General features: G+C 38.5%; 1 protein-coding gene and 1 long non-coding RNA gene across 3 annotated transcripts; one reads left to right on the top strand and one right to left on the bottom strand.

Moving 5' to 3' along the window:
• Window positions 1-62532: 62532 nt before the first annotated feature.
• Window positions 62533-107407, bottom strand: NDFIP2 (Nedd4 family interacting protein 2). Of its 2 annotated transcripts, XM_064408468.1 has the most exons (9): window positions 107219-107407; window positions 89334-89490; window positions 87766-87893; window positions 83993-84052; window positions 80849-80936; window positions 72455-72579; window positions 69297-69363; window positions 65948-66053; window positions 62533-64073 (listed from the first exon to the last, which is right to left on the bottom strand). In XM_064408468.1, the coding sequence occupies exons 1-8, from the start codon at window positions 107252-107254 to the stop codon at window positions 65950-65952; spliced, it is 765 nt and encodes a 254-aa protein (XP_064264538.1). In that variant the 5' UTR covers window positions 107255-107407; the 3' UTR covers window positions 62533-64073; window positions 65948-65949. The 2 variants fall into 2 exon arrangements, with proteins under 2 accessions (XP_064264538.1, XP_064264539.1); XM_064408469.1 differs by lacking the exon at window positions 83993-84052 and having other exon boundaries at window positions 107219-107406.
• Window positions 107408-107575: 168 nt separating this feature from the next.
• Window positions 107576-112279, top strand: LOC135293877 (uncharacterized). Its single transcript, XR_010355987.1, has 3 exons — window positions 107576-108151; window positions 108682-108932; window positions 111700-112279. It is a non-coding gene; the product is annotated as an uncharacterized LOC135293877 (long non-coding RNA).
• Window positions 112280-144179: the final 31900 nt, after the last annotated feature.

The following is a 144179-nucleotide window of genomic DNA, read 5'->3' on the forward strand; positions in this document are numbered from 1 at the left end:
TCAGTGTTATGTAACAGGAGAAGGGAATGTTCCTCTCTTTTGGCAAAGGACACTGAACCCAGCAATTTGTCTTGATGGGACTGAGCAGAGCACATGAAACCAAGTGAGTTATTGCGGGCTGCGGTTTCAGGAACTGGTTTAAAGATAGCCTCCAAATTATCAAAATTTACATAAAGAAAGACATCTGACTATGGCCATGAAATACTTCTACCAAGTTTGGAAAGCAAAACTCAAGCAATGAATGGTCTGTGTCATAAATGAATTTTTTGGCTGGATGAACAGGCCAGCAAAGAAAGAACTTTGAATAAGCAAAGGTTTTAATATTCTGACAATTATAAACAGTCTTTTGTTTTTTCTTTTTCTCTTACATGCACGAGAATGTCGACTGGGGAAGCAATATATTCATAAAACATCTGGTGTTCAGCTTGTTGTCGTAATCAATCAGTCTTTTTATTTTATTTTTCCAACACTGCAGAAAAAAATAAAGGGCTTGGACTGCTTAATTAAAGAACCAAATCCTTTTCCTTCTGGATATACGAGGCAGCGGGTTGTGACTCACAGTCAAGTATTTGCAAGATTTGCTTAAAGGAGGGAAGTCCTCATGGCTGGAAAGAACAGTTTCTTACAGTTTTAATATCTTATAGTAAAAACTGTTGAATAATCATCTCCAGAGCATTTACTCACAGGACAGAAAATGGCATTGCTGATTAACTGTTTTAAGGCATTTACAGTGACTAGTCCTGATTTAGAGAGACTATATATAGTGGAAAATGATATTTCAGATTTTATTCCCTACAATTATAAGCATAATAATAACACAAGCATGCATAGTCATATAAACATAAACATACATAAAAGCTAATTAAGCACACATAGTAACAGCATTTTCACATAACTGCAATGCTTCCTAGCTCCCATCATTTGCAAGAAGGCATTACAGCTTCCCCAAATAATTTATACCCTGCCAGCACTAAGTCTGAAACCTCATTCAGCAGCTAGTTACCCCATTTGGTAGTGGGTTTTTTTGCACCTTACAACTACAGGGGCACATTTGCAAAAGCCTTTTTCAGCCTATTGTCCCTGAAAAGGACAGAGAAGGTATTGTCTGCAGGACTGCTGAAAATTGATTCTGTTTCTGAAAGTTTATTTAGTGACACTGACTTCTATGTGCAGTCTTACCTGTAGTTCTAGTGTCGCTCAAGTGGAGAAGGGACACACAACTGCTTAGTACCTACATCCCACCATGACCTTCACATTCAGAACTTTGGACTCGAAGAAATGTAAAAAGAAGTACTGAAAATTAAATTACTTATCAGCCACACCTCCTTCAATATGTGCCAGGAAGATGTGCCATATGGATGTGTGTGTTTATGCTTGCACATTGACCCAACTGCATGCTTACCATTAATATGCTACACCTGAACCTCTTTTAGCCATCAGAAGAAACCTCATGGAAGAAACTCAAGCATCTCATGTGACAACAGATACCCACTCTCAGGTAATTGAATCCTGCTCTAGCTCTTCAATTCTCCACTGACAGGAAAAGAAGCTTAGTTCTCTAGTTTACATGCAGAAACTTTAATTAGATATCCAAAATTATGTGTCTTAATTTGAGGGTGAACCCTAGTCAGGCAGTGTGATTTCAGCTCTCTCTGGACTTTGCTGACCAATTTTGAAGCTTGTCTCTGTCAGTGACTGAGTGATCTTAGAAGGAGAGTCAGAGATCATAGGAATTACAGATGCAAAATGTGATTAGCAGACATTTTTGCAATTGTGTAAATAGGACATAACACACATTTTCACATGTAAAATAAAAGTTTAAAACTCAAAAATGTCTTTGATTTCTTTCATCTCTCTTTGAAAGCCTTTTTTTTTTTGCCCCAAGGTTAATTTCTCATAAACATATTAAAACACCACAAGCAAACAAATAAGATAACTCACTGATGAAATGACTCGCCCATAAGCGCCCTCACTCTGCAGGAAACCTCACCATGACTTTGCCGTGTCTACACATTAATGAAAAAATCTTGTGTTTTGTAAATAAGCTCTTCAGAGTCTGGTGGAAAAGTGCTTTCTTCCTTGTTTCATCAATAAAGTTACTATGTGACTTTTAAAAAATTCCACTGCACTAGGAAAATTTCTGTTTCCTTTTATGTCCAGATTTAGCAAGTTTTTCAAAGCCCTTCTTATTACGAAAAGTTGTGGCTGGAAACATGGATAAGTAGCTACAACGATTCCAGAAGCTATAAATATTCAGCTTATGATATTCAAGAAATTATCCTCTCTGAGGTGGGCTTTATTGTCTCCTAGGGCCCACCTGCAGCTAGGTAAGGGCCTCCCAAAGTGAAGTGGATGGCCCTAAATGATCATAGGTGGTTTTTAAAAAATAAACATAAAATTAGCTTCACACCTACTTAGACAGTTTAGAATTTTAATGTGCAAAGTCTGCCAGGGCTTTGCAGCGAAATAAGGCCATGCATTCAAGCTCCCTGAAGCCAATCAGAAAGCCAGGCTGAGTACTACCCATTTTGCAATTAGGAATCACTGCTCCATTCTAGAGCACATCACTAGCAAACAAACTGTTACTTTGCTCACATTTTAACATATAGACACTCAAAAACCCCCCCTAACAATACTTGAAAAAGAATGCTCTAGCCTCAAAGCACAAAAGGATGAGATCTTTCATGCACACAATCTAGCACGTAGCAGGCTTCTCCAAATTTGTCTCAGCGTGTGCCCCCACCACCCCTCCTCCTTCCTGCTGAGAGGCTCCCTCTAGGCACATTTTGATACATTAATAGCTTTACTTGTGACTTCTGGATGTCTGCTAGCCCTGGCACAGGTCAAAAGCTTTATACCTGGAGTTGCCAGCCATATGACAGGTTGGTCAAGTCTCCTCCGAGGTGTCCTGTCTGGCCACCCACTGTCCCCTGACATTTCCATGGAGCAGCAGCCGACAGGCAGCCTGAGCACTGCCCCCTGAGCTGCACATGCAGCCTCTTCAGCAGGTCCTGCATTTATCTTGGATTTATTCCACATCTGCCAGACACATCTCCAATTTGGAAAAGCTCTAGGTATGACTGAGCTCTAGTCAAACCACTCACTGCCTTTAGAGAAGGGATGGAGAGAGGTATGTTTCCCTGGTTTAAATCAGCTTTTCTCTATATCACTCAACACTGGACAGCTCTTTTTCTTACTGGAGCTCTGGCATTCTGAGTGATTTAACTCTACAACCTCTATTTTACCTTTGAAGGAGCATGACCAGGCAGCCTCAGACTTTGCAGCTTTCCTGTATTGCCAGTGGATCCTAAATAGGGATCAGCCTTCACTGCAATTGACATTTGTTTGCATTTCTATGAAGGGACATTTATGCATCCAAAAAAAGTCTTTCCAGTTAACTTTGCATTGTTTTAGTTTGTTTTTGCCATCTGCTTACAGTGATTCTTAAGTCCCAAACAATACAAATTTAAGATAGCAGGATAATTCTGTCACTGTTTTTTAGCAGTGCCTTTCGTGTTAATGGGTTTCAGTCCCACAGAGCTCCTGCCCAGTACCACATTTTTAATGCCCTTATAATCAAATTCATTAAAGGTCTACAGTGCCAGAAGTGCACCTACAGTTAAATCCAGTTACCTAAGTGAAAGACGTGTGTCTTAGGAAGAGTCCACCATGACTAGCATATTATTCATACAGGGAAACAATTTAGGAAATAATATATAATAATTTAGGGAAAAAAATTAAAATTATTGCTTTGTCAGACAATCTTGGCACTCCCCCACACAGTCCCAATTACCATAAGCAAGATAGTTCATAAGCACTGATAAGCTCTCTGTCTTCCATTTGAAATAAAGCAAGAGGTTCTCTGTGACACCAGACTTGTGAGCAATCCTGGGCAGACACAACTCGGGCATCACTCCCACCAGCCCACCACCTCCACAGCTCTTGCACCAGCTGGAAGATTGCCTTTTGCCATGTAGACACAGACTCCTAAGACAAAGGTTTCCCTGAAACATTTCCTGTCTTTGTTCCTTATCCGATCCCAGCTATTGGAGTCTGTGAGACAGAATTATTTCCAGCTTTTCCTTTTCTAAGCTTCTGCTGCTGATAACAATAACACCACTTTTATATAATAGCTTATATCCAGGCCTAAGGTGGCTAATTTAACCATCGAGCTCTAGGACACCTGGTGTGTATGCCCATCCCTGAGCAATACAGTCCTGTTAAATTATATAACCTGCTTCCCTCTTCTCTCAGTGGAGAGGCACGTGTGCCTTGGAGAGCTCCAGAAGACAAACCAAGCACCCTAGGCATGTATTTCTCTGTACAGACTGAACAAGGAGTCATTGTAAATACTGTGTGACTCCTTCCCTACTGAAACCCAGGTCATCTCCCCTTCTTCCAGGAAGAGCACTCATGTTCAGAAAGCTGGGTATTTTTGCACAGCTATGGAATTGTTAGAACACGTACAGCATCAAGACTCTACTCATGATAAAACATTTGTGAAAGCACTCCCTATTTCATCATAATGATCCAGCTAAAAAGGGAAGGTTTAAATAGAACAGATTAAAGTTCCAGTTGTCTTTTTTAGCTTGCCTACACTAGCAACCACACCATTATAATTTCTGCAGGGGATAGAACAGCATTAGCACTGTAAAGGAAATATAAAATTACTTCAGAAGCTATGATTTTAATTACAGTTAGTGGAATGGGGAAGAGGGCAGAGTAGGAAATAAAAATACAAAGAGAATATAAATAGCATTGCCTCTTAGGACAGTACTATTTATCTTACTCTGGGTATAAAGTTGCTTTATTTTCTTAACTTCCTGCTTTGGAAACCAGCCACTAAATTAAAAGGAAATGTGGTTTTGTAATGTGAGGGAGATTTTTCTTCTCTAAATTATAAAGCTGGAGAACCCAAAGCAATGACTAATTTAAAAACCAAGCTGGAGAAAGATTTAGCTGATTCCAAATTATTTTAAAGAAAAGGGGAAAAAGCAAATAAGGAAGGATTTTCTTTCCAAATAAAAAGAATTCAAATTAATAGTGATTATTAGGAACAGTTTTCCTTTCTCATATATTCATTTTTTGACTGGTTTTGCCTTTTCATGTTCATCAGCAAAGTTATCAGTGAGGCAAATAACACTGAAACAGATGTCTACTCATAATGTAAAGTGCTACTCATTTTCAGTAAGCTACCCAATAGGTACCTAGAAAAAGAAGCAAAGAAGAAAACAGATTTTGAAATCAATTCCTTAAAGAAAGTATATAAACCTGTGATTAATAAATGAATGTATGATAGGTTTGTTTAAATGCACAACCCTGTTGTGGTTGTAGTCACAACAGGATACCACTGGGTCCTCAACTTCTATGCCAGAAGGAAATTCCCCATGGACCCTGGGCTGTGTTTCCCAGCACCAAGTGGACATGTTTGGTACCTCAGGGCACCTCAAATACCTCCAAATGCCATTGTTTGAAACTGGACCTCTCCACAGGGTCATCATTCCCCATCCTTATTTTTGAAAGCACTTCTTAACTTCTCTCCTGAAATCCAGTACTTTATTTGTACCTTGGGCCCATTCAGCACAAAATATTCTAGTGTTATGACAGCACAAGTAACAGCTGTGTCCCTGCTGATAAATCAAAAGCCCATTGACACTGACTGGTCTGGGCTCTCCTGAGGAAATTTGTCTTGGAGACAGGTACTCGGAGCAGTCCAAAGCACAGCTGAAGATGTAGTCGTTAAATGGGGTGGACAATCAAGGTTCTGCACTCAAATCCCCTCCCTAACCTGTCCACTGGAGCAGTGTAAGCGCACACACAGACACACACACACAAAACCCAAAGAGTTCAAAGCTAGCATGAAGCTTCATGAAGTCCTACTGCAGTACCAGGCTGTGATATCTCCATAATAAAATTCTGATCTGTCATGATGGTGAAGTTCTAAAGCTGTTGGATCCACAGAGGTCTAAAATCCAATTGTCATGAAGAAAAGGATGTTTCCTCTCTGAAAGGCAGAGAAGTGTGTTCTTTTAAGGTAGACATGAAACAGTCTTTGGGAAAGAGGAAGAGGGAAATTACATCTTGCCTCCACTGTAGTCAGTGGAGGAGGACAAGTCTGCTGAAGGGTTGTCCAGCCCTGACATCCATCCATAGTTTAATATGTACTGAACACACCCCCCAAGATGCCTGTCTCTTGCCAATGAGTAAACCTGAACTTGACTTTTGGATATGTAAAACAGGTATGAGAGTTCCCACATGCAACTAAACTTGTCTATTGATGAAATTGCCTGAAATGTTTAGATCAGGTGAGACTGACAGAAGCAAATATTCCTGTTGATCTGGGTCTATGTGGAGCTGCACTGGGTGAGGAGTGGCCAGGGCTGACCCATGCTCAATACAGATGGTTTCAGACTGCTCCAACCAACCAACCAACCAACCAACCAACCAACCAACCAACCAGAGCACACAACTGAGCTCTGTGTAGCAAAAGTGGTTGGCAGCTCACGGAAAACATATTTAAGAATGGGGAAAAAACCATAGACCTCCAGAACTCCAGAGAGCAAAGAAGGAAATGAAAGGAGTGAAAAACAGAGGAGAGAAGGACAGGGTCAGGGGATGGGAGGGCATCCCCCAGAGATTTCCCTACAGTTCACTCCCCAAGGAGACCACGGCATGGAAGGTATTTCTCTGCAACATACTTGAACAGGCTCCTGAAAGTAACTTCAGCCCTTGGCAAAGACCCATGCTGGATCAAGGAAAAAGTCTGAGGAGTAAAGAATGGCAGGAAGGAGCTCTCCTCCATCCCCTTGTAAAACTCCTGGGAAAGGAGGTAGAGGAACTGGGAACTGAGGAGTGAAACTGAACCTGAGAGGAGGGGGAAGGTGTATTAGTTTCAGTCTTTCTCACCATTCTATTCTTTCAAACTGGCAATAAATAAAATTCATTTTCTCCATGCTGAGTCTGTTTTGTGCATAAAATTAACTGGTGAGTGATCTCTCTGCCCTTATTTGGGACCATGAACTTTTGCATCTTATTTTCTCCCCCCTTCCTCTTGAGGAGGGGGAGTAAGAGAGAGGCTGGATTTGTGTCTGGTAGGTCAGCCTACCACAGGAAGTTAAAGTGTTTATATCTATCATAAAACATTACTAATTCAGAGTCCTTCCAATTCCCACTGATCTAGCAGCAGAAAAGAAATGCAAAAGTCCCTGCAGGAACACAGATGGAATTTGCATGCACTATGCTGATAGGAATGCAGTGCCAGGAGGCGAAGCAATCTGGAGTTGCATCATTCTGCACCAAAACACTGGCCCAAACCATTAAGTACTTCTTGTTTTCCTGGAGTTTTAGGAAGAGAACATTATAACCTACTTTTCTCAATATGCTGTAGCTCATCCTCTTTTTCATTAGGCCCATTCACGATTTCAAGATAAATAGAAGTGCCATAAATAGAACTGTGTTGGCATAAACATAATTTCTGTACTTGGCACTTTGCTTTGGTAAACAACCATGCACTTACAGTGAGATTTAAGTTTGGAGCCTCATCATTTCACACTGTCAATGGTGTCTTCTACAGCAAAGCAATTTAAATCTGAGGCAGAACTGAATTAACTGCTGGGGCTGTCTGCTTTCCTCCTCTGATTACAGAATGAGCTTTGCACAGGATTGCTCCTCTGGCGCTCAGGGTGTGGAGCCATGTCAGGATTTCAGCTGCAACGTGCCCTTGGGGCACACCCAGGGCCTTGCAGGCCAAGCAGATCCCCAGCACACCACCACTCTGCACGGCAGCAGAGCAGGCTGGCTCTCACTCTGTTGACATGGACAGTGGTGAACCACAGCACACCAGCTGACAGCAGGATTTAATCTCTGGGACCTGCAGGAGCACTACCCTGGAGTAGGAAGTTTTCCTGGAGTGGGCATATAATCCTCCCACTGGAGTACCAGGAGCCAAGACTTGTACCTTTCACAGAAGTAAGATACCAGTTGCGGCGATTCCTTGCTGCCAGGAAAAGAGGGAGACAGATGTCATCCTCACAGCCTGTCATTAGCTGTGGCATTGGGTTTTCCAGGGTTTTCCTCCAGTTCTGCCAGTGACATTAATTTGAAGTTGTGGATGTTAACATAGAGGTCATTTAAATGATGACATCTCTGAATTTGGCTTTCAGATGCTACGGTTTGCTGAAAAAACAGAACGCACAAAGATTAACGAGTGTAATCCCACACAACTTTCTCCTAGGAAAAGAAAAAACCACAAGCAGTTTTAAAGAATAATAAGGATGTAATTCAGCTTCTAAGAGTTGGTTATTTATCATGACTGAGACTTCTATGCTTTAGCTGAATCCATGTGGACATGCCTGGGACTGCCAATAAAGTCAATGTGCCTGGGTAGTCTGTGTAGAGTGTCCTGTCTGTGTGCAATCAGCTGCAGAACTGGGGACATGAACAAGACCCAACATTTATTTGCAAAAAAAAAAAAAAAAAATTTCTTGCATTCAAAAACAGCCATCCAAATTTTAAGCAACGCATTTGTGATTTTTACCTTTCTGTGTAATACAAGTTTGTGAATTAACTTCTTCCGCAGAGTTTGCAGACTGCTTCAATGGTAGTGCTGTTCCAAGTGAAGCATGCAGTGAATAGTTAATCATTAATTCTTCATGGTTCATATTTGCTGTCTGCTTTACTGCATATAGTTTGATATAGTTCCTTCCAGTAGACTTAATGCTTTCATTAGGAGTCACATGCTGGATCTTTATCTGAACTATTATCACAGTCCAGACATAGCATTACAGCCTCTCTTTGTAAGCCAAAGTTACGGAGTTCAGAAAGGCTTAAACTTAATAAATACTATGGGTTTTATGGTAATGGAACAGCTGCAGGGGTAGACTGACACACACACCCTGACTGAATCTGCCTAGTTGCTGTAAACAGGTGCACCTAAAGGCTAATGCTCTTATTTTATTTTTTTTTGTCCATTACACTAATTTCATTGTCAAAGTCTAGCTTGACAATTGTGTGTGTGTTGGGATAATGTAAAGGAATCCAGACACATGTGGTGAACAAAATCACTGGCTCTTGCAAAGCGGGCAATTTTTAAAATTGAAATATCAGTTATCATTGTACAGATAAAACAGCCAGGCACATGTAACCAAAAATAAAAAAATCTTTTGTTTTTATTGGAAGTCATAGGTTGTATGATATGGGGAGACTGCCCTCTGAATAACAAAAATCACCACAAAGTGGAGTGAATTATAGTACATAGTGTTCATTCTATGTACATTCCAGGAAGTTCTAAGCCTTTGCTTTAAATTTTCAGGCATAGCCTGGGATCAGATTCACATGTGCTTTGGAAAAAATAGCTTCTTACTGTGTTAAAGTGCACAAGTGGGAAGGCAGAGGCATTTGAAAACTTCAGCTCCAGTGCCTTAGATCAGATCACTAGGCCTGTGGCTAACCTACTCAACCACACTAGACACACTTTTCTCCTCCTCACTGCACATTAATCTACCTGCTTCTTGCAAGATAATCACCACAACCAGGATCAACGGCAAATAATTGCATTTGACTTTCCCATTTGTTGATACCTTCCACAGGGGATGCTGTGAATTGAATTTATATAGGATGAATCACCTCTTACACAAAAGTTTTTTTCCTTCCAGCCACTTTTGGATAATCTGCTTAACAGGATGTGACATCTCAAAAGGGACAAGTGAAATCTAAATAGGTTACTGTGGAACAGAATATTCTTTGCATTGATAAAACACTTTCTATAGGCTAATAGCTCAAACTGAGAAGCAAATTATGAGTCTGGGTAAAGTCCTGTGTTAATACAGCCATAATGCTTCCCATAACCTTGCAAGAATACCCAGGGTGTCTTCCAGTATCTCTGCATGACACTGAACTGTGCCACAGATATGTATCCTCAGCCCAAGGCTCTTAAATGGGCAAGTTTCCCTTGTTTCAGATGAAAAAGGACTTTTCCTCATTGATGTGAAAGATCCCATAAAATACAAGAGAGATGAAGCCAATATAGGTGTAGAGAAATGTTCTGTGGAAATTAATTTAGGAATAAATCCTTTCTGAAAGTCTGTAAGTCATCCAGCAAAATTCAATACAGAATACATCTCTGGTTTGGAAATTGATGGGTTGATTGAAAGGTGGAGGTTTGTTTTAAATTCCATGTGGTTTTCCTCTGGTGGCTGGATATTGTGTAGAAACAGAGGCATGTCTTTTTAGGATCCATAGTCTCCTAGCCAGACACTGATCCCAGCTTCCAAAGACAGTTTTTTCACCCCTCTTTTATAGTGCATTTCTTGGCTTTTCAACTGGCAGCTGTGACCTGAGCATTTATGGAGATGTCACAATCAGGCTTCCTCTGCTTGATAGCTGGAAAAGTCATCTTTACTTGTCTTCAAGAAATCAAACTTACCAGACAATTTCCCCATAATGAGACAAGCTATGGAATTACAATGTCTCAAAACTGATTTAGTGATATTTCTAAGAGAATGCTCTTAACAATTTTCAAGCAGAGGTTTTTTGCATAAAGGCAGGTGGAATGTGTCCAGCTGGGTTTGAATTTTGTTGTGTTTAAGCACAAAAAGTTCCACACATTTTTTAGAAACTAGTCTCTCAAACAGTGGTTGGCTGTCAGATTTGATAAAAATTAGTTCCCACATGTGCTTAGTATAGGATCCAAAACAGGAAGCACAGTATCCGATAAAGTAGATAACAAAGTGCCAGCAACAGATATCTGGAATATGTGTTGCACAAAAAGAAAAGATATTTTGCCATTGGGCAATAGCTCACAAAAATCATCTGTAATTGTCTCCTTTCACTCGGGTGCTCTGCAGTTCAGATATTTGAATTGTTCTGAGAGCCTTCTTCACAACCCTTGAAATTACTGAAGGAAACTATAGTGATTAATTTCTTCTGCCAGTTTGCCAATGAATGATGAACATAATTTTGCTTTAACACTTCAGTGTACGCTGCACATTTAATAATTCAGTATAGGTAGAAAATTTGGGTGTATTTGGGACAAATTTTAAAACCATATATGCTTATTTATCAATCTTTAAATGCTTTTGCCTTCCCTATAACCCCTTTCTCAAGATTACAATTTTTGTGACATCTTCTGAAATTGATAAGCCCCGGCAGCTTTCAATGCTTCTCTAATGTCTTAAACGTCTTAAGATCAGTCCCCTGCTCTCTCGTTTATGGGAATTAACATTTTGATTAACATCACACAAGAATTCTCTGGAAACATTTGGCCCTCCTGTGACTTTCATCAATGTTGTAAAAGATTTCCATCTCCAGTCAGGAAAAAATAAACTATGTTAACACATTAGCATGTATGTATTGTAGGTATTTTTTTATTTATCATAATTATTGCTTAGGAGCAACGGGGACAAATGTCCTAGACACAGCAGTGACAAAGAAAGTGAGGGACACAATTATGGTTTCTGTGGATGCCAGGAGCTTTGGCTGTTCGCAGGGAACAGGGTCCTCACAAATGGAGAAGCCAGAATGCTACTTATACTTATCACCACTATTTCACAGTTTGTTTTTTTAAATGTAGAGGACCTGAACTGGACCACATTCAGTTGCTTCTTTTATGTTACCAATGCTTTTTATCTTCAGAATTCTCTTGTCTCAAGTTTGCATTTCAGTAAGGATCCATTGCTGGTATTCTCTGTTACTTCCAGTATTTCCCTAACTTTGTTCCAATATCCCCTGCTTCTTTTATAGTCCTCATCCAGATCTTTTGTATCCAAGCCTGCTAAACAGACAGACAGCTGTGACAGTATAGCACTAAAAAGAAGATAACATGTAAATAAATCTGTTTCCCAGAAATTACTGTATTTCTTTTGGCTGCTCTGTGGCATGACAAACCTAGTCCTACTGGTGCCACCTAAAGTGAAGGGTTACTGTATTTGCTTTTCCTGCAGCCAATGTAAACCAGAAGCAAATTAGAACCGTTAGCCACACTAATGGAATTGGCAATTCTTGCCCACAGTAGCAATGGGAAAGGCAAGTGCAATATGTGACAGTGCATGCGACCCAGCTCCTCTACAGATCAAGATGTGACTCACCAACTTTGGAGTCATGAAACTGGCAGCAAAATAGCCTGGTCAAGGGAAAAAACAAACTCCCAAGGAGAGATTATATTACAAAGTAAGATTTAGTTTGAGGCTGGCTTTTATAAATTGCTTTTTTATTTTTCCTCAGTTCCTGCAGGAAGACTGCCTGGCTGCAAGATAAAGAAAAGAATAATAAGAAAATTTATCTCAATTACCCAGAACTACCAGAAAAGTTCCCATTGATCTCCAGGCTGGATTTTCATCTCTATTTGAGAAGTCAAGCAGACTCTGTTCAGAGGTTCAGCTCCCAGATCTAAATTATTACCCCAGAAACAGGGAGCATTTGAAATAAATGGAACAGCAGCCCGTATCACCTCAGCTATAAAAGGGGCTGAATTTCAATAAAGAAACGCAAACAGTGAATTATTTTCTCAGGCTGTGTTAGGGTGCAGTTGGGACCTTTTGCCTTTCAGCCTCCTGGTTCCCCCTGAAGCTTAGAGGCCACTTGTTCCAAGGAGCTTTTGGGACTGAACGAATGGAAGGTGGATTTCCTTCTGAAACAAAACCAAAAGGCATGGAGGATACCATCACTCCAGAGTCAGGGAAGGTTTGCTATTCTTGTCATTTAGATTTTTTGGTGTAATTTTTGCTTCAAATAGAAGAGTGACTCCAGCTGAATATTATTTTCTTGCTTAATGTTTGTAGTTTTTTTGAGAGGGGGAGGTTAGTGATTTGTCCTCATGTTTGCATTTTTAAATCTATTTTTAAAAAGTTCAGTGGAATAGTTGTTTTTCTTACAGACAAGGAGTAAGAAACAAACCTGGTGAGAGGTTTTCCCCTGACTCCCATTTGCACTGAGCTGTTTTGAATTATCTGACTCATGTAACCATGTCTAGGTCTGTGCAAACACCTGTTTTCTAAGGCACAAAATATAGCCATAGAGCAGTTAGCTTTGCAGTTTGAAGCAGGCATGCATTTTGTCATAATTTTAAATTAAATGAAGCCTTCATGTTTATAAGAAATGTTTGCATTATTTCTGGGCTGGGACGAAGCCTTAGAGGGGAATCCATTGGATTACCTTTCTTCACTTTCGGCTTTCTGCTGACCACTGGGAGACAGCCTGCATGATACAGGATAGCCTCTGCTGTAAATATAACAAGTGACAAACTGTAACCCCTCCCTTCTTCATTTCTCACTGAGAAAGATGCGCCCTTGGTTATATTTGACATCCAGAGATGACTGCTGGGAGACAGCGTGGCTCAAACAATATTCACAGCTATGTTTTTTTTGCAATTCCTTATGAATTTTCAAGGGAGAAATTCCACATTCTGGATGTGGAAGACAAGGTAGCTATATTGTTTAAACAAAAATAACATCTGGGTTTCTTAAAAACAAGAATAATTTTCAAAACAGACATGGATGTTTCATTAAAATATAAACCTAATTTTTAAAGTGTATTAAAAGCATTATCACAGTGCCTGCTGCCAGAAGAGACCACTGCAGTGCTGTTGAAGGAAGGAGGACAGCATCGTTATTTATGAGCGTCTGCACTCTCTCAGCCTTTCATGAAACCCTAATTTTATCTGGCAGCTCTTAAGAATCTCTGAGAAACTGGGTCCTTTGTTACCACTGCATCCATCTAACTTCTTCACCTAAAAAGACATGGGCACTTCTTTCATAAATAAAGAAGTCCAAACATTCTGACATTAATGTCACACTACTGTTTTAGGCCCCAAACTTTCATGCACCTCTCTCTGGGCAAGCACCAACAAATGCTCCTTTTTGCTCAGCTTCCAGCTCTGGCTTTTACAATAGTTTTGCCGAGAACAGGATCAGACCTCAGTCATCTGTTTCATCAGGAGGGAAAAACAAGACAAAACAAAACAAACAAAACTCCTTTATTACTCTTTGACAGGAGTAGCGCTAAGCCCAAGATGGTTATTTTTCTTCCATTAACTTTTGCTAACCTCATCCCTCCCTCATTTTTTTCCCTCAGATTTACTCCCAAACAGTTCATGCATACATGTGCATGTGCCTGTGTGTCTGTGTATGCATGTGTGTGTACATGCACATTTATCCTTGTAATGAAAAGGAATCTATCTGTTCAGATAATTTGCTGTTGTTTACAATGTGATGCATCTAGTCCTTTTGACTTAAGTGTGAATAAACAGTCTGATCCCATAAAATAGGCCTTTTCTCTCCCAAGAGCTTCTTCCAAGACTGCAAAACCCAGGCTAGCAAAGAACATCTGCAACAGTTAGTGGAAACCCTAAGAATTCTTGTGAATAAATAGATTGGAAGCTAAGCTGGAAATTTCTCAGTGAGATATAAATTTTAAAAAATGAAATCCAGTTGAAGTACCCAGATTCCCTGGGAGAATACAAGTCTAGCCAACCCAAGTCTAAATACATGTGGTAGTGATCACTGTGTGCTGTTTCCAGTTTATCATCAAAAAAAATCATAGCAAAATTATTGTCATTCAAATTTAGCTTCTAATAAAAAAATGTTACAAACCTCTTTTGTAATGAAGTTTGTTAGAAAAATTTATAAAAATTTTTTTTAAAACTTCCTCTCTTTTTTTTTTTGCTGTTATCAGATATCTTAGATAAACTACATTTATCAGTAAAGGCCACCGATGAAGAACAATACAGATCAGGTAGATTTAAGGGCTGTAATTTAAGTTTTACATTAGCTTGCTTTTGAAAATATTTAGGGTGGTAACTCCTTGCAGATCAGACTCAGTGAAAAGCTGTTTAAAGGCCAAGATCGCTTAACACTTTAGACTTTCACTTTTATACTCTCTCTTTCTTTAGATATGCCTTCTTCATTTCATTTGCATGCTCACTCTCATAGTTAAGCTAACACAGTTCTTCAATTTTTTTGATGTTTACCACTGGCAGGGTGTTATGAAGCAAAACATTTGAGTTATAGAGATTATAAATTAACAGATATGAGTTACCAGCTTCGTGGGAAATACTTCACCCTTATATAAAAAAAAAAGGCAATATTGTTTGGCTTGATTTAGTATAGCTTTGGTGCATGGAATAAATCATTTGCAGCTGGCTTAGCCCTGCACAAGCTCTGGGGGTGAGGAACACATGCATGTTATCAATTCATTATTTATGCTGCAGTTCGTTACCACTTATGTGCTGGACAGCGACATCACTGTCTACTCTACATCTGAGGGTATAACAGTAATGGCAAGAGATATCAAGCTGTTGGGAAGAAAGCAAAAGCTAGACTGTGGTTGGATTAACATTTGATTGCCTAAGCAGTACAGCTTTGAAAGCATGGGAAAATTTGCCTAGTGAGCATGCTGGATTTTTTAAAAAAACATAAAGCCTGCCAAGATCCCAAACCTAAGGGGAAAAAAGGACTTGTGGAGAACTTTAATTAAAGTAAATGGAGAAATCTCCCCTCCTTCTTCTGACAAAAACATAAATATGCTATTTTGACTCTATGCTTAAACTAGCTCTTTTTCTCTACCCACCAAATAAAGGTAAGCAAGAAATTTTCACAAGTGTTTCTTACTGTTCCAGTCCTTATTTGCCCTTTTTTTCCCACCTATTATGGTGAAGAGGAGAAAGTCTGTTCAAGAGAATTCTGGCCCAGACTGTTCCAGAAGACTTCGCGTTTCTCAAAAATATGTGCGCGTACCAAGTGTTTACTTGTTGTTGTCAGTTTGGTCTGCTTTGGAGGCAATATGAAGTTTTCCCCAACTCTGCTGTATGGATACAGGCTGCTGAAGTGACTGTACTAAGGATGCCCTCTACTGAGAAAAAAAGGATAGGAGTCTAAGTAGGAGAGCAACAGAGCATCTTCACCAGCTAGTACAAGTCATAAAAGACTGCCTGTTTTCAGGTGCAAAGAACATTAAGCTTTATTTCATTTTTCAATTTGACAACAGTTCTGATGAGCACGTGGACAGACTTGGCTACAGATTTACAAATTATAGTGATACCAGCAAGTTAAACTGGGCCAGGGAATGTTCCTGAGCAATTTCACTTGGTCATCGGTGTTGTTCAAATGCTGGAAGAGTCTCCACACATCTTTAGATGACATCAATTAGCAGCTTCCTGAACAAATTGTAGGTATGCCTTGGCAGTTGGCACAGGCCAATGTCCATCTTGAGTGGGGTGGAGTTGGCCACCTCATCTTGGATGGCCAAGGCACTTAAATACTCTAGATACACATTGCTCTGTACTAGCGGAGTCATGTCAGAAAATGAGCCTTGGCAGATTTAAATGATCACTACAGAGGAAGCCTTAGAAAACAGTGATACAGGGAGCTTGATAAGATCAGCTGCTTCTTGCAGATGGGGTAGATCACACAGGGCAAACACTCAGTGCTCCTGACAGAGGTTTGTCCATACAGTTCTCAAAAACCTCTACAAACAGAGATCACATAATCACCACTGGCTTCTCATTTAATTGATAATAAATACTTGGTTTCATTCAAATATAACCTAAATACACCCTACAGCCATGTTAGGCAGCTATTTTTCGTATCCTAGTGGACTAAGGAGAGACTGTGTTTCTTTTCTCTTTGCAGTTATCATTTAAATATTTGGGATAAAAATTTATGGTGTCAATGTTTTCTTCTTAAAGTTAAAAATAGTCAATTATTTTAAAGATTCTTGCTAGTTGTGGTTGGCAGATCTCTGACATCACACACATATTAAGTACTTAAGTCAATATATTGACAACTAACAGAGCATAAGAAAACTCAGCCAGTAAACTGAATTTTCATCCTCTGTTTTCAATGTACAGACATACCCAGCTCCTGAGGCTGAGTCATCTCATGCAAAAACAGCTGAGTGAGGTATGATGAGTACATTCTGAAGACACCAATTTCTTACCACTGACAACAAAATTAGTCCAGGTTTACTAATTCCTACTGAAAGATTTACAGAGAGTTGCTAAAACAAGAGCTGGAGAAAGAGAGGTGATCTATTATTGTTAGTGCCAAAACGTCTATCAGCAAATTCTGAATTCTTGAAAACCACAACACCTGTGGCATGTTCCTGTAATAGCCACCACAGGCCCAAACAGAGACCAACAGCTTCCTGGAATAATTTTATTCTTGCTTATATGCTTTTGTGATCAATAGTTTTCTTGCAATCAGCTAGCAGGTGGCCTGCAGATATTTATGGGAAAGCAGGAAATGCTGTGTATGATGGACAGGAGGATGTGCTTATCACAATATTTTTGTTCAGAGGAGTCTCCTGAGGGAGAAACAAGCATTCTGTTAGGATGTGCTCTATCTGGTCTTCATATTGTTATACACAGAGTGACATACAGAGTGTAAAGACACTTCTGACCATTTATGAATGCACCCTCAGAGTAAGCGGCTTCATTGAGCGCATTCTCAGAGAAGTATCCAAAACACATCCCTCCAACATTTTATCCTCTCTTAACTATAAATAGGAGACAGATATAACTAGTCTTTCTAGGAGGTCTCTTTTTGAAGCCTGAATATTTTCTACAGTAATAAGTAAAACATTTGTAATGTAATAAGGAAAACAAAACATTTGTTTTTTCACTAGAAGCAATGCAATACTGGGAAAATTATTTTTTAAATTATGTTGCATATTAACACATGCATTATTTACCAAATTATCTCCACTCTTTCAAAAGGAAGCCCTCCTTTACTCCCAATTTTTCTGTCAAAAGTGACCTCTCTTTCTAATATGTGAGGAGGGACCCCAGCAGTGCTTTTTCATTGACACAATCTGGCCACTATTCTGAGTCCCCTCCCTTTTCAAGGGTCTTTGAGGGTTTTTTTCCATGTCTTTTGATCCCAGAAAGGATGGAGCCAGACAGGCAAATGCTTCCCATCACTTGGTGTCCTAGCCATTGTTATCTGAACTCCTTTGAAGCTGGGAACCTGACGCTCTTATCTGTGCCATTGTCTCACCTTTCCTGTTAATTTCTGCAGCCTTTCCTTTTAGAGTTTGCTTTGCTTTCACAAAGCATTCAGACAGGCATCAGAGAAACCAAAAACATACAGAGCCTCTAAAGATTGCACAGTTTTCTAGAATTGCCACAGAGGAAATTTTAGGGTGTGGAGTTTTTAAGAGAGCCTGCACAAAATATCACAAGAAAGTGATTTCTTGGTGGCTGTAACAAATCACATAATGCATGTTGGATGGCATTTCCTGATTTCACCATATGCCTGGAAGCTGCAACACAATGGCACAAGACTGCAGGTCCCCAGAGGCTGAGGCATCCTCCCACTAGGGGCAATGGTGACAAGGAGCCCTTAGATAAAGCTCAGGTATTTATAATTCTTTCTGTGGAAGGATATTCTGTAATCTAAAATTTGTATGTCTAAAGACTGGATTGAAATCAATGTTGTGTTGTGACTTCTACGGTGCAGATTTTTCTGTACTGACATTCTCACCATGTGATGCACAAATCTTTAGACTTGCATGAACAGTTGGTAACCTGGTGAGGCAGCAAGGATCAAGACTTAAGTATATATTTTGGACAGATGAGTTTTAAGTTGCCTAATGAAGTGCTGAAATTAGGAGATTAGTGTCCTTTGCATCTCCCTATAATCAGTGGAGAAAACTAGAGAGGCTCTCCAAAATATTGTCTACAAAATCTCTCTCTATCAAATAACATTTTGTTGTCATGCTAACACAAAAAAGTACCAGTATGACACTATTTGAGGCAGAGTTAATATCTATTACTGATGTAGGTGGAAGAATTAGATAGGCCTTTAGGTATATAAGCATTTCTTAAGTCTGGAAAGAGAAGCAACAAATGCTTTGACATCTGGAATTGAAATTGAATAGTATACACCTGTTAACACTCTTGGTATGCAAAAGAGGGAGCTACCAATATGAATTGAACTGAAGAAGAAGGCATCCTTAGGAAAATATATTGTCAGGAAAGAGAAGAAGAACTGGTTGTAATTGCTGGAATTTTGTTTTGTTTTGTCTTAATAGCTTTCAGTTTTATTTCAATTGCTTCACATAATAACTAAAAAAAAAAGGACTACTTAGTAACTTTTTCTAATACTAGCATTTTCCTAGTGAAAGCTGCAATTTCAGTTTTTTCTGGTTAGGACTGGAACATACACATCTCAGATAAGAACCGTATGAATATTCATATTTTTGTTTAGTGTAATAATAAAAAAGAACAGAGAATTGAAAAGTGAGAATAGTTCCAAAAGAAATAAGTAATCAAGTTAAGACCTTTTTTTGCAAAATAACCAACCAAGATTTTGAAAGAAGATTTTTGGATTAATATGACATATTTCAATTCCAAATGAAAGATATTACTGATAGGTTAAATAATTTCACATCCTTTTTTTTCAATCTTTTTTCTTTTGGTTTGTTTAATTTAAGGCATTGTTTAAATTAAAATATTGCTTCAAAATAAAAAATTAAAACATAAGTGTAAGTATACATATTAAAAAAATCCATAGTTAGTGTCCTGATAAATTCATCCCACAGATTAACATCACAACAGTATATTGTGGGATTGGTTATCTTCTTTACAGGTAGCCTGTTTTAAACTCCAGTGTCAGCAGTCTTTTGCCGTATTTGTGAGACAGAAATGGACTTTTACTCTGTGTTTCTAGAAAACCCTGCCTTAAAAAAAATCCTACTGTATGTGTAGGACTAAATTACAGCCATACATATGACTTGATACAACTCTCTTAATGGAACTTTTTTGGATGGAGACAGGTAATTGATCAAAAGTGAAACATTTCTCAGAAATTATATGACACTGACAAAGTTGTGAAGAAGCAGACATGGATTTCAGAACCTGCTGACTGTGAAACTTTGCCCCCAGAAGCAGACTGTTCCTCTCCTTTTGCTTGCCTTGCTGAGAAGGTACCAAGTGGATTGCTGAGCAGCTGAGCCTGAAGGCTGCCAGCCTTTCACCAGCACAAATGGTAGATAAATAAACAGCACTGTGAAACAGACAATTGTTGTCAGAGATTGGTGCCTATGCCCGGTGCCACAGGCTACGAGTGCTGTGAGCAGCGTGTACCCAGAAATGCTGTTCAGCTTTAGCCTCTCTGCAGAAGACTGTTCTCACTTTCCAGACATCACTAAGTTACTTCTGAGCACCTTGTGTTAGTATATATCCCTAGAACACTACATGCTAAACACACACTGACCAATAAGCCCAGAAAATCCCTGGCACTTTAAAGAAAAGCTAGGATTGCAATGCACAGCATTACTTTGCAAAACTGTCCAAATGCCAGCAGGACTTCCATTGTTTAGACAAGAAGGATGGCAACAAAAAGACTACCTTAAATGACCTCTCTTAAGTGGAGTATTTGCTTATGTCACAGCATAACATCAGTAGATCTTGAAAGCCAGGGGAATATCATTAATTTTAAACTGAACAGATACACAGGCTAATACAAGGTCAGAAACAACAGCACTAATGCTGTAAGCAATATCCAAGCTAAAGAAATGAAAAAAAAACGTCAGACGTGCTTCAAAGCTGGTTTTACACCCATAAGGGGAATTTATACAATGGACATGAGCAATATGTTTGGAGATCAATATCATTCATCCATGTTATGGTTTGATTCTGGCACAATGCCAGGGCCCCTATGAAGGGTATATTTTTAAAATGGTGGCTGTGAGATGTGACTCGGGAACAGAACAAAGCAGGTTCTCATTCGGGGATGGAGGGAAAGAAACATAACACTTTATTTATTACAAATTTAGAAAGGAACACATACTAAATCGAGAGTTTTAAATAAGTAATGAGATAAAAGCTACAAGATGGACCAAAGGAAATAAGAGCAAAGCACGTATTGAGTAATAAATAGGTTGATAATAAAATCTGGAGATAGAAGTTTGGTGTATGTCATTGTTGTATGTAGAAGTATGTTGAATGTAATTTTAGTAATATTTTAGAATGAAATGTGTGTTCTCAGAGGCGAGAGGTGGAATGTCGTGGTTTGGCCCGGAAATGTGTTTTTGAAAAAGTCTAAGTCGGGTCAATCAGGGGCCAAATTCAAAATTGGCATTTAAGGTAGCCACTAAAGGTTTGGGTACGCCTCTGAGAACACACGGAGATTAAAAGCAGGAGATTCCCAGAGAACTTCCTCTTTGGGAATCCGGCGTTGGTGAGTAAGGTCCGACCTCTCCCCTGCCCAGCTGCGTCTGGGTGGGGGAGGGGGAGGCCATGATGGGGAGGAGGCCGGGAGCCCCAAAAAGTGCAAAAGTGAAAGAGAACATGCAGGAATAGAAAAGACTTGAGATATCTAGGCAGCCCCCCCGGAGAGAGAGAAAAAGCTCTCCCTTGTTCAGTGTTAAACTAAAACCCAACAGCCTATGATCAAACCTGAATTTTTAGATTAGTCATTGTAAAGTTCCCTTTGTGTATAATTAGAGGATGATTAATTTCATTTCAAATCAGACCCCAGGTAAAGAAGACCAAAAAAACTGGGCCATTGTAGAGAGGAAAGATGGATGTATTCACTTGTATAGACACAGAACAACCCACAAATGTAATAAAAGATAATATGTTCTTCATAAAGTACATTTTTTGAGATGCATCATTGATGTAAAATATTTTTTATCCTCAGAGACATCACAGCATGTTTGTCTACATTACATGTTATCTTTTGGAAAAATAAGCCACCATCTGGCTGGCATTACATAAAAAGTTTTTTGTACTGAAAATAAAGTAAACATTGTGATGGTAAGACAACTGCCAAGGTCTAAGTAAATAGGCTTTTTTTCCCTGAGGAAAGACAATTGAGGGCCATAAACAGTGAATCTGAAGAGTTTTGGAAGGAGACAGCAATATTCTGCTAAACAAAATTAACATTTCATAATAAACAAAATAGAAACTCCCTCAAATAAGAAGGACGTTTTGGAATGAGGAAATGGACTGCAGTAAGGTCAGGGTCATCATGGCCTGCCTGACTGAACAGAGGAGGAACAGATATAAAGGTGTGACCATTCCATTTCGAAGATGGGATTGAGATACAAGAAAAAGATTATTGAATAGGAACAAAATTTAGCGCAGGAGCCTCAATCCTTGCTTGTCCACAGGTGACTCCACAGGCTGTATTACTGTAGTTGTCAGGTATCAGGAGAGGCTAAAGCATGAGTCAGTGGTTTGTGCCTGTCCTACCAAAAACTAAGCATTCAAAAAGACAATTTTGTTTATGGTGACATGACTCTACCCAATAAAGTTGCGGATAGCTAAAATTGCCATGGAAATCCCAAGAATACATATAGGAATACTTTTCTTCCCTTATACATGTATGACTTGGAAATTGAATTACACAATAAAAGTTACAGAACAAAACTGCACTAGAATGGATTTTGCAGTCAGAGCATGCACCTAGCAATCAGATAGTGAGCAAAAGAGAAGTCTGAGAGAGCTGGGGCTCTAGCCTGGAGAAAAAAATACTCGGAGGCAGGGGGAGGTGGATCTTATAAATGTGATGAAAATGTACACTGATATATTGATGAAGAAAAGGCAGCCAGACTCTTCTCAGTGGTGCCCAGTGATAGGACATGTGGCAATGGGCAGAGGTTAACACACCTGAAATTCCATTTGAAAGCAAGAAAAAAGTCCTTTTCACTCTGAAGTTGATCAAACACTGGAACAGGTGGTCCAAAGTGATTGTGGAGTGATTTCTTGAACATATTGAGAATCTGACTGGGCACTTTCCTGGCCAGCTTGCTCTAGGTGACAGTATTTTAGCAGAGAGGGTGGACTGGATCATAGAACCATAGAATATGCTGATTTGGAAGGAACTGATCAAGATCAAGTTCAACCCGTGGTCCTGCACAGCACCATCCTCGGGAGTCACACCACATGCCTGAGAGCATTGTACAAATGTCTCTTGAACTTTAGCAGGCTGGTGCTGTGATGACTTTCTGGGGAGCCTGTTCCAGTGCCCACCAACCCTCTGGGTGAAGAGCATTTTTCAAATATCCAACATAAGCCTCCCCTGACACACTTCAGGCCATTTGCTGGAGTTCTGTCACTGGGCACCACAGAGAAGAGATCAGTGTCTGCCCCTCCTCTTCCCCTCACAAGGAAGTTGTAACTGTAATGAGGTCTTCCCTCAGTCTCCCTTTCTCGAGGCTGAACAGACCAAGTGACCTCAGCCACTCCTCATACGGCTTCCTCTCAAGGCTCTTAACCATCCTCATGGCCACCCTTTGAACATTCTCTAATAATTTAAGCACTTTTTGATATTGCTGCACCCTAAACAGCACACAATATTCAAGGCGAGGCCACCCCAGTGCAGAGCAGAGGGGACAGTCTCCTCCCTTGCCTGGCTGGTGGTGCTGTGCCTGATGCCCCCCAGGACAGGGTTGGCCCTCCTGATGCCAGGGCAATGCTGACTCTTATTTAGTTTTCCATCAAGAATGATCTCAAGAACTCCCTTCCAGCCTTAACCACTGTGCGATCCTATGACACTTTAAAATGGAGTGAGCAAGCAGTTAAGCTCTGTGCACAACCAGGAGTTTCACAGGGCTCTCAGTGCTTGAGACAGCTTTCTTTGTCAGGGCAGCGTAGATGAAGCCATTTTACAAACAGCCTTTCTCCATAGTCCAGGAGGGAAGAACATGAATGGCAGTGAGCTAATTGCCCAGAAAAGCAACTAAAGACCAGAGCTCCAAGTCCAGACATGACATAACTTGAACTAATGCAATTACAACTGCCTAGAACACAGCACATCAAAACACATCTAAATGGCAGATGGATGTTTGCCATAAAGTTTCCTGCTCATGCCATGGGATCTGCTGGAGCTCACAATAACTTTATCACTGCTTGGGTAAATTTCCCTTCAAAGACCCAGGGATGTGAGAGGTCACCTTCTTTTTAATATGGCTGCTACTTTTCTTTCTACCACAAGGGTGATATGAGGATAAAGCCATGCTAGGCAAAGGATGTGTGCTGCAGAAATATTTAGTCACCCCTGAACATTCAGAAGAATCTGCGAGAAATTCAATCCTTTCTTTACTCCATTTATCCACACATCTTCCATCTGGATTTCCCAATAAAGGATGTTGGAAATCCTCTATTAACCTGGCTATTTGGTTTGTACTTCCTATCCATCCAGCAAATACTGCAAAATCCAAAATCAGACATACCACAGGCTACCTCTTCTTCCAGAGAGATATGTAGAAAGGGAATCCAGGTAATTTACAAATTTGTTGAATAATCAATTATAATTACTAATTGCTGTTATTTTTGTATTTTATTAGGAATAGCAGCTATGAGGGAGCAGGAATGAAGCAAACATATTTATAACACAGTAGATTCATCATTTCCACTGTCAGTGGAACAGCTTACAAACGCTTTTCAAGCAGGAGTGACCAGTTCATTTTCAAAGAGCTTAAATTGTTCATTATTCTCCAGCTAGTGACTCAGAATTTTATTGATCTGTCAGTACACTGCACCATTTAAACATGGGCTATTCTTCAACTGAATGCCCAGTTAAAGCTTTCATACTCACTGATTTTTTTTTTTTAATAGGAGCTGAATTGGAAATTCCCAGGCTTCTTCCTGTGACCACAGAGCCACAATTACTTCTTTTTTCATTTTCTTTCTTGAGATCACAAAGTTTTCAGTGCTCTTAGAAGAAAATCAGTACCATCTTGATGAAAACATGAGATAATACCTGTTATTTTGCTAGTCATGGACTCACACTGTAAAGCTATTACATTGAACAAGTTGAAAACACTTATAAGAATGGAGGTAGACTTTAACTTTATTAGCCCATTCTATTTGCAAGCAGAAAATTATTCTGATATTTCAATGAGGCTGGGTGTGGGAAAGATGGGGGACAGTCAAGACAAACTTTTGCACAAATTTTAGTTTGATTTTTCTTTCCACTGCACTTTTTTTCTGAAGGAAGTTTTCTGGAAATAGATTTTCTGCAATTAAGTTGGATGAAACAGTCCTTATTAGAAAATTAAAAAACAAAGAGATTTTAACCTCTAAAATGTAGGGAATAGTATTCATGAAGGTTTTACTGAATTGCACAACCTAACGTCATCAGCATCAGACTTAATCAACATCTTTACTATTTATTTTTTCAGTTATCATAGCAAAGGACAGCAAATGCTCTAGATATTTTAGAGAGCAAGCACAACTAGGCAGGTATTAACCAACATTATTATGCTAAAAGTCATCTGAAAATAAATATGCTTTAGAAAATTCTGTGTTGGAGCTGTTAGTGCATAGCGTGTAGACTTTAGTACCAAGTGCAATAACCAATCTGTTACAGAAGAAACCACGAATATGAATATTTTTTGAGCTATAGGAATGCTTTGAATTCAACCTGACTAGACTATATTAGAAACACTCACAGACAGGATGTCTTCCAAGTTATTTATAAACCCATGTGTTAATGACTTATTTTAGTCAAGGAGGTGAGATGTTATAATTCAGGGCATAAACAAATGAAATATTTAGTGTGTCTTGCACCAACTAATCCAAGTGAAAAAAGATAAAGAGAACAATCAGAGATTTCACAATTTGAGGTGAGAATAAAGTTTATGTGAACAGTAAATAGATTGAAAGAGAAATTCTGGATGCTCAATGCTGGTTATTTGTATTAAACAATAAAAATATTTTAATTTTCTTTCTTGATTTAATTAAATCAAATTGAATTTGTCTTTCTTGATTAAATTACAGTTTAGACCATAGATCAAAATCCAGTGCAGTGCAAGAGTGCACTGCAAGAGTGCACAAAATCTAGTGAGTGCAGTTATGAGAGAATCAGTCTTCTCACCGGTTGAATTTTAAAGAATTTTGCAAACCAAATGTACCTTCCAGGTAGCATTTTCTATTTCTCTGCTCACACTTTAGAGATGCAAGTACAAGGACTTATGTTTAGGGTAGGAGTTCAAAGTAGTGGGCTAGAAATTACTTTTTCAGCTTTTTGTGGCAAGTATTAAAGAAGAATAGTATCCATGTAGTATAGAAGGAATGTAAAGAGTTATGATAAAATACTGGTGAAGAACATAGTGCATGCTGCATCTTAAGACCCAATTTCACGCAAGAAACATTGTTTTGAAAGTGGACAATAGAACTTATGAAACCATTAATGTGAATTAATGCTGAAACTTATGTATATAAGACAAAGCATTCATGGTACAGGCTCAGAAATTACTTTCTGGAACAGCTCACTTTCTTGTACAACAGCAGTTTGAGGGAAGCAGCCACTTTGTTCCTGGGACATAGCTGCAGTCATGAACAGGTCAAACAAAACATAAAAGCTATTTGCAGAAACTAATGGAACTTGACCAAGAATCTTTTAATTTAGTACTGTTTGGTTTAGAAGAGAAAGAGTGCTTCCTAATTCAAGAAATATGAAGGTTAAAGAGAACATAATTCAATTTTCTTCCTAGAGTGTGGCTACCCAACTTTCTCTAGGAAGTCACTGTCAAGTAAATATTGATAACTCTCCAAGAAATTCCAAATTTACTGCACATTTAACTTCTGAACAAGATAATGAGGTGATGGGAACTGAGGAGTGGACAGATCACGATCTGTGTCAAGTGACAGGGTGCAGCAGCTTTCACTATATCAAACAGATTTGCTTCAAAATCAAGCTTTGGAATGTGGGGGAAATCAGTAGCAGGTAGCTGATCTATGCCATTGTATTTCTCATGGAGAGGGAAGCTCTTGGCTCGTGTAGACCCCAAGGACAGGGTGACATGAGGCAGGGGTGGCAGAGGAGCTAATGGAATCCTGAAGGACCTTTCCTCATCCTCACCCCGACATAGCTGCATCAGAAATAGTTGTTATCAATTTCTGCAGGAGCGGCCAATGTAGCAAGTGTATTTCTTTGTTCACAGGAGAGAGAAAGAAACTGAGTAAAGAACTTCAGTACTATTCTTTGTGTCTGTGTGTCTATGTATATTTGTTGATGTCTGAGGTTTGCAATGCACGAACTGTTAACACATAAAGTCACTGCCAAGGAATATTTTTACTGTCAATTGAATTTGGCAAATCTATGTTCTACCTTCATCTGTTACTATTTGCTTTTGTTTTCTTCACCTGCTGCAGAATTAGTGATTTGAGTCTGTTATGAAGGTGCCATTTATCATTTTGAGCATCTTCATGGGCTTCAGTCCTGTGGGATGACTGTTCTCTAGTTAAGCTTATGTGTTCCTTCACTGAGGTCAAAGAAGTTCCAGTCATATTCACATCCCAGTGTTCATTAACATTCAAATATTTGGATTTAGGCCTTAAGGCTGGAAGGCGATGGACACCTGCTGTTTGAGACAGAGTTCCAGTGTTTACTCAGGAAATGAAAATGAAATGCAAAGTTTTATGGGGGGAAGATGTTATATATTTTGTTTGTCTCCACAAGGAGCTCAAACAGGTTTATCCACCTGCTGTTGTTTGCTGAAAATGGGAAGATCAATTCCTACAGTTCCTTTGTCATTATTGCAGTTTTATGAATGTGTTGTCATTTAAGGAGTTTATTCTTTTTACCTACAGACAAATATATCACACTCTTATGTGTGAATTATTTATTTGTTTTGGGATAAGAACATACACACAATTATTTTCCTACGGACAGTATTGGTTACAATAAATTCTGTGGAAAATGTGTTGAATTTAGCAGTATTTCAACCTTGATTGATACCTGTCTCTTTTTAAAAAATCTATTTATTCATCTTTCTTGTGAATAACTCCTACAATAGTTTTCATCAAAATTTATATTTACATTTTTTTATTTTGCAAATAAAGACAAAAATGTCTACTCCTTCAAGCAAATCTTAGATGGTAGGAAATGTTGTAAGTGTTCTTTCTGTGATGTTTTCTCTGCTGCTATAAAACCTAAGAACAAAATTTTCCATTAAAAGCCAATAAAATTTTCTAACAAGTCTACCTTAGGTCATACTGAAAGTTCTTGATTCTCATCTTCCATGTCCAATTGAAAATAGGAATAAAGCACAATATTTCCATTCTTTTTTCAAAAGTGAGCTATTTTTGTGCTTTACTGCCTACCAGTTTAGCTGTCATTGATCCTTTGCTGCAGCTGGTTTGCTGTCATATTCTATTTGAAGTCACCTGCAGCCATAAAAAGCTGCCAGACACTGCTAAAAAGCACAAAAAGTCTTAGCACACATTTTGTCCTAGTGTTTTGAAGAGCTTTCCCTTTAAGAATATGCTTTAGGTAAGATTTTTTTTTAAGTCATGTAATTAAATATGTCCTTTCATTTTAGGAGCTTTCTTCAGTACAATTTCTGTCTAACTTAGTAAAAGTTGAGGAACTAAAAGAGAAAGGATAGACACCTACAATCCTGATTCCCAAGTCAGTTTTGGTTGTTTACCCACTGATAATCTAATAGAAGTGCAGTTAGCGGAGTCCAGCTGGGTTCCACTATAAACTCTAAGGGCTCCACAAGCTTTTTGGATGAAAGATGCTAAATAGCATTTCTGTTCTGTTGTCAATTTTCTGTCAGTGTGCTAACTACCCAGCATCTCCCTCCTTCTGTCAGCATGTGATACACTGCACTAACCAGCAGCACATGGGCATTGTCATTGTGTCAAATGAAAGCAATCAGTTGTTTGATGAAATACCATTTTTTATTTTCTTCTCCAAGGGGCTTGGACAGTGTTTAAGTGCCTGTCCTCCTCATCTTGAATCCCAAACTGCTTTAGATGACAGACAGACACTCATTTCCTAGCAACAGCAATCTGAGAGTTCGAAGGTGAATCAAAAGAGGAGAATGAAGATTTCAAAGAGGTAGTAAGGTTCAGTGGCTTAGTGAATTTTAGATGTCTACAGGATTAAACAAAACTGGAAACTGAGTGACTTTTAGGAAGGTAAGTCACAGCATATGCAGGGTTTTGCAGACTGAATCCCACTCAACATTTTTATCATCTGACATCTCAAATGAAGCAAATCAATCACCTACATCAGCAGGCTGATTTCTTTGTTCTTCCACCTTCTGAGTCTCCTTAACAGAGTTTTCACCAGCTTTTGAGCCTAGAAATGCATTTGAAAATTCAACATTCAGAATGTAGCCAATATAATTGTTTATTTTCCCATGATCATGAACCTGTGATTATTTCAAAATCCCCACCCTACTCTGAATGGAGTCACTGTGAAGCATTACCTCTGAACTTGACAACAGCATTCACCTTATTTGACAGAGTTTGATGCTGTTGCAATAGCTGATAACACACAAGAGCAGGAGGGAGGGGATGAGGGGGAGAAAGACATCCCAGGGAATGAGCAGCAAGTGCTTGCACAAACCTTTCTTTCAGTTCAAGTATGTAAAGTGAGATAAATGGTCAAACTGCAGACATACTGTATACAGCAGGAGCCAAAGGCTGCTCCCCAGATTGGCAGCTCCAGAAACCATCAGCACCGGATCCTCTCAGCAATTACCAGCTTGGAAATGTCCTTCCATTGATTGTGATGGACATAAAGCAGCTGAGCCTCAATAGCGAGAGAGCAGAGGGAGGAAGAGCCAGACAGCAGGACACAAACAGCACCAAACACTGGGACCAGCTGCAGCCTTAAGGTCACACTTCCATGTCAACAAAAAATGTTATTTAATATTTTCCAAATACTGAAGTAATTCATCACAAGATATAAGTGGATCTATAATGTCTGAGATTGCTGGTTGAAGATTAACTACATGTATCACATTTCCAGTGCAGCAACTTAAACGGGAAACAAAATAGCCTGAACCACATAGGCAAGGCACTTATTAATTCTCTGCAGTAGCAGGGTTCCCATGCTGGCCACCCTCAGCCATGTCATTTAGGAAATCTTCATGCCAGAACATTTGTATGCATGAAGGACGGTGCTAAAGCAGGACAGTGCCAGCCTGTCAAAATTCAGCTGATGTGAGAGTCTGATCAAATGTGCACAGCTGCCTTCATCTAATCTAGAGCCTGTACGGGACAAAATTACTGTGAATCACCAACTGAGACAGGAAGAGCTTGATTATTGTTTAAACGTGGAGACAAACTGGCAATGAATGGATCACGACTGGAGGGTGCCTCTAAAAATATCTACTTTCCCCTGCAGACAGTCCTCAAATGGACACCAGGCTTTGTGCCTGTCAGGGTGGCACTTCCAGAGAGGCAGAGTCACAGCAAGCTGCCTGCACTCACACGCTGCACTTGCTTCACACAGCTTCAAGATTTTATAACAGAGCAAAGACCTTTAAAATACACAGCACAGAGGGAAGTCCCACATGAGCCTTACAAACAGGTGGAATTGTGCCACATAACCTAAAGTGTAGATGAAAAAAGGAGTTTGGAAATGGCTTTCAATTTCTCACTTATTACTTTTTAGCACATTTAACTCAATCAGTATCTGTGTCAATTGTATCTAAAACACCCCAATAAATAATAATTCAGCCTGGGGTCATCCAGCAATGGTAATGGCTGACATTTCTGTTCCCTGACTTCTGACTGTCTGTATCACAGTTGGACTCCAGCACTGCTGACTTTGCCTCAAGTCAAGAGCAATGCTCAGGTAGCAACTGTGGAGCAAGACAGTTCTGACAGGAACTGCAATGCTGTCCCCTTTATTGTCCCTTCAGAACAGTCACTTCCTGGGAACACTGATTAAATGCAGCACTTGTATACCACAGTACCAGCTCCTCTGCCAGACCTCAGGAGTGGGTTCATGCCCTACTGCAGGTGTTCATATCTTAGATGGACAAGTCTGAATACAGTAGACAGAAAGAGGAAAAGAAACTCCTCAGCATTTAAGGAAAACCCCTCATATGACCCCAAAAAAATTCTTTTCCCCATCAATATTCCTTCAGTAAATTCTAAAATAATTATTTTTCTCTTGTATTTGTGGTGTTCCCAGACAAAAGAAGGAAATTATGAATCGAACTTCATGTTCTTAAAAGACTGTTATTTTATGATCTATATTATATTAAAGAATATGATACTAAACTATACTAAAGAATACAGAAAGGATACAGACAGAAGGCTAAAAGACGCTAATGAAAAACTTGTGACTGTCTCTCCAGAGTCTGACATAGCTTGGCCATCATTGACCAATAAGTCAAAATAATTCACAGCAAAAACCAATGAAACAATCACCTCTTGGATAAACAATGTCCAAATCACATTCCAAAGCAGCAAACACAGGAGAAGCAAATCAAATAATTATTGTTTTCATTTTTATCTGAGGGTTCTCAGCTTCCCAGGAAGGAAATCCTGCCGAAGGGATTTTTCCAGAAAATATGATGGTGAAAATTTTCTACTGGGAATAAAGTTCAGTGCTGACAGTTTGAAAGTCCAGTACAGCTTCTTCCTCTGTACACATCCTGTCAGCTGGAAAAGCATTGCCAGAATCATTTGCTTAGAATGAAGAGGGAGGAGGACATACCTGTTCTGGTTTTATTTTTAATTTTTTAAAATTATTTTTAAGAGCTCTCTCATTTTTCCAAGGCTTGTCAGTACACATCTATCTGAAACTGAAACCCTAACAAGCAATAACTAATGGATACATAGCTAGCAAAATTCAGGTTCCCTTCTGACAAAATTCCATCTTTCAACGGCTCTTTTAAGAGTGAGCTTTGCACTAGAGTGAAGGAGAGGTGGCAAGGAACATTCCCTGATGTGTTGTCAAACAAAACAACTTCACACACAATATGGCTTGTTTGAATTCAGTTTCATGTAAATTTGAAATAAGCATGCCCCTTTTTTCCTAAGAAACAGTCAGCATTGTCCTGCATGTTTGTACTACCCATTATAGTTAATAATGCTCTCTCAGGGTGCCCAGCGGTATTTAGCACAAACCAGTTCAAACCCAGCACAGACAAATTCTGCCCTAGAAGTCAGATATATTAATTAGTTAATAAATGAAGGGCTGAAGGAACAAGCTTGACAAGAAACTTCCAAGTGATGTCAGGACAGGGACTCGTTTCAGCATGATCCCAGCAAAAGAAACCACCAGGGAGAGAGAAATTTCTCTGCCTAACATGTAAGGGTTGGCCATAGCCAAGGCTTCCGCCATGACAAGAGAGGAGCAGAGCAAAGCAGGACTTTGTCCTGCCTGGAGGAGATGTCAACGCCTGATCACTTAAAAATAAAAAGGAGGATGACTGACAAGTGATGAAATCAATTTCCATTATCACAACTGGAGGTCTCACAATTAGCAAAGCTTAGGGCAATTACAGGACTTTCTTCCCTTCTAGGTTTTGTGGGTTTGTTTAGGCATTACTTTACATTGCTGCATTACTCCTGCACTCCTACCTGAAGTGACTTTCTGGGGGTGTGCTGAGATCTCTGCCCTGCAAGCTGGTCCATGAAGTCAGACCAGATAAATCTATGCACAGTCAAGGGGCTGCTCTGCAGATAGGGCTCCCCAAGATGAGGGTGGTGGAGCTGCCATGGTGCCAAGTGCCAATGGAGGAAGCCAGCTGCTACCCAGGAAAACATGTGCCAGGGAAAGAAAGGAATTAACCCTTGAATTCAAAAAGGCAAGAGGAGAGTTTTAATTGACAAAATGAAGAAGGGATTGATTTTAACACCCCTGCCTTGTGAGAATGCAGAACAGCACTGCACAAAATTAGCAGCAGCTCTAAAAGAGATAAGGAAACCTATCCTGGGAAAACATGTTACAAGATTTAGTACTGTCCTTCTGGTTCAAGCTTTCCCACAAAACAAATACCAAAAAAAAAACCAAACAAAACCCAGCAGAAAACCAACACAAGTTGATCTTGATTTGTGTGGTTTTTTTGAAAGAAAAAAGGATAAACAGGTGATGTGTCATTCTATGTCATTCACATATTTCAGCACTTTGAAATATGTAACATTGTTTGTGCTGTTTGTGTTGGTGATGTGTCCTTACAGCATCACCTCGGAGGAGAGCCCTGCTGTGCACACGTCACAGGAGCCAGTCCCATGTGTCCCTCTACACACGCACCCCTCCTCCCCATTTCTAGTCAAAATAAACACAACTGGCAAAAGGTCTGAAGAGAACTTACAATTACAGAGCTGAAATGTCCTTGTTTGCAGTGAGGCAGCATGTCCATGGGAACCTTGCCCAGACATATGTGTGCTCAGCTCCACCAGATTTTACCACTCCTAAACCCGCACTACTGAAGTTGGGAAGCCACGTCTTTACTTCAAAGCTGAATAACTCTCCTTCTTTCCTTTTGTGACATGGACTGGAAGGACTGTCCACTCCTAATCAATAACACAGTACGTAAGGCTCAGTTCTGCTTTTTGGGAAGTGGAGGAGAGCAGGAGCAAATGGAAAGGAAGCTCTGCCTTGCCTCCAGCATGTTCAGTTCATGCTGCTGTCCAAACTCTGCACAAATGGAGACACAGGTGAGCCAAGCTCACTTGGCAAGCAGTTTGGATGTGATGCAGCAGTATGGGGTGATGCAGTGGCCTTTTCTCCTGGATCCATACCACAGCCTTTCTGGTTTCTTGTCCCCACAAGAAAATATGTGAATAAAATATTTCCTTGTTCTACAGGGTGTTGAAAATATAAATACACGAAAGACAAAAGATGCTTGGACACCGTAATAAGGGAATCATCCTTCTATTCTGCAAAAATTATTTTAGCAAAGAGCATCTGACTGCTACCAATTTTAATATTTTTTTCTAAGTGCCAAAACGTGTGTACAATTGCATTTGAAGAGAAAACTTGATACGCTCCATTCTTTAAAAAGGACAGATCCTTCTCTGTGCTGGTTTTTGTTGAAGTCCTTAAAAAACAATAACCTGCCCTTCACCACCACCACCCCTGGACTCTTAACCAGAGGCTCCTCCATGTGCCTAACTAATCAAAGTGTTGTGTTATGATTGCCATGGAGACTGCAATCCAGCAGCTGCCTTCACATTTCATCTTCAGCTGCTTTCAAAATGCTTTCTTATTGCCAAGGAAAACTTTTCCCTATTATTAATTTTTTTACTACACACTGTTCCCTCCACTTCAAAAGAAACATTTAGGAAAAAATCAGGGGAAACTGTCTCAGTTCTAACAACATATTTTGCTAATTGCTTTTGTTCTCCTCTCAAGCAATTTTAAAGGTTTCTGAGGCTTTAAACTAAAAAGCTTATGCTTTATTTTGCAGATCAACTGATAATTGTGAACTACTGTGTAGGGTCACCACAGGTGGCCAGGAGCAACCTCCAACCCCCAGGTGCAAGGGCAGCTGCTCAGCCCTACCCAGCCTCCTCAAAGGGATACACCAAACCTGTCCTCACCTTCCAAGACACCCAAACACAGCCATCTCACTTTGTTGTCTCCCAGTTGTACTGCTCACTCACCCACCAATGCTTTCATCTCACACTTCTGGAACTTTAAGGCTGCTGCTACTTCTCCTGTCTTTTCAGGAGGTGAGGAGATAAGACAGTGGAGAATACAACTAAACATGTCTGTTTCTTCCTGCCCTAAAAGAGGGAAGATTGTGCATTGTGAAGCACCTGGTTGGTGTGGAAGTCCCCAGAAAAGGATCTGGGGGAGCCAAAGAGGGTGCAGTGGTGGAAGACCATAATCCCCCATTTGTGGCATAGCCATAGGGTTTAGTATCTGAAGTGGCTACATTTCCTGTACAGACAGGGATAAGAAAGCACCATACAGATTTCAAGGACATACAGAAGAGCTTTGCTAACTGATGATTCATTTCACTGCTATTCATTTCACAAACAAGCATTTTTTAATTAACTAAGCTGGTTGCCCCCTTTCTTTTGCAAAGGAGGGAAGGTCATAGCTTTACTTTGAGCAGCCTGGGAGATATGAGAAAGAACCTTCTCTGCAGCCTTTCAAAGCACTTGCCCCCAAATCTTCTTCCCCATCCTGGCCTGCACTTGAAGGTGTCTCAGGTAGACTGGTGCCAAGAAGGTGTGGCTGGAGACATGCTGGGGCATGGAGATGTGCAGAGGACATATTGAAAAGAGATTGATTCAAAACCCCAGTAGACTGGGTCATCTGCAGCTTGGCCAAGGTAAGAGACACGTGATATATGTGTGTGTGTGTACGTGTCTGTTATGTTGAAAGGATTTTGACAACAGTAACAATAAGGTCAAAACTCTGAACTATTTGGGCTGAGAAAGAGTAAGGTTTAAAATGAAAGCTTAAAACCACTTTTTAACAATTTTTCTTTAAATATAAGATATGATGAAAAATTTGAATTAAAAACCTTTATCTGAAAAGCATGTATGCTTAACAGGAGGAAGAAGGAAAACACCTTCAGAAGCAGTCAGCTTCCTGTCTTATGTTTTTGAAGTTGAGCTGATGGCTCACAGAACGGATCTCAAATATGTATATATAATCCCCACAGCTAAAAGTCGTCTATTTTAAAAGACAAGTGTTTGCTCACCCAAGGAACATTGTACTCAAGCTTCAGACTTTGTGATCCATATGGATTTCATCAACTTGTTTGCCAGGAATTTAAGAAAAACAAACTTTATTCATGTTCCTTGGAGAAATGAATCCACTTCATGGTCTGCTCAAAAAGAAATACAGCTTCAGAAAAAAAAAAAGCCTAGGGCATTCCTGGAACTGGAAGGTCAGAAAGCCAAAATAACAGATCCACTTAATATGAGAAATGAGAGACTTGAAGTGGCATCATTATCAGCACTGGAAGTACATGGTTCCAGCTTAGAAAGTGATTTCATGTCACATCACATAAAGGATCCTCAAACATGAAGTGCTTTCACAAGCCCCCCTAGAACCAGGCACTGCCACTGCTCTGAGAGCAGCATTTGCTGTCAGCTCAAAGATGGAGTATATAGTCCACCAGAAGCACATGTGCCTGGAGGTTTAACTTGAGGAGTTATATGAGACCTATTCCATATTACCCTGTAACATACCTTGGTATATTTGTTTGTGTGTAAAGAATTTAGTTGTATATCCCTAGGTTTGGTTTTTGATAAAAACCTGTGGACCTCTACATAATTTATCAGTATTTTGTTTTTGGTATCACAAAAAGCAGGCAGTTTCTGCAACATGTGTTAATATACATTGCCGCTGCAAACAGAGGTGTTTATCCCCAATGATGATTGCTTTAAAAGCACAGTATAATGCAGGAAATATAAATTCTGATTCATTCTTAAAGCAAATAATTATTCAGATTAGTCTCTATACTGCCCAAATTTAAATAAGCAACCTAAAATTAATGCAATGCAAATCTTTATGGTTGCAAAATTATAGTTTGGTATCTCACCAGCTTTTAGAGAGATGTATTTCTGCTCTGCAAGTGGTTTGTTACATTGAATTAATGTTGCATTAGAACCCTTTCAGTAAGTCAAATCACATTACTCACTCATATAGCATTCTTGGCAAGAATCAAAAAGCATTTTTAATACTTAAGAATTGCAAGATTAGCCAGACAGTGATCTGATGTCTAAAACAGGACTAGGCACCTTAAGTCAAAATTGCAGCAGAGGGAAAAAAAAAAGCAACCAAAAACTATTTATGTTTTTAAGTCAAAAGGCACCTACTATTGGAAAATGTTTCTTCATACCCCGGCATCCTGAACACAGTAGAATAATTCAGCCTTTTCTTCACATGTTACTGTGAAAAATAACTTGTGAAACCACAATTATTCTTCAAACAATACTGAGAAAAAATCCATAGCTGATCTGTTCTTAGAAAATGAACCTGATCTATTTTAATGGTGCATGTGGGACCTGCACAGCCTGGTGCTGGCAGGGAGGGAGGGACAGTCCCCTTCTGTCCCCAGCTGTAAGGGCCTCATCAGCTTTTCCTCCATCCCTTTCTCTGAGCAGCGTAAAGGGACCAAATCACATGAACAAATCCATGGTTACCCCTGTTTAGCATTCAGGCAATGAACTTGGCTTGCTTTTCTCACGGCAACAACCTCCCCCAGATGCATTCAGCCTCTTGGCTCTCCACCTTTCAGCGACTCTTCAGGTGGTTCATGGCTGGACACAAGAAAGTGAAAAGTCCTGCATGTCATGGGTTAATTTTTATGCCGATGATGACTGTAGCTGTTTACTTTTTAAACAAATGCCTGATATACAGTGCAATGGCTGAGTGCATAGCCAAAAACAGACCACAGGAAATCTCTTTGACAGCCAGGAGGGCAGAATTTTTAGCATGGGTCTGCATTATGGTTAATTTTTTTTTAAATTAAAAATAAAAAGATTGTGAGATCTCAAGGAGAAAAGCGGATGCTACAGAAAAAACCAAAACCACAATTGGCCAGTTTCTAAGAAGAGACATCTATGAATAGCACAGGCATAAATAACTTTTTCCATTTTATCTGAAGGATTATTGTGGCTTTTCACCCCAGTTTATTTCAGCGGAAGTAAAGACGACTCTGTAATACCAAGTAAATAAACCAGCCTAATATAAAATGTTCACTATAGATAAGAAAGCACACTAGGTTATTTATTGCTGTATTTTTATATTTTGTTTCTGTTCTCCTTTGATCTGTGCTAACACAGGCATTAAACTGACAGCTTAGGGTCACAATACACACCAGGATATTGAAAGGCAGTCATGTATGAGGGAGTATCAAATTGTTCCTTTAGAGCAAGTTACAAGTTTTGGTTAATCAGTTCTCCAGGGTCTAGCTCCATGCATAAAGAAAAAAATGTTTACTGGCTTTTTAAAAAATTATTAGGTAGAGAAACTGGTGTGCTCCTGGTTTTTTAAGGTGTAAACATCTGCAGCAGATACTGGGGTTGATTCTACTTCCAGTTACAGTGGTGTAACAAGAGTTGTTTCACAGACGGCAGAGGAATTTCAGCAGTAAATGAAAAAAGAATAAGGCTCATTGTGCTTTTAATTTTGTTTCATGTAGGCAAGAGGGGAGAAAATTGATTTTAGTCCCAGTCTTTTTTTTCTCATACATGTCACTGATGCATTTTCAACCCTTGGAGAATTGGTGAATGTGGGAATACAGGCTCTAATACAAAACACTTGGCCTGTTTTCAGTTCCTAACACATACTCCAGAGTTCATGTTATGGTTATCAGAAAGAATCTATGAAAAATGAAGCTTCACACAACTGCAGACCATCAGTGTGGCTTAACCCCGTCAGGCAGGGATGAAGCAGGAAGTGCTTTGTGACACTGACTGGCAGAAATACAAACTGATGAAGAAAACACGCGGCAGGAAAGAGGGTCTTAGATGGTGAGTTAGAGCCGGGGACATTAACTACAACTATACTCTGCCAGGGCTAAGATCAGAGGAGCTTGACATACTTGTTAAAGATTTCATCAAAAGGATTAGTTCCAGCAGCTTTTTTTAACCTTTCCTACAGCACAATTTACCCAAAGGTGGCCGAGGGCAACAAGAGCTGCCCTGTGAGATAACATTTTTAATTGTACAAATGCCATTCTTGATGTCATAATCCCGAGGTTAATGCAGTTGCAGGTTCTGAGCAGATGTGGTGTAGGCTGCCTCGTTGTACAGAGACGTGGCCATGCAGGCAGTGAAAATGACCACAGTTCAGAGAGGAGTTCAGCTACTGCCCTGAGCATTTTTCTACACTTTCCCTATGTAGTTTTACACTGTATTAAATGGTCTCTGCCCATATGTAAAGCAAGCAAAGCAAAAATATTGTTCATATTTTCATATTGTTACCAATATTGTTCATACTGTTTCCAAGAATCAACAGTCAAGTATAGCCACTGCCTAATGGCACAACTCATAGACTGGGCAAGGTGATCCAGGAATGAATGAAGGAAAAAAAAGGGGAAGAGCCCAGAAAACATCTGGATACCACCATGCTAAATCTTACACCTTGTTGTACTTTAGCAGTGCTGATTAATAAGAAATAAGTTTCAAAAGGAGAACCCTGACATCTTTAAATTCAAATACACCTGCTAGATTTTAGCAGAGACTGTATTTTCCCCTTTTTGGGAAGAATTTTTTGATGGATTTCTGGATGAGGTATTCTCTTCCCCCTTAAAAAACCAAAACCAACAGACATTTCTTAAAAGAAATGTTCACACCGCACAGTTCGAAGAGAAGAGTTTTCTTCACTTTTAAACAGAGCAAATATTCTGCTCCATGTGTTGAGCTGCTGCCTGTGTCACCAGTTCCCAAGCAGAAAATCATGCTTTGTTCATGTGACACAAAATTATGAGGGTTGCAGATCAGTTAAATAAAGGAACTGAATCTCAGCAAATTTTATGTGGGACCACCTTGAATATTTCTGCACAACACTCCAAATACCTCCAGCACGGTACAGAGTAACTCAGAGACATTCCTTCCTGTTGGGGTGGGAATAGGCAAAAAGCAGCAGATGAGGACACTCTAAAAAAGGGCAACCCCTTTTTGTGTGTCAGAATTTGGGATGTGTGCCACTAGGAGGGGCAGCAGGTTGGGTAACTGTCATATAGGCTTTAGAAAAGCTAGAGAAAATCAACAGTAGATTATATTCTTGTTTTGTATATCATCTGTGTGCCTGCAAAAGAGTATTTGCCCCAGTCAGATGCAGCAATTGTGATTCAACATCTTCTGCCCTTAGACCTCACTTACCAGGGGTAACTCAATGCCTAACAAGGTTGCAGGGTGTCTTTCCAGCAATGCACATTTCTCTGCTAATGACCACAATCTTGTATCTCACATATGACTGAGGAGTTAAAAGATATTGGAATGATGCTTTGATTATCAGAAATACTGTTCAAATTTTGGACTTCTGGGATATTAAATCCTCTCTTGAACCATTTCAGTTCCACATACCAGTTCAGCCTTACATGTCTGTAATTCATCAGTGAGGTATTAATGCAGTTTATTCTTTCAAGGCATTGCACAGAATACGTGACTTTATGCAAGCATGACTTCACAGTCATTAGGGCTGAAATCGCCACATAAATCCCATCCTGAACTTGCCACACAAATCCCATCCTGAACTGCTCTGCATCACCACACCTTGCAGTATTTGGCAAGGAAAGCCCAGTGTTTGCAAAAGATATGTAAAAGGAGGATTATTCTTCCTGAATACTGGATAAGATAGGAATAAAGACAAAAATGATCATGTAAGAAAAGGATTACTTAGTGCAGTGGAGCCAATTTACTCAAGAAAACGGATGGAATTGCAAAGGGAAGGCATTATTTCAAATAGGATTTGGGGAAAGACTAACAGGTGCTGGGGAGCACTCAGGTCAGATGAAGACATCTGCTAGAGATGTCAAGAGCACAAAGGTAACTCTGTGCCTGGGAGTAGAGGGTAGGATAAAAATGACAACTGAACAGGAAATGTGGAAGACTGGGACTGCAGAGGTACATCCCAGCAAAGAAACAGGGTATCAGATGGCAGAGTAAAATACAAACAGACACACAAAAACTGTGAATGCAGACACTTGTGAGAAGCCTGGGAAAAAAAATAAAAAGAAATAAAAAGAGAAACAGGTGCACTAGAAGGCTGGATGGCTGGCACAGAGGGATGATGATAACCTAAAAGCATTTCTGAAATCTGACAGGGTGGTAATATTCAGACAGAATATCCTTCCGTCAGTCTTTATAAGTGAATGAGATGTCTTTTGAGATGCTTTCAAGCTCCTATACACACTACAGACTTGAATCTAAATGAGAGCTGACCTATTGGCTACATTGCATAGGAGATCCAATAGGATGTTTTCAATGACCCTGTAACTAAAATATAGAAATGAACCAGTATAATATAACATATGGGCAGATCAGCTTGCACAGATGAAGCAGTTTTTATCAGCAGTTCTGTGAGCTTTTAAGTCATTGAAAGCTGATCTTTCTCCTTTAACAAATGTGTGACTACATTTAGTCAACTTACAGTAAAAGCATACTGAAACATATGTATTCATACATCTAAATGAGTGAAAAAAGAGTTAAAAAATAAACTGCCAGAGCTTTTATGCAATACACTTTTGTTTAGTAAAATGACACAGAACTCTTTCAGTTAATTGCATGTTTGATCATCAATATCCTGTATTTTGCAAGCAAATACTCCCACACAAGAAATTCAAATAAGGCACTTCTGAGTACAGAAGCTTTCAGCTACTTTCAGTTTACTTATTTAGGTTATTCCACGTGTTGGAGTTCATCTTTCTCACAACACAACTTAAAAATAACCTGTGTGATGAACTTTAATAAAATGCAACAAACAGCGCCAACCTTGTAAATTGAAAGTAAACACATCGGATCAATAGTAGTATCATAGGATACAACAGAATTTATGAAACAGATCTCATCTAAACACTTAATTAGTTTCAAAATCATCTATATCTAGAATGTGCAAATTCACACTGTCTACAAGAGAATTGCTTGCATGAAAGGTGAGCACAGCTTTGTTCCTGATTTCTGTGCAAATAAAGATTCATAAGATTAGGATCCATTCCCACTTATTCTGTGGCAAAAGTCCCATTTGTAGTAGAGGTACAGGACAAGGTGCCCACCCAAACACTCCCAAGGTGCCCCAGACATCCTACTCAATAAACAAGCAGGGGTACCTCCATTCTTTAGGTGATTCTTGGTCTTTCCACTGTCCACACAGGCAAAGGAACAGTATTTTTAACCTTAGACACTTCTTGTGATTTCTGGTGCACTCCAAGTTTTGAGTCTGAACCACAGTATGGCTCCCTCCGTGTGAAATTCATGGCCAAGAACTGTCTCTTGGATGACTGCTATTAAACCAGCCATTTCTCACAAGTGGCAGTCAAAAGAGGAAAGAAAGGCCTCATATTTCTGACATGTCCAGAGAATTCTCTGCTGGCCTTTATGAGAACAAGTGCAGCAAGGTTTATGCAGCTCTGGGAGTTGTTGCATAGATGTGACCCTAATCAGCAGTAGGCGTTTCCTTGGAACCTCAGAGTCAGTGTTTCACTTTCCAAAGCAGTGTCTAAACCACACTATCTCATAGGTATTTCCTTAAAGCTAGCTAAGCTTTTCTGCTCTATACTGACTTCTGTAGATCTGCTTTCTGGCACTTTCTCTCCTCGTGGTTTGATTTCACTACTGACAGAGACACAGATTCCTCTAATCTAATGTCAGCAGGCAGAAAGATGAATGTGTAATCCAAGATGGCCCTCTCAGCTTCCTGGAGAGGAATTGGTGTTTTCAGACAGAGCCACAGCCCTTACCACATCAGCCCCATCTCAAATGCCAGGCTGGATCCACTTTTAAAAGAAACTTATAAAAGAAACAAGGTAAAAAAAACCTGTGAAATATGGTACCAGTTAGAAATTGCCTCAGTTTTTACTCAATAACATGAAGAAGTTTTTCAACCCTTTACCTAAATCTTTAACACCGAGTGGATGGAAATCAGTTGGATCCTGTGACTGCAGAATATGAATACATTATCTTCCAACTCAAGGCTATATAAGGCTTCCCAGTCCCAAACAATGAATATTAGAAATGGCAAGAGCCTCTGCAACTTAGAGCCAAGCACTGACAATGTTTGAAGTCAAGCTAAAAATACAACCCCTCTCCAGATCCCAAACAAGGCAGGCAACAAATGCAGATGGTTATAGGGGATAGAGTGACAGGGATGTAAAAACAACAAAGACAAAACCTTATACACCCAATTTGTTCTTTCTCATAGCTGACTGCTACTTCCTTTCCTTGTGTTTCCTGGAATTTCTTACCATTTTTTTCAGCCATTCTACATTCATCCTGAAAGGAGTTTTACCAAGTTCACAAATTCACATCAGACTGGGCTTGGCTGTCTTTTACCAGGCTTGTGTCATGTAACTCATTAACTCAAATGGCTTTTCATCAGTCCGTGTTGAGTAATGCTGTGCCCGTTCAGGTTTCTGTTATAACCCCTTATTCACACATTCTCAGCACAATGCAAAAAGTTCCCCCATACCCAGAGTCATCAGATCAGTCACTCCCCAGTTCTTTGTAAGACACACTCCTGCTTTGACTCTCCTTCCTCTGCAGAAGCAGTAGGAAGGAGATTTCAGTGCCCAGAGATCAGTGTTGGGAAAAACATTCTGTAACTGGAGCAAGTCCATCTTTCTTGAACTGATCTTGTTTCTTTATATAAACGAAACCAAAGTTTGTTTAACCTTTTATTCACAAACCTCTAGTGGTAGATTTCCACAGCCTCTAGTCTCCTTTAGCATTTAGTCACCCTTCATGTCAGAAAGGCTTTTGGTCAAAATCATTTCCACTCTAGTTTAACAAAATAATTGAAATTATTTATTTTCCTAATGGACCTGAAAAGAAGATGAATGTCCTCCTTTTGGAGGTTAAATTTAAATGTTATAATCACTCTCCCCTCTTCCATTGTATCTTCTTATGTTATGCTGAGAATCAGCAAATAGTTGTAACAAGTAAAAACTGTCACATGTATTAAAGGCTGAAGCACCATGCAACATTTAAGAAGTCCCATGTGTGGGTTTGTGCTATGGAATGTTTTGAGGAACTGTTGCAAGTGTCTCTGTATTAACCTGGTAATTGTTTGGGTACCTTGACTTTCAGCTGAGAACAACTTTTGTTTGCTTGTGGCAAGATATACCTTGTCTAAATATTAAGCATCTAACATATAGTCAGCTAGCCTCAGCATACTGCTTGGGCTACCCCTGAATGAAGGAGGGGAGAATCCCTGGAGAGAGAGAACAATAATTATTTCAGACCATTCCTCTTGAGTGGGATGAATCCATCACCCCTGATCACAGAGGAACCTTAAAGGATGAGTTTAACTTGGAATGAGAGTCTAGCAACCAACTCTGGGATCACAAATCGTGCTTTGACTTGTCTACTTCAGAAAAAAATTTGTGGTTTTCTAGTGCAGATTATTCAGGAGACACAATAAGAAAGTTTTTACCACTTTTCCATCCATGTCCTGTGTGGTACTGTAGGACATCAGCAATATAGCCTGATCCTATCCAAAGTATGTTGGGGCCTCATCCTGTTTAAGCACTGGTTTTGCACAATTTTGCAAGCAATGCATGAGTCCTGTAGCACTTGTGTGAATTCACAGAGTCTGTACGGAAACAAGGAATATAGCACATTAAGTTACAATGAAAACTTAGACAAAAACTCAGGCTTTAAAAGCCAGAAAATAAACCTTTTTAATGGCTCTGGCCTGGTGAAGACGATAAGGTTAGAAAATGTTTGGCTATACTGGTACTACTGGTACATGGTTTGCTTCTTATAGTCGACCAAAAAAAAAAAAAAAAAAAAAAAAAGGCAGCTCAGCTCTTTCCAAGCCCAAGAGAATGGTGGTGTGGAGGATATTTTCCATGCTGATCTTCAGATACACTTCCTGGCACTGCACTCCGCAATTTAATTTAGTGTGAAACTGTGCCTTAAAGCATCAGTCTATCTCTGAATAAAGACTAGGGGATACAGTTTTGTATCAGCACCCAGTTTCTTTTTTTTTTTTTCTTTCTTTCTTTTTCCTTCTTAGTAGTGAATGCAGAGAGGAAAAGGCAGGCAGATGCATGTCATAAATAAACCCAAAGCGAACAAAGAACAGATGTCCCGAGGAACTTGCTGTCTCAGTATTTGGAGCACAAAGAAATGAAGTAAGCACAGCCCTTCATAGAGGAAGTCCTTCACTTCCTCAAGAAGTTTGAACATGCCGAGAAAGCAAAACAAGGCCAGAATATACAGGCTTCTAATCCCATGAAAGCAGTATATGTTCTGCCACAAAGTCAGAGTCAAGAAAGCTTTCCTTTAACACAGGTACAGTATAGTTAAACCATGGGCCTAGTACCAGTTAGGTTGTTACCACTTTGGAATTGTATTAGAAAGTGTCAGGAGTTTTTTTGCAAGATTAAAGCAAAAAAAGTGCTTGGTTGCTCCTTTTTTCTCCCCCAGCTAATTCGATGCATTATAACACAGATGGATCTTAACATTCTTCAGACCTGGGCAACAACACATGGAAAACCCATAAGTATTTCTGAGCACTGTCTGCTTCGAAACTGTCATTCATGGCTATTGATATACTGTAAAAAAACTGTAAAACAGCATGAAAAAATACACAGAACTCACCATACATCACAAAGAAAGGTTGTAGGATCTGCTCTATTCACTCTGCATTGCATTAAATAGTTTTATTTCCCTTTCAGCAAATGCCCTGAAAACAGACTGTGAGTGAATGCAGAATTAGGGGTGTGGAGCAGAGCCAGACACCTCCGTGCCCCTGGGGCTGCTGCTGCCCAGCACAGGGGCTGAAGGCCGGCAGCAGCAGGGCCACAAGAGACAACAGCTGGGAAGGCAGGAAGTTGGAGGGAGAAACTGCTCCAAGCAGCACAGCTCCGGCCACAAATATTTACTGATAAGTGCTGCTGGAGTGATGATGGTCTAAGAACATAGGCAAGGAAGGGTCTGGAAGGAGACGTCATATCTTTTATTAGGCACAACCACTGGAGAAAAAAATAAAGACAGGATTTCATGACCTGAAGCTGAGCCATTATATCTGGAAGTTGCCTATTTTTTCAGTGGTATCAGTGTCTAAATAAAAGACATTTCCTCTCCCTGCAGGTCTTGGTTCCTAAGCATTTCCAGATCAGTGTTTTTTGCTTTCACATTTCTAATCCAGCCTTCCAGAAAGCTGACAGGAAAATAAAAATTAAGAAGCCACCAATCACAAGTTGGAGGGAGAAGTAAATAAACAAATAGACTGAAAAGTTGTTATAAGCCTAAGAACCACATAGTCCTTGGCAGTTGCAGTTTTTGCACTCAGGCATACACCTGTTTTGACAGCTCTCAGTCTTGGCATGTGCTGAGGAAAAGAAAAAGGAGGAAGGTGGTAGCTGGAGTTCCCTGCTTGCCTGTGGAACAGCAACTGGCAGACTAGAACGCAGACAGAGCTGAATCCCACTTCCAAGTATGGTGGAAGATGGCCAGGAAGGACAGTAAGGACATGGGATGTCCAGTGCACAGCTGGCAGCTTCTCTCCTTGCACCATATGCAGGGGCTCTGTTCTTCTTTTCACTAGACTGTCGCTCATGCTTGTCACCCCATCCCTCTTTTGATCTTTTTGTTATCTTGCCTTCCCTCTGCATTTGCTTGCATGCTGCTCTGCACCTCCCTACCCCAATGCACTGCCAGAAGCCCCTGCCCAGTTCCACTCTCATCCCTCTCTCTTCCTCAGCATTTCCACCCCAGAGCCTTGTTAGCTCTTGCTCCAGCTCTGGACAAGAGCTTTTGGGCCCATCCAGAGCTCCTTCCCCACCAGCACGGCAGCAAACTGCCCTCAAGGCACTGCTACTGAGCAGGAGACAGGGAAAGATGGATTCTCATCTGCAGGGGACAGCTCCTCCCAGCCCCAGCTCCTGCTGACCACTCAACCTCCCTGTGCATCACCAGTAGTGGTGAGAGGCTGCAGCCAGCAAAGGGAGACCTGTTGACTGAGACATTTTAGACCACAGACACCTACTTCCCATGGGATGTTTTTTTCCAGACAGCCCAGATTTTCTCACAGAGGGTCTCTCTCACATCATCATAAGCAGGGAGCAGTGTGCTGCAGTGGGAAACAGAAGTGGGGGATCACAGGGGCCAATTCATTTCTTTGAGTACAGGAGCAATGCAAGAGGCAGGAACATGCCTCAGCTTTGCAAATGCCCAAGGAAAAACTCAAGGCATTCTGAAAAATCATATCTATAATTAAGGACCTCATCTTTCCTTTATTCAAGTCTCTGTATCATCTTTTCCACATACACACACCTTCTTATGTCTTGTCACAGCTGAAATTGTAGTATTTGTCCTACAAATGTCACAGAGCAAAGCTACAAATACTGTTTATTCTTCAAGCATGTTTTTGTTTCTTCTGGTAGGATGTAGGTGTTTTTCTGCAATTAGATTTCAAAGGGTTAACTTACAATGATATTTAAAAAAATAAAATAAAAGCTTACAGCTCCTGAGATAGTATCAGCCCATTAAACATAGGTAAGAATATGAGAGGGAAAGAGAAGGGAACAGATATTATATATGTAAGGAAAATTAAAACTCAGGATGTTGGGCGTGGGGGGAATGTGCTTTGAAGTACAAAAGTTCCATTGTTAATGTGGGACAAAACCTCCCCAGTATGGGACAGAGATAAAAAGGAGGGAATTTCTAACAGATCAAGGTCAACCAAGATATATGAATAACATAAATGCTATTAATCTCGTACAGCATGAATCAGAGAATTGCAGCGGGGCATAGCTGTGTGGCGGGGTTCATGGCATGAGTGTTTTATGCCACTTTGTATTAGATAATGAGTGTATTCATTACAGACTCCTACACATCATCCAAACTGGCAGAGAAGGAGCTTTAAGGAGCTTGAGAGAACAAATCAAAGAGCTGGATCTAAAGCTCGGAAAGGTAATAGGGATGTTCAAATACTGCCCCACGTTTAGATATTTGCAGGCATTCATACAATCTGACTCTGCAGGAAATAGCGTGAGAAAGAAGCTTTTGCTTGGACAGCTTTCTGCTTATTATTTATCATGCTGCCTCTGTCATAACAGCTGATTTTACCAATTAAAGGAAAAAAAAAAGAGTAATACAGGAAAACACTACACCAGAAAAAGTCTTCCTTGCCTTTTTTTTTTTCATGGCTGCAAATTCAGAGACACAAAGAGAATCAATTTTCATCTTGGAAGGCTTAATCTAAGCATTGTTGGGAAACAAGGGACTGAGCCATACTGGAGTCAAAAAAGTACATAACCAGACATAATTCTAATTTTACATGTTGTATTTCCACACATTTTAGTCCCCTGGAATTCCAGAGACACATGTGTTCCACAGGAGAAGCTTAAAGAATAATTTATCTCGGGAAGGAAGGAAATGAAAATGTATACATGTGTGTATATAATTTTGACAACAATCTGCAAAGAGATTGTTTGCAATGGCTTGCACTTCCATTTATTCATTCCAAATAAACATTTTAACTCAATGGCATGGGTCTATGTAGCATGTTTTTCCTGACTGTTATGCTTTCAGATTTTTGAAATAAAGCTGAAATACAGTTGGGACCAAATTAAAATTCCAAAACCAACTAATTCTTTCTCCCTGAGGTTAGCAGGGTTTTCTCAGCATGAACCTAGACTTGCATTCAATTCTACATTTTGGTGCCATGTAATCAATGGAAAAGGGCAAGCCCCGTAATGGGGCCAGCTCTCCACAATGAGCACATCCAAACTTAAAAAAAGAGATTTTCAAAGAGGGGCTGGTTGTTTGTATGCAGTTGCATCTAGAGGCTGCACTGCATTTGGAGCTCTTCTGCAGCACTCTACAGATGCATAGATATATACATACGTGCTCTGTGTGTGTACATATGCACTATGCATGCATATGTATGTGCACCGTACACATATATTCATACAATACAAACTGCTTCTATACCTGATCTCTAGGAGATACATTGTTTGAGCTTAGTGAAGGGAAGCTGGAGCAGGGAAGGGGGGGAAGAAAAAGAAAAGAAAGGGCTGGAATGGTTCAAGTAAAACACCCCTCAGGAAACATCTGAAGACTGCTCAAAGGCAATGCCAGTACTATGATCCAGCTAATTTACAAAATGGGCTTAAGCAGGACAAGAAGAATAATGGAAGATCAAAGGATAAGAAGCAGATGGGTTTCAAAACTGTCAGCAGAATTATCATTTTGTGTAGGTGAAGGCAAGATTCAGTCAAGATTTAGACCACCAAACTCTCCTTGTGGCTGCCTATATCCAAGTAGCCAAAGGATCCTGAAAGCCTGTACTAGAGAGCAGCACTAAAGCCTGAAGGTCCTCCCCAGAGCCTCTCTGGTGAGCCTGGGAGTTTCCAGAATCCCTTGCCTTGAGCACAGTCCTTTCTGTGAAGAGGCACCCATCTTCCACACAGGCTCTGCAAGCTGCTGCTGGTTCACATCCTGCAGACCCCACCTCTACTACTGAATATAACAGACCTGGGATACTAAAATGCTCTGCATCTCAAAAGAGGTGTATCCTGGGTCCCCTGGCTGCATCCAGGGTCCCCTCTGAGCATACCTTTGGTGCCCTTTGTGCACAATTTTAGTTCAGTTGGTCAGAGCACAATGCCACGATTGTGGGTTCAATCCCTGTACGGGCCATTCACTGAAGAGTTGATAATCCTTGTGGGTGACTTCCAATATAGAATACTCTGTGATTCTGTGAATGTCTCTGAAGAAAGTGATTCAGACTTTGCCTACAAAGCTTACATAAAGAGCCCATGGTGGAAAGAAGTACCTTGCCACTGGAAGTGCCTTACTGTTCTCCCTGGGCACCTTACCTGGCAGGACAGGCTGTCAAGAGTGAGTTGGAGGAGGAGGAGGAGTTGGGGGCAAAAAACAAAGCTCTGTTCTTCAAGTTAATTGTCAGGGCATAAAGCTGAGAAAAGGGAATCAGAAATATCAGACCAGCTTCCACAGCTTTCGAGTCACTGCATGTCTTAGATAAGACTCATCCCCAGTCTCCTTCCATTTCCTAAAAATTCCTAGCTATACCAAACAGGTAACCTCAGGGAGCTGTTGCTCCTACAGAGCTGGGCTAGTAAGGGGAAACTAAGGCAGCCTCTATTTCTGTAGAGGGAAGAAACGCATGAATGGAGGCACAAGAAATGGCACATTCCCATGAAAAGTCGTAGTCTGTCACAGCATCTTCTTCCCAGATATGGAAAACAAAAATATGAATGCTTCACTTCTGACAGCAGCCCCACAAAGCTGGGAAGGCAGCAGGGGACAGCTGAACATTCACCCCTGCCCCACCACACAGACACTCGGCCAGGGCACAAGAACAAACAAACAAAAAAATGATAATATTCATAGTTGCACAGTTACAGAGTTGGGAATGTAACATTTGGGAGTTTTCAGTGTAATTACTACATTCCATTTATTTGGATTTGTTAGACCAAAAAACACCTCTCTCAGAGGCTTCAACCTCCTAGTTAAACATAGCGGTGAAGCAGTTAACATAGTTTCATGCATCACCGTGTTGGCATGGGGTTTTTATCTTTTATTGGCACCATTTTATCCCCGGAGACAATAGGAGATTGTTCTCGCTGTGTGTAAAAAGATCTTGTTCTGGCAAGTAGGGTTTTCCCAGTCAACAAGTTTGGAATCCTTGGTAAGGGAGAAACAGGCCGTGTTGGGACTGGCCCGCTAAGCAGCTCCTCACCGCAGCAATCCCCGTGCCATTCACTGCTCACAGGGCTGCTGCAGCTCAGAGCCCCTGCCTGCAGCCCAAGAGGTGAAGGATGGAACACCAAACCCACAGGACTCTGCTGTACTGCGATGGCAAAGATGGGACAAAAGTCTAGACTGATCTCTAGGCATAAAATACACTGTAACTGCTAGGAACTATGTGGCAAGAAGAAAGTACATGTGCTTAGAAGCCTTTTTCTTTGCTAAAACCCCAAAATCTGTATGAAAATAAAGGTTCTGATTCCCTGATTTGGATGCTTTTTTGTACCCCTAAAAGACATACAGGATTTTATTTTTCATTTGTCTCTTCCTGGTTGTATAAATACTGCAATACACAATTACAGCAGTCAGAGGCATTAGGGATAAGAATATATTTACATCAGAGATGTACATACGAGATTATGTGAGAATGGTAAAGTTTTATCTCCATCTTTAAATAAATATTATGCTTCATCCACACCCAAAGTCTTGAAAGAAAGCTGTTTTAGTGTAAACAATTAACTTCCTGGCCAACCATTCAATTTTTTTGATGACTTGCTGCTGAGAAATTCAGGTTCTGTGCTGTAGAGACTACACATTACAAATTTTGATCAGTCAGATAATCCACCCCAAAATCACCCAGACACTGCAGTTTATTTGCAGTCATACCACAACTTTTGGCAGGCCCGGTATTTCAGTTGTTCTTATTTGCAGAGGCTATAAAGTGATTTAGTTGCTACCAGGTTTGACAGCAATTAGGAACACAGGCATGAGCAATGACAGCCTCTGCTGTATATTTCATGAGTGCCCATAGCTCAACCCTTCTGCAAAACATGCCTCAGATCTTAAATTGCACTGGAAAATAAAGTCTTTAGTAGTTAGAGCTGCAGTCAGCTTTCAAAATGTTTACTGAGCATAAGGCAGTGCAAAAGTGATTCCAAACCTAACCAAAGCCCCGGGCTCTGCGATGATAGGAACCGCCCAGGAGGTCAGAGCTGAACTGAGATCCTGCAGCCATGACTATTTTCCAGATGAACTGAAATTCATCATCTTGTGGCAGACAGAAAATGAAAAGTTATCTCCTTGCCCTGCAGGGATCAACCTGCAGCTGCACTTCCCTCGCTGCCTTTTCTCTGCAAGGCCCAGCAAGCTATAGATGTGCCAATAAATTCCTTGGAGTTTTTTTTTGTTTTTTTTCCATTTACTTAAGTCTTGAAGATAAACCACTGAAAGAAATTAAAAGGATTTTTTTCCAAAGCAAAATGGGACTTGAAGAGCAGTGCCCTTAATGACATTGAAAAAAACCAAATTGTTTTGGGGCAGATGAAATGCTCAAGTGGCTGTGCTTCAGCACTATCTGCAAAATTAAGGAAGTGGTGCTTTTATTCAACAGCTTGTATGCTGGATTTCGGAGATACTGGTTCAGGATGTGGAATCCTTAGCAGTCATCTCATGGGAGAGGATTCTGCCTGCCCTGACAAAGCAGCTCTGTTCTGCCAAGCTCTGCTCCTGGAGCTGTTCCACTCCTTTGTATAAAGTAATTACTTAAATATACATTGAACAAAGAGAGAGGGAAATTACTTTAAGGCCTATCAGTTAGGGCACTCTGCTGGGAGGTAAAGCAAACCAGTAAATAATTCATTAATGATGTTGCTATTTCAGAGACCTAATAAATTTTTATTGGGTAAGAATAAAGTCATCATCAGGGACTGGGAAAATAGCCCCCAGACACCTTGTCACTTGAGGGTGCTGTTTTGGCATGGCATAACTGTCATGTTTTGAATGGACAGGGATTTAAAAAATCCCCTGCAGGTAAAATGAGAATTGCAGCTCTCCGTGGCAGGTGTTTTAATGACAAAATTTTTGGACAAAATGGGAAGTGGAGTTTGTTTCAGAGCCTTGAAAAGGATCCCATCTTAAAAGAAGAGAATTGCAACTAAGGTTTTTAAGGAGCTCAAGTCAGACCACGTCTTTAATAATTAAATAAACTGCAGAGTTCCTGAACTAATTGTTTTAAACACATCCTCCCTGCTTTATTTGCAGGCTCTGGACTCTGGGCAGGGTACCTCTGTGTCCCACCAATGTCTGTTACAGCTCCTTAGCTGGCACTGCAGCCCAGGAAGAGGTGAAGACAGACAGATGGTCTGAGAGCAACTCAGACACCACAAAAATTAATAGTAAGCTCCTACATTTCCTGGAATATAACAAAGGAAGATGACCAAGATGCTCAAAGTGCCACATCATACTCCCCAAGTCTTGCTGAGGCAGGAACTGGCAAATGCAGCTTAATGAATCAAGTGTCATCAGGAGTAATGACCATGTCTGTCACAGAACTTTATGCCCACAGTATTTTCAGCTTCAAGCCACAGCAAAGAAAAGGAGGATAGCTAGCTCCAAAGGTAAGCTAATGTGACACAATGCACGTTGTTGGAGGATTTAGACACTCCTGCTGTAGAAAGTGGTGACATGGTGCCCTGAGGAGAACTCCTTGTCCCACCTCTTTCCTGACCGTGAAGAAGTCTCCCTCTGACTTCCAGAGCCTGCCAGCTGTTCTCACTTGAGAAAAATTCTCATTTTATCTTTTCCATTTGTATTAAATAGTTTTTAAACAGGAGAGGCTTAATATGCAGGCTGTGCAATAGTGTATGATACAGTTAATTTCCCTCGCCATCTAATTTTAACAACATATGGACACCAGCCTGAGCTGCCAAGGACATAAATCTATCCTTGCCTCCTGGTTTGTTCACTGAATCTCAGTTTTTTATTACTGCACATTCCTCAACAGGACTTCACCAAAACACCTGGTGGGGACCTTCCAGAGGAAAGAATTTCACTCTTCTCAAAGAAGACTTCTCCTCATCCCACCCCCAGAAGCAGCCCACCTCCCACCAGTCTCCTTTCCCCCAAATTCAGATTCCCATTTCCACTGATAAAGCACATTTCATTAACAAAACTGATTCATGTCTACTGTGTTATATAAATGTCTAGAGTGTTTCTTTAATGCTGTTTGACTTGTGGGTGACTTCAGAGCTCCTGATGGCATGGAACATTAGTATCAGCTGGAGCAAAACCAGTGGCAGGCAGGTATTGTGCCAGCTTCCTCACCATTTTGCCAGCTGACCTCACTCCTGACATGCCAGTTGGCTGCTGCTCCCTTCCCATGCCAAACTATGCAGTGGTTTTGAGATGCATACAAATAAACTATCCAACATGCTGAATAAACCAATGTTTGAATTCTAGTTCCAGGATGAAGCTATTTACACAAACCTTGAACTCGGTTGCAACCAAATTTGGGCATTTCAAGGACACTGGATATCACTCTTGTAGCTTTTATTACTTACTGTAGAGAAATAGCAGATGAAATTCTGGGGATGCAAACTGTAATGACAAAGCTGTAAATGGGCTTACAGAGCAGATGGCTGGAAAACCATGGAAAAGGGAGTAATGCTGCAGAATTGAAATGGGCTTTTATCTTTCACTTTCCAAGTACAACTTCAAGACAAACATGGATGGTTTTGTCCTTCTTGTTGCATACAGCATTAAATGTTGCATTCTTAGGTACACAGACATACAAGATGGACTCTGCTTGCAATCAACCTATGCACCTAAGCATATGGTCTCTCACAAAGCCTGGATGTGAACAGTAAAATGGAACCAAATACAAGATGTGAAACCTACATCTGCCTCAGGTGAAACCAGATGTTAATTGATGCCTGCTTATTCTCTTCTTTATGTGTCCTGTCTCTTTACAACATATGTAATGTACATATTTCATCTTTACTGTAGCAGTATGAATACCTTTCAAGCCTGTCAGAGATGGAGGACTAAGCTGTCATCAGTACAGACTATGAACTCCTTTCTGTTAAAGCAAAAGTTAAGTTTTTTAAGTCAACTGGTGGCATTTTCTTGAAAAATTCTTTGCTAACAGTCTGTGGAACAAATCTGCCCAGAGTTGCCTGTGGAAGTTAACTCAGCACTATTTTCATCGAAAATGCCTGGCCTAGTAACCTTGAGCAATAATTCTTTTTTTTTCAGTATTTGCTGGAATAGCATATGATGAACTGGATTACTCATTATAAACTTCTGTCATATTGTCTTGCATACTATGAACCCATCTGGATTTCAAAAAATGTGCAAAGTTACATCTTTACTTTTTCAATCACTCTTATTAATTATTTTGCTTTAGATTTTGGGCTTCTCCCCCAGTTCTAGGTCTTAATCCCATTTTCAGGAATACATTATGCCTTAATAACATCAGCATGCAAAAAGTATTATTTCAAGGAACTGTCTTTTCTTTTTATTGGAGAAATTAATCCAGAGTTTGTGTTTGGAAGAGCAGCAGGTAGACAAGGAGGAGGAAGCAGGGCACGTTATGCCCCATCCAGACAGATGCTGGGATCTCTCCTTGCAAAGCATGACACACCGGATCCCAACCCACAGCTTTTTCGGTGCTCGGACGCACCTCACCTTTCACAAGCAGTGAAAGAAAGGCGGCTGTACGGTGCAAACGCGATTTTATCGCTATGTCAACACCAGTGTGGGCCCCAGCATTCAGCAAGAGATGTTTGCATTGGACCTGAGAAGTTTCTCATCAGCCGGAGCAGACAGCACACCACCAGTTTCACCACAAGGCCCCTGTTTGTTTTGGTGTCGATACAGCAAGGTGCAGAAATGCCTTGTCCAGCTGCTGTATTTCTCAGGTGGCGAGTTCAGGTCAAGCTCTCACTGCCTCAGGCCCCATGGAGAGGGGATGGGGAGGAGAAGGTGGATGCGGGGCAGGCAGCACAAAAAGCTGCCTCCCATCCACACTGTTTGCCAATGTGGAAAGCAGTCTCACAAATAGGTCACTCATTAAAACTTTATGTAGCTGAATTCAGGAAGCCTCTTCTCACTAGAACAATAGCAAAAGGAAAAAACCCAACAAAACAAGTTTTTATAGAGCCTTCTGGGTGGGCACAACCACCAGCAATGAAGACAAAGCCCAGGTGAAGCATTACCTTCCAGATACCCATCCAGCCTCTCCGAGAGCAGCTGATTATCCAACAGCTCTGCCATTCTTTCTGTACCTCATTATAGAAAACCAAACAAGTAAAAACACAACTAAAATATTAAACAAGTCATATTTTCTGTGTTTGTTCCTTAACCAAAAAATTGATTGAGATTTAAAAAAAAATCAGAGAAAATCTCAGTACCACAAAGAAAAGTGTCTCTTCTAAACTCCCCCACTCTTCAAGAGCAAGGGGACCACTTACAAATGCAAAGTGAAGATTATGTGCTAACATTGGCAGGATTTGAGGCCTTACATCTTGTGAAGCTACCCAAAGGGTGGTCTCCCTGCCTGTGTATTCAGTAACATACCTTCCTTTCATGATTGTTTGGACCCGAGGATATTTTCAGAGCTCTCTGAAACTTTCTTCCTTTGTGTGGAAACTGCCCTACCAGAAGATGGGACTTGGAGTGGAGGTGGCAGCGGGCAGGCACTCCTATGTCACACAGAATGAAAATTTAGTATTAACGTGCTCCTTCTACTACGTGCCTGGAAGTCACACAGTCACAACATTTTAACTTGTACAGTGGTGGTGAGGGTAACTTTGAGCTTACAAGTGGTGTTAAATTCTCCCATTCTCCATTTTGGCTCACTTCTCATGTCATGTAACAGATTAAAACATCCAGGCTTAACCTTCCAAACCACAAGAAAATCTTGCTTGTTTAGGAGCAACTGACTCAGTTTTCCACAGCTGACAGAGGGAGTCTCCACTACTTGTTAAACAATATGGAGGTTTTTCTCAGGCGTTACCTGATTGAGCTCGTAGCAAAGTAAATTTTGGTGCTGTAAAACCAGGTTTTAAGGTTATGCTCACATTGCTCAATGAAGGAGTCATGCATTGAAAGCAAGCACCAGAGCCCCAGTCTTCTGCACACAGATGTTAGGTCATTCTCTGGTGCTATTTTGGACTGGTCTGAGTAAGTTCTCTCACCATTGATTGGACTTGGATGCAGTTCAGGCATGAAATTATTCTAGAGGAGGCTCCCAACAGGAGTCAGTATGACTAAGATCGCATCACGATGGACTTTCTTTCCTCTTCTACTGTCTCTGTCCTCCAAACTCTATCTCAGAAGTTCTTGGACAATTAAGCATTATATATATATGTTATATATATGTATACACACATACACATACACACACACATATATATACACACACACACATATATATATATGCATGCAGCATGGATGCAGTCAGTCTGCTGTATCCGAACAAATGCAGGCCACCAGTGGCCTGGGTGTCAAGGATCCCTTTCAGCACTGAGTATCCCAGGCTGCCTCTGAAAATCAGTTTAATCCATGTCAGTGCCAGTCCCTAACTTTTCCCATCTGGAACGTGTTGTCTAGGGCTGAGGAGCACTCCTGCAGCAGGATTGTTCTTCTTTGTGCCAAGTGTCTAAGTAAAACTCAAAACTGGGGGAGCTCTTGCTGTTACAGAGGAAGGATTCAAGAATCAAATGGAGTGGTAGGCCTCGAAGTGCTTGGGTGACCCCTCAAAATCTCAAAATTACTCAAGTAGCAAATAATCCCAAAACAACATCCAGAAAGATTGTTCATAAACTAAGTAAAGGAGCTGGGAACGTGAAAATTTTTGACCAGCAGCTTGCTCTGTGGCACTCTTAATGTTACCTTGCCACCTTTATCATGGAAACACAGACCCCACAAGCCATACCAAAAAGTAGCCTGGCCATGGAAACTGGTTTCTTTGATCTTTATAAAGAACTCAGCCACTTTAATCACAAAAATTACCAAAATGTGGGGGAAGGAGTCCCAGAGCTCAATGGTATGTTTTGTGAAAAAATTTTGAAGTCTGTATACTTGCTTCATCATGTCCTGACAATTCTTGGATCAGAAGGGAGCAAACAGCTGATCCTTATTTGCTTATGAAACAAAGTCTGTAGGAAAACAGGATTTCACAAAGCCCAAACCATTCCATTTGAAACACCACAGAGTAAAGTCTATTGCCAAATACAAGGCTGGATCCGGGAGAAACCCAAGGGACTGGCAGCTCTGGAAGTTGTGGTATCCTCAGCCACAGGACAGATGTTCCCGAAGGGCAGGAACACTGGAAACCATGGAAAATTGCACAACTGAATTTCACAGAAAGAAAAGCAATTTTCCTATAACTGAGGAACTCTTCAACAAGTCCCAGTGACACCAAAAGCTATTGTTTTCTTAGGCACAGTTTTTGAAAGGTACATTTTTTGAAAGGTACTGAAAGGTGCAGTTTACAATCCCAATATTTTAAATGCTGATTCCATTGACTACAGTTTGGACATATGGCTTTGAGTGGAAAAAGGCATCATTTGAAATTGCAGTTCTTGATCTGGTGACAGAGTAATCCATGGTAAGTAGCTTAGACTAGATGGCAAATGAATGCAAACTTTTAGGCAAATGAAATTAGATTACATGAGTGCTGTGGCAAGTGACCCAGGCACTTAAACCTACAGTTAGTCGGAAACAGGAATCATGAGATAATACCCAGATGCCATGTATTGAGGAAGAGGCCTCATGAGGGAGGTAATTTCAGGAGCAATTAAGATTATTCACAGCATGCAGTGCCCCAAGTGCTACAATGCTTAAACAAGCTGGCAGGAAATAGTCGGAGAGCCACAATCCTTTTTTCAGTGTTGGAAATGGGAGCAATTCATTAGAGTTTGAACATTTTTTCCCCTCCAAATGCCTTCTGCCCTTTTTCACTTGACAGCAGAGCAGTTTTCAGGGCTGCTCAGAAACCCAGACCTGGGTTACATTTCTCCTTATGGCAGGGTTCCCCTGTCAAGAGAGAGCTCAGAGCTCTGGGGTGCTGTGGAAGGAGGTACTGAGCACATCCCTCATCAATACTGGGTCAGTGATGACAACACACGGGAATAATCAAGCACTAGGAAAAGTCACCACGGTGTGTGGGAAATTGTTGTGCTCTGGGGTTTTTAAGATCCATCTGACAAAGTCTTAAGCAATGTAGTCTGAATTCAGCACCAGTCCTGCTTTGAACAGAAACGCACACCAGATCACTTCCTGTGGTCCCCTGCCACCTGAATGACTGATTGTGCAGTGAGTGTGGAAACTACTTGTCCAAAGGAAAGCAGGTAAGAAGATGCCCAACACTGTAAATTAGCTATAGCACTCAGACAGGAGCTGGGATTCTTGGGAAAGGTGACATTTATTTATTATAAATGTAGAAATAATCCTGAAAGAAGAAATTCAGGATAACCCTTTTTACAACCAAGCAATACATCTAAACCTGGCTTCATAAAGAAACTTAAATACTTCAATCTGATACTCATTTCTCATTATCATTAAAAAAAGAACTGGTAAATATGGATAGTCAAGACGTGCTGAAGAGAGTGATGCTCATGCCCAACTTGACCCCAAAAGCAGATGTTTCAGCCTCACCAAATGTATTTTACTTGCATTACAACCAGCCATGTCAAACTCAAGATGGCTTCACATCTAAATTTCTGCACCATAATTCCCAGTAGTCCTGATGATACTAGTCAGAGTCCAGGAAATTAAAGACAGCTCTGGATGCAGCTAGATCAGTTGCAATGGTCTCATTAGCTCAGGATCAGAGAGACTGGGTCACCGTGGTAACTTTTCCAAACTCAAACCTAAAGCTAAGCTCTTAGCATGTTTGCTGTGACTAAACAGATCCAAGCACAGATTTGAGTGCTAAACAAGACCAGGACAGGATTCACCATGGGATTCACCATGAAGATAAGCTGCCTCTGGACAGCTGAGAGTTAATAGTATGGTATCGATCATTTGAAGTGCAAAAAAACTCTGTACTAATCAGGAGTACAAATAATACCAGACTGAATTCTATGCATTTCACAAGCCCCAAATCCGGATTAAATTACACATGTGATTTGTAATGTGAGCTGTTTAATTACTCTTGTAACACAGATGGTCTATAATTAGAAGCTCTGAAAAAGATGGGGAGTGGGACTGAGCTAAACACTTGCACAAGCATGAACACAGGCATCAAAAAAGGAACAAGAAAAAATCCAAGAAAATAAGTATGCAAAAATCACCATTACAATTAACAGTTTAGGGCTCAGATGCAGAAGTACTAAACATTCTGCTGAAACTTCTAAAGCAAAACAAAAGCAAACTTCACTAGATTTTTTATTTTTTAAAAACCCACACACCATCTTTTTTCTTGATATCTTAAATGTAAACTGCCCAGACATAAAATATAGTAGGTCACTTTATAAGCAGGGACTACAGACAGAGATCAAATTCTATATATAATACTTATATAGCACAAATACCATGAGTAAATCTTTAGAAAAGCCACAGGGAAATAACAAGAAACACCAAAAATGCTGTGACAGCATTAATGAAGTTAGTTGTAGGAAACCTTTAAAGGTTACCTAGTCCAACCACCCTGCAATAAGAAGGAACATCCTCCAACCTGGCCTTGAATGTTTCCATATATGGCGCATTTACCACCTCCCCAGGCAAACTTTCCAGCAGTTCACTATCCACATAATAAAACATTTCTTTCTTAGATCTAATCTAAATCTAATATCTTTCAAATTAAAACCATTACTCCTTGTCCTATCACAACAGACACTGATAAAACAGTTTTATCCCATCTTTCCTGTAGGCACTGTAAGGCTGCCATAAGTGGTCCCCGGAGCCTTCTTTTCTCCAGGCTGAACTATCCCAATTCTCTCACCCTTTCCTTATAGGAAAGCTGCTCTATCTCTCTGATCATTTTGGAGTCCTTCTGCTGGAATCACTCCACCAGGCCCATATCCTCCCTGTGCTGGCGCCCCAGAGATGATGCAGCACTGCAGGCGGGGTCAGAACAGAGCAGAGGGGCATGCCTTGCATCACACATTGTCAGATTTAACATCTACAGCCTGCCTTAAGAATTGTACTTGCTTCACGACGCCCCATTGAAGAGTCTGATCATGGAGGTAAAAAGAAAACCCCATAAATCCTTTACCCCAGACATTCCTTAAAACTAACAGCCAGTGCACAAAATTTCAAGTTAATTATTATCATAGGATAGATACCTTCTCAACTTACAAAATCATTAGTTTTCTTTGTAGGGAATTTTTATATCATGAATTATGTGTGTGTTCACTGTGGGAAGACTCCAAATACCAATTCAACTATAAGGGCATAATTGGAAGAACACTTTCTTCTGCTGAACTCTTATTAAGGTCAATGATGTGCAAGGCAAGACATTGCAGAACTGAAGATACTTTTTCACAACCAGCAATGGTGAAAAGTAAAAAAGCTGACAGATTTATTTGGGGGAGTGGAGAGAACAACATACAATGGCTTTTGCTTTATTTCTTGGGTATACCTCCTTGATCAATTTGATTCTTAAATTCTTGAAACTTTCAGGTTCACACCTCAAAAATGCATAACCCTCTAAGATCAAAGTAAGTCAGTCTCTGACAACTGTAATGTTCACCATTTAGATGTGTTCATCCTCCATTCAAATTCAAATTCATCCTCCATTCAAATTAAATGTGAAAATCAAAGTCAGAAGTAAAATAAAACTGCAATATAAATAATATAACATGGTATTCACAAATTTTCACTCACTGCAAAATGTATACATGATTAGTAAGAAGTGTTATTGTTCTGGTCTGTGTTACCCCTACAGCTGTTGCTGTTACTGAAAAGATAGCAATTCTAGTATGCAGCAGTTTCCCTTTTAAAAAGTACAAGTTTTATGACTAAAATGCTAATTCCTAAGCAGCCTGTCACAAAACTTGCTGACTCTTTGCACCAGGTAGTTGTAGAGAGGTCCTGACAAGATCAGGAACAAGTGTCAATGAATTCATTACATCCACTTCTGAGATTTTAAAGAGCATTCAGGGAGGAAACATACCTTTTTCAACCCTAAACTTGAGTAGGTACCACATTAAGCAGAAGAGTAGGGAAGGTGGCAGCATCATGAGATTTGTGACAAAGTTGAAAATACTGATGTCTTCATTAATATAAATTTCAGCATTGAAAGAGTTGAGTCCATGACATATTATAAATAAGAAAGATAAGGATCTCTAGATGGTGGAAAAGAATAACATACATTGGAGAATCAGTAGCCTGGACTCTGCTGGTTTTGGGTAGCTGTGCAAATGGTAATCATGTTTTAGCACTATTAGAAATATTTTTTTGCCCTAGTAAGAGATAGTTACTTCCACATCAGAGGTTATTCATCTTCTCTTCAAAAGTTCAGGAAGCTATCTATTGTAATTTCATGAGATGAATGTTTTTTGCTCAAGTGAACAATGTAAGCAACCACACAGGAGTGACTAATGTAGAGTATTATGGGAAAACATTTTCAAAAAGTGGGAGAGAGATTAAAAGCTTTCTGATGTTATGATAACACACAAATAAAGACACTTTTCCTCACCTGTTGTCATCATTCAAAGGGAGGGAAGCAGATACAGAAAGAACAGGGTGTTGAAATCATGTTGAAAGGTGTTGCAGGATGAGGACTGTGTCCATACCTCAGGTGAGACAGCCAAGGAAGCTTGGAGGCCATCTCTGCTCTGTAAGGGGACTGAAAGCGTGAGTGACTGATCATTTCTGAAAGGTGTTAATAGAGTCCCACAGGCTACCTGAATAACACTCAAGATGTCAATCTTCCTGTGGTGTCTACAGCAACAGAAGTAAACAACAAAACTAGAAAAATTTGAGTGCCATCTGCTCAAATAAACCAGAACTTTCTCTCCTTACCTCCCCTCTTCAGCTGTTTTAGTCCCAAGCTTCAAAATCTTATCTGCATTCATGCAAAATCTGTTTACAGGCAACTTCACTGCGATACTGGAGCTTCTCCCCCATACCCCTAAGACACAAAGCAAAGCTGGCCAGGTGTCTCTAAACCACAGAGCCAGCTGCTCCAAACCAAGCTCACAGGAAATAGCAAGGAAAATATGCAGCATTTGACATATCTGGAATAGATTGCAGAGTCTTTGAAAATACTGTCCCAGTTCCCTTCCTTCGGCTGATGAGATTTCAGGCTTCCAAACTGACGCATCAACTACAGAGGCTCAGATAACGTATAATTTTTAATCCTGCATACTCTTTCTGACCAAATGAGAATTTTTCCAAGGTAGTACACAATGTGTATGAAGCTTCCTATAAAATGCTTGGACCAAACAGAAGTAATTCTACCAGAAGCTGCTACTTAATATGGGAAAATTTATATAGTTGAAAAATAGTGCTAGTTGATTTTGGTAAGAATAGAAAATGAAGAAATATTGCCTGCTTTGCATGGTTGCATTATATCCTTATAAGAAATGTCCCCACAGTTTGTTGCCATAAAACATGAGATGAAAAGGAGCAGGGAGGATTGGTTAGTACCTATTTTGCCAAGTAATTTGTCTGTAATTCCATGCTGATGCAAATACTGCAGTGTGCATTTTTCAACATGGAGTACAAAAAAAATTTCAAAAAAGCATTAAGTCTTAATTAGCAAAACAAAGCAATGCTTTATTATTCTTTTTCATCTGGACAATGAATGCAAAAGAACACAGAAACAAATAGAAGTTTAGAAGGAAATCCCAATAGGATATTGAACATAATACTTAACTTTCTTGTTCCATAAAAAGCTGAGACGTAGAGGTGCCCCTAAAGTTTTAGTCACTAAAAGTTATCTCTGAAAGATTAGGAAAATGAAAATGTTTACATATGTATATTTTAAACATTAATTATAGATACAAAACTCATTACAGCACTAGCTTAACACAACATAAACCTCACTATTTTTAATGTTAGTAATAAAAAAGCAGAATTCTAATTAAAACAAAAAATGGAGGAAACTATTTGTACATTTTTCCTCAAAGGTGCAACCAACAGCCAATGTATCTTTGCAACTGAGATTCCAGTTGTACAAAGGACTGAGAGATGTCGTCTTCTATTTAAAGAAGCATAAATTTCATAAACTTTAAAAGAAACGACATGTGCATGAACTGTAGACAGTACCCCTTAAAGAGATGATATTTATAAGAAAGTAATGGCATACCTTAAATGAATAAAGAGAGAGGTAAAACATTTTCTGCTTTCAGAGCTTTAAAAGATTTTTTTTCCCTTCATAGATTACTTCCCAAATTACCTTGCATTTAAACTTGTTTGTTCTTATGAAATGGCAATGTATTTATTCTAAACAAGTTATAAAGTAGTTGTATGATTTTTTTTTGAGAAGCACTCAATGTGGATGTTTTATTTATAGTGACCTCAAGAATGCAAACCTCCAAAATTACATCTACTACTAACTAAACCTTTAATAGCCAATTAACAAAAAATATGTATATAGCTCTAAGATTAAACAAAATTTAGAGAATATGCTGTTACAAAATATATTTTGACATATTTCCTAAGAAGCAATTAAAACAGTCATTTATGCAGAGTTATTTACAGGGGACTCAAAGTGTATCAGTTTTAGCACAAACCAGTATATTGGGTTGAATTCAACAAAATATTGGTGAATATAAGTTTGTGACAAGGAATTTTGGGGTTTAGTAAACTTAAAAATGTTCTATACAATCATTAGATGAATCTAAATTATATAAAAAACCAGTCTAAACTGGTTAATCTGAATCATTTAATGCATTTCATTGTACTCAGAAGTTCAGATAACCAAGTCAGTGGTACACACAGGCTGTGAAACAAGTTACCACTCAAATCTTTCAGATACAAGAAGAACAGATTAACTGAGTCTGACTGTACCTAATCTATACTTACAGATAGTTTGTTCTTACTTCAATACTATCTTTTTAACAAGCACATATACAAATGTGCTAAAACAAAAGGCAGCAGTTATAAATATTTAACAGAATGACCAGAACTGGTACTTGATCATAAACCATCCTGTCATTCATTTTTGAAGCCATATTTTCATTAATTTGTCTTCTGGTTTTAGTAGTCTTCTATGTTATTAACTTGGAGGATTAGAGATCATCTGGAAGTTTCACACCAGCGTAGGAAAGGAATGTCTGTTCGATGCAGTCTGGAGATAAAGAAAAATTGTACTTCAGCTCATCGCCGTGACTCACCAGAAGCAGTGTTGCTAAGTGACCAGCAAACCTGAACTGCAAGCAAAACAGCAGCCTCCCTACCCTCCAAGTCAGAATGGGAGAAAAACCACAAAAATTTTCTGTTATTTTGTTATGATTTCAAAACAACACCTGATAGTATTTCCAACTGTAGGGGTATTATTTGTTATTTATTAAAACTAATAATTAGTGTAGAGGAGTCACTTTAGAGGAGCTTACTTGTCTATGCAAGAACAAGGACATTTAAATGTGATAGCAATTAATTTGAACTTCTTGTTTCAGTACTTAAGATGCTTCAAAAACATAATATTTATGTGTTCACCTCTCTAAACAACCCACAGACCTTATAAGCCCACAACCCACACATCTCAGCGGTGCTTACAGGTAAATTAAAAATTCAAAGCCACTGAACTCTGATAGGACTCATTAACTTCAATAAGTCCTGGGTTAAACAGTGTTGTGTCTCAATACAGAATTTTAACTGCAGAAGAGCAAGGAATCCCAAACCGCATTATCCTACACTTTCACTATTCTCTTCAAACTACAGTTCTCAAATACCATCTAGTCCTAACAACTCTTTTTAAAAATAGTATTTTTAAACTTTACTGTACTGAAAGCTAAGAGGTATTTTCAGTCACATCTACAAATTTCAGTATTCTGAAGAGGTTACCACGACACTAAGAAAATAAGCCATATCTAACTGTTGAAAAAAGGCAATGCTTCCATGTAGTTGCTAATTTATATTGGTTGCCAAAAGGCAATACACACCTCAATTAATTAACTTACTGCATAATTTGGGGCAGGGGGGGAAACACATTTAAAAGAAATATTATGTCACAGTTATGTGAACAGATTTTTTTTTTCCATAATCGAGTGCATATTATATAGCACACATTCATCCTTAGCTGTTTTTAAATGTTTATTCTTATATAAAAAGAACCAGTTTTTTTTTTTTCCCCCAGTCAAATAGTGTCTCTGTTTTCAGGCTTTGAAAATGTGTTGCAGGTTAATTCAAATTGATCCTGTGATCAATCCTGAGAAACTCTATAAAACACTTTTTTTTTTACAGCAAACATAGCTTCTCAGGTATGTCAAAATACAGTCTTTAAGCATTTTTATTAAAGTGCAGAGCAATTAAAATGCTGCAATGTTTATTTCTAGACTTAGATTTATCTTGTCTTGCAATTTAAATTTAAAAAAGTCTTTATTAAAAAATAATGACCCCTGGTTTAAGTTATATAAAGAAGTCCAATAAATACGCTTAACAGATAAATAGTATTAAAAAAAAATAGAGTGGATATGTGCCAGACTGATTAGTCAGCTACCTGAAGGATACATAAAGCACATTGTTGCATACACAATAATCATACTTGTACATGACTGTCTTAATCCAGTCATGTAAAGAGAGACAGTACTCAACTATTGTTTGCACGTTCAGACCCATGTCAATCAGATTTAGTATGCAGGCAGATTAGTGCTTCCTAACTTGCTGACAACAGGTTGACTACAAAAGCCAGTTTTTCCAGCACAAAGAACAGTATCCTGACAGCAGCAGATACTGTTTCTTAGGAAAAACATGCTGCTCCTAATTTTGGTTGCTGAACATTAGTTCCAGGGACGACTAGAGGCAATGAGGATCCATTATTTGCTTTCAAGTAAGAAATTTCACACATCTCCAAGCTCATGAAGAATATATATATACAGTATTCATGACAGATGTTCCAAAACCATGCAGCTTCTACTTTGTGACAGAAGTTTGAGTATCTCTAATATTTCTTTCTTCTTCATTTTCCTGGGAAAGATAACCTCATCACTAAAAATGGCTTACCTTCAGTACAAGAAAAAAAATCTTGTTCTGTGAGCAGCTGCCATGCTTTCAGACATATTTCTGACTTTAAGATAGTTAACAAAGCCTCGAAAGAACAGAAGGAGTCCTGGAAGTGTAGAAAATGCACAAAATTAAGTATATTAACATAAATACACAGTATCCCATATTATCCTTATTAACATAATTTAAAAATCTAGCTTACAAAGTAAATTGAAGTCTTTATTTATCATTCACAAATTCAACATCTAAGTCAGCTTTCATCTTGTGATGCAAGGATTCCATTTTATGGAAGGTTTTTCACAAATTTCAGTGATTTTCAGTTCAAGTGTCATCTGATAAAAAGACCACTTGAAAATACTTACAAAGATGAAAAAAATCCTGAAACATAAAAGAATCTGTTTTTCAAATTCTTTTCAAGTAGAACTCTCAAAATAAATTACTAGTGTATTAGAAGAGTACCTGGTTCACAAAATGTACCTCTAGCAATATGCACAATAAATGTACTGTGAATCAAAAGAGGGGAAAAACAGTAAGTAAGGATTGCTCTAGTAAAAAGCCAGTAATGAATTATAGTAGATTAGGACTTGGGATTTAACCATCTATAAAAAAACACCAGTCCAAGAGCAGGAAGAACAATTGCCAAAGAAAATTACTCAACATATGTCAGTATTACAGTTTTTGTCAACTCTAAATTTCAAAATCTTTAAAATTATTTACATTTCACGGCATTTGAAAGAATATTTCAGCTAAGAGGAAGAAGATGTACACAATAGTCACAGAAAAGTTACATTTGCAATAATGGCACCTTGAAGATATATGCTTATGTGAATATGCAGAGTGCATTAAAACTCCAAAGGTTAAAACAAAAACCTAAACTGAGGTTTTACAAGTTCAATAAAGGATTTAATTATTTTCTTTCCTACATTAAGTAATTTTCCTTCCTGCTGTACTGGATGAACCCTTGATTTTTTCCAATGATCAATTCCACTCTAAATTTTTTTTTTTTTTAAGATTTTTGTTTATGATTTTTTTTAACTTTCATTTTTTTAAACGGAAACTTCCTTAAAGCACACATGCAAGAAAAAAAAAACCAAAAAAACCAAAACAAGACAACAGAGAATACTCTGCTAACCAGTGAACCTTCACCTAAGCCGGACACATTTCTGTGACTTCTGCATATAAAAGAAAGCAGTAAGATCTTGACTGCAAGCCTGCTACAAAACTTGCTACCCAAAAGCTACCAGAGGTAGTCTCCCTTTCAAATAAAAAGAAGCTGAAACAGTAAAAGGAGGGCAGGCAGCTCTTTAGGTGCTTGATGGAATATTTTCTGCATGTTGGAAAAATCAGTCCAAGCTCAACCCATATTTTACATTTCTCTGTTAAGGGAAGAAAGAAAATCCACCCCACTTTCCATTGTGTTCCTCAATAAGAAACACTGGCTAACATTTCAATTTGAAATTTAGAATTGTCTCTCTCCAATTTTTTCACTGATACATGACAGCTCTTTGGAAGTAGACCACTTTGCTCTTCCGTGACGCACAAGCAGATTTTTCCAGATGTTGAAAGAAGGAAAGCAAGCAGAAACAGATCGATGAACACCAGAAAAAAGAGATGGCAGTAGGTGGGCTGAAGGATGTCAAAGGGCTATGCAAAAGAAAGACTCCAACTTATTCACTTCTGGAGAGATGCTCTAACAAAAGGTTATCCAAAACAACAAAACACAGGTCTGGCTGGCAGTGTTCCCATGTCATGATAATACTCCTCCATGTCCTGCTAAGTAGCTTTTTTAGGTAGACTCCTTCTGTGGTGTTCTAGCAATACCATAAAGCCACTTCATCAGCTTAAAAATATTGTTGGCATACTTCATGCAAAACATACATAAGACAAGGGAATGCTGACTGACAGATGCACACTGTATGCCTCAGAGTGCTTTTTATTCCAACTTGTGATTTAAAGAAAAAATAAAAAATTCTCCAACACTTCAGATCAAAAATAAGGCTTTCCCAAAGTTTCCCAAAAGTGAACTACTTCCTGAATATGTGCAAAAGACTAGTAAAAAGAAAAATGACAGCTTTTTCCACAGACATGTGGGGGCAGGGGGAGTGCTAGGGGAAGAACACTATTTTCATCTTAATGAAAAAAGGTGTCAAACCTCAATTTCAGGCACCACAGGGCTTGGTTTTAATTAAAGACTTATCTGGAGATGTTTGTGCCTCCAAAGAGTCATTTCACCTACTTCAATATAATAACCTCAAACAATACGAAAGGATTCAAAGGACCGATGCTGTGAGCTGTTAAACATTTGCAGGTTTTATGTATATCAGCAACCAAGTGCACAATAGCAGAGCAAGGTGGGCATTAGAAAGGCCGATGAATGCCCTTGAATGCTACTAAAAGGCAGATAGAGAAATTTTAGGTAATGTTGTTTAAGACTTTTGGCATTTCTTGCAAGGTACATAGTGAGTCACAGTGAAGATCTCAGAGTTTTCTTAACTTACTCAACACTTCATGCTAACATTTGCTGTTAGCCACTTGAATCAATTGACTCAAAGGAAAGAGTGCCACCTACTGAATCGGCAAGAGTTTACCATGCTTCCAGAGCTGGAAACAGAAATTAAAATGCATAGCAGCATTCACTTCTGTAAAACAAAGTCATTCCAGATTCCATATCCAAATTACAAAATTCACAGTTGGAGAAAAGTTATAGTAGTTGGGCTATGGTATACCTTCATTAAAAACAAACACAAGAGCAGAATTTTATGTGCATCAGACTTGAAACATGGGTAGACAGAGCTCTTAAGAGAAAGCTGACATCATGGGACCACTGTGATCAGCAAGCATGAAGCCATTCTCTCATCCTACTGAGCAACTGCTGATGCAGTTTGCATTTCAAAGGACTCAAAAAGGACATTTTGTGACCTGTGCACAAGACAGCAGACTTCCTGGGTTCAGTCACATTTCTTAAAATTTAATACTTGACACAGAGGTTTACACATGTAAATAGTACTTATCACATAAGGCCGAAGTTTCATTACACAGTTCTGCACCCCTAGAACAGTAGAAGTAGTTTAAAAAGCACAAGTTACCAGTCTCAGTTTTACCCATAATCCCTTATGCAGAACAAAATTTTTTGAGCTGAAGGGTATTTGAATAGTCTACAGTTCACACAATAACACTACTATGGTAACCAATAACCTCATGAATAGTATGGAAATAAAAACAACACAAAGTATCAGCAGCTAAGGAAAAGCACATAGCTAACCATGTTACAAAACACTTATTTATAATTACATGATTCATCTTTGAGTACTTGCACATCAAAACAGAAATTAATTCAACTGCCACTTACCAAGTACAAGAAATATCCACCAAAGCCAGTACTGTCCATTGAAATATCCAGTAAAATAATCTGAAAACTGAAATTCATACAGGAGGCTTAGCTGCAGTAAGATAGATGACTAAGACATATTTAATGCACTATGCAAATAGAGAAAGCATCTATTTAGTGCACTATGCAAACAGAGAAAGAGCAAGTTGAAATAAAAGTAATGTATCCTACTGAAATGCAAAACCTAGTATATGTACAGCAGTCTAATACACAAATAAAACACTTCTATTGTCAGTTGGTTTGCAAAGTAATTAAAAATCCCTAAAAATATGTATGTGTACCCATGTAAAATATATATGTATCTATCCTTGTATTACTTGCCAGTAATCTGACATTTTTTATTATAATGAATCACCACTTGTTAATTTTCCCCTTTTCCCCTCAGTGCCTGCCATCCCAAACACATTACAGCAGCCTGCTGCTTTAGATATTAACACGAAAAGCCACATTAGTTTAATCTTATCAGACAGGGATGTTCTGCTGACCCTACAAAAGGGGAGCTTTTGACCTTCTGTATACCCCCTACTGTTAATCGCTGCCATGAATACCAGCCCCATAAAGACCCCCAACTCATTAAAGTCTTTTCATTTTCAAACCAGCATTCAGTTCCCAGCAGTGAGCTGAACGCAACTAAATGAACCTTGAAGTGCCATTTCAACTGTTCCTGCGAGTGACCGTGGCAGACAGTTTTGTCCTCCCTGTGATGTGGGAGGCAGCTGGAGGGCAGGGTGTGATCGTACTGGAGACAGGTATCTGTGCCTTTACCAGACTCCAGACTTCATGCTTCACTGATAAAAAGGCTAATCAAATGTCTCCAAAACCCCCACAAAAAGTAGAAATGGGGAGATGAGTGAAGAGTTGCCAGAAGGACTAAAATAACCTACTTAGCAGCTCTGCACACTTTCCGTACACTTCTACCCTGCTATCACTCATTACATTTACTGCATCCTGACTTTTGTGCTTAGTGATTCCCATTTGCCCTTTCTAGGACGTTTCAGTATATCAACCAAGAAGTAATGGGGAGGGGGGGGGGGGGAGGGGGGATAAAAAAACCCTGGACAAAAAAAGAACCCCTACAAAAACAACAAAACAAAGAAACCCCCAAAAAAACCCAAACCAACCAAACAAAAGATACTGGGCCACATATGCAACCAGATGAAAATCTAAGACATATAAAGAACTGTAGATAAAGCTGGCTTTTTTTCTTCAATTAATCCACACGTTTGCTCCAGAATAAAGCCAGATTATGTGAACTCTTTGAGGGTTTAATCTTATATGAGTTTATAAGAGTATACTTATATAACAGCATGAGTATTCATTTCTATCATCAAAGAAAAAAATAGCAAGAAACAGAATTGCTAAGTTGAACTAAAGAATTGGTACTTACACTATCCATATATAAATACTCAATTCCTACGATTTTGACAACACATTGATATTGATCCCATCTCACCTGTATTTTCAATTCTCTAAACATTATGTGTCTGCTTATAAATATATATCTACATACACACACACACACAAACATATCAATATACTTTTCCAATAGTTACAATTTCATGTAATTGGAAAGAAGATTCACTAAAATCAACAAGCAAATACTTGTCCATGTGCACTGCTCTCCTCTCCTACTCTCCTTGGGCAGAATCAGCCATGGCTGCAGAATCTCCCCAGTAGTAAAACTGTGCTTTTGTTCCCCCTACCCTTCCTTCTCCCCAGTAAAAACTGATACAGATTACACATACATGAATTCAGGCTGCTTAGACACTAAAAAGTTTTGTACTACTGGCTCGGAGTGAAAAAGAGTGACACAAGCCTTTGGAAGAACTTGACAGAAAAGGACAAAACATTTTGGTGCACACAGGCCTGCTTGTGTGTCACCATTAAAATGACTGTCAACACACCTCACAAGCTTTCTGCTCTTGTGTCTAGGAAAGGAGATAATAGAGGAATGTCTCTAGGAAAGGAGATAATAGAGGAACATGATGATCTTCATTATGAAAACCTCCACCCCTGAGGTCTTGGAATTGGCCAGCTCCAGTATTTTTGAATTAGTAATGGATTACATACAATAATTTAATCATAGTCTAGAACACAGTAATTCTACAAGGAAGTTTACCATACATTAATTTGTGTATTTGTTTTGAGCACATTTTCCAGCAGAGAAGAATAATAAAACTGACATAATGAGCAATTTCTGCCCACTGTTCGGTATGCCTTAAGGGAAGCTGAAAATACCTAAATGAATGCATAGCTGAAAAACTTATGTCTTCTCTCTCCATTAAAATAAATTCCATCTCAGTCCCTGAATTCCAACAAATACACCAGAACTGCATCTGGTCCAGCAGCATTTCCCTGCTCTAGGCAAGCAAAAAAGAAATGGAAAAAAAAAGCTCTAAGAAGGATGCTGTACATGTCCAGGAAGGACCATGGAATCTTTCAACAATTTTTTTACTATCATGCTAAGTTTAAATCAACTAACACACACAGAGGAAAAAAAAAAATTAAAACAGGGTTATTGATGGCAGAATATGAAAGATATGTAAGTTATCCAAGATCTCTTTCTTCATTAAAAGGGATGGGATTTTAAATGTTGTGTCTCTCAGATAAGCCGAATTCAAGTTCAGAAAGCACCAATATATTTTATCTAGCATCCACTTTGCTAAGTAACTTGCATTCGGCTACCATGCCTTTTAGAAAAGTATCTAGTTTTGCACTGAAAACGTCAAGAATCAAGCATTTAAGATTGTAAAAATGTGACTTAATATTTAAGTTGGACTTAAATTTAATTCTTACAAGGAATAAAAGGATCAAATACAAGGAAGAAATGCTTTCTTACATTCCCTTCCCAAGAGGCTAAGACACTTGTAAATCTTTTATACATGACACTATAATACAAGTGATATTTTAGGTACTTGCTCCACTTCTTTTGTAGACTTTTAAATACTTGTACAAGCAATGAGTCATTCAGCATTTATTTCAGTGGAAATGCGAACATCAAATGCTATATCAGGTATAAAAAGAAAAAATATTAGTTTTCAATTCCCTTATTATATCCTTGCATAAATTGTTATGGGTTTGTTAAACAGAGTCTGTACCACGTGAATCAAGAAACATACCCGTACAATGAGAATCCATTTGATCAGGGAGAGACCAAATCCACAGATTGCACCATACCTTCCAGCTATGGTATTTGTTATACAGAAGGATAAACAAAATCCAATCCAGTTGAAAATAAACGCCACTATAAAATAAAAGAAACAGTAGCTTCTGTTAATCTGTATAGCTAAGCAAACAGACTTAACAGTAATTTCATTTTTAAACTACTAAGGACATGCTTACACAGTCAGTTAATTCTCTTCCGGTAATTCAGGCTTTCAGAGATTGACTTTGAACCCAGACATTCCCCACGGTATAGTCACTTAATGACAAAGCAAATGGTAAACAGGCTGGAACCTACTACTTTACACAAGAGAAAATTCCAACATAAAAGAAAGTATTATACTGCAATAGACACCTAACCAGATAACACTGGACATGAAAAGTAAATTCATGAAAAGGACTATAGCATAGAAGATTTGGAATAAAACATGGAAGAAAAACCCTTTCTACACTTTTATAACCAAAGATATAGTTACATGCACACATATGTGCATGTATCAAGGCTGCAATATTCAGCTTCATCCAGTTTGGATCAAACAGAATAAAACCTTTGCTCCAAAAACTTTCTATATTCATGCCTTCTCTTTCAGATCTATATTCATACGACATAAGAAGCCTTGGAAGCTTTATACAGAAGTTAAAAAAATCAATGAACAAAAAGGACATTAAGCATAACTACCACTGTTGCTTCAATTAACACTTTTACACAACCTCCAGTTTAACAATTTCAAGTTTCATCTCTGCAAATGTACTTGGCAATCAGCATCATCTGTATTGACTTCAGTCTGCATGCATTACATCAGAGTGTGAGAATTCACAATTAGGGAAATGGCCCAGCTTGCAAATCAGTGAGGGCATCCAAAAAGAAAACCACCAAACAGAAGAGCTGGAGGAACTAGTAGAGGAAGGTAACTCAGGAATTCTGGAGAGAACATGACAGTGGAAAACTGAAAACATTAGGGAACTCCACAGTAAACACAAGAATCACAGAAGAGCGAAAAGAGGAATGGAAGAGAGGCAGCATGGAACAAAACCCCTGCCTACAAGTCCTAAGTGTTTAAAATCCCAAACTTAGCTACATAAAATTCAGACATTAAATCGTCAGAGAAAAAATGAGTCTGTCTTTTCAGTTAAAGTTTGAACACACAACTAGGAACAGAAAATTGCTCAACATTTTTCTTTAATTAAAGCATTTTGAAATACTATCTATTAAAACCCACTATTTTTATACTTTAAAACCTTCTTAAAATTCTTCCAATAATCCATATGAAGATGCAATGATATGCTCACAAACTGCAGCAGGATTCCATGAACTTTAAACACACTGAAGTTCCAAATGTTTTGGAGAGCTCCACATCAAAATAGTCATTGAGCACAAGTGGGAAAACATCTTGCATTGGTCAGAGACATGGGTAACAGATGGTGCAACAAGAATTCTTATTTTTATACAAATTGGTAATCTAAAAGGACCCAAAAAACAAAATAAAAAAACTTCCACAACTTTGAACAGGTGTTGATCCAAACTGGCATATGCAGAGGAAACAAACAAAACCAACCTCTGTTAAAATAAACCCTACAGATCAACATTGTGACCCCACTATTTACCTATTTTTCCAAGTCACATTTACATTTGAGTGAGCCTAGATAAATTTTTTTGATTTCCCTATTTTAAGCAAGCTCTCCAAACCCACCATCTTTTAACAGTAACAGATTTCAAAAGCTCCTTATGCAATGCATGCTCTGATCCTGCCTCAGAGTAGGAGCTCACTGCTCTTTCTCCCCACTACTCAAGCCACTAAGGGTTACTTTGAATATAGTTAGGTATACCTAAAGACAGGTATCTTAAAAAGGACACAAGAGTCACATGTTTCTAATGATCTATGAGCACTAGAGAAATTCTCAGAATATGTACAATTTTAACAGATATATATATATTTTTTAATTACCTCAACTCATTTGTAAATGCATTATAAAAATTAGAGATTCCCCAATCATAAATACAGGAGGGGAAAAGATCAGTTTTTATAATTAAAGAGAAGCCCTGACAATTTTACCGTACTTTCAACTTGAACTAAAGGAATATTCAACACAATAGAATGCATAAGTGACTAAATAAGTATTTGATGGATGTTTAACATCAAGGTATTTGCCCAGCTCTTGAAAGTAAAGGCATCAGCATGTTATGTTCTAGTCTTGTTCACAGTAGGGGTTTTTTTCTCTCTAATCAGTCTGCTGTTCCATCAAGTTACATAACAAGCAGAAAAGACAAATCTTATAAAAGTTGTAAACTATGCAAGTTCACACATTCCAATAAAACTGAAGTACGTACAGAAGATAAATTTCATTATTTAAGTTTTTATCTGCAACCATTTGCTAGAAAACTTGTACAGTCAGGACCTAGTCAAAAATCTGTGCCTTCAGCAGCACACGGAACATGTTACTTCCACTGCTCTAAAATACAGGCAATCAGGGAGATTCTCCCAACACTGCTGTGGTGTTGCATCACTTTAACAAACTTAAGAAAGGTAACTATAAATGTCTACATGTTTTCCATATTTCCCATTACTTCTCTCTTACATTCCATGTCCCACCACTACTTTGAAAATCATTCTCCTTGTTTCATTCTGGTTACAAAGTACAGTATTTGCTCTCAGAAATGCATCTTCTGAGCAGACTGCAATTCCTTCCAAGTGCTTTTCTCTACATCAAGACCAGCATCATTTGCCCATCTGGATATCTTTTTCCATCACATGCATCCATGTGTATCTTCTGTCACCCATGCAAGCTCTGAGCTTTATAGCTTACACTGCATGTGGTAAGAGTTACTGTAGTTAATTCCTGTATAATTTGTGTCTCAACTTATTACTGCAATGAAAGATTTTTCATCCCTATGTTGTCACAGAGAAGCTACAGCATAAGCTCCCCCATCAAGCCGAGGGAGAAAATAGACCAGTGAGGGGAGTGACCAGTAAAAGGAATTATGCAAGAATTTCTCTAGAATTACCAACTTCCTTCTCTACTAGAGACAACTAAGTCATTGTACAAGTTCCTTGCTGTAACAAAGGCTATCCTCCACTGTTTTTCTGCATCCACTTACTTTGTGAAATGTAAATTATACTGCTCAGCTGTTCAAGAGATGACCTCATCCATCATACAACATCAGCTTCCATGACGTTCCTGCACAGACAACGTATCTACCATGACACTAATAACGTGCTATCATAAGGAAAGCCGTTCCTAAAACTGAGGGGGAAAAAATCTGATGAGCTGCTACAACCACATCATGACCCTAAAAAAGAATTCTTAACTTCTGCTTGCCCATTTTCTTCATGCAGCCAGATTCTGTGTGCATCCCGTAGATCTCCACTGCAAATCAAACCACTGTGCAAAAATTGTTTTCTATCCCAAAAGTGATTACATGCCTACTTGAGCTCAAATTTCAATTACTGTCAACTTTCTGTTAACACATTTCAGAGATTTAGACCAAACTCATGCTGACTGCACAGGCATCATGATTTCAGTTTCTACTTTTAATAGTCTAGCACCATTCAGAGAAGTGGTACCAATAAAAGTATGGTTTTTGAATTTTATAATTCCTGAGGTGATGACAAGAGGAAAAAGTCCACATAAATGTAATTCACATAAGGAGAATATAAGCTTTAGCATTATCTCCTCATGACAGCTATTAAGTGGGTCATAATGACCCACATAAGAAATGAGTTTTTGGGAGAAGGAGGGTTGGACTAAAGGCCTTTTTTTAGAGTGTTTGTGATCCAATGTAGTCCCTACATTTATGCTGTATTTCTCCTTAAGGTTTTCAGTAAAATAACCCCAGCCAAAATACAGAGTACAAGACTTTTAAGTGGTACATATTGAAATACATCACATGAAACAATAATGGCAAGCACATTACATTGTGATTTTTCCTTAGCTGCTCCAGCACTTCATCTGCTGATGTTTTTTACTTAGTTTTCCACAACTACACATTAATCACTTAAGTTTTTAAGTATCATGAAAAGAAGGCAGTAAAACTTATCTGAAGCTTTATGTTCCAAATTTTAGCTACAATTCAAGCCTGTAAAAAGATTAGAATAGCAACTACATATACAAAAAGCAACTAATGCTCAGTTATAGCCTTTACTCCTCTATTTGTTTGTTCATTTACTTGCTACTTTAATATTTAGCAAACACCAAAGAGCTTAATGCTTTATACCTGGCCTAGACTCCCTAAACATACTGCAATAATAAACAATCCTCTCCAGGATTTCATGGCACTAGGAATTGTTCTTTCCACTCCTGCATACAATTTGTTCCATTCTTTAACTGGGATATATATCTTTGCTTCATCCTGAGGGTTCACTTACAGACTGATGATCATCACTGGAAGTACTGGCTGTCAGCTTCTACAGAAGACAGATAACTTTTTTTCCCAGTGATTAATGTTCAGAAACATTCCTTGGCAATTTATTCCTACTTCTTCATTACTCTTGCTGCTATGCTTTTCTTACTACCCATCAGAAGCTTCCTCATTCCAACTGTTTTGTATTATATCTAATGTATACAGAAAAACTACATGAGTCAAATTGTTTCTATAGTAAGAAAGAAGTTAGGTGATTGTGCATGAAGGTCACTCAGCCTCCCCTAATAACCAAAGAGAAATAAGAACTCAAAATAGATTCTCTATCTCTCAAAATTTAAAATTTTAATGAAGTAATGTCTCCTCAGCTTCTCTTGCATGACTAAGGGAAACCTGTATAACATTTGTGATACATACATGCAGAAGTCAGGTCTCCCAAAGTTACACAGAGGAAGCCTCCCATGGGAACTTCAACCATGCTTACCACTCCTCAGGAAGTATACACAAGGAGATGTGCTCACCCTGAGTTTGTCCTACAACTCTGCCTTCCAACCTAGGCCCCCCTGAAACCCTCAAAGTAGGTATCCCAGCTTGTGGGCAGTTTATTGACTGTTTGAGACCATTAACAGGTTTGAAAACTGTATGAACATTAATTTACAAAACTTTGGGTATTTTCTATTCCAGTATAGTGTCTATGACACTTTGTACATTTGCATTTCCCTATAAAACCAGATTTTATTGCTATGAGCTGTGTACAGCGCTTAAATAGTCTAGATGTTCAAAAAGATCAGATTTCTGTATGAGAGTTTAAGTTGTATTACTGAACACTTTTCTCCATTTTTATCTCCTATTAACCTGTGTAGTTCAAATTAATTTTTCCTATGCTGTAGGGACAACCCAAAACTCCCTTAACATGGTTTCAAAGAATTCAGATAAGCTCCACAATTCCTCTTGGGGTCCAGAGGAAAAAAAGGTTCATTCTAAAGCATTCCTTAAATATAAAGGAAAACCATATAAGCCTTTTAATAACATCCAAAAGGCTCTCCTTCTGATAATGTACCAGTATGAGTTTATCAGACATAATTCAAAAGACTTCCACTTCAGGCAGATTAAGCATGAAAACAAAACCCTTTGCTCATGACAGTTAGTTGCTCTATCACAATAACAGCTGTGTTCAAATTGGAAAGATACAGCTTAGAAATTCCTCCCTTTGGTTACGCTTACAAAAAAAAATACTTTGAGAAACTCACCTACTAACTTCCTCTGGCATTCTAGAAAATTTCTACTATGCTGTACAAGACAGTTAGAAATACAAAATAGAAAAAAAACCACATGAAGTGGTCTGATAGCAATTTTGTTTTCCATTTTGCATTCATATCAAAATGAATATTCACTTATATATTAATTTCTCTCAAAATAACAAGCTGACAGACACCAGTCCCAACCATTGGAGAGCAGATTCTTAGCTCACCAACATAATCACAGATTAAGAGCAAGACCAACTTCCTGAAACATGATTTTACCATATATTAGAAATAAAATGGATTGTTTTTCAAAGTTTTTTCACCAAGTTTCTGGATCAAGCAAAAAAATCCACCTTTTCATGCAAAGAACTTCGCTTCTTTAGTGTGTATTGTCTTATTCTGTTTCATCCTGCTAAACAGAACAACACGTTACAGCTTAGATGGGAAACAGGTCTGTGACCTGCAAGCAGCAGGCTCCTAAAACAACCAAAATCCCCCAACAAACAGATCTGGCCACTAGATGGCCTGGAGACAGCAATTTTATGCAACATGGGCATCTACCACTAGATGGTGGCTACACATCGCTAAGTGACTGCAATATGCAGGTAAACTCAGCATAAAGTTTATTTTGCTACACTTTGCTTGCATAAAATGAAATTAATGAATTCTAACTTACACTTAAAACAAAGCTATCTGTCCCTGCTTCCATCCCCAAGATCTTCTAATGCTGTACCTGACAGTCGGGGAGGAAGGGGGAGAGCATATCTGGAAAAGACATTTGTTCACTCTCCTTTCATTAGAGAGCACTTCCTGATACAGTTCTCTTACATTTTAACTATCTCAGGGAGTTTATTTGAGGCTGTGATCTGCCACCTCTACTTGCAGCATTTAAAGATATCCTACTCTGGAAAAAAACCCAGAAGATAGCCTTATTGTAAATTTCACTTTAACTGCTGCTCTCCTAAATCTACATACATCAACTTCCTGGAGACTTATTTCCTTATTGGACAAACGTGAATACATGACCCACATATAAAGTATACCCTCATTATTTTAAGCTCATTTTTAATTTAATTCACCAATTTCCCAAGAAAAACTACTGAAAACTAACATTTCAGGTCTATTACTATCTACAACTGGTTTTGTTAACTCCTCATACTATGAGCACAAACATCAAGTAAAGTTTATCAATTTCCCTATGTAACCAGTATCCATAATACCCAACACATTCAAACTAAACATACACTTGCATAAATACCTTACAATGTGTACATACTCATTTTATGCATTTCCTTCATAGGTAAGCAAAGTTTGCAATAAAATAGTCCAAACATAAAAAATACAAGGTATTTTTGTCCAATATGTAAGAGAACTGCTCTGTGCAGTCAGATTCAGCTAAATACCTATTTGAAGAGAAGGTTGCCAATTTATCCAAGTACATACTTGCATGCTTGAAGGTGGACACCAGGTTCTGGGAATGCAATTTTGGACATCTGTGACTTAAAGGACTTCAGATATATTAAAGCCAACAATCCCCTTGGCCCCTAGTGCACTGCTAATGAAGGCCTGAACCAGAATTTAAAAGGAAGAACAAGTTCACACAATAAAGGATCTAAACACATTAAATGCAAAAGAAGTTATAGAACACAGAAAAGGGAGAGGAAAATAAAGCGAAAAAGAAAAATTAAGTCACATCTCCCTTTTCCCCAAGAATATACTCTTTCTATGCTCCAACTACAGAAAGAGGTCAGACTACAAAACTCACTTTGCTACTCTATGAACATCTGCATAGATTTGCTTTGTGAGGCAGACGCATATATTTTGAACCCAAGATGCAAACACCACATCATACACCAACATGAAAAAATCTTCTGTGAAAACATTGTAAAATGCATCTGCAACAGTTAAAGAGATTGCAAAAAAGATTGCAGAAGAACTACTACAAAACCTAGGGTAAAAGACATACTTGAGGCTTCAGTGGATAATCAATCAGCCTTAATCATGATGAATTCTCAGCAGAACAGAAATTTCCTCAACACCACACTTCCATCCAGATTGCCAAAATTTATTTCAGAAAGGGAAAAACTCCCAGAAACTTAGAAGAAATAAGCAATTGGTAAAACTAACACAACTTCCTTGTAGAAACAGCTTCTTGTTGCTAAATCTAACTTTGCTTAGTGCAGTACACAAGTTACAAGCAAGACATGCACAGTGTACACACAGTACATGACAAAGAGCTACAGGAGGGCTGGTTGAAATCAGAGGTTACCTGAAGACAATGCATTTTTATGTAAACAGTGGTTAGTTCAACCTGAAAACAAGTATGGTTGGATTTGTTCCAAAAAATCAATCCACGGCTGTTTAATTCACTACACTAACAGCAGCAACTTTTGTACAGCACATCACCACTCTCAAATTTTTTCTAGTTAAAAATCAATTACTGGATTTTTGTGATCTGGCCTTTAATTCAAGTTGGTGGTCCATCTAGAAGATGATAGAATTTCCAGTGTGAGAGAGACCTTCAAGCATTTACTATAATTTTGCTTTGTCCCCATATCTGTGACAGATGCCACCAAAAAAGGCAACATATTTGCTGTATCTGGAACAGGAAGTGTTTATATCTGAGCACAGGCAGAAAAATCTGTTCATTACAGTACATTAATGCAACTTATCACAGCTCTCTTATATTCCATAGGAAAAAGGTACAATTAAGATATACCTCAGTAGGTCTGGGATACAAGATAACTTACTGAAAAATGCCAACATGAAGATGCCATCATTGCCCACTCTAAGCTGATCTGCATCACTGAAATCATCCCGTGGTGGATATTCTTCTTCCTGGATTTACAGGTTAGTGATAATTTAGTGAAAAGTTTAGAATAACTATCTATAGGATAAAGTATTAATCATGTTTCTAAATCTAGAAGAAAATTGACATTTCTGTAATATGTCCACATAAAAGAAGTTTTTAAAAAATAATCTATAACTATAAAACAAGTCTTATTTGTTGCTTATATTGACAGAGCCCAAGTTTTCTGTAGAAGATATGTACATACTGTCAATTCATTTTAAATGAAGCTAGAATTATTTCAGATTTGTACTTTGACAATCAAAACCAACATACATTTGGTTTAAATGTAACTACCTTGATATGTAGCCACACTATTAAATATTTTTTCGAAAAGACATTACACAGTATGCTCTATACTTTTCCTGCTGGAAAGGTCTTCTAGCAATTTCCTTAACACAAAACAAAAGTTATAGAACAAGGTTAAGATCTTAAAATCAAGTGCTGATGCAACAGCACAGTACTAATCAATTTTATAACCCACAAGAAAACATAAGCAAGGCAAAGAACACCTCCAGGGTCACTAGAGGGCGCGAGCACATTAAAAGTGTCTAAAAGGCTTCTAAACTCAAAAGGCACAGCACTTGAAGTCAAACAAAAGCAAATGTCAGTCAAAACGATCCAAAGATTTCTCCCATTGAGTGAAAATGTTGGTCCTTAAAATACTGAAAGTGAGAGCTGCTTTATTTCTCAGCACTCAATTTTCAACAGAACTTGGCAGATATTATACATGCAGTTCTAGGCACAGGTGGAACATTGCTTCAGCTGTAGACTGGCAAACACAAAAGTTTTCACAATGACAGCACCTCCTAAAGAGCCTGATGAAAACTAACACCAATCAAACACCATTCTTATACTTAAATGAGTAACATCAAAGCAATGCAGGATGATACAAGTTAAATAATGTTGTCAGTAGCAGCAGTAAAATGGTCTAAACAGAAGCACGGGTAACAACATCCTTTTCCTAATTTTTCCTCCTATTACCATAATGTATTGGAACTGACATAAGAAATTTCCTATAAAAACAAATTAAATCAATAGAGATCAAGGGAAATTTACTTGGCTGTTTCACCCACAAGCACTTACTACAGAAATAATGTTTATGAATAAAAGGGCATTAAACAAGAACAGTGATCTAAAGCTCTGTCGCATGTTCCCCTTTGTCAATAGAGCAAAATAATTTACCAGGGTATAGCAATTAAAAACATCCTTGAATGACTGCTGTACCAACACAGAGCAATCAGCTTCACACTTAGTAATACGGCCATGAAATTCCAGCTGTGCTCTGTATTTCAGATTAATTAACCAAGACACTGTATCAGACAACTTACATAAAAAACACTGCTATTCACACAGACAATTCCAATGGAAGCACAAAAAGCCAGTTAAACAAGAATTCTAAGGGGCTATAATTCAACGCCACATAATTTCAGGCGCTCCTAAATGGTCATCTTAAGTGCCTAAGAAAGCATCAGTTTGTTCAGCTCAACTTCGCAGCACATACAAGACTGATGGAGAGGAAGGGAATGGGAATGAAAGAAAGGCTGAAAAGGCATTAAAAAAAGACCTGCATTTGAATGTGTTTATCTCTGAAATGCATGCCATAAAACTTCCTTTTCAAGTAGGACAAAAAAAAAGCATTTTCAATTTTAATTTCACGAAGTCTACAAAACCCCACACATAATAATTTCAGACTTTTTAAAAACTGTCTGCTAACTACTGTACTTCATACTGGCATTTCCAAAACAATTAGTGAATTATGCTCTGTGTAAAAGTTGCCTCAGAAAAAAGAAAATTTTGCTCAATGACAGTAACAAATTTAGTTGAGGCTTCTCTGATGCTTACACATGTGAGAAACACAGCTCAATAAATACAGCTCAGGAACATGGCAGCAGATATTTGCAAAAAGCACTGTTGTATTAAGTGTGAATAAGTATTAATTTGATACACTCCATGTCAAAAAGATGAAACTGAGTTCTCTTTACTGTCTACAAAAGCCAGTGTATAAAAATTATGAGTGTTTAAGAAATTAAATACTTAGAATACTATGAAATTAAATCAGCCTGTATCCACATCATTTAGGATTTTGAGATTTTATGAGCAGTCCTGCAGACAGAAAACACTAATTGAGCGCTGCTCAAGCCCCACTAATACTGGCTGTCTTTCAGTGCTCTCATTTGATCTGGTTAGTGTCAATTACCCTAGTCTTTCTTCAAAATATAATTGCTTGCCACCATGCACTGAGGAATGAAAACAGGCAATGAAGAACAACTGTCCTCTATGCTGATGAGAACAACTATCCTCTATGCTGATGCTTAAACAGATTTGTACAAAATGCTTCTGTTAGTGACATTTTCATCAATGAGGTTATATATTTTAATTATATTTTTCTTTTTAATGAGAAGAATGTAACACAATGCACACAAATCTGTAAGATATGTAACACTGTTTCAGTATATCATTGATTTTTGACAAATTTAGCCAAGTTAAGGAAGATGGACAGCATTTCTTGCTTTCTAAATAAGTTGACATCTGTAGGAACAGAAAGCTTACTGCTCCTATGACCAGAGAAACATCTGAACAGCAAATTATATTACCAACGTAAATGGCATGTCACACAGAGTAATTCCGCTAAACAAAAGAACATCAAATGGGACACAGCATCTATTGAAGTTGAATCTATTAAATCCCCATAAACTACATTGCTCTCTATAGTATTCTGCAAGAGGAGGACTGCTTTTTCTCCCCAATGCTTTTTAGCTTTTCTCTAAACTGAAATCTAGCATGGCATATAGGGAGACAACCACCCTAATCAAGTAAAGAACCACTAAACTGATATAACTCTTCACAATGCAGTGTTTACAGAGAAAAACTTCTGAGGAAAGGGTCAAATTACTTAATAAACCCCATAAATTATACCTTCAGCATACAAACCAATAGGGAGAAATTAATAATGGGGAAAAAAGGCACAATTAACCCCAGAAGCATTTGTTTGCCAGCAGGAAAATTCATAGCAAAGTCTAAACTAGAGAGAACTATACCATACCTCTGGACGACTGAGGAATATTTCATCAAACAGACTCCTAGATTCCCTAAACTGGGCGTGCTAAGCATGTAAAAACAGAAAAACATAAGACAAATGCAACTGAAAAGCATTAAGTAAAAGCCATTCATTGCAACATACAAACAAAGTCATTAAACTGTTAGCAGCATTTTTGTCCATTTAAATTGCCCTTTCAAAATAAACCTTGAGAATTTAAAAAGAAAAAGCCAGGATAATTAATGCTATCACTACTGATGACACAGGGCTAGTACAATTTCTTTGTCAAAATGAGATCTCCGCAAGCATTTGAAAGGAACACGTGTTTATACAATCTATTCCTGCAAGACAAGCTACACAAAGAATTGTAAAATTATTGAAAGTTTCAGTAAATGTTAAGTTTGGATTTTTCATACTATCTGTTAATACAGGGCCTAAGATGAACTTTTTCATATGATCACATTAAGGATCTTTTGAAGTGGCCTACATGATATGGGGGAAAAAATATGAAAGCTGTGTAATAAGTGTGCTGCCCTTCCATGTCATTTTCCTCTTTTGCTTAATGAGTAGATATGAACCATCACTGCAGACTTTGGAGTACACCATGAAAATGATCAGCCTCACACATTGCTCTAGGTAACATAAGGACATTTAACTTTTTCCAACTGTTCATATTATTGCAGTAAAGAGGCAACATATCCCCATATACAACGAAGAAACCAGAAGCTTAAAACATGGCAGAGTTCACATTCGTAAAAGCACTAATTTCATAAGGCTGAAAATAAAAACTGAAAACAAAAACTGAAAAATTTACATGTTACATCATTTGTCTACGTTTTGCAAAGTGTGTTACGTGCAGGTCAGATAATGTCTGCAGCTGTCACTTGTGAAAGTGACAAAACAATTGAACTTTGCACTACTGTTACTTATCTGTTCTTCCATGGGTATTCAGAGCTAAATCCTTCCCCTAAAGAAGGCAAAGCTTCACTCAAACTGTAACAAGAGCTTTCTTTCTTATTCCAGCCATCTGCCATATTAAGACAGCCTTATTACAGAGTCTTAGTCTATCTCAGTGTAAGTCCAGAGGTATTAAATAAGGTAGGGATTTTGTGGAAGCATCACGTGGTAAGATAATTAAAACAGCAGTAATTAAAACTGCACTGGAACATAAGTTAATATTATCTACAAAGCTGAAACTCAGCTTCAGCATTTCTTACTTTTTCCCCAAATGCCAACTTTGCAATCTTAATGCTGTTTCTCTAATACAGCGTGTGTGTATGCATGCATTTGCTTAAAAAAGAAAAGAAAAAAAAAAAAACAGAAGCAAACTGGGCAGAATTACTGATAAACTTGAGCTCTTCAGCAGTCAGCAAGAACGTGACTTTCAGATACACTTCTGATACTAACTTAGTACTGCCATTAAGTGTAGAATCTTTTACTCCATCTCCACTTTGGAGGAATGATGGTGTATTCCTATTGATTCTTCATAAATGAAATTCTTGTGGTGTCAGCATATACTTCTTGAATTTCAAGCTCTTCTCTATGTTCTAGCAAAGCAGACTGTGAAAAAGTTTATTTCTCACTTCATCACTGTATCCAACTCTCTTGACTCTTATCTCCAGATTCCTTTTCCCTTCCTGGTCTTCTTTTCTCACACACCAACTTCACTTCCTTTCCCAGTATGATATTTTGTCCCCACTTGGGTTCCTTTCTCCACCAATCTCAGTTAACCCTTTTCTCTTTTGTCTCTCATTTAAAGTCTTTCTACTCTGTCCATACCATTGCCTTCCATTCATCCTTGCCTTTTCTCATTTTGGCTCACACTCTGATCCCTGCTAGAGTTACCTCCCTATTCAATCAAAACCAGACTTCTCTTCCCAAAGCACGTAAGGTTCAGAGGCTCAGCCTTGTCCTTCTTCCCCCCACGCCCCACTGAAGAGAGCTGAATACAGTGGCTTTCCCCTTCCCTTCTAACCCAAGGCTAAGAACAATAAATCCACTTCAGGGCACACCAGAAATTGCTTTCTCAGGTCCAATGTTTTCACCAAAAGCAGTAAAGAGCAGCCATAAGGTGTATCTACTTTTAGCTCTGTAATTCTACTCTGATACAGAACATTTGAGAACATATGGGAACAGCACATCTGAAGTCCCATCCCCTTCAGAGCTATGAGTAGCCTAAACTTTTTCATGCAAGACCATCTCCATGCATTTACAAAATTTGAAGCTCTATTTATCAACTGACGAAATTCATTTTTGTGGTTTGACCAAAACTAGGCAGACTGCTTAAGGAAGGGCAAAATATGTTTCTATTACAGGTGACCTGAACTTATAAGAAAGAGTAAATAAAAGTTTAAAATGACAAGAAAAAAAAAAAAACTTGCTCTGTTTTGGGATTTTGTTTATTTTGCTTAGCTTTATTCTGGAAATTGGCTGAACCTCAGGCTGAGTTGTCAAGGGAGATTACTTGTATGTGTGAAATTTGTGCTTCATAGTGTTCTAGACATGAGAACAAGAATCGTGCAAGAGATGCACATCCTGTCTGCAGTATCACAGGCACTCTACAAGTTAGGGTTTGGGTTTTTAATGTTCCAAATTTGTAATTTCAGAATAAGGGTTTCATTCAGACCAGTATTTCAGCAAAGGTTTTACTTATGTGACAAGCAGTAAGGACAGACTACAAAGAATCCATGCTCCTATTAGAGCAGATAAAATGTGACAATGGAGATCATCCCCTCACTGCTAAAACTTGGCAAGTCAAATCTCCATGGTTTCCTACAGAATTCAGTCAAACAGCTTTGTGTGACACCATCACTAGTGATGTTACACAAATCTACTTTAACATCAGCTGTGCATACCTTAAAGTGAGTGTTGTGCACTGCAAGCACTGTGCAGCAGTCAAGGAAGGACCTGCCTCCTGCTGGGTGAGTAAAAGTTTTTTTTCCCAGTCACAAGCACACTGCAGCCAGTAATATTTTAAATGTATATCAAATGTAATCATATTTGATCTCAAGGAGGAAATTCTTAGTGAAAGCACTGGAAGCCTTTTTTGCATATAGTATATTATGGTCAATACTACCAGACAGCAGAATTTCCACATTCCAGAACTTCAGAGAAAAGAAGAAACTTGCTTTACAAAACTAATATTTATCATTAACTGCAGATACCAATCTTCTATTTTGAAGACTGTATTCTTCATGAGATTAATTCTTACAATACTAGAGACACTGAATATATGCCTATTAATTGTTTACCACAACTCACATAGGGGCTTTTTTAAGTACTTGGAACATTTCTTTGAACTTCAGTGTTTAAGTTTCCATAGATCAAACAACAGGAACCCTTCCTTTTAAAAGCTATCTACACAATCTGGGGTCATAACTCTTCCAGACTGTTGACATTCTCCCTTCCTCTCTAAAGGTCTTTGGTAATTCTTTCGTTTTTACCACCCAAAACAGCACACATTAGTGACAACTCTACAGAGTAATATTAGTAGGGGATACCTAATTAAAAGTTGACAAAATACTGGATAAACTAGTAAAACAGGGCAAAAATCGGCTTTTAAAGCTGTTTAGACAGCTATGTCTTTCAAAAGACTGAATATAATGTGCTTTTTATAGTATTCACAACTAACTTACACTATCTATATAAACCTAAACATCCAAAATATTTAAATCGTCAGCCCACCATTATTATAGTCATGGGTCACAATACAGGCCCAATTGTTCCAAATAAGTAACACATTTCACAAAACTGAAATACAGCAGAACTGTATCACTTACTCGCTGGGCAACTTCAGCTGCAGCAGCTGCCATGGCTGCAGCCTTGGCCTTCTCTGCTTCATCGTAAGTAGGAAGGGAGGTAGCTACACTGTATGGAGGTGGTACAGGATAAAACTCATTGTGTGTGTCTGTTCAAAATAAAGAAGTTATTTACTTTTAAACCAGAAAGATGTCAAGAATATTAACTTTCACATGCACATATTTACCTTTAAAGCATATTTTTACAGAGGCTAAAACTGAGGATATTTGTATTTTAAGTTCTTAAAAATAGTTTTAAAAGAAAAACTTTTAACAGTTTGATGGTACTTTGAGCTGCTACCCAAGGCAGAAACCTTCCCATAGATTCTGGCAAGAAGTCAACAAATTCATGAAGAAAAAAATCATATTTGGTTAGTTATATTCCCAGGCATTCCAACCAAATGCTTTTATCAAAGTATACAAAAAATATACACATAAAAATCTTCTTAAAAAAAGTTTTTAAGTATCAGCATCAATCTGTTACTTCAGTCCAGTAATAGCCATGCTGTATTCTTATTAGTGTGGTCTTGTTGCCAACTCTGGTTGCTCTCTGAAAATCAACTTTTCCAAGATTTCAATTTCAACACATTCTTTTAAAAATTATTCCTTCCATCAAAATGGACCACAGACTTCATTCTTCTGTGTTGCAATAGTAAGACATCTCCATATACAATAGAATTATTAACAATTTAATTAAAAGTACTTGAAATACGCCATGAGCTTCCTCCTACAGCCAGCAGTAGCTTGTTAAAAGGCTGTTTATGTGATAAAGATTTGTCAGCACAGGTCACATGGTCAACAGATTTGTCAGCACACCAACACAAGGATGTTATATATAGGGATAATTCCACACAGCTATGTATTATACTTGCAAATACTGTCTCAAAGAGCAGGGACAGGAAACTGTTCTTTTAACAAACACTTTAAAAATTAGGTTGGCAGCTACTCCCAAAATATTTATTTGGCACATGGGAGACACAAATCAGTGTAACTTTACTTAAACAGCAGCCGGAACTTCAATGTAGCCTGCTGCTGTCTCCCATATCCCCAAGGAAAGCCACAATCTCCTAAGAAAGGGAGCAGTGAATAAATGGATGAAGAGACCCATTACTCATTTTTCATGAGAAGTTTTATCAAGAGCCTTTAAAGCAAAATTAACCTTTTCATGACAATATTTTCACCCAAGCATGTCACACACTAAAGAAGCCTCAAGAGTTTTTTATAAAGAGGCAATGAAACTTGCTAATGAGGTCTAATAATGGAGCACTACTAAAAGACATAGATTAAATGTGGAAATGAACTATAATAGACTTAAATAAAACCTACTAAATTAATTAATGAACATCCATTTCGTCTAGCAATTTGGAACAATCAGCATAATTTACAAGTGTGCTTCTTCTGAACAAACCAAAGGGTTGAACATCAAAGGACAGCTTTTTACTGCAATTGCGTGCATGGAAAAAAAAATACACGGCAGCATCAGGCCACTTTGAACCAAGAGCTGATTCATACATGCTCATCCCTGACAAGCTGCTATTTGAGAAAAATACCTGAGGTTGCAGCTGCTTCCACAGCTATGCTACAGTAAGGAGGAGGGGAAGTGTCTGCCTCAGGTAAGGCTGCTGGCTGCGGAGGCTGCGGAGTCTCTGCAGACGTCGAAGGCTGCTCAGCTGCTGAAGACTCTTGGGGGTCATCCTCATTGTGAAGCTTAGGAGAAAAACACACACATTTCAGAGGCATTCAGGGAATACTTCCTATGACAACCTAATACTTGCAGAGACATGTTCAAAGACAGACAAGATTACTCTCATCAACAAAACAAATTATTTACAAAACAGAATGTGACCACTTCAAGTAGTCCAGCTAAATTCTTTTAAGCAATCAGCAAAAGATTATGTTAACTGCCTTGCATTTTTTTTTCCCCAGGAATGTTTTTCTTCTCAGTGGTTTTCAGAGAGTCTTAAAGATTTGGAGTTTTCCATGTTTACTATATGGAAAAATACTACTATATTAATATTTTAACACCATTATATTTTTATTCTTAGGTACACTCATAAAATGTATTAACTATTTTAAAACACATGAGGTGAGAAATACTATTGTTTATTGTATTTAACTTGGAGAAGAAGAATTAAGACACGTTTACTTCTGTAACTGGGGCCTTCATTCTCTTGCATCTTGTCAAAGAGCTTCTCCATGCAAATTCTAAGACTTCAAAATATTCTGCTTTTCTTTACACTCTGAAAACAATCCTTTCCCTACAAAACTTCAAGCTGTTGGTTTGTTGGCTTTTTTTCATTGATTAAGATGCAGTTTTAAAAAAACATATCCAGCAAAGCATATACAGAAATAAGAATTTGGCTAAGGGAGAATTCTGATCAAAACTGCGGAATTCAGATCCAGCTGCTAACAAGAAAGATCCAGCTTTTAAAAAGAAAGAGTACTAGAATTAGAGAAGTGCTAGTTCCCAGTAGTGTGAACTACAAGATAAGATTCCTAGAAGGCAACAACTGAAGCACCACATGTAAAACCCAGACCAAAAAATAAGACTGTTAACCATACCTAAAAGAAGAATTCTATAACTCAAGTTGGTACTTTTTACAAACGCCCTACAGCAAAATATTATTTCAGTAACAAATATTAAGAATATAACTACAATTATTTCCTATTAGGCAAGGTACAATCAGGTTACTGGAAAAATTGCCTTCTAAGAAGAACGCTAAATTTCTTATTAAGCGGTGTATCACTTACACCAAAATTGTTTTAATATGCAGATTATATCAAAGTTCACAGAATGGTTGATGTTGAAAGGGACCTCTGAGCCCATCTAGTTCAACCTCTGTGCTCAAGGAGAAGCATCTACAGCTGGATGTATGAGACCACATCCAAATATCTTTTGAGTACCTTCAAGGATAGAGACTACACGGGCTATACGGAAAATGTTTCCAGGCTCCGTCACCTTCACATTACTAAAAATAAGGGAAAAAAAAGTTTCCTGATGCTCAGAGGTCACCTTCAATAGAAATGATAGGTGTTTTTGAGGGTTTCTGGGTCCTGAGCAATCAGGTCATTTAATGCCTAATCAGTGATCCAGAAGTAGCAGCAATATGAGAAATATTTTTAGCCATTTTGAGTAGTTAAAGCCAAAGAAAACAAAAGCACTTCAAAATAACCTAATATATTCCAGGATACAGAAAGCAAGTGAGAACACAAACAAATCAACTCTAAAAAGGTCGATCAGATAAGCAAGTTGAGAGCTATACATATTATGGTTCTAAATTAAGTACAATAATTCACAAGAAAAATCTAGTATTGTAATGGATATAGCCAAAATAAGCTCATTTTTAAATAAAACTAATTTGATTAACTAAGGTATAAAGAACAAAACACTACTGGTATAGTTTTTACACTAATGGCTGGCACGCTCACCTTCATTTGGGATGTGTGTGTAGTTCTGACTACCCCAGTAAAACAACCTGGTCTTTGACCAGAGGAAAAAGTAAAGCAAACTTAAATGGATCTCTGTTACTTCCATTCTTTCTCTTCTGCCCTCCTCCTCTTCAATCACGGCAACTTTTTTTTCCCTACCACACCACAGTAAATGCTGTCGCTATTCTGAAGACACAGAGACCCACAAGCACATCATTAGTCAAAGAGCATGTTACTCCTAAAAAAAACCCAAAACAAACAAACAAAACCAAGAAACTTTGCCATTCCCCACAAATTTAATTTTGCAACTTCTACATGCTTTCTTGAAAGCTGTTTCGCTCCAAATTATCTGTAGTATACTAACAGTGGAGTAATTTAGTAGATGATGGGGTTAACATGAAGATCAGACACAAAAAATGTACATGAGACTTCTTGCCTTCAAAGACAAAGTTAATGAGTCATTCAATGGTTATAGCAACTGCAATTAGGAAATGGAAAAATTCCATCCTAAGGGTTACACATAATAGAGACATGTTATACCCTTTAGTGCCACCCAAAGTGCCTTTATTTTGTGAGACTTGTATTTATGAATTTATGAAACATTTGCATTTATCCTCCCTTCTATTATAGAGGCTTCTCAGAAATTCTGAAAAGCACCAAGGTTATCTTAAAGCAGCAACTTAAAGAAAAATCTTCACCCCTTTTTTTTTTAAAAAAAAGCGACATCAAACAACAACAACAACCCCACAATAACTGCATTAAGTAGCTTGAGCGTTTACAGCTAGAATAATAAACACAAGTTGTTCCATGAACACAGACTAGCATTTGTTAGCTCTTGTCCAAGTCGCGTTTATCCTACTCTCTCCTCAAGGCACTAACTTCAGCTTCTTTCAGAGGACCACTCCAATGGGTCCAAAAAAAAAAACAAAACAAAACCCCCCAGTTGCAGCAGAACTTGCTCCAGTAAACTGGAAATGTTGCCCACACCAGCAGGGTAGACAGCAGTGGTTATATCATTTTGTCCTGTAGCAACTCTTCCTTGTCTCCACAGAGCACTGCCTCGCCTCTCTAGAGTCACCAGCTTGCTTGAAACCAGTAGGAATCTGACTACCTTTGAGCCTCCCTCCTCACATTTAATTTTGGCTTCTACTGGCGGTAAATTTAGAAGTTATTTTTGGAGACGGGAAGAAGAGGCCTGACACTCTTCATAGACTTCATTGCCATAGAAACCAAGCTAAAAACACCCAGAAAGGAACAGAAAATATCTGTTTCAAGGCATTACTTATGCTATGTACTTAAATGTCACCTGAAGCAGCATTTAACATTGAAAGTATATAAATAGTATCCAAGATTTTATTTTTCCAATAGTAAGAATGTTTCACCAAACATTTAATTAAAGACTGAGGAAAACTAGCACTTCATTATCTCAGCCCCTCCCAAGCCTCCAATGAACCATAATTTGGTAGTAGGCAATATAGTTGTTTTTGTGAACATTATGATCAAAACAATTACCAAGACCTATTAAAACGGAGAACTGTAAATTAGTACCTTCCCCTATTCCCTCCCTCACATTTTAAAAGTGGGTTACACTAAAATTTTTTTCCTTCATGGCTTAGTCTGTATTTGGGGTATCTGGCTGACTACATGAAGCTTCACTATAAAAAGAAAAAGTGAGAACTTTGCTATTAGACACATTACTCTTAAACTGTTAATGCCAGTATTTCAATCACTGCTTTTGCAGCCCTCAAACTACAATACAATACAGGCTCATATTCTCAAAAAGTATCTATGATAGGACACGTAAAATTCAAAGATCAATTGAATCAGAGCAAAGGCTGTTCTGCCAACAATGACTCAATCTCATGGTAGCTACAAAAGGGTGAACAACACAGGAAAACATAATAGTTTCCTTTATATGATTTTTATGTTACACTATCTTCAGTTTCCTTCCCAGAAAACATCTACAAAACAGTGATTCACTATCTCATTTCAGAAGAAGTTAAAATCAATGCCAGACCTTTCAGCACCAAAATATTGTATAAAATACAATTATATTTATTCTCTACTTTTACATTAATAATTTCTTTTAAAAAGAAATTATTCTTATACAATGCACACAATTATTCTTTTACAATTTATTTCCTTAAGTCTGTTATTTATATAATTATTTCCAAAGTAATCAGATGCAATATCTGAAGTCAGCTGACAGCTTACAAAGAAACACGAACCACGAGAAAGTGCTTAGAACAGAAGCTTTTACTGAGGGGATGGATTCAGATACTTTAAATGTTTAGGCTTATCAAAATAAAAACTAAAAGTGGAAGATCTCATTATCTGCTTTACACATTTTATCTATCTACAGATAGCAACTTTATCTGACCTACAGATGTTTGCTTTTCTGGCTAAACAGAGTTTACTTCATTTCTGATGAACTGATTGTACAAGAGTGGCAGTATAAGCAAGTTATTCAATTATGCCATTTTAAAAAGAAAAATCAGAGGAAAAGGATATAATAAGATGTCTGTTATCACCAATACCAAAAATGCACAAGATTAGAATAATGGTCTCTGATAAAGAGCATTGAAGTAGCACATGCTAATTCTAGTCATAGTGTACAAACACCACTCAATTTGTCACCTGGTATTGCATTTCAAAAGCTGCTCTTTACTCCTTTCATAAAATATGATTACGGAAATTAGCATATTATAAAATTATTGCAATACAATTAATTTCAACAGCATATTGCACATATTTTTAAAATCTTTTTTTAACAAACATGGTTTTTTTCACTCTGCTTACATAATTTCTTTAGTGTAGCAAAATATTATGCAGGGGATACTGTCATACAAGTTAAAAACAAAACAAAACCTCAAACAACTAGCCAGCTTTCTTGTCCTATTTCATTTAATACCTTTATTACCAGCTCATCTTGTCAAAATGTGACTTTTAGGTAAATTTTCACAGTGATGGTTCTGTCTGGGGCACCACAGTTACACAAAATTCTCACTAGCAATCATAAACTGCAAAGCACTTTTAACATATCCTTCTTTCTACTTTTCAAATGAAATTACATTTTTGAAGAAGCTTTGACTCGTCCAGTTTTGACCTTACACTGATGAGTTCATGGGTTCTTCCAAACTGTATTAAAACTAATACAATACACAGAAATTCCATGATGTTGGACCTAAAACTTTGCTTCATGTAAAACTGCAGACAGCCAAGTAGATCATGTAAGTTCAGCCTTTGTATGCAAAACAGTCCACTGATGCACTTTCTTCACAAAAATAAACATTCTTAGCAACCAAGATTTATCTTCTTCCCTTGGTAGAAGTTACTTTGGTCTTCTATTATCAATTATTGAGATTATAACAAGAGGTCAACCAAAAATATCCATTTATTGCAGCTTCCAGCATTGGAGGGAAAGGCGTGACAGACTCAAGATTGCCAGTGTAGTGCACAAAAAGAACTGACATTTCTGCATTAGCTTCATGACATCTTCCATAGTGGTACACACATATTTATTCCACAGAAATCATAACACTGTAAATATGATAGGCGCAACAAACAGTGGGTTAAAATAAAAGCTGTCCTCTTCAAAAAGCTAACAGGGAGCTTTTCACATCTGTGTTTCACCCGATGCTTTCATTTGCTGAAAAATTCAAGCCCTTTTACACTTGCCTACATATAGTGATTTCTAAGTCTGCAATAAACTTTCTCTACAAATGAGGCATGAAAGCAGAGATCACTTGCTACATAAAAATAACTTCAACAAATATAGGCTGCAATTTTAATGCTTGTTTTGTAACCACATACTGCATTTTTCAGCTTTACTAGTCTAAAAATAAGATTTATCTGTAAACAGCAAAATCTTAATCTTGGGATTTTCAAGGCAAAAAAAAAATCTTGAAATAAAATTTGATTCTGAACCTGCTAGAAAAAGACTTCATGATGTTTCTGCTTTCTGAATGTCACCTAATTGTATCAACAGCTCATACTATCAGCTATTGGGGTTTTAGAAAAACACATAAAACCATATCATTAAACCATAATCACCAAAAATAGAATCACAGAATGGTCTGTGTTGAAAGGGAGCTTAAAGATAACATAGTTCAAAATCCCACACCAGGGACAAGTAACCTTCCACTAGTCCAGGCTGCTCAGAGCTCCCTCCAGTCTGGCCTTAAACACTTCCTGAGATGGGGTGCTTGCAGCTTCTCCACACAACATGTTCCAGTGCCTCACACCCTTCACAGGAAACAATTTCTTCCTACATCTAACATAAACCTACCCTCCTCCATTCTCCCTCATCCTATCACTGCATCTCCTTGTAAGAAGACCCTCTCTGGCTTTCTTGCACAGCCCCTTCAGGCACTGGAATGCTGCCATAAGGCCTCCCTGGAGCCTTCTCTTCTCCAGGCTGAATGATTCAAACTCTCACAGCTTGTCCTCATACAAGAGTAGCTCCATCCCTGTGATCATTTTGGTGTCCCTCCTCTGGACGCTCTCCAACAGGTCCATGTCCTCCCTGTGCTGGGTCCCCAGAGCTGGATGCAGCCCAGCAAGTGGGCTCTCACCAGAGCAGAGCAGAGGGGCAGAGTGCCCTCCCTGTCCCTGCTGCCCACGCTGCTTTGGATGCAGCCCAGGACACGTTTGGCTTTCTGGAAGTGCCCAAGGCTGGCTCATGTCCAGCTTCTCAGCCACCAGCACCCCCAAGCCCTTCTCAGCAGGGCTGCTCTCCAGCTGTTCATCCCCAGCCTGTGTTTGTGCTTGGGATTGCCCCAACCCAGGCACAGGACCTTATACAGTTGAAATTCATGATACTTGCACCCACCCACCTCCCAAGCCTGTCAAGGTCCTTCTGGGTGGCATCCCTTCCCTCCAGCATGTCAACCACACCACACAGCTTGGTGTCATCAGCAAACTTGCTGAAGGCAAGTGCTAAGATCAATCCGCTCTGATTTAGGTCACTAGTAGCCACTGAAAAAATCAAAACTAAAACCAATAATCTGTAATTACACTTAGAGAATAATTTTAAGAGCAGAAGAGCTAAATAAATCTTTCTTCAAAATAAATGTTTTCATTTTCTTGTTTATTTGGAAAAAACCTATATCCACAACAGCTTTTTGAAAGAAATATTTCACAGTTTTCTAGAATACAAGGTTTATTGAGAAAATAGGCCAAACATTGTACATTGTACTTTAACTTACTAGCTTTCTCCACAAATTTTCTTCCACAAATAAGGTAGTTGACAACATGCTTTTTTCTTCAAATGTGTGTTTTAACACCAATCTCCCATGAACCCATGCAGACCAGCAAGCAGGAAGGCAAGTATCTCCAGTTCTCTACCAAATGCATGCTCTGCTGCTTTATAGTCCTGGCCACAGCCACAAGCACTCCAGAGAAACACCATCCTCTAAAGACTGGTGAGCCTTCAGATTAATAAACACTGAACTACTAAGCAATTAAGCTTATAAGGCATTTCATTAAAAGGCAGAAGTATAGAAATTCTCAGCTACTTTTTGCTTTTATGTATTCAAAACTAAGTGAACAAATCTGATTAGAATTCTTGACTGCACAGAACAGATGCACATAATTTTCTTTTCCTCACCATCCCATCACTTGGCAAGCATCAGCTATCCAAGGCAAGCATCAGCTCTCCAACACCCAGATCCAGCAGTACCCCTTCATGATAACCAAGTGGGTTGCATTGTTGCTTGTTTTTGTTTTGTTTTTTTACGAGGCATCTCTGCAGAAAGTTTTCAACAGTAGTTAATATGTCAGAAGGTCAAAGGTATAAAATCTGCACTAGAAGCAGAAAGCTGACAGAAGCCCACTGCTGCCATTCCACAGCTGTGTAGAAATACCAAGTGTGTCTGTTAAACAGGGATTAGATACCATGGAAACCCAGAACCTCTGGAGGCAAACTTAGGCTGAAAAGAATCCAGAGATTTATACTGAATATTGTTGAAAAATAAGTTGCCAAAAGAATGGCTTTTCTACCACAGTTAATTTCCTTGTGCAAAAATTAAGTAATCTGTAGCAAGTAAAAATGCTTCACATGTATTTAAGCAGCCCTTAAATTATCTTAGTACTCTTTTAACTAAGGATCTTCAAGCTATTGAACTTTTCAAGGTTTTTTAAAATAGTCTTATAAATCTGATTTTTAAAAAACCACAAACCAAATAAAACAATGGTAATCAGGACTTATAATTCAGATTTAACCAATTAATTACACATTTAGTAGCACAATATACACAGCTGCATTCATTCCCTATGGCTTCTATTGAGATGTATTCCTCCTAATCCCTCCCATTAACAGCAAAAGTAGAGGTATTAGTGAATATTAGAACATATCTGGTGTGAATGCATGAACTCTTCTGGAAAAGTAAATGTTCCAAGACTAATGATGCTAGAAGTATGGTCTTATTCTTCAAAGTATATCCATTTCTCTCCCCTTTTCTTGAAGGTTTCTTGTCTATTAAAGAATAATGCCACAGTAATTTTGAATACTGGAATTTTGGTATGATCCAAACAAATACACACTTCATATACATTGTAAAATTATAAACTGGGCATTGTTTCCGACGGTATTCCTATTGCATAGTTATAGGAATTAACAGAGAAATTTGCCAACAAAAAACTGTTATGTCTAAATACTAATAACATCAATGGCTAGGACCAACATTTTGAAATCTTCACACATGCAAAGAAAATTCTAGGAAAAAGAAGTTGTTAAAAGCTTACTCTAAAACTTGTACACAATGAGGTATTTCAACTCTGACCTACTCCAGAATGCAGAGGCTACTAAAAACATTACCACCTATCATGTAGCCTTCTGTTTATCAAATAGTAACTTGAGAACAGCTTGAGGAACTGGTTTAATTCTAGAAACAAAGTATAAAAGGAGGTTTTCCTCCTTGAACACTTTCTAGATAGAAGAAACTCAGTAACAAACCAGACACATGCTACTAAGACCAGAGGTCAGCCTAAGGGCATGTTCTGTCTCCAACACAACCATCAGCATAGGAGCCTTAATCACTTCTTTGACATCCATTTTCTTCACATTCCCCAACATGCACACAGTTCCATTACAGCTGGTGAAGTGCACGTCTCTGCCTATTCTACTTACATCTGTTACAAATTTGACACATGTGAGTTTGTTTTCTTGAATCTGCTGGTACAATCTGCCTGTATAATCTTGTGTATCAAAAAACTGCATATGTTTGCTTCTCCTGTGTACTTTCTTTTCTAAATCAAACCTCAGTGAACACTCTACAATTTTAATATTGCACAATTTGGTGAATAACAGCTTCAGAACATAACAGCTCCACAACTGCTTTTACCCATTGCCTTGGTGACTCTGCAGGTGTTGGTCACTTCCAATTCCCACCATCTATTTCAGAGCTCTTGTAATAAGTCCACTTCCCCTTCCTTTCTGTGGCTCCCCTTGTGAACAACCAAAACAGTATCCAACACAAGGGCAGGTCATGTGTCTCATACAATGATACTTCCCGTTCATTCTCCCTGTACTGCCTCATGATGGACAGTGTTGCATCCGGATCTGTTGGCAACTGCCACCAACCAACAGCTTCAGCAAACCAGTCACAGGCCATGTCTTTACTCAGCAGCAGCTTTATAGAATCAATACAGAAAGTAGATCCCAGTCACTCTGAAGTCACATAGAACATACACAACACGTAAACTGTAAAAGTAGAGGGAACAGCCTGTAAAACCAGGAAATGCTACGAAGTGCAGATTCAATATTCAACAATTAGATCTATTTTAGCTTACATTCATTTGGGCTGCAAATTTTTCAATGTTGATTGAAAATGCTGAATATTACTCTAAATGTTACACATATTTCAGTTAAAGTACAATGACAGAGCTCAAGAACAAAAACTTCTTAAGGACAATGCAGGAGGATGCTAACATGATAAATTTATTTTAAGAGGGAATAACAAAGATGAAGATTTTCTTCCTGGAAATGTATTATGGAAATTGAACTGCAGAAGCAGCACACAGTTTCACCTCAAGCCCCTGATTTGAAAGAAGTATGAAAAAAGGACTCAAGTGTGTGTCTCCTGTACCATGCATAAGTGCCACTGAAGATTTTTCAAAAAAATATGAAAAACTTTAAAAGTCTCAAGATTATCGACAAACCAGAAATTTTATTGCATGTGTACTTAATTAAAGTAAGCCTAGCAAAAGAGTTTCCTACTAAACAATATGGCTCAGTAGGTCAAAATGAAATAATTATTTAAATAAAATATAAATTAGAGGATACTATTAAACAATAAGAGCAAACTCTATTCTTATTAGCACATCAGTCATGCTTGACTTTTTCAGTATAACCTATTTTCTTAGTAATGGAAATAGAGTAGTTGAGCTCCTCAGCTTACAGAGATAATAGAAACAAATTTCAACAGCTTAAAAAAACACACATACACAACACCAGCTGAACACACTTATTGTGAATTGCAAGAACAGGCTCTACTGAAAAGATTTCCATTTTGATTTGTAACTCACACAACGCTTATAAACATTCAGGGTCCTTCCTTTAAAAAAAGCATGTTTAGGTCTCAATAGGCAGTTGGGAATTTTTTCAACACTACTGTTAAAGTGCTGACTGAGCATTTCAAAGCAATCTGACAAAATATGTGGCACAAAGGACAATTCTCTGGACCTCTCAATTGCCAGTGAGATAATGCACACACCTGAAAGCAGGCACTTTCCAGCAGGTTGATTATAAGGCACCTAAAAAAAAAAGCACACAAGAGGTACACAAGAAAGGAACATAAGCCACACTGTTCAACATCAGCTGTGGCCCAGCACTGCAGGGATTTAGTGGCCAGCTCCTTTATTTGAATTATGCACTCATTCTAGAACTTGGAACAGATTTTAAGGAGCAAACAGCTTGTGCAAGTCTTTTTTCCTAACCATTTATTCCACGTATTTGATGCAAGTCAATTTTATGACCACAACTCTGGAGATTCAATTAAGAGCCTTAATGCTTCAGTACATTCCTTGAAAAATACCTTAAGGAGTTTTTCTGTTAAATTTCAAGATATGACAATTGATTCATAAGTACCATGATCAAAATGGACAACTGGCCTCAGTATCAGCCAAGACCCCGATCCCAACTGTTTCATGTTTTACCAAAGGCATCACTTATTCCTCAAAGATGACAAGTGTTAATTACACGAACCATTGCCAAAGCAATGTTCATCCACCAGCTCGCACCACTTTAAAAGAACCCTAAAACTCTGTCCTGCAGGATGGAAAGAACTGCTACCATAAGTATCCTCCTTTCAGTAACTTCCCCTCAAGGTCCTTTCCTACATAATCTTTTCAGATTAATCAGGGAAAAGCAAAAGCATGTTCAGTAGCTGAAGCTACATATATATATCTTCATCAAGGACATGATTCTGGCCTCCCCTACAAGAACAACCAGTGAACATTTGTAGGATTAGTTACAACAGGTAAATATTGCTCAAAGCTAAAATGGACAAACCATGTTTGTGAATATGTTAAGTTACCCCGCAATGGTGGGGAGACCAACTTTTTGGAGTGGCTGAGGAGTAAGTTAGACTATCTCAGTTTTAGGCTAATCTTAGCCTATGATAATGGAAACAATACTTAAGTGGAATAAAGAGTTACATGCTAAAATGGAAATTTATTTTTCACTTTCACTAAATCAGACATGCTCTGAGTGTGGGCTGTGCCTGAAAAGACTTAAGCACAAACCAGAAAAAGTTAGTCATTCTCATTAAAAGCACAGCTGGTGAAGGGGGTGCCCAATTTACTAAAATCAGCTACTTGTGACAGTACTTGCCCAGGAAGTGGGAGACCTAAGCCTGAGGCAGCTCAAACCCACAGTCTTGGCTCTGCAGTAGTTCAGTTTCAGTAGGAAAAGTTGGCAGTACCTGTCCAACTCTATAAGTTGCCAATTTTTTCTTTTTTTTTACTCAATCTCTTAGGATTGTTTTTCTTCTTCATTTGAAAATGGCTTCCCTGATTTGAGTGTACTGGTATATGTTCATTCCCCTTTTCAAAACAGCTAGATATCTAGAGGGAGATTTGAGGCTATGAAACTTTAGAAAATACTGAAATCTACGACTAAGTTGAACACTAAAGTCTCACAAAGTTAGGTGTGATGACATTACCAGTCACCACATCTTCCTTGTTTTGTCAACATTGTCACAGGGAAGAAAGTTTCAAAATATGCCTGTAATTAGCCATTTGTCAAAAGTAACTCAATTTCCCCATCTAGAAGACTACTACTAACATTTGTTATTAATGCAGTGCTTGATTTCTGAGATTATCCTGATATGATCCTTATTACATTTTTCAGATACAAAGGAGTTGAGAGAAGGCTTACAGCTTCTCCTTTCTAAAGTGCCACAGAAAGAACACCTAGTTTGGCCATAACACAGCTGACTCCTGCTCAGAGCCCTGCTATCTGAAGTTAATTTTATTCATGTTACTGAACTTTTCTAATATGATTAGAAGACTTACTAGATGTGACATGCATGGCAGGGCCTGAAGATGCCTTTTTACATTACGTGACTTCATGTCACTGCACAGATCAGGTACCTTTTTTTTCAAGCTTCATGCATCTTTCAAGAATCTAAAAATCCCCCAGTTCCACAAGATAGGCTCAGCCACACCAAAATCTTGCTGCCACTAGAAAGGCCAGTCCCGCTCCCAACCCCTCCTCCTGTACTACCTTTGCAAAAATCCAACCTTAGATTCTGGCCTACCAAGACCTTTGATGAAAAACCTGAGTGGAGCAACCCAGGTACATTTTGCTGGTTTTACTCTTTTTTTTTTTCTTCTTTTTTTTTTTTTTTTTGCTCAGTATGGTGAAACTTATGAAACTAAGTGAATCGGTGTGCAAAATTGCTTAGGTCATTCTGTGCCCACACCAAAAAGAAAGGCAACTGCCCACATAAAAACCCAGAAAGTTACTGTAACCATTGATGTTCCTGTTGTATCAGTGAGCCAAGGGTTTCCTCCTATGAATCAGCTGCAGAGCAGGGTGTTATGTCTGTGGCCTTCCAAGACAGTAATGGCAATACACAGTTTAACAACCCTGATTTGAATTTACACAAAAAGTATTGTATCTGTCCAGTACCTCAGCACCTTTACTTAGAAACAACATACAAAGAGACTTGAAGTTTATTTCCTTGTTTGTATAAAATGAGAAAGTACTTGTACATTTAAATAAGAAGTGAAAAAAAGTAAAACGTAGCCCTTTAAGTAATAACTGCATTCCTACTGTATCTGCAAATGTTTCAACAGTTACAACTTTTCCTGTTTGTAGCAGGATTCTTCATTAAAAAAATAGCAAAAATATTTATGAAAAATATTAAAGCTATTCCTTCAAGAGAGAAACTACTGTTTAATAGACACATTTGTAACAGGCAAGTGCTACAAAAATAAATTAAAAATTTTAAATGGCTAATATTACAGTCCAAAAAACAATTAACATGCAAGGACAGATCATTGTCTGAAGCATCATTTACCTCATTTCAGGAGAGCCTCATTTGGTTTTCTAAGCCATTAAAAGTCTAATCTAGGCATTTCATGTGCAAAAATCAGTGCAATGAAAAGTTCTATCTTCTTATGATTGAGGCTCCTACCACTAAAAATATCTGTGCAACTATCACAAGCAAACAACTGTAACACTTATCAGTTAATGCATCTTTCCTCAGTATTTTTCAGCATTATAAACTTAGTGCTCCAGATGCAGAATTTTATCTTCCAGTTATGACATCACCCCATATCTGTGGAAAGTAACAGAATTTCCCTAAGCTAGCTTGAGCTGTTCAGTAACACCAATTATATAAGAGTTTTCCTAAGATAATAAATACTGTAGAAAATACAGTAGATATACAGATATAAGCTAGCAGTCTTACATCAAAGCCATAGAACTACCTACATTTGGGAGTTTATTTGCTAATCACCATTAGGCTCAGTCCCCAGAAAAGAAAGAAGCAAGAGATTTTTCTTTGCTCACATTTCCTGTGTAGGTTGACTTTCATGAAAGTTACAAAGACAACTTGACTTTGATCAAGGTTTTTAACAAAGTAACATTGGGAGAGTAAAGAGCAACAACGGAGGTATCAGATAGAGAAAATAAAGCCTTATCTTTGTTTTTTGCTACAGTGTTTACAGAACAAATTTTCATCTCTTAGCCCCATTTCTATAAGCACACACAACTTATACAAGACTACAATCCCTTTTAAAAAGCCACAATTTCTTTATCTCTACATAGTGCCATAAACAGCAGGCTGCCATCAGAGTCTTGCCTCAACCATCACTTACAAACCCCACCAAAACCAAGTGCTACAGTGGCATGGCAAGTTCAGTAACAGCTGAACTGACATACCTGCGGAGAGCTGCCTTTGGCCCCACCCAAATCTGTTTGTTACTTTCCCATTTTACCATTTACCTGTTTAGCTCTGACCAAACCCTAAGTCAGACTCAAGACTACCTGACCCCAAACTTTAATCAAGAAAGACTGGTTATTATAATTCATGAGCAGTACAGTTTGTAAGTCCTGCAGCCTTCAATACAATTTCTGTCCTTAAACCACTCTCACATGCACGTGAAGTATTCCCTCATGACTCAGTTATCTGGAAAGACACATTTCTAAGTAAAAAAGGCAACCTTGAGCTTTATGCTTAGCTGCTCTCTCAGTTTCATGTGCTGCAGAAAACAGCTGCATTTCCTCCTCTTTGTTCCCGTACAGATTCACAAAGCATCATTCCAATCACTTTTTCTGCAAACAGGCTGGACTAGAAGCAGATGTTTCGGACAAGACAGTAATGCTCTTAAGGTCAGACGACAAAGAACTAGAAGGTAAAAACAATCAGGAAAATGACTAGTGAAGAATTTTTATTATCATTTTCCTAAACTTGATGCCTTATCCAACAAAGAGCAGAATAGGGGAAGAAACAGAAGAAATACAACAATACGCAAATGATACAGCGAACTGACTTGTACCTGCAAGGAATGTCAAATGTAAAATTTAAGACACATTCACCAACAGGAATGCAGTCATTCAAGTGACTAAGGAAAAGAAATAGGAAGTAAAGCAAAACAACAAAGGTTGGCTAATTTACTTCTAATGTCATACTCCTGCAGGGAAGCATGACAAATTCTTACCCATCAATTATTTGTCTTTTTGCCCTACGAAGAGAGACAAAACAGGAGGGCCAGAAAGCAATACAAATCACACATGCCCGGGGCAGAGAGTTACGTAATGCTGACGTACTGCCTGCTCTTTGCTCACAGCACTTACTTTGCTGCAATTCCAAGTACCAGCTTTTAACAGCTGCCCGGTTTGAACACTTTTAACCTGCTTTGTAAATAAAAGGCAGACACACAAAGAACAAGATACAAAATGAAGCTTTAGAGCTATTTCCAACAGAGATATAAATAAGGAAAGCAGAGGGTTAGCTTTATGATGAGAAATTTTCTGTTTCATAAGAAGTCATAGAACAGGCTTTTTGTGCTAAAACTCAAAACTAAATTGCCTGCCAATCTAATTTAATTTACTTGAAGAACCCACAAATAAAAAGAGAAAGATAGCTCCTTCAACTTCACTGAAGTGCTACTACCAGGAAACACAAGTCAGTAATTCTTTTATAATAAAAGACACCTAGAAATCTTTCTATTTAGAAGAGAACTTGCCCTGAAGAGAGTCAGGGCAAGCGAGAAGTAAAGGCAAAATAGGTACAAGCCGGGCCAAAAAGTATTTATTATTAATTATGGGAGAAAGAAAAAAGACAAAAAAAAAAAAAAAAAAAAAACCCAAAAAACCAAAAAATGAACACAGCAGAACTGGCCAGATTTCGCAAAACTAAATTTATAAATCATTCATAAAATGTGGTTTTAGCTGTATCAAGTCATCTTTTTTCCTACATTTTGTCTACAAAAACTAGGACACAACCATAAAATCTGCAATAATCTATTGCTCAGTACCTATCACAGCCATTATGTAAGCAAATACATCACAACACTTAAGATCACATGCTTGAATAATCAGCTGCTAATTAAGTATATCTGCAATTGCCTTGTTCCTTCCTTTCTCTGACCCAAAACAGTAAGTAAACAACATGACAAAAAAATCTCAGTCTTCAGCAGTCAGATATAACAAAGAAACTAAAACAATATGCTCCTTCCTATGGGGAAGTAATCAGTAAGGCTCTGTTTTAAACTCTGGAGCACAGCAGACTGATTTATAACAAATGACTACACAATTTAATGTACACAGCAAACTGAGGAGGCCAACTCATGCAGACAAACATTAAGCTAAGCCCTTTTGGAAGGCCACACCAAATAGTGCTTACCCAAAGCTGGGCATCTGTACCATCACAGAAAGTTCCTAACAAGCATAAGACCAAAATATTACAGAAACAAATTATTTCTTCATGTGTTTTTGGGGGTTTTTTTTAACTCCTTTGAGTAACAGTAACTAAATACCTGTCTGACCTCTAATAACATTTGCTCTTTAAAGGCCTTTTAAAACATGCCAGGTTACCTCAGGCCTCGAGGAAGATAGTGTTTGTAGGCTCTCAAGAAAATGCTCTGCCAGCATTTTTCTTCTCTGTTGCAGAGAAGAAGGAATGACTTTAGGACTTCTACTGATTTCGAGTTATGGAAGCACAGTGCCAGGAAAAAAGCAGCTGCTGACCAACTACCACCCCAAAGGCATACGTCACAGGGTGTGTGGTGTGTTCATCACCTCTATGACAATCCCTGCATCTAAGTGCCCAAAAGCATACAGAAATTTAAGGTGCTGTAAGACTATCAAAATAAATATTCCAAATACAATAAAAGTGTTTCCTATTCTTTTTTCTTAAATCATAACCTAGGAACAATCTGAATATAAATACCACTATTTACATATGCACAGATGTAAGTGTGATTACTTCTGTGGACATTCTTTTCACTGCTCCAGCTGTAAAACACAAACACTAAGATAAATAATTCAGGATTTAGCTAGAAGACTGCGGTAGAAATTTGAATCACAGAGAGTAACAAAGATTTCAGACTTCCTTATCTTTACATTCAGAGCAAAGCTATAAAGTACAAGGAGTTTAAGGATAAAATTTAAACTTTTGAGGAGACTGACTACACCTAAGTCATTTTTACATCCAATAATCAGGAAAGCTTACACATTTTGAGTATAATTGACCTTAAGCTAATGACTGCAAGATTTATGTAACTGACATTAAACTAATGACTGCGAGAAACAAACAGGACAATCAGTTCGGGCAGGATGAAAATCTTTGTATTGTAAATGATGACTTCCGTGGTTAAGTTCAGGAACAAAAGAAAAACTGGTCTCAGCGACCCACAGAGCTGCACACCGTTCTTGAGAAGAGTCTGTTCGTTCATGTGCATACACACAGACACACACACACACACACACTGAAGGTCAGTCTCCTCCGTGCATTTCACACTTCCCTCCCTCGCTCCAATCTTCACACAGGCCTTGCACTCTATCCCTGTGCCAGACAGCTACGGGCTTTTAGAAATCACAAGGTTTCAGCGGCTCACTCCACAGCACGTACTTAGCAGAGACAAGGACCCCTGTCCCTTCCTCCCCCGGCTGCTCCTCCTCGGCCGCGCTCTCCCGGGAGCCGCCACCCGCTCCCGGCAGGGGGAGGCGCCCGGGGAAACCCGCCGAGCCCGGGAGCCGGCGGGAGGGGAGAAGGCGGCGGGCAAAGGCGGCTTCTCGAGCAGGCCGGGCAGCCGCCCCTCCGAGGCCGGGGCTGCCGGAGGGCACGAGGGAGACAGCCCCCGCCGCCCGAGCAAGGCCCGGCTGTCAGAGCCCCTCCGCGCTCGGCCCCGGTCCCGGTCCTGGGCCCTGCCAGACCCCCGCGTAGGAGCCGAGAAGCGGGGCCGGGGGAAGGGCGCCCCGGTCGCACCGCGCCCCGCCGGCCCGAGGGGCGGGGGAAGGCGAGCGGGGCCTCGCCGGGGACGCCGCACTCACCACTTGGTAGCGGCTGACGGGCTGGTGGTGATCCATCCTGGCCGCCCGCCGACACGCACGGGCGCGGCCGCAGCTCCTCCGACCTGGCGCCGCGTCGCTCGGTCCGTCCTTCCCTTCTTCCTTCCTTCCTTCCTTCCCCCGCCCGTTCGCCCGGCGCCGCCGCCGCCCGGCCCGGCCCTGCCCCGCTGCGGCCGCCCCCCGCCCGCCCCCGCGGCGGCGGAGCGGCCCAGGCCCCGCCCCGCCGCAGCCGCGCTCGCCGTGCCCGGGGCCGGGCGGGCGCCCTCCGCCGCGGCCCGCTCAGCCCGGGGCGCTGCTGCCGCGGCTGCACAGAGCGGCTCTGCTTTCGCCGCTCCTCGCTCGGCAGCAGTGCTCTGAGCGGCTGTTGCGTCCCTAGCCCAGGCCTTGCCTGGATGTTTATCGCTATTGATCAGCATTGCAAGAAAAAGTACAGTATGGCACAGCAGACATACGGGGGACCCGGAGAGCGATTTTGAATAGGCATCTACCTAAAGTGATTAAGAATCCTGAGCCCCTTTGCCTGTTGTTCTTGTGAAGGCAAAGCATCGTTCTGTGGCAAGGAAATGTGATTTTCTTCTTTTCTGTTCCTCTTAAAACAAAATGTTCAGATGTTTATGACCTCCTGGAGTAAAACCAGTTACAAAAGCCTGCACCCATAAAGGTGTATGGGGTGAGGCTGACTCATTTCTAGGTTCCCGAGCTGCCAGATGTGTACCTGTGGCACGCAACAACTTCAAATAGCCGCAGATTCATCTCTTGGCTGCAGTGGAGAGGAGCGCTGCTCTGTAGCTGATCTGCAAGGCAAATGCTCTCGCAAGCCTGGCTTCTCGCTGTCACTAATGGCCGGCACGCAGAACTTTATCCTGCAGCTCAGGTCGCCACCTTTCCGCAGCTGCTGGCCGACCTGAGCAGCAGGTCGGTGCTCCTGCGGCAGCCCGGGCGCGTGGGAGGGCAGGGAAGTGGGGAGCGAGCTCCATTGTTGGAGCTGTGTTTCTAGATGGGGGTGGGAGTGGAGATAAGCAGGATTATAAGGGAGGAGGAGGTGGAAGCGTGAGACGCTGTGTGCGTGCCTGGGACCTTGCTTGCAGCCCATACCTGGCTAATGCAGCAGTCACTAAAGCAATCCAAATGAAAAGAAAAACATATTTGGAAAGTTCAGGCCTATTCTGTTGGTTGCATTTGTTTTGTTTCTCTGTTGCACATCAAAAGCATCAGCAGTTAGGAAACAAAGCTAGTTAGAAATGGATGGGTTTCTATAGGATAGAAATGAATTAATATTATTTTCCTAACAGGATTTTCTCCTATTCCTTCATTATACATAAATGTCTAATTATTCTATCCTTAAAGGAACAGTTATTAGCAAAAGGTCATCTTGAGTTTAAGAAAATTTGTACAGAGTATTGCAGTGAGTTTCAGTTACCAAAACCTCTTAATTATATTTCCAGATTTCACGGGACATGGAGACTGGACCATTTGTGTAATTAGTTTAACATCTTCTTTATCGTTAGCAACAATTATCTCCAAAGTAAACTTTTTCTGAAGTGCTGCATGTGACATCTCGGCTCAGGAAGTTGTCACCTGATCTCCATGGCTTTTTAAGTGTTGTGCCTCAGCTCTGCCATACAGTCCTAGAAACTCCAACTAGTTAAGAGCTGGCAAAAGGAATTTGATGCTGCAAATGCTGGAATACAACTGAGTAAGCATTTATTAAGATGTAACCTTCAGTTTTGAACTCATGCAAATCATGTTTTTTAAGGGCAGAAAGGACAATAGGCGAGAAACAAAGTGTATTTAATAGGAAAATTGGAAAATATTCCATAGTGCTTGGGTAGAGTTGGTAGAGGCAGGAGGAGATTCAGTAAAGATAATACAGTTGTGCATGGAGAGAGGGAGTTTCATATTTAGGGACAAATTTTGGATGGATGGTCTAGCTTATATACTACAGACACCAAACTTCTCTTACTTTGGGAATATATATGTAGTTATAGGATTTATAACAAAACAGGCCATGTGACTAATTTAGGCTTTAAATATGCCTTCTTTTGATTCTTATTCTTTCTGGAACATCAAAATATAAAAAAAAGATCATTCATTTCTTTCAGATTTGTCTATTTTCAAAATAGTGTTATCAGTATATTTTAATTTAACTATCTGATTACAGAGTTTTTGACCATGGCATAATATTAATCTATAATGCAAAGAAATTGGCAAGCACTAAGGTTCATTAAAATCACAGAATCACAGAATGGTTGGGGTTGGAAGGGACCTCTGAGGCCGTCTGCTCAAGCTGGGATACCTGGAGCACGCTGCCCAGGACCAGAGGGTTTTTGAATATCTCTGAGAATTGAGTCTCCACAAGTCTTCAGGGCAACTTAAGTCAGTGCTCAGTCACACGCACAGTGAAAAAAATTCCTGATGTTCAGAGGGAGCCTCCAGTGGTTCTGTGTGGACTCATTGTCCTGGTTTTGGCACTGGGCACTGCTGAGAAGAGCCTGGCTTCATCTGCTAAGCACCATCCCATCAATGTATACAAATACCCTTCAGGTATTTGTATACATTGATGGGATCCCCTGTGAGGCATTTCTGCTCCAGGCTGAAGAGCCCCAGGTCCTGAAGACTTGCTTCACAGGAAAGATGCTCCAGTTCCTTCTTCGCCCTGGTGGCTCTTTGCTGGACTCTCTCCCATGAGTCCATATTTCTTCTGTACTGTCTTGTACAGATTATATATTGAAAGTAGGAAATGTGTCTTTCAGAAGGGCTAGGACTTTATTACTTAGATGAACAAATCGTGTGGACTGTCCTATTGACTAAAACTCTTGAATGCTTGTTTTAAGATTTACATTTTTATTTTGACCTTCTTAAACCTTAACAGGCCTGCAACTACAGTAATGGTTAGGACTCTATTTTGGATCCTGAAGAATATTTTTCTGTCAAAGAACTGTATTTCAAGAAACAGAAATAGTGCTCTAAAGAGCATGTAATCAAAATAGTTTAAAATTTACATTTAAAAGGAAGTATTGCTTCAGTAATTTTTTTTTAGGAAAAAAGAAACTTAATTGCTGTTAGTCAGCAAACTTACAACAGTTTAAACTTTGTTCCACCATGAAAATGAGCCAAGAAAAGATTCTGCTTGGCAACAACAGCTCTTGCAAGCCCAGTTCTGTGAAAAGTTGTCTTGAAGGATGGCATCTGAATTCAGACAAGTCTGAACTTAATTGCACAAAGGCAAGGACTGTTAGAAATTTTAATCTTGTTTTTCATTCATTATTCAATCAATGGCCAGCAAATAAAATAGCACACTATTTATCTTTCTATTTCTTCACCAGTTTCTTCTTCTTCAGAATTTGCCTTCATTTCTTCATTCAAATTTTTAAGCTTTCTTATGGAACTTACAGAGGAGGTAGATTTCAGAACTAAGTTAATTTTATCTTAACAAAGATATATAAACCAAATACTTATATTGGTTAAAATACAAATATTTATATTACATTTATAGTACATAATTTTGTACTATTTTAAGTAAATGTAGAAGTTACTATAGTAGTTTACTTGTTGTACTGTATAAATAATTAAAAAATTTTAAAATAAAATCTGTACATACCTTTTCAAAACCTGGGAATCAAAGTAAAATTTCAGGTTTTATAGCTTGTTTTTATACTTTTAGCATGTGTTTTTAAATGTCTAATACAGATAATGTCAGTGAGAAATAAATAGTTTTTTCCCAAATGTAAATCTAATGAAATTAATGTACTTAATTTACTCATGGACTGATCCTAAAGCAGGCTGTGAATTTATTGTCTGTATTTATTTTCCTCTGTATTTTCAAACTCCTTTTATAAGCTATTTGGTTTTAGTTCTATGTTCCTGGTTATGTAAACTGCCCAAAATTTGCAATCTTTCTATGGGCTTAGATAGTTACTTTAAGCAGGAAGTTGGCTTAAACAAACCACTGGGACTGAATTTCTTAGAAAGAAACAGCAGGACTTTGGCTTGGTTTTCTTTGTGTTTTCTTCTCCTTTTTTTAGACAACACAGGCAGTGCCAGAGCCATCATTAGCAGGAACACTGGGCTACTTGTAAGATTTTGTAGCCAAATGTAGATTTTCAATTACCTTGTCATCAGTTGTGTTCAGTGTGTATATACATGTGTACAGACCTGAAAACCAGGCCTTTGGATATTCCAAATACCATGCAGATGTGTCTGAACCAGGTTTAAAAGTCATTACTGCAACATAGAGCTCAGGCTGGGAAATATCTCAAATATTTGCCTTGGTCTAGGACAGATTTTGCAGCCTGCATGGATCTCTTTACTGCTGCAGCTATTTCCTGCTAAGTCACAGAGACAGATCTGAACTAGCTCAGCTGTATTCTGACAAGCTCCACACAGCTGTGCATTGCACAGCTCTACTTTGTCTAAGCTGGTAGCATGGTTAGATTCCTACATCTCTGTTGTCTCCCTTACAGGCTACATTAATTGCCTTGCTGACTACAAGCACAGTTAAAGCAGGACACCACAGAAGTGAAGGAACACCATCTTTTAAAAAGGCTTCAGACAAGTTCAGGGAGCCAATGCTCACATTAGCAGCAGTACAGCTTCTTCGGTACAGCTCAATGGTTTTGCAAGGAGAAAAAAAAGGCATAATGAGCTGCCACTGCAAGATGATTGCTTAGCCAGTTCTGTGCAGTGAAAGCTGTGAGTCTAGGGGAAATGGTACAGAATCCATAAATAAAGGCTGAGGCAATGTGTGCTTGTCTCAGAGTAGATTCTTCATAAAAGTCATATTTCCACATAATGTGACACATTGAGCATGAAGAATGAATGCAAAGGCTGCTGGTGTTTCACACAGGTGACAGAGGAGGGTGTAGCGATGAGAAAAAAGAACCTGCCAAGTCCCACCTTTTTGGAGAGGCACATATACATGAGAGAAGTCAGTTTAAAGCAGGAGAATCATAGGAATAGACACGTGAGTGTGTGCCAGTTTGAAGTTGTTCACTTTAAAACTAGATTCTCTCTTTAAAAATGCATTTATAACTATTTTTTTAAATCCCCTGTAATAAAATATAATAATTGAAATATTTGTGTGATAAACACTGATGGTGGACACTACCTAAACACACCACAAATGTCAAAAGCTGAGAAGTAATTAGAATTTTCTAAAATTGGTATGGCCTAACTTTTCAGTGTGTTTTCAGCTACAGATCTGATGTTAAAAACCTGACAGTGACAGTTCCCAACCTGTGCTATTATGTAAATACACAATGTTTAACAAAAAAAAAAAAAAATCCCCCTATAGCTTTGAAGTTTTCATTTAACAAGCGAGGTTGAACAGAATGTGCAGAAGTCAGTCAGAGTCGATAAAACCGATGACAGTAAATTTGAAATACAGAATAAAGAATGTAAACATATACCAAACTATGAGGGAATGTGGGAAATATGTGAGAAAATACCTCCATCTGGAAAACAATGAACAACAAAGCAATCCCCAAACCCTTGAAATCTGTTAGGGAAAAAATTGAGGAAATGGTAGAAAATACAGATGTCTGTAGGCTTAGTGCATCAGAAGTCAATAAAGATGCATGCTACAAGAAGAAATCCAATGCTGTTATGAAGTCTTATTTGCACAAGATATTTCTATTCTGATTTTGGAAATACTTGTCATTTTTGTAATATTAATAAGGCATTATTAAGTAGAAAACAGTTTTAGCATGTATTCCTTAGGAAAAAAATTATACAAATATTTGTTAATCCAGTTATCTGAAAGCTACTTTGATACTAAATTGGCTGTATGCAAAACAAAATCTAATCAGTTAAGGCCTTGATGTTATCCGAAAAATCATTTTCTTATGCAACTAGAAAAGGAAAGACTAAGCAACAGATACACAAGTAACTCCATGCTCTTGTAGTGCCAATGTTGCTGTGTTAACTGCAAAGCATAGTCTCTGTCCTAAAGGAACAGAAGAAAGCTTGATATATATTCACAATAATTTACTGCTAGATCAGTAAGTCTGAAGTGTTGGCATTTCTCCTAACGCTTATAGCACAATATAAAATCTATTTGAAAAAGCTACAAGATGAAAATGATCTCTTCAGTTATCCAAATTATGCAGATCATTCAAATCAGATGTGGTGTGACACTGCCCTGCACAGTACTGTTAGTGGGTTTTTCTAAATAACTTTCAGCCTGTTCATTGTATATGTTCCCCATAGATACAGCTCTTGAGCAGGCTTTGTGCCCAAATTGATTCTCTTCTGCATAAAATATAGCTCCGCATAAATTATAACCCTCTTTTATTATGAACTCCCCCCTTGTATTCTGTGTTTGTAATGCAACTGCATTAAAAACCACAGTGGTTTCAGAGCTGTTGAGCTGTTAAAGTGGCTCCTTGTAATGCCAGCTTAGTCTCCTTTGAACATAAGGCAGAACACAAACAGAAACAGCAGAATATAACAAAAATGTTGTTAACCACCAGATCATCAACCAGGCCTAGCCAGCTTGTGCTAACTCAGCCTAAATTCTGGCTAAGGCCCCATGCCTCAAGTTTCCTATTGAGTAAGCATTCTGTTTCTTGGTTCAAATGACTCTTCAAATGACTTTCAGAGGATTTCTGATATACATAGATTTTACCTGTTAGCTAACCACATAAGCTTAGGTAGCGTGTGAGTATGACCACTTACCTCAACAGATGCTTTCTTCAATGTGGAGAAAAATGTTCTTTTTGTTTCCATTTTGACTGTAGCATGCTAAGAGTCAAACAACATTTTGTCCTATTGTCAGAATGGACTCTGCTATTTCAGATACATTTGCCTAAATTTTATTCAGTCACTGCTCAGGAAGTAGTAATATGCAAACACTTAAAAGTTGCTCAGGTCTTTTGCAGAGTATTGTTTTGAGAAATATGTAGCTCTCTGGAAAAAATGCCTCCTTCGGTGAATCTGAGTGGAAGTGTCCATCAACATCTGATTGGACCCAGGGTTGCAGTGGTAGAAAGGAAAAATAAATGTTGAGAAATAATCTTCAGTGGAGACTTCCACTGAAGCTAGCTTTTGTTCCATTGTGTGGTATGTGTAGGTAGCTTCAGGCATGATATTTCGGCATTCCTGTCAGTTTGGAGACAAAGAAAGCAGTGCTATGCTTGAAAGTCTTAAATTCTGCTGCTGGTAATATGCAGAAGGGCTCTAAACCAAGCAGCTCAGTAAGGGGCTGATCCTGCACATGCTAACTGAAAGAAGGAACACTTATATTGAAATATTTGTCAGCTGTGTTGCCCCGATTTATTCTATTACAGAGCAGTTAGCTCACCTAAATTTAAATGTTTCTGTCACAGATATCTGAACTGGATCCAGATATCTGGGTATTTTATGGTGAGTGGAATAAAAAAGGCACCTTCATGATGCTATTAATCTCATTCTAAGATACATACTCCTAGTCTTGTCCCTGGGCACCACTGAAAAATATGTGGCCACCTTTTCTTCATTCCCTCCCTGCAGGTATTTATACACATGGGTGGGATTCCCCTCAGCCTTTCTTCTCCGTCCCCAACTCTCTCAGCCTCCTCAAGGAGCCGAGAACGAAAGGTGCTTTTCTGGACATCATAGTTATAAACAAGGAATAATTGGTCAGGGATATGAAAGTTGGAGCAGCCTTGCCTGCAGTGGCATATCACCACTGCAGTAACAGGATCCAGAAGGATAAAGGGGGAAGAATATCCAGAGAGGAGGAAGAAGGGCAAATGTCAGGACCACAAGCCTGCATTTTGGGAGCTCAGACTCCAACTTCTTCAGAGAACTTATTGGAATAATCCCATAGGATATGACCCTTGACCTTAGATAGAAGATTCCAGGAGAGCTGGTTTAAATTCCAATATCACCTCCTTCAAGCTTAAGAAAGCTCCTTCACAACAAGTAAGAGATCAAACAAAGGCAGCAGGAATCCTGCATGGATGAGCCAGGAGCTCCTAAAGTAATTCAGATATAAAAAAGAGATGAGGGAAATGACAGGTGATCCACAGGGTGTGCAGAATGTGTCTTTAATAAGGGTATGTTTTTTAAAAAAATAGCAGAAGGTGCTTTATTTCAATGTTGGAGCTATTTTATTTTATTTTATTTTATTTTATTTTATTTTATTTTATTTTATTTTTCATTGTGTTTGTATCTCTCATTTGATTAGACCTTTCTACCTGGACAGTCAAGGAAAAGGACATTTAGGGGCTGATTTTTCTCACCACAAAATAAGGGAGGAAAGATGAAAGAGGGAAAGGATATTCAAGAATTTGAATAGCAGATAAGTCTCCTGTGCTTCTGGGAATGTGTTCACATGCCAGCCATATTCTCGTGGAGGTGAGAACCTTGTGGGTGTCAACCACCATGCTAGTTCTGTAATGTGGCCAAAGCAGAAATTTAAAAAAACAAACCAAAAATCAGGTGCATATCTCAGAAAAGAGAATGAGTGACTGGAGATCAGGACCATGGCATGTTCCAGCCATAAATCTATAAGTACACTGAGTAACAATTAAGTGATTGTGTCCAATTAATTTGGAAAGCTCTTCAGTGAGATCTTCCAGAAGTGCTGTGTCATGTGCTGACAATATTGCTATTAAGATGGTGGGAACTGAAAATGGAAACCTCTGTAAAATCTGCAGGAAATATTGAGTCTCAGAAATAAAAGTAGGCACCAGAGAAAGAGAAAAAGGTGAAAAATAATTTGCAAAAACCTTTGGAAACTTGGAAACCAACAAATGGGAGAAACCATACTGTCTAAGAGGCTGGCTGATACATTGAGAGAGTTTGACTAGAACTAAGAAATAGTCCTTTGCTCCCAATACTTAGAGATCTAAGACTGCTTTCCTAGGTCCAGTTTCCCTTTACCATAGCCCAACTCCATCTGAGGGACATACTCAGGCATGTATTATACCAAATTCCCTAGCCTTTGATATTTAACATACAATGTTTCAATTGAAACAAAGCCAGGACTTGTGAGCTGAATGGGACCCATAGTGTTTTACAGCATCTTTTTCTGGTATTTCCAGCTGGAGTTGTGCCAGAATCTCAGTAAAAGTGAATCTACATGTAGCAGCTATAGTTAGAACTCAGGAAGTGCTACAGGAACAGGACTTCAACTCGGGTGTCAAGTAACACAGAATGTTGTTTAACTCAGTGCACAAATGTCCACTTAGCAGGATATGCTGGTCACAACTACTTTCACTCTGTGACAGACATCCCAGTCAGGCAGAAGTGTGGCATTTGTTTGGTTTATTGGGACATAAGACTTATGAGCCATAGAAAACTTGGTTCCAAATGTGGAAGGTACCAGTTGTTCTGAGGTATGAGCTTTTGCTGAGGTAAAGTATCTGAGATAAGACCATGGTATTTGTATATCGAAACAGTTTTGCCAAGCATGTGCCTTTCAGGATGACTTTTAGAAACATTAGTTTATCTGAGCACTATCAGAACTAGGTAAAGTAAATGTTAATAATTCACTCTCCTTGAAGATCAAGAAATGTGTCACCAGGATTCAAAACTTTTTCAGGACGTTGTAGGCAGGACTGGGTGCCTCAAATGAGGCATCTGCTCCGAGTGAGCTGAGTTATCTCTCCAGATTTTTCAGCCTTACAGCCCAGCACATCCAGTACCAATATGAGTTGCAGGCTCTGTGTGTTTTAAGAGCACAGCACGATTATTAAGACATATCAGGATTCATCTGGACTTGCCTTGAACTGCCTGAAGGTTGCTTGTTTAGCTGTAACAGCTGTTGTCTGATAACCAGCTGACAGTTACCTGATTTGTTTCAGCCTTTGCTTAGCTTTGTACAGTTGAATGGTATAAGGCATATTAGAATATATATTTTTATAATATATTTTTATAAATATTAAATACAGTACATAATTTTTCTTTCTCTAGTGATCTATGATGATGATACAATAAAAATACAGGTTAGATATGTACAAGCATCGGATGATAGCTACAGCCTTAACAGTGGAGACACAGGTTGATAACAGAGGCCTCTGGTTGTAAACAACTTGGGAGCAGACAATTACTGGCTGCCAAAAGAATACTACCTTGGCAGATGGGTAAACAGTTTAGGGGTGACAAAAAGAGGAAAAACAGGTATCTGATATATGTTAAAACGTGCTGTACATAGTAAATTTTGCTGTAATAGGGAATAGTGAACCAATGAGTAAGGAGCAAGCAAATCGTGTTAGGAAGTAACATGATTATGATACTAAGAAGACCCAAGAGGAGGAGAAAACCATCAATACCAACATTATATTTTTGGTAAAAAGAAGTAAGAAACCCTTCACATCACATCTCTTCTATGAAGGTCTTGGCATGACACACCCAGAATCCCCCAGGACAGAAGCCAGCAACTTTAGGACAGGATCTCTGTGTCACCAGAGTAACACTGGAAGGGTGAGCATAATACCAGAGAAAGGGACAATTACTAAAAAGTATTTTGATTTTCACCCTATGATTATAGGGATGAACCATAATGTTTGGAATTAAAATTGATAGTATCATTATGTTCAGACTAATAAAAATTCTTTGATTAGACTATCAAGACATGAATTAGACTACCAGTAAATTCCCAGTTCTGTATAAAATGTTAGTGACTCATAAACTGCATAAGTTGTATTGCACCAAATTGGTGACCTAAGCTGTAATTTAAATGCTACAAATCAGTACTAATTTTGTGGAGGACCCAGTTTGTGGGCCTAGATTCTTAAAACTTGATGTAGCTACCAACTTTATTGATTTGGTTTCCAGAGACTGTAATGGGAGGTGCGGTGTCAAGCTCGTGTATAGGCATCTAGCTATATCCTGTGTACCATCAAAAAGATACAGAATGTGTGTTTTGACATTCTCATTGTACAACTGAAGAGCAGTCAATTCATGGAGGCTAAATACAACAATCAGTCACAGAATCATGTAGCTTATACGGGACATGCAAAGGTCAGCTAGGCCAATTCTGCACAAAGCAGGCCCAGTAAGGGCAGGTTGCTCAGACCTTACCCAGTCAAGTTTTGAATATCTCCCAGGATGGAGAATCTGTTTCAACTGTAAAACATTAATTCTCTTCTCTTGGTTGCCTATAGGAAGGGCTTCTCTGGTAACTTTAGACATGGATTAATGAAACACTGAGGAACTTGATGTAAAATCACAGTCGAATGTGTAATTGTGGATTGGTGTCATGGAGACGATGTTGGTCTAAATGTTTGTGGCAGGGTTTTTTTGTCTGACTCAGTCTAGTTATAATGCTTTTATACAACTTCACTTTTCTTCCTTCTTCAGCAGTTTTAGAGATACAGTCATAACTCTGAGCAAGAGCTCACATGGAGGAAACTTCCCCTCATATAAACTCCTCATATATTTTTTAGCAAAAGAAGCCAATGGACACAAAAAAAAATTGGAATCATATCAAGTCATGAATATTTTTAGTACCAGATGTCTGAATGAAATAGAAGACCCTTAATTCCATCTGAACCAGATGTTCATAAGACCAGAGCTAAGAGGGGAAAAAAAATACAGCTTTTCAGGCTTTTTTTTCCCTCAGGAAAGAAGGGTATGGCTTAAATTGGATTTTTTCATGGGAATTTAGGGATAAGTCACATAATAAACCTCTTCTAGTTCTGAGAAGGCTGCTTATCACCAGGGTACAAAGTTCGAATTTAACAAATGACAAAGCAGTATGGATCTTTGCTGTAACTTGTTACTCTGCTATTTCTAAACATTATACTTGACATATGTTACTGAAAAGTATAGTGATTCATATATCAGAGAGAATAATAGTGATAAAATTCAGGAAATCAGTGCCAGTATCTTCTATTTTTCAAAATAAAGAGGCTCATTTGTTCAAATCTGGCTGGCAAATTAATATATCATATAGATCAAGTTGCTAATTCATTTCACTACTAGTAGTGTTGCCACTAAAAGCACATAATTATATTTAGTGTTTCTATTTGCAAACCCCATTAGAATTGGCTTATGTGATCATCATCTCACAGCCTGGCTATAAGAGCTCATAAATCTGAAAAATTTAGATTAAATACTTCTATCAGGGAAAAAAATACTGTCTCTACAGAAACAAATGACTAAGGCAAAAATGGCAATGAGTCAGTCCATAGATGGCCCCAGGAGTTAGTGACTGGCTTACTTCCCAACAGCATGAGTAGGGAAAAAACCAAACCACTGTGTGGTGATTAGGCTTCTTTCATTCTTTGTATTTTCAGTACAGAAATCTATCAATACTTAGGACACAAGCACAATCCCCATGGACATTGCTAACTAGAATATATCTTAAATACTGCACTATATACACCACAGGTGACTATTCATAGTCAAGTGCTCCAACTTGGTTCTTCAGAAAAATAAATAACAGTATGTTGACTTTGTATTGAATGTCATGCAGAGTTCAAGATTTGGAGTACCTGCCTTCAAATTGTGACGTATTTATGTTCACAATAATCAGGAAAAGCTGCAGATCTTAAACAACTCCCTGTTTGCACAAAATGAAGCATGCAAAAAAAAGTATAATGATTGCTTGTGACTTTTGAATAGTTTATGATTCAATATCTCTTGTAGACACTAAAATCTGCTGTCATTTCCTCTTCTTTTTACTTCAAAGTTCAAGATCTAATTTTCTTTCATAGTAACATATAGTCAATGGTACAAACTAACTCATTTGCCATTATGAGAGCAAAATAGAAGAAGCATCTAATGTGCAGCCCCTCTGCACCAGTTAACCCCTCAAGAGTGTGTCAATGGATAAAAAAAGACATAAATTTAAGTTTAGGAAAACACATAGAGTTATTTTACTAAGGTGACAGGAGGATCTTAAATGTCTGTCATGATTTAAAGACAAATAAACACATATAGTTGACAGCAATGAGAGTTTAAGGTTATTTCTGAATTGCAGGTAAATGTAGTGAAATTGCTGTTGCTGTAAACCTTGTTATAGAAAATTCATAAATGCACAGGAATGAAGTCTTCCTGAAGGACCACTTCCTTCCTGTAAATTTCTTTGGAACAAAAGCAGATTTCCTGCAAAAACATTCATTCACCTGAATGAGAACAAAACTGGTTACTTATAAAAGAAAAATGATAAAAGCAAGGTTATTCTAGCAGCTAGCTGTAAGGGAAACTATGTTTTCCCTGGCTACCTCAGAGAGCTACTACATTGTCTGGCATTCCCCTGAAGCAGTGTCCTCGTCTGTACAGAGGCTGGATGAAAGGTCTTGCATTTCACTTTATCAGAGAGAGGCACAAATGCTGAAAATGTTGTGCCAAAGCACACATTAGTATTTGATTTTTTTAAAAAATGCCATTGTGTCCAAAGTTAAGGAACAAATAAAACTTTATATTTTCCTGTATATTAGTACAATAACATGTTGTCACTTCAGCAAAGTATAAATAATTGATTCAGTGAGTCATTACAATTTATTTTAAAATAAGTCTATAATAAAATAATACTGCCTTTTGGAACTAACAGTACCACAATAGCAGAACTTCCTATGTTTAATATAAGCAAGGCTAAACTAAACATCTTTGCACTGTGAGGGCCAGATAGTTTGCATGTCTTTAACTGCTTTCATATGCTCAAAATAAGGAAGTAGCTTTAAAAACATGATTCATAAATCCAGATTAAATAAACTCAGGTGTTATCAAACAGCTATATTGCTCCAAATTTTTTTTTAACTATTATTTTCTGGAACAGAGTTGTTTTCCCATGGAACAGAACACAGACTACTGGATTTTAAAAAAGCATAGCCGTGAAATAACTTGTGGCAGTGATTAGATTTGCCCCAGTTCCTGGGAAAGTAAGGCTGGATGGCTGCAATTATTTCCTTTCATTGTCTCCCTTTGCTTAGTTGTGCTACACAAGTTACCAAATCAACTGGAAATGCTAGATTAAAAACAGACAAACAAACAAACAAGCTACTCCCACTCCTACCCTTTTCCCATCATTTGAAGCTCTGTGTGAGGCTCATCTGAAATTCCCTGGGATAATCAAGACATCCTTATAGTGCTGACCAAACTTAGGAGATACCTCAGCTTTCAGAGGTGTCTGAAGGCATCTACCTCAGAAACCAGAGGGTCTTTAATATAGCAACTGAAATTTAAAGCTACTGAGCCAACCTTTTGTATTTTTTCTGTCTGATTATTTTCCTTCTCCCCACTCTGCTCAGTGAACCCACACAGCAGCCTCATAAGAAATTAAGATATTCACAGTAGCAATACATTTTTTAATTTATAACATTATCTTTCTGAAATAATTTTTTTAAGTTCTCAAAGTTGAAAAAAAACCAGACTGGTTTAAATTTTTACAGAAACAAATCATTAGTAAATGAAACAGAAACATGCTGACAATAAAGGCACAGCAGATGAGTAAAATATTGTATAGATCTGCAACTATATCCATTAACAATGTGCTATTATTATAAGAAAATCCCCAGAAAAATAACAGGGATTTTAAATTATGCAGCTATTAAAGGAGGAAAAGTGAGTAGAGAGAAAGAATATCCTGAAAAAATAACCAGTTATGCCTGCCTTTCCCCCTGATCTAGCAGTTATCTATTAAATTAAAGTCTTCCCCACACAGGTCTTGGCTAATTTCTATTATTGGATGGACTGTCATGAAAATTTTAACACTATTTCCACACATATTTTTTAAATTAAAATAACAGTAAACTCTAGAGAAGGTAGAGCAAAAGATCAAGAATACTGAGAACAGCCAGGACCTGAGCTGACAGTCTCTTTTCTAGTCATCATCTGACTCTGTTGGAAAATAGCGGTTTTTTTTTTTTTTTGGATAAAACATAGAAACATAAATTGGTTATGCTTGAAGAGGCCTTAAAGATAGCACATTCCAACCCACTTGGCCTGGGCAGGGACACCTTCCACTAGACCAGATTGCTCAGAGCTCCCTCCAACCTGGCCTTAAACACTTCCACAGATGGGGTGCCCACAGCTTCTCTGCACACGTTCCAGTGTATCTCCACCCTTACAGTAAACTATTTATTCCAAATACCTAACTTAAACTTCCCTTGTTTGATTTTGAAGCCATTCTCCCTTGTCCTGCCACTGCATGTCCTTGTAAGATGACCCTCTTCAGCCTTCTTATAGGTCCCCTTTAGGCACTGTAAGGCTGCCATAAGGTACCTGCAGAGCCTTCTTTTCTCCAGGCTGAACAATCCCAATTGTCTCAGCCTTTCCTCATGGGAGACATGATCGTGCTGAAGGCCTTCCTCTGGACTTACTCCATGTCCTCCCTGTGCTGGGACCCCAGAGCTGGATGCAGGGTTCCAGGTGGGGTCTCACCAGAGCAGAGCAGAGGGGCAGAGTGCCCTCCCTGTCCCTGCTGCCCATGCTGCTTTGGATGCAGCCCAGGACACGTTTGGCTTTCTGGAAGTGCCCAAGGCTGGCTCATGTCCAGCCTCTCAGCCACCAGCACCCCCAAGCCTTTCTCTGCAGGGCTGCTCTCCAGCTGTTCATTCCCAGCCTGTGTTGATGCCAGAGGTTGCTCTGATCCAGGTGCAACACCTTGCACTTGGTGTATAATAATATTGCATTTGGTTCTATAATATTCCTTCCTGGAATCTGACTGGGTTGCATTTAAGTATTGATGAGAAATAAAAGCTATGGATTGTAATTACACTAGCCTAATAGCCTCTACCTCCCAAGCATTTAATATTTGAGGGATATCTGTAGCTTGCATTACTCATAATGACTTTTTTTTCTATATCAGATATGTAGAATTTCTAGATCTGCTTCACATATTCAAAATTATGAGTTCATAAGATGCTTTGAAATATTATTATGTTAGCTCGTGGCAACTTAACTTCTGTCTGTCAGACTACTAATAAGGGAAGTTGACTACCTCGATCTGGCTCCCAAAATCTGTCAGATGTTCAGAGGGGGGAGTAAGAACAAGACAAGCACACAGTGACACATCCCAGAATAATTGCTCAGTCTGTAACTTGCAAAGTGTATGCACTGTCTTTGTATCTAAGAGTCCCCACAGAACTTCCTTCAGTACATTTGTTCATTGCTTTTTGAACTACTGTTTTAATGTTCCAGTGCCACATGGCCAAAACTTCTACATTGTCTGAAGAAGTATTTCCTTTTCGTTTCGTTATTTTACCTCTTTTTTTAATCTGACCCTCACCACCTTTATTTGATACCCCAATTTTTTTTTTTTTAAGATGATTAGCAGTTGATTTCTATCCATACACTTCACCCTACTCATGTAGACTGCTTCCTTCTCCTTTTCAGACCTCCAAACCAGTGAAGAGCTGCTGGTAGAATCACTGGCTATATAGCTCTGAAGGAGATGAAATGGGGCAGAGGGAAATATGGAAGATGCTGTCACTGAAGTGGAGAAGATCTGATGGAGAATGAAAATTGATATATTTTTATTTCAAAGAATACAGTTACAGAAAATTTGAGCGAATGTTTCAGTAAGCTTCTCAATTATCTCATAAGCAAACAGTTTTGTCTGGAAACTAATATGGCAGAAATATTTTTTTTTTTAATTAACAAGAAGAAATCGGACTGCTTGGAAACAGCAAAATGACATGATGGTAAATCGCTTGATTAATTATAAAATGCAAAAGATAACAAAAAGACTTGACAAGCTAGGTTTAGAAGTCAGAAGATATCTCAGTGGAGCAGATGAACAGTTAGACATAACAACTTTGGAGAAAGTATGATCAGATTAATTTGAAAGACTATCTCAGAACCTCTATCATTAATGCCATCTTTACTACACAATTCCAAAATAAAAGGAAATTAGAAGGCAACATCAGTAGGAGATTTAAAATAAAGCTACCCCTAGGGGATCAAATGTTTGATATTTGTTGATTACTCAAAAAGAACATGAAAAATGATGTTAAATATATTGATCTTATAAAATTGGTGGCAGGGGCATATTGTGACATTCTATAAAATAGCCTTGGGTTTTGATAAAAAATTAGGACTCTCAAAATATTTGAATGATAAAATTAGGTGCTGGAAGCTGAAAAATGCACTATATAGATAAAGAAGGAAATCTCTTCAGTATATCAGTTTAAGAGTACCCTGGGATATGCAGTAGCTTCATTAAAATAACTACTGAAAATAAAAGGTTTGATAAGAAGATAAAGTCTTCAGAATATCACAACTGCAGAAGAGTTCCACCATATTTTTAGATATGCTAGTAATTTGGTTATGAAATAAGATACATAGGTTGTGGGGGGAAAAACAAGCTATTGGATTTGGACAAAAGAATTTGACATCAACAACAGCAACAAGAAGAAACTTTTTATTCTAAGCTGACAAATTATACTAGCCACCAGCCTGTAAACATAAATAGTAGTAAGCTAAAGCAATTGAAATTACTACAAGAATTAACTAAGAATTATTTGGGGACAGAGTAAATTAAGGCCTGGGGACAAAGACAGAATTCTTATAATTATTCTTCAGATAATTTCAGTACCAAAAATTAATTTTTAAATACTTTCTCATATACAATATTCTTAGCAGGGTTTTCTGTTGTTTTTACGGATGGAACGTTTGACTAAGAAAGACAATTCAATATATTATAAAATTAAGTACCAATTTATATTTGGGTCAGTGAATTTCATTTTTCATAAATATATAGAACATAATTTTCCTTTAAAGTTTTAGTCCTTTCTTCAAGAGGACCTTGAAAGAATAAATAGGTTCAAAAGGAAGGATACACTCTAGAGTCATTTTTATATAAAATAGACTGATTTTTTCACTTTCCCTGAAAAGCTTTCCACTTTGAGTTTTTAAAGGATCATCTCCTTATAAGGACCACTGAAGATTCTGTGTTCTTTAACAGAACTAATTATTTGAGACAGTCATACCAACAGAATAAAGAAAGTTGAAGCGTGTAATGCATTGCTGTACAATACTTATGCCACTGTTTTTCTTAGTAAAGCAGTCTGAGGACTGATGAACATCAAAATACTGAGTTGTAAGTTATCCCTTTGATATTTTCATGGTTCATTGAATCCAAAAGAAGCTGTGTACTTCAAAGAGTGAAGTGTCTGTGCAGTGTCTTTTTCTTCCAACTTTGAGCATTTAACTTGGGGATATATTTTACATATGTGCAGCCTGCAACTTGTTAGTTTATCAATCAGTTTTTAGACATGACTTGTTGGAAGATGCATTGCTGTAACAAAAAAAGTAAAGGGAGATAAGCAATGCAAGTCAAGTAATTATTATTGCTGTTTTATTCTCAGCAATTTGCTGACAATAACCTAAGTCTTTTTTGTGTGTCTAAATTATAAAAAATGGGCAATGGAGGGAGCATTTCTGGGCATTTACTGAGCAGCCAGAGGAGGGGAAAGCCAATACAGTGCTCAGGAGTGATCCAGCTGGCAATTGGCATCTGGCAAGTCTCCTAGCCATCAAGTTTCCTCCTGCATTAAGGAAGAACTCTTTGCCCTGTACTCATCCAGTTATTTAGGCCAATGTATTTTTTAAAATAGGTCTATAATTAGGGCCTAAATTCATACATTCAACTTAAGCAATCGAACTTTCTAAATTATCAGGCACCTGGAAATTTCCACATCAGCTTGCTGGGCTATATTAAGAAATCAAATGTACCAAGGACTCTTTGCTGGCACTGAAGGCAATTGGCATGGAGCAGCCCTCACCCCCATAGCTATGTGACTAGGCTGTCCTGAACAGGGTGGCCTGACCTAAATTGCCTTTTGGGAAAGGTCCCTTACCCATGCTGTTCCCCATACCATGCCTAGGAACTGTTTAGAAAGCTGGGCACTTCTACACTTGCAGTTTAATGATACAAAGACTTAAAGTGCCTGAGGATTATCTCCAGTATTTTGAAATTAAGCTAGGTGCTCAGGATTTCTAAAAACAGAGCCTCTCATTTCGTTTGGCTTCTTACTCTTTCACTGTTCCTGCTTGCTAAAGATTAGCCTAATCCACTTGGTTCATTTATACTAATATCAGTGAGAAAAGACCTTCCCACAATGTCTTTCCCACTAGACTAGGATGTTCTTTCCAGCTTTTCAGCACCTCACTTTCTCAGATAGGATGTTAACATATTAACCTGTGAAAGTCAGACTTTGATTGTGCAGTCCTTTGTGGGTTCAGTCTTGCTCTTTGCACTGTATTTTTTAGGCAGGCAGACTATGATCCCCTTGCTTGTATTAAAAAGTATCTTACTCTGAGTAGTCCACTGGCATCAGTGTGATTACCTCTGCTGGAAATAAGTAACAGTGGTAAAAAACACTGGTATATGTAGCTCTTGGGAGTCAATCCCCACCTTATTTTCCAAGAGTTTGTGATTTTTTTTCTGATCTCTATCACACAGCAGTTGAAACTTGAAGCTTTCACAATGTAACAAATCAATAAATAAAAGGAAAACCAGATTGTGATGCTGGTTTAAAAGTAAAAAATTTAAGATTCTCATGGTAAGACCAGAGGTATTTAAAAAGGAAGAAAGATTAGACAAGTATTTGCATCCCTTCATGCTTGTTTAAGCTTTCTAGCAAACAAACAAACAAACAAAAAAGTAGTTATTTGGTTTGAAAGGCAAAACATCATGAACTTTTGAAAGACAACACTTACAAAGTTACCTCTGTGAATTGCTATGTTTCACTGTTAAGATATATGTCCTTAGCTCCTCAATATCTCCAGGCACTGCCCAGCATGAGTGAGTGGCATGAGATGTACTGATGGGGCTGTGTCATGGAAGGACAGAGGGACTAATCAGAAGGGAACTGCCATCAGGATTCTATGAAAGGAAACTTAGAGACAGGACAATTCCATTATCTGATGGGCATTAAAGGATTGTATCAGAGTCTAATCACACATTTAAAGAAAACAATATTCTTTCAGACCTCAAATTGCTTTGAGATTCCTTATAACCAATATTTCCAATATTTAGAAAACCTGAGAAAGAGAACAGTCGTCTACCTTACATAAGTCCACCAGAGCCTCAAAGTGGCAATGAGGATGTGACTAATTATATGATAGCTGATAACTACAATCTGAAAGGTTGATTCAAGCTGAATTAAATAATTTTAAATCAAAATTTAATTAAGGAGATTTCTTATCTTCTATTTGAATGAAAACTACAAGGATTCATAAAAGGAGCTGCTATTTCTTCTGGTTTGCTATTAAAAAATTGTATTTTGTCTAAAACATCTACTTATGGACTTTTAGAAGAAAAACTATGTTTTTGTGTTCTACTGTAAAAGAGAGCAGCTAAATAGTAACAAAAACTAAGATTAAGGCTTCAATTTCCTCCATAAGTAAGCAAAAAGGCACTGCCTTCCTATTGAGAAAGGCTTAGGATCTCTCAGAGAAAGGAAAAAAAAGTTCTTAACAAAACTTTGAGGAGAAGCTTTTAAGCATCTGGTACAATTATTACAGTGGCTGCCTATTGTGCTCACATCTCCAATTGAGTTGCCTCAATATATCAGCTGTACAAACACAGATAAAAAAGGAGCTGGGAAATATTTACTGTATTTTTCTCTGTTCTTCAGAGAGGTTTTTGGTCCTTTTCTTTTCTTTTCTTTTCTTTTCTTTTCTTTTCTTTTCTTTTCTTTTCTTTTCTTTTCTTTTCTTTTCTTTTCTTTTCTTTCCCTGAGATGACATGCAGAGTAAAATTCCTCCTTTCATTATGCCAGTGAAATAAGCAGAACTGAACCAGAGATTATTTTTGCCAAAACATATAAAGATCTAATTTATATATGTTATATAATTTATGTTTATAATATTGAAAACTTCCTTATAGGTTATACTATGGTCAAACAGACTAACAAAGATACTTCATGTAATGAGAACTACAGAAATCTTGATTCTCATTTTTTCATCTTCCTGTTCAGGCTGTGCAAAGGCCTGTATATGGATTTTGAGACTCCAAATTCCATTTGAAATATTATTCAATACTCAAAATGCATATTACTGTTCCTGACTGCAGTAACATAATTACAGAAAGAGTAACACCTAGAAAAGTAGAAAGGCATTATTACAAATAGTAATAATGGTTACATATTCTCATACAACCATGATATTTTTTTTCAAATTTAACTCATCAAAACACGAAATGGAATATTAAGTGGCAAACCCAGTCACTAGCATTTGTTTTTCTAAAAAATTAAACAAGCAACAATTTAATATGGGTTTTTTTATTCTTCATGGACACACAAAAAATCTAGCTAATTACTCCAGCTTACTGTTTATCAAGTCTTTAGCAAGTCTGAAATCTGTGTTTCTAGACATCTTTTCTCTCTGAAATAGTCAACAGTCATACTCTCACAATCGAGAGTGCCTTAATCAAAGGTCACTTTCTATGTTATGATAGCATATTTTTTACATGTGAGGCATAGGCATAATTGCTTGCATATTTGAACAGCACCTTCTTTAATAAATAGACATGAATATCAGTTTTAACAATCAGGCCTTTAATGAAAAACATAAAAGGCTTGTATGAAAGTACATTTTAATAGCATTTATTTTAATTTCTGCCATTAAAGTAGGTGGTTGTCCAGCATAGATTCACAAAAATGTACTGGCTGGTTCAATTTAATGGAAAGAAAACTGCAGAGTTGCATATCTAGAGACTGCTCAAAATAAATAACTGGAATGAGTTCAGTAAAAATCATGAATAAAAACAACAGAAGGCTGACCTATAAGTCTTGACCTTTTTTTCTGCAAATGTCTACTGGAAATACATTCAGTAATTTAACCTACCACAATTACAAGAAAAATACAAAGGAGGAGGAGAAGTCTTTGAATCCTAACTAGATAATCATAGCAACACGAGCATGAAAAAAGTAAACCTAGGCTAGGAAAGTCTGTCCTAGGCCACTTATGATCAAAAGCCAATATTTGAAAGAAAAATACTGGTGACATAATGGTAATTAATTTTACTGAGTGATAACTCCCATTCCTAAAGAGAAAATGTGACTCTTCTGCAGTGGCCTTCAGGCAAATAACTGAAGTATGTTAGCAAAGAAAGATTCCTGTGTACAGCAGATGTTCCAATGAAGACCTTGCAACGGCATTAAAGTTGTCAAGTAACAACAATAAAAAAGATTAGGTTAAGTTAGAGTTTTCTATAATAGCCTAGTACAATATAAATCTATCAATATATGTAAAGTCTACAGTTTGCAATAATTATGGAAGAAAACATACATATCTGTGAGTGAGATGCCAAAACAAAAGAATGGTAGCCAGTCCTTATTTCTGTGCTCAGGAATCCTGACTTGCACCCTGTTGTGAATTAGCAATGCAAACAAACTTCAAAAGGAAGTACACATTCCCAAGGTTCAGTCACACATGTGCCTCAGTGTGCTAATGTTTGAAGACAAAATATACTACACAGAAGGAGTTGTGTTAGAAAGATGTAAATTTTCAAATGCAGGATCACTTTCTTGTTTTGAATTTTTACAAGCAGAGATGATGCTCGGATCACAAAAGAAAATGGTAATAATGTGCAAAGTGATAGAAGAAAAGCAACACAAAGTGTCTTGGTGTAATGAATATACATGAAAACAAAGGTCATAAAGCACTGAACACTAAGAAGGCATGAAAAACCATGGGTATTATTAAGCTAAAGGCATGGTTTTGAGAAGACTAGAGTGGTAGTGACACTCCACAGAATTATGGAATCTGTAATAAAAATAGGCAAGAATGGCAAGGGTGCTTCTAGAAAACTTAACTTTGGGGTATTTTTCTCCTGTGTAGTAGATCTATACATTGAAAAGGATGGAAAACTACTAACCTTTTTCATACAAATAACCTGATAGAGTTTTCAGGGGAAAAATTAACAGTATTATCCTTATGATAATTTATTGATGTACTTAATTGTATTGTTTGTTGGCAACACATTATTAGCAACATAAATGAACATGCCACTGTTTTTTATGTCTATGTATAAAGCTACAAAATATATTAAAGAGTTCATGCTGAATTACTATTATACTGGTAAAAAGGTCAAGATGCTGTGGTAGCATGAATGTTATTTCTCTAGCTGATTGACTAATTACATGAAGAAAAATATTTTTAAATAATTCAATTTAAAAAGCAGATTGTGTCCCTTTGCCATAAATCAAAGTCCAAGCAGAAGTACCTAAATCAGCTATTTATAATTTTTATGGTGCCAACAGAAGCTACTTTTAGTAGCAGGCATACCATTCCCTGAGGAATAGAGCTGGAACTGTGGCTGGTTAAGGAAGTAGCCATGCATCCATGCAAAAGAGAGGCAGATAGCATGGCCTCTGCCATGGTGGAAGGTGGAAGGGGCCAGAGTTGGAAAAGGGAAAAAATCAGACAGAATTAACAGAGAGATGGAAAATTCCATGCTCTACACATTTATTAGTTTGGTATCAAAGAGGTTTGGATCAAAATATAAGGACTTGAGTAATGCAATCCAGATTTCAGATATCTTTCTTTTGGAGAAACTGTTTTAACTGCTGTAATGCTGAACAGAAATAAGTCTTTCCTTCCCTCCCTGGAATCTAATTGAGCCCTTCAGGGAGCACATACACCCAAATGGAATCCACCTGACCTAGTTTTGGACACTTGACATCTTGACAATTAGATCTGAGTTAGCTGTCTGAACTGTTTTCATGGTGAAGAAACAGTTGTATAGCACCATTCCTCTCAGTTAAAATAAATACTCATAATAAACAGGTCCAAGTAATAATTCCCTAGAAATGTTGTCAATTATAAAGGGAGACCAAGGTGACTAACAGAGACACAGATCATAAATACACAGCACAGTTCATGCTGCAAAGGACCTCAATACGTCTCCAGAACAACCTCCTGCTCACTGAAGCCAGAGCAGGTTGCTCAGCGTGTGTCCAGTCAAGTCTTGACCTCCTTCAAGGCCAGAGATGGCAAAACCTTGCTGGACAACATGCTTCTCTGCCTGACTGTCCTCGTGTGGAAAAAATTATTTCTTATGTCTAGTCTGTCTCACTTTGTGCTTGTCATCTCTTCTCACCATGCACCACCAGGAAGAACAAGGCTTCAACTCCTTGCTCACCTCCCCACAGGCACTGTTAGGTGAGGGCTTCTACTAGGTCCCTCGAAATCCATGATTTCTTCAGGCTGAACAAGATCTTGTCTGCAGCATCTTCTCACAGACCACTCTGTGAGAAACCACTCTGATGGTTTTCCACTGAACTCACCTCAGTTTTCTGTACCAGGGTGTCCAAAACTGAATGCAGTATTTTTAAAACTATAGAATGTTTTGAGTTGGAAGGGATCTTTAAAGACCATCTGGATCAACTCCCCCTGCTGTGGGCAGGGACACCTTTCACTGATCTTGCTGCTCAAAGCCCCATCAAGCCTGGCTTGAACTCTTTTGGGGATGGGGGTATCATAAATTTTCTGTGTAGCCCACCAATCAGTGTGTGAAGCAGGAAGGGGCTAAACACAGGGGAAAACAAGGAACTTGAGGAGTAAGTGGTGGCAGGAAAAACCTCAAATCAAAAAGTGTTTCTGCTTCAGATAAGATCTAAAGAGCCATGTACGTCTCCGTTTCTGTGTCTGGTCTGTCTATGTCTGACCTGCTGGGGCCATGCTGTGCAGTCTTGAGCCCGATAGAACACACATGGAGACATTGTGGGTCTCTGTTTTTTGCCTAGTCTCAGTACCTCTTTCCTTCCCTCACAAATGAATAAGAAATTGATGCCACAATCTGCCTGTGCCTGGTAGCTGGCTGTGCATCTTCCCTAAGAAATATGAAAATATTCCTGGGTTTGATAATGCAAACATTGTCGTTGTAGTCACACACCAGTGTGAAAATGGTTCACCGAGTTTGGTCAGAGAAAAGAAATCCCCTAGTACTGACTCCCGTTCTGTATCATGGCCACTTCCATCTAGGAATGCACAACTGCTAGTCACAACTAGGGAACGTGGACCAGTCATCAGCCAAGTGGTGGACAGAAAACTTGTACAGAAATTGTGAAACAGAAGTTTAGGTCTTCTTGTATAATTTTTTATGAGTGCTCTTTCTCACTTGGAAAATAGGGCTAATATCGCTATTTTCTGATCAGTTTTTAAACTTTTCTAGTGCAATCTTTTGCTAAGCATTGACATTCTGACTTCTCAGCATCAGCTGTGACTTGTAGGTATTTCAAAAAATAGGAACAGTCAAATAGAAAAACAGCAACGTAGCATTTTGCCATGTTGCTGGCAACAGCAGCGTTTCAATACTCAAGATGAAATGCTGACTAAAGCAAAAAAACCCCAACCATGTATCATTATTTTGAATGGTTGCAAGAATCCTTTTCTGATCCACTTGTCTGTTATACCAGAGCCATGACCTTGGATTTTCTTCACCAGTATAGGCTTGCCTGGAGATCACTGGGTGGTAGCTGACCTTAATAATTTGTCACAGACACAATCCCCACACACACACTTAACTTCCCAGACCCCTGCCTCATCCCCAAGGACATGTCTAGTTGCCTGGATTGCTGGCTGACCTGGTTCCCATCACCACCTCTCCCCTTTTCCCCTTGTTTGGGTGATGGGAATTGCTGTCCTGCTAGCCCCTCCATCCCTCCCAGCTGCCAGCCCCACTGTCCTTGTAGAGTATCCCAGGGCTGCTGCTTCCTGACAGAGCCTAGCTGCAAAGCAGGCAGCAGACACAGCTGTGTGTTGAGCACCAGGAGATGCAGATGGATAATTTTATTATAGGTTGTACTACTGATATTCACGGAAGTCCTTGAAATGTTGTGGACCAAATAACCCTTCTTCCTCATCCAACTCTCTCCTTGTAACACTCTGTCTCTCTCCCCCCACGATGGCCTTGTAGTTCACTGCTTTGTGTATGCCTCAAAGTATCAGTAGCTAATGTTTTGGACAATGTTTACGCATGAACACAGCTACTTTCTATGTATTTGCACAAAGACAGACATGCACTTGAGGGTCAATAAATAACAGAAATATGACCTCTACCTGTAGAAGATGCCAGAATTACACCGTAAAAAGGCCAAGTATAGACAGTATATCTGACCAACAACTTTTTTATTGTCTAACTATATGAAAGTCCTTTGTCTTTTCTTCCTGTTCATTATCCTGTTGTAGAACAATTATCCAATATATATTGGATTATTTTGGCTACATAAATGTTGGTATATATATAGCCTAAATAATCTTGGGCTATAACCTTGAGAAAATCAATAGAAAATGTCTGCAGGTTTTTTTTTTTAATGCTAAGATGTTACTTCTTTAATTTCACTTATTAAAATAGTTTTTGTATGTTTGTATGTGTGGGGAGATTAACTATACTCCACTTAAGTTATAAATTATTATCTTTATAACTTTTGCCAAAGAAAAATCAGATTATCTCTTCTAAAGTAATTTCATGTATTTAGCTGAAACTGCCCACTGACTCCATATAAAAATTGACTTTAATAGGGTCATACATTAATTAATTTAACCCACTTAAATCTGGCTGGACTTCAAAACCAGCTGGTATGTTCCTCACATGGCTTAGCTGAGACCTTCTCAGTCAGCAAAGCTGGGTCTTCCTCTTACTTTCTCCTAATTTGACATGGTATCTATCCACACCTTTCAATACCCTCTTGAATAAATAGTAAGGAGCACTGTTTTTTAAATCAACAATATTGCAATAAATGTTGAAAGGAGTCAGATTCTGGAGCTGAAATATATCCCTTTCTGTGTGTCCGTGTCTATGTTTCATTGCAAATAAATTTAAAGTAATTATTTCTGTAGAAGTCCTGTTGTAACCTGTGACTGTGTTATTACCAATATTTTGGTAATTTTTGGTAATAACTTCTGATAGAAATTCATGTATGAGTTTTGCCAAAGCTCTTTGAACATTAAGGAAACTTCCTTGTCTGACCATCCAGGAGTCACTCTGGTAGTCACACTCCCAGCACCAGAGACTGTCACTTGTGGGACAGAGGTCCCTTCACAGTGGGCAGCTTCAGAGAGCTGACAGCTGTTGGAGCTGTCTTGACACCCTACACACCCCACTCTCACACAGTCAGACCAGGCTTCCATAGTGGCTCAACCCTTGGATTTCCACAGCATCATGGTGCAATCACAGAACAGCAGACCAAGCTGGTGCCTCTGAGGACAGACCCTGAACAAAGGACCCCTGGGCTTTCATACCCTCACAGTCAATGCAAGGTAAAGTCTGTGGTCTTTCAGCTGAGTGTCCCTGAGTTCCTGGTCACCTGGCTGGGCCACAGGCCCCTGTGCCCTCTGTTCTGCAAAGGGTCAGCAGTTCACAGCCTCCTGGCTGGGGCTCCAACACCCTGAGCTCAACCTGCACCTTGAACTGCAGCTGCACCCTGACCTACCAGCCCTGAATGTATTCCTCACCATGAATACCACACTGATTTCTAACCAGGATTTCCTGATTACAGACCAACATGAAAACATAAAAAGAATATAGAAAACAAATAAATTATTCTTTTTTAAATGTTCTCATATCTCCAACTCCATGGCCTTAATTTTAAAATGCCATCAGTTATTTTGAGTGGATTTTTGGGAACCTCACCTGAATTATAAATGTGCCCAATTTAGATAAAATGCCACATTTAGAAAACTAAGCAATCACCCTCTGAATATCTGTCCCTTGTCAAGTATCTCAGGTAGAAAATTTAAATACTTGAAACCACAGGCTGACATTTTTAGATGTAAGATAAATATAGAAGAAATCCCATTACTGTTCAAATTCTTCCTAAAATTGATTGACTTATATAGGGACAGTAATGTACAAATTCTTAATGTAATAGTTGCACAACCTACAAGAAACTTTTTTGTTGCCTTTTTGTTTTTAATCAAGGCATAATATGAAGGAGTTTATCTAGCAGTTTCCCTTGAACTTCCTTTTCTTTTCATCCCACTTCCTCCATTCAAAGGAAGCTCTCCATGGGTTTGTTTACATACACTTCATTAGATTAAACTAATCCACATCTATCTTAGTATATTTATAGTATATATCATTCCCTCGTGGATACCCTTTGCTGGTGACAGTAATTTCTATTTTTAGTTGGACAACATATTTACTGAGTGCTGGTACAAGTACTTGGCTTCAGATTTGTAACACAGTCAAGGTTTATCGAGCCAACAATTTTGTGGACATATTAATATGGCTGATAATGAGGACACAAATACTTGTGTACAGATTCTGTTTATTCTTACATTTCCAAGAATTATATATCTAAAATTCTGTCAGCATCACTCCTCAGAATGTGCATAGGATTGTTGCAGGTTTTTTATGTTTTAAATTAAACCTGAGAAAATACATACCTACATAACAGGGGAAAAAAAAAAAAAAAAAAGAGAAAAAAGCAAATACCATTATCCAGTTCTTTTTTTCCCGCTCAAAACCTCACAGAAATTTCATTTCTTTACATTTCATTATATATCATTTCACTGCAGGGTAGCCCTTACCATTAGACATAAACATTCCTAAAAACGTCTGTTTAGAGTGGAATAGCCTCAGTCAGTGGAACGGTCTCCCTTGAGTATTTTGGGAGAGTCCTCCCTCTAGCGGGAAAAGAGGAGAGTTTTTGGAAGAGGTGTTTTTCTGTCACACCACATGACATATATACGAGATATACACGATAAGTCGAGGATGCAATATGGAAAAAGGTAAGAAAAAAAGGTATTTAGCTAAGAATCAGAAGTTGGATGCAGGAAACAAACCATTGTGGACCAGATCGGAGTGTTTTATGGAACTGTATAAATAGTGATTGTCAACTTCTGCCTTTTCTAAAGGGGAAAAAAACCCAAACAAAACCAACAAAAAACTCCATACAAAACTAGTTTTCTTTTATGAGAAGTGCTGTATCTTTTCTACAAAAAATATATCTGAAAATCTTTCAGACCTTTGCATAAACAGCAGGTAGAAAATCCTTGTGTACTTACTGATTATTCTAGGAAGTAGTTCAGTTTCAGATTAGCTTCTGAGAAAATTTTGTGTTCTTGTATCAGCATTTAACATAACTGTCTTCCCTTCATCCACTGTGATTCGTCAATTTTGATAAATTTCATCCATTTTGATAAGCTTTACCTTCCTCAGAGGCTGAAGAAGAAAATGTAAACATAGTCTGGAAAAATTGTTAAGAATGGGAAACCTTCATTTACTTTGTATTGCTATACCACCTATTCACTACAACGCTTTGAGCCCAGTCATTCAGGCAGTTCTTCACCCAGTGCACCATGTACTGTTTATCCCACAAATGCACAACTTGCCCAGAAGGATGCTGTGAGGGACAGTATCCAAAGCCTTACTAAAATGCAGAACTCTATGTCCACTACATTCTCTTCATCCATGAGCTGGATGACCTTGTCATTGAACAATATCAAACTATAGTTAAATAGGAATTTCTCTTTGTGAGTCCATGTAGATTATGACTGATGATTACATTATTCTTTAAACGCCTTTCAGTAGTAGTATAATCTTCTACAGTGTTTTTCACAGAAACTGAGGGTAGAATAAAACATCTCTATCTTTCCTTGCTCTTTTTGTGTATGGGAATAATATTGGCCAATTTCCAGTCATAGGGACCCCCCCAGATACCCAAGACCTTTGGTAGGTGGTCAAGAGAGGTCCTGCCATAACATCCACCAGCACCTTGAGAACTCTGGGATGAATCCTATCAGGTACCATGGATTTATGAACACTCTGCTGATACAGCTGGTCACTTAAAATTCTGGTGTCCACAAATGGAGAACCACTGTTCCTGCAGCCGTGTGACTCAGTGACTCAGCACCCCAAGGCTTATCAGTAATACTAAAGACTGACTCAAAAAAGCATTTAATGCCTCTGCCTTTTTTTATCACCATTTGTCAGGTGACCAGCTTCATCATGTTTTGGTTCAGTCTTTTCCTTAAACCTCTTCTTGCTATGAATACACTTTAAAAAGCCATTTTTATTGTCTTGACACACCACTGACCAATTTCAACTATTAGCCTTTAGTGTTTTCTCCCTACACATGAGAACTACAGCTCTATGATCTTCCTGCAAAGCCCGACCTTGCTTCCAGAGAACTTAAAATTTCTTCTTCCACCCAAGAGACAAAAGGAGTTCCCAGTTCACCTAAAATGGTCCTCTGCCCCACTTGCTTGACTTACAATACCATGGCTTTACCTGCTCCTGGGCTTGCAGAAGGCGATTCTTCAAAACCAACCTGCTCTCCCAGAAAGCCCTGCATCCTCAAAAGGCAGGGCACTGTAAACTGGCTCCCTCAGTAACTAAAAGCTTGCTCTCTTCTAGTCCAGGGTAGTGACTTCACTGACCTTTTCTCTCACTACACTGCAAATTTTAAACTCCACCATTTCATGATCAGTGTGGCCAGATGATTATAGTTTGTGTTACTACACCTGCCATCACTTCTCCTGTGAGTCCTCTATACACAGATGAGAGGTGATAAGGTCTTATCTGTTGAGTATTTAAGCAGCCATGGGGAGACACATGGAGCTACGAAGTGACCTGGCATGTTGCCTCATGCAGTTTGAGTGAGAAGCCAGCCTCCTGCTCCCTGAGCACCTGGGATAGGGATTTGTGGCCCTAAATGACAGCTGGCCATCAGAACAACAAGCAGCCTTCACTGAGGCACTGCCTGACTTGTAAGATGTCATCCTTGTAATGCTGTCACTTCTCTTTGGACACAGATCTCAAAGACATGAGTAAATATTTTTTCAGCACTACAAAGCCATCTCACAGATTATACATTTTTATTTTATTCAGGGAATTCTTATAAAAGCTCCACCGAGGTTCTGCTACAGGAAAGCAGTGCAACTCTCCTACATCAATTGATAAAGTAGTAGAAATGATTATCAGGGTGAAACAAGGCTCTTTCAGATGGTTTTGTCTCTAAAGTCAGGAATATCTAAGTGGCATGACAAATAACTGAGAAATTGATGACAGAAATGAGATATGGGAAATTCTAACAATTGCTATTAAAAAGTTGGAGAGAATTTATGTACCATTTGTGTCTTTAAAATAATCTTTTTAATACCTGAAAATTACTGAGTAAACATATGATCTGAAGGTAGACTAAAACTAAGAAAACACAGTGAAAGACACTTTCTAATATTAGACTGCAATGAATCAAGTTTTCCTCCTATATTTGGATTCCGGTAAACTTCAACTTCCTCCACGTCTGCAGAATAAAATGCAAAAATACTCCTTAAAATTTTCTAAAATGTTAAAATACTATACCAGCCATTCATAAAAATTGCAGGTTGGTTGTTTTTGGGGTTTTTTTTTTTTTGTATTTTTTTTGGTGCGGTTTCTTTTTTTTTTCTTTTTTTTTTTTCTTTATAGTATTATAGGATAAAAATATCAAGTTTTTAATTTCCCCTAATTAATATTATTCAAAAACTTGGGAGAAAAAAAAATAGAAAAAGAGGATTCCACAATGCCTCCTCTTAAAACAAGTTTAGTGATTTTCCTCTGGAAATAATCCAAATTACTTCTAAAAGCATAACCAAGTAGCGGCAATGTCTGTGCTCCCTCTCCTGGCTCTACAGCAACATTGACCTGGGCAAATGCTAACCAGGACAACATCAGGGCCTGAAGCCTGTGCATAACAGAAAGAACAAAAACGTGAAACACTGCACTGTTTCAGCTTCCTCAATGACAAAAACTAGAAGTTGCTTTGAATGGAAACTAAAATTATTTTTAAAACATTTTATTTCCAAGTTTCTTGAAAGTTTTTCCCAAGATCTGATAACTAAAAAATATAAAAATGCCTTGCACAAGGCAAGTTTTCTCAGTATTTGTAATACTGCAGGTAATTTTTAAGAATAGTTAGTTACAGACATCCTGATCTCCATGGTGGGCAATCTGAAGTTTTAAAAATAACAGTTTATCTAATAAATTGTTCACAAAGAAGATCTAAATAACCTTTTTAGTGCTAAAATTAGATCCTTTTTAATTGTGTAATTGTAAACCCAGCAGCTCCTCAAAACCAAACAGTACCAGAAATAAAAAGAAGACAGCTTCATTCTCTCAGGAGCAATTTATGTGTATATTTCTATAGAACTCATAGATCCAAGACTTTATTGCATCACCATACATGATTATGTATAGTCTAATATGAAGAAGAACAGGTGGTGTGAACAATACAACTTCCACCTCAAATATGACAGAAGGTATCCTTTAAAATTCTTTGGAGTGGTTCTGCTACATTCAACACAGAGGTCTTTAATCTGTGGGATGAAGCCATCCTTGCTGGATTAGTCATGTGGCTTCTCAACAGCCTTTAATAATGGCTGGTTATTTCAGTCTTAACTAAGAAAATATATTCATTTATGATTAAAAAGAAATTAGTGGTTTCACAATAAATGCATAAAGTACATTCTAGCACTTGAGATTACTTTTTCATTCATTACAATTTTATTATGCTCTTAGATAGCTGAGCCATCTCAGAGGCAATAAGGTTCATACTGTGACTCAGGAATGCCTTCTCTCCAGTGTGGAGAGAAAAACACAAAAACTAGGGAAAACAATTTTCCTCTACTATTGTTCAATTTAATAGGAAAATGAGCTGGGCATAAGGGGTAGCAGGAAGGACAAAATAAAGAAATACACTAGACAGCACTAAGCAAAAATCTGCCACTCCAGGAATCAACTGTCCACATACTGTGTAGTGTGACTCAAAACTGGGGCAGAACTTTAGGTGGTGTCTAAGACACACTGCAGACAGGACTTTGAATCTTTGACATCTGGGATGGACCAAGCTAATTACTAGGGAGGCAGCCTCTCTTCTCTAGCAGTAAATCCCAACCACGGCATATGTTCTTCATGACATGACACTTGAAACCACAGCACCATCAGCAGCATCACAGTTGCCTCCAGCCTCAACCCCTTCTTCAAGCAGTTTGACCGAGGGAATTGGGGGATGTGGGCAGCCTCTTACCCCACACGCAGGCATAAATTCAGGCGTGGCTCTGCCCCGTAACCATTGGCTCGTGCGAACCAGAATGACACAGTAGCATGAGACTCCATTAAGATTTCTGGAAGAAGAAGTTCTGCTGGTTGGTGTCACAGGGGCGGAGTTATGAGCTATGTATTTCCTTTCCTGCTACTCTGCAACTTGGGAAGAAAAGGAAGGAGGTATTAATTACACCCTGGTCCCTGTTTCAGTCATCCTTCCCACAGGCACAAGCAGGGGCTAAGGTTAATTTTGCTGCCATTGGCAAAGTGGCGCAATCCTGCCTATGTGCTGGTACAAGTTAATGAGCAAGCCCACAACAAGCTATCCCTGCATTAGTACAAGCTGATGAAGCTCTAAAACACCAGCATCTTGACTTACAAAACCAACACTTCCACTTTTCAAAACACAAAGCCATTTAGAGTTATACAATACACACTTAGAATAGTGTGACTTCAGAAGTGTGATGTATTCTGCTAAATATCAACTAAATATCCCACTTCTGGTCTCTGTATTGAAACAATAATTAAAACCACAAAATTTGTAGGTTTGACTTCTGATGGTAGCAATTTGTTGCAACCTTGGCTTTCAAGAAAACCTGTCGAACAACTGTTAGGTCATTTCAAAAAAGCAATGCTCCATCCTATGACTTGCAATCTCAAGCTAAATGCTACATGCACCAGCTACAAATACTTCAAACACTTGTGGCTTTGGGACACTCTACTCAAAGCCTTTCATAGAATTGCAGGGTGGTTTAGGTTGGAAAGCACCTCTGGAATCCTCCCCTGCTCAGAAGGGCCATGTAGATCCCTTTTCTCCAGCAATGTCACCTATCTGCTTCCTGCAGCAAGAGAAAGCCGGAGAGGTATATAATCCCAAAGTTTAGAGCTGTTGTATAGAAAGACTATGGACAAGGAAGTTGTCTAATGTCCAGAGCTTATTTAATAATTAAAATTTTGGTTTCAAGGTTGTAAATGTTAATTTATATCTTACAGACCATCTGTTCTGAGAGCTTCTACAGACCCTGCTTTTTAAGTAGTAATGGCTCTATTTGGTTAAATTCACTATGCAGGAGTCAATAGGAAAAAAGCAAAGGAATAAACATTCCTATAAACATTGATCTTTTTGGACCACAATGAAGTAAGAGTAATACAAGGCTGACCTGCTTTGTTATACCTATGGAAGTATTATACCTATGGAAGCACTAGTAGGAGTATTCATGGGGAACGGCAAAAGTGCCTCAGCTTTCAGATGCTCAAAAACTGATAAACATTTCCTGTTTGTGAAGGATGGAAGGGGGAGTCTTCCGGTCTGGATCAATTCTGTGCAATGATTCTCAAAACTCATATTGACACCTCCAGAAATGAAACTCGCCATAGACAAGGAGCATCAGGAGAAATATCATTTGAACCTTTTACAGAGATTAAAGGCAGTGCAAGTACAGATACATGTCTAATGGCAAGCCCCAAAATTCAATGACAATACAAACTAAAAATTTGAACAACATACAAAATGATTTAGTTCCATCAACCCATCTTGATGCCATCTAGTTTCAGCAGCCCTACCTTTCAGCCTGTGTGCTGATGCTAGGACTTGTGATGAATTTCAGGGACAAGAAACTCTTGATATCAGGTCAGATACACCTGAGGTCTATAATGCTGAAATGCTTTTTCTGGGAGAAAACAGGAACTCCTGTTTTCTCTTAGAAATGCTTTTTCTGGGAATAAACAGACACTAGGAGCCCCAAGCCTGGTGTGTTATACCTGCTACACAAAACCAGAGTCACATTTAAACTAGAAGAAAACCTCCAGTCAGAGATGATTGTTTAAATACAATTGCAAATGCAATTGCATTTTCCTAAATAAAAAGGTGATGTGTTAGAAGCATAGATTGAAGAATTTTTGAATGACATAGGCCAGTCTGGCCTGTCTTCAAAAGAAAATAAACTCAATAAACAAAAACACCTAAGCCAAACCAAAACAACCAAATCATAGACAAACAAATAAAAAAGAAGAATTAACCTTTTTTTTTTCTGTATGACAGAAACAAGGACTGATGAAGGTACTATAAGTTCAACAAAAAGATGGATGATGTGCCTGAAAGTTATTCTCTTCTACAGCTGCTTTTTGTATTTAAAAAAGAGGGTTAAAAAGACATCCATGGGCAGGTAAGAAAATGTCAGCTTTCAAATAAAAATCTTTAACACTTAAAAATTGCAGCTTTACACATTGGCAAAGATTGCTTAAGAGCATAAGTTCAATGGCTTTGGAGAGGAGTCAGCAAAAATAAAATCTCAAGAAATGTCAAGAAGGATTGATCTCTCTTAACTTCACTGGCCACATTCAGCTCTCATGTTAGCAGGTGATCCAATAAAAATGTGAATAAATACAACCCATTGTTTTTAGACATCAAAGGTCACTACATTGAGTTAGATAAGATTACTGCAAACTAAATGCACACCAAACCTATGAACTTTGGGAGTTATGACACATGAAAGCATCTATACTACTCTGAGGAACTTAAAGTTTTCATAAGCCAAAAGAGCTGTTAGGAGTCTATGATGCATGAATTAAGAGAATTAGACTTGTATTACTTTATTTTCATAACAGTTTATTTGTATTTTGGGTTTATTGATGTTAAAATGCAACATTTATATTAATACACAGAATACATATGTCAATTTTCAAAGTTTTGAAATTATTATGTAGTTACTTAGTTCCTAATAAATGTTTGGTACCCATAGGTCATATACATGATGTCACTACCATGTATCAGCTGTAACTGCTTGCTTAAATGAAAGCGTTAAATTGTTGAAACCCAAGGTTAGCTGTTCAGCCTGTTCTTTTTTCCCAGTTATCTCCTTCAGGACTTTTTTGTACAGGTAGGGATGAAATTTACACTATGTTCTTCTTTCCCTTTAACAGTTTGTGAATTTTATATCGAACAGCAACAGGAGAAATAAAAACTTGTCTCACAGAATTATGACACTGTAGAAGTTAATTATTACTTTGACCCTTTGTACAGAATCTCATGTTGCCTTAAATGAAACATGATCTTTATGATTTTTGTTTTAGTTAAAGTACTGATTTCACATATGAATGAAGTTTGAGTTAAGTAAAACTTATTCCTTTTTCGTGTGTTTTAAAAAATGCTATTAAGAATTTGTATTTGTATCTTAAATAGGAACCTCCTTATACATAGAAGACATTTTATATTTCAGAGAAAATTGTTTCCTCAGATGTAATAAAGAATTTTATTTTGTATTCTTGTAATTCCAGCTGTGAAACAAAATGAACATTGTCCAAAGATGTGACAAAACATTGCGGTCACTTCTGAAGATGAGGGATGTAAATATTTATAAGGCTTTTGAAATTACAAATCTGCAAAGTCTAGAACTGGGAATGTTACTATTTATTTATTTATTTATTTATTTATTTATTACAGTTACCCTGAATATTACCACAGAAGTGTGACAACAGCACACTTCTATAAACACAGAAATGTTCAGAAACTACCACATGCAGACAAGTGTTATCCAGTGTATAAAATGTATTTGTGAAAACCTTTTTGTGATCACTAATTTCATTTATTTACAGCATTGTGCTCCCAAATGGGTGAAAAAGCAGTTTAGAAAATGAAGTATCAGAAAAGTTGCTACTGTGACTATATCCATACATTTATGTGGGGAAGCCCTAGAGTCCGTGTTTTTTTGCTGGCTGTTGCATATCCAAGGATCAAAGGTAGTTGCAGTGCTTGTCTAAATGCAGTGCACACCTAAATTATTCTCACTAGACACTGGCTTTTGCAAAGGATTGAGGGGACAGATCCAAAAACAAATTAAGATTCTTATCACAATGTCTAATCTCTATGTCCTGTCCCTTCAGAGACCCATCAGAAACCCAAGGTTAGTGACCCTTTTTACATGTTCACGGGGAGTAAACCTACAAATGGGTGACTGTGAGTCAAGGACTTTTTACATGTTTATAGAACAGTCTCCAGAAAATTTCAGGCTCTGGTGATTTTCTGTCTACTGACAG

The sequence above is a fragment of the Passer domesticus genome, chromosome 2, assembly GCF_036417665.1.
Source record: "Passer domesticus isolate bPasDom1 chromosome 2, bPasDom1.hap1, whole genome shotgun sequence".
Lineage (NCBI taxonomy): Eukaryota > Metazoa > Chordata > Aves > Passeriformes > Passeridae > Passer > Passer domesticus.

What these genes read in the sequence shown, in the direction of transcription:
- NDFIP2 (XM_064408468.1), bottom strand. Translation starts at nt 107,254, where the DNA reads ATGGATCACCACCAGCCCGTCAGCCGCTACCAAGTG. An exon ending in CCGTCAGCCGCTACCAAGTG is followed by an intron (nt 89,491 to 107,218) that starts GTGAGTGCGGCG and finishes TTTTCTCCTAAG; the next exon opens with CTTCACAATGAGGATGACCC. An exon ending in CTTCATGTTGGCATTTTTCA is followed by an intron (nt 72,580 to 80,848) that starts GTAAGTTATCTT and finishes TTTATTTTATAG; the next exon opens with TGGCGTTTATTTTCAACTGG.